Source organism: Pleurodeles waltl, chromosome 6 (assembly GCF_031143425.1).
Source record: "Pleurodeles waltl isolate 20211129_DDA chromosome 6, aPleWal1.hap1.20221129, whole genome shotgun sequence".
Taxonomy (NCBI): domain Eukaryota; kingdom Metazoa; phylum Chordata; class Amphibia; order Caudata; family Salamandridae; genus Pleurodeles; species Pleurodeles waltl.
In genome coordinates, this window is record NC_090445.1 from 686,309,170 (window position 1) to 686,448,660 (window position 139,491).

Here is a 139,491-nt window from a genome sequence, read left to right on the forward strand (position 1 = left end):
CAGTAATGTTGCTTGCATTTGCTTCTATCTTCTTACTTTCATCTGGAACATAACTGCAGCAATTTTCAATTCTTAACATTTTATCGACTTCGCCTTTCTCATCTAATAGGAAGTCAAAAGCATATCGATTTTGTAAAACAATTGATCTAACAGCAATAAGCTCAGTGTTTTCCAATAATATAGCTCCAGATGTACTCAAAGCGAATCTATCCACAACTGTGGAAAGTTTTCTTATTTTCTCATCATTCAGTACCATTCCCACAGCTGGAATAACAGCTCCAAATATATCTCCCACCATTTGTGTCTCTACGCTCACAGGTCTTGTGTATCTTTTAATAGCTGGTGTCATTGTTAGTGCATTTAAAGAATCCACATGATACATTTTGGGAAAGATTAGTCCTAAATAACATATTGCAGACAATTGGAAGTAAGCATTGTTTCCACAAATAAAATGTACTTCTAATATGGTTGGATCATCCTCTCGCAAGATCTGCCATTCACCTCCTGATAACTCAAAAGTGTGTTCATACCTTCTGTTTCCCACTAATGTTTTCTTTCTTTGTATTAGTCATTTATACACACATATCTTTCCAATCAACCTCTCATCTTAATTTAGATACAGACATATTTTTCTTGTATTCATCTTCTTCTCCCTCCCACATATTCTTTTGAACATCATTTTGTTGTTTTCAGCCTTTGTGAGCCTTTCGCTCCTCTCCTCTAACATCTGTATAAAAACTTTCTCTTGTCCATTTATTTTACATGTTAAATTTCTCTTGTGCACTTTAATAGTCTTTGTAGAACAAAAGGGTCTAAAATAATGCCAAGCTGCCTCCATTTCTCTGGCCTTTTTTGGGTGTAAATTCATATGGTTCATTAAAGGTACTTTTGAAAGCACCATTTCCAAATTTGAAAATTAATGCTCAAAATGGCGCAATCTATATACTAAGCTTACCAATATATTGAATAAAGTGGCAAAAGTGAGTGGTATGTGATGATATGATACTTGTTTATCTGCTGGAGAAGGCACGTTTGCACAGACATAACAATTCTTAACATCTAAACCTCTAGTGTATTCTTGCACTAAACATGCATTGCATACTCATCTTTCATGTAGTCTGCAAATGGTGTTTTCAGTCTGTCTTTGTCTATTGTGGGATGACGTGTTGCATTCCGTAATTAAGATATTGTCCCCTCAGTTTCTGGTGGGTAATGGATCACTAAGAAAATTGCTATAGCTGCAGTATAAGGAGTGTCCCTATGAACATCTTAACTCTGGTTCTAGTTACAGTACATGTTTTCTCTACAATCAAATGTACTACCAAAACAATCTGTTAGTAACAGCAGTGAGAAGAAAAAACAACCTTTTTTTAGCTACATTTCGTTAGACTATCCCTAACCCTACTCAGTGTTCTTCTCAATTGTTATCCCTAAATGTATTCTTCTAAATCTCAGCTCTAGGTAAGTTTCTTTTTGAATGTCTCTTTTTCTTTGTGCAGTTTCTCTTCCTTTCACAAGGGGGTTCAAGCTGCTCTGTGTTCCATTCAATTATTTCAGAGATTGGTATATTCAATATTTGTCCCAGATAGTGTGTCCATTCAGGTGATGAATATCTTCAACACGGTACACGTCTTCTTTTTGACCTTCCGAGTGTGTCTGATGATCCTTTTGTGTCACTAACACTACTTGATTCTTCTTCTTTAATTGTTTCAAATGGTGGTATAATACTGTCCACACTCAATCTTTGTTTCGTTTTGGCACTTCTCTGTCAGATTTCAGTCACTGTCCTTTCATTATTGTGACTGCTACTGGAACTTGTACCTTTACCTGGGTTCTCAAGTTCCCTTGGCGCTTCAGCGTTTCTTTCTGAACCTTGACTTCTGCCAATTACAGTCTGTATTTCATAGTTGTCTCCACTCTGTGAGATGCCCGGCAATTGGACCACTTCACCTGTTAGAGTTTCTTCACCCCAATTTTCTCCTTGCTGATTCTGACCACTATTTTCTTCTTGTGCAACGTTCGGAGGCACTTGCACCAAATCACTAGGCTCTATTTCTTCTTCCGGACTCCTTGCCTTCTGAGTGTGAGAAGCATGGATCCAATTTGGAATCACAGCACACTTTACTGCAGTGTTGGTGCTCAGATTTACCTGAAAGGGCCCTTTCCAACGAGGTTCTAAACAGTACTTTCTCACAAGCTTCTTAAGGTAAGTCCAGTCTCCAGCCTTTAGACTGTGGCACTGTCTTGACTTGGGTTATTGGCTGCAGCTTCAACCTGTCGAGAGAGAACGTACCATATCAGCCAGACCTTTGCAGTAATCGAGTACCATGTAATTTGTTATGTTAACAAGCACATTTGCTAGAACTGCAGGCAATCGTATGGCTTACCCTATCAACACCTCATGAGGAGACAACCCAGTTTTTCGATCTGGTGTGTTTCTTAAACTCATCAGGACTAGGAGCAAGGCATCTGGGCACTTTAATGATGTTGAAGCACAGACTTGGGCCAATCTTGGTTTAGCAGTTCAGTTGATTTGCTCAATGACTCCGGAGGCTTCTGGACAGTAACTGCAATGCAGTTTCTGATCAGTCCTCCATGTTGCACACACCATTTTTATAAAGTGAGTACCTCCATCTGATTCCAGAGAAACAGGCATACTGTACCTTGGACTCATCTCTCTCAAACATAACTTGGCGACTGTTAAACTGCCATTCCTTCTTATTGGATATGCTTCCACCCACCAAGAAAAGATGCCGCCAATCACCAAAGTGTACCTCAACCCATTGACAGGTGGCATTTCAATGAAATCCATCTACATCCTGTTGAAGGGTCCTCCTGATTTGCCTACATGACTTAGTTTAATGTGTGTTCTTTTGCCTACATTCATTTGCTGACATTCAACGCATCTGTTTCAGACTTCTGCTTGAGTTCTGAATCGTGGGTTGTACCAATACTGCCTAAATGTTCTAATCATGGCATTCATACCCAAATGTGCCTGACTATGTAGATGTTGTGCCACTGGAATCAGTAAACTGCCTGGTAATATAGGTAGTCCTTCTAATGAAACCAACACAGTAGTGTCATCAATTTCACATCCTGCTTTGATCCAAACTTGTTTTCCTCAATCGGTGCATTTATCTCAATTTATCCCAATTGTCTGCTGTTCTTAGAATCATTGCAAGAAGCATCCCTTCCTGATTTCCAGCCATGTATGATCCGTTGTAAGTGCATGAGATAGTCGCACAGTAACGTGCCATTTCATCAGCATACCTGGTACCAATGGTCACATACCGACAGTCACTCCTATACGCTGCACATTTTACAACAGCTATTTCAATAGGTTCCTGTAAATCCTCCAATAGATCTTTCACTTGTTGCCCATTTTTAATAGGCGTTCCAGCAGAGGTCATGAAATCTCCCTGAGACCACAATAGCATATAATCACGAACAACACCAAACCCATTCTGACTGTCTGTGAAAATTGTCACCCTCACTCCATTGGTTCATTTGCAGGCTCTAGTAATAGCAATAAATTCTGCAACTTGAGCAGATGTAATCCCCTGTATGCATGATTCCTCAACTACTTCTTGCATAGTGCAGACTGCATATGCTGCTCTTCAGCATCACTCATTGGTTCTTAAGCATGAGCCATCCACAAAGAGCACATAGGGGGTCATTACAGCCCTGGCGGTCGGTGTTAAAGTGGCGGTAAAACCGCCAACAGGCCGGTGGTAAAAAAAATGGAATCACGACCGTGGTGGAAACCGCCAACATAGCCACTTTAACACTCAGACCGCCACGGCGGTACAAACAAACACCACAGCGGTAACCGCCAACAGACAGGCGGAAGACAAGGTTCCGCCCACTGTATTACAACAGGCCAATCCGCCACCTTTTCCGGGGCGGATTCACCATGAACAAAAACACGGCGGAAACAGGACTTGGAAGGGAAAACGCTCACCTCTACACACCCCACGAGGAACCAGGATGCCATGGAGCCCGAGCTCCAGATACTCCCAGCCTTTATCTTCCTGCTCCTCTACCAGGAACAACAAAGACGGCGGTGAAGACCACGTGAGTACTGCACCTACGACACAGGGGAGGGGGGAGGGAAAAAAAGAGTGACACACACACGCAACACGCAACACTCCCACCCCAACCTCCACCCACTACAACACACACACACAAGTACATGTAGATACTTTACATTTACAACCCCCAAACCACCTGGAAGAATGCAAGGACAAAAGGAAATGAGTCGAACTTTGTAATCTATTCAAATACAGTAATCAAAAATATATATATATAAATATTTACAGTATAAACAAATATATACACCAAGAATTCAAGTCCAAGGTATTCTACCAGCATAGTCCGTGGACCACTGGGCCCAAAATGCTTGGGCGAGGCCCACCCTCAATACCCGATCAAAACAGAGAGAACACTGCTGGGGCATCAGATAGATATACAACAGGCACCTCAGGGGGAAACGAAGGGGGGGGCACCTCAGCCGGATGAGTTCATGACGCCAGATCCACGAGGGGGCTCCATGCCCACTGCTGTATCCTGGGGAGTGCAAAGCCACAGTCTCTCACATCTTTCCAGTGGGTGGGTTGCCCACTGCTTTATCCTGGGTAGTGCAAAGCCACAGTCTCACAAGTCTTTCCAGTGGGTGGGTTGCCCACTGCTTTATCCTGGGGAGTGCAAAGCCACAGTCTCTCAAGTCTTTCCAGTGGGTGGGTTTCCCACTGTTTTATCCTGGGGAGTGCCAAGCCACAGTCTCTCAAGTGGATGCCGTACTCCACTGGTTCTGAGGGGAGGGGGGGGTGGGGCATGTGCCCAGAGTGCTTCATCCTGCCAAGGACAGAGGTAGTGGGTGTAAATCTCCTCTGGTTCTGGAGTGGGCTTTGTGCCCAGAGTGCTTCATCCTGCCAAGGACAGAGGTAGTGGATGTAAATCTCCACTGGTTCTGGAGGGGGCCTTGTGCCCAGAGTGCTTCATCCTGCCAAGGACAGAGGTAGTGGATGTAAACCTTCACTGGTTCTGGAGGGGGCTTTGTGCCCAGAGCGCTTCATCCTGCCAAGGACAGAGGTAGTGGATGTATATTGCCACTGTTTCTGAAGGGGGCCTTGTGCCCAGAGTGATTCATCCTGCCAAGGACAGAGGTAGTGGATGTAAATCTCCATTGGTTCTGGAGGGGGCTTTGTGCCCAGAGTGCTTCATCCTGCCAAGGACAGAGGTAGTGGATGTAAATCTCCACTGGTTCTGGAGGGGGCCTGGAGGGGGCCTTGTGCCCAGAGTGATTCATCCTGCTTGTGGCGGCCTCAGTAGCGTCGGAAGCTTTGGCGCTCATTGACCTGAGTTGTTGGTGGCGGCGGTGTCCTGTTCAGCACTGCTGGTGGTGGCGGTGTCCTTGGCAGCGGTGCTGGTGGCGGTGGTGTCCTGTTCATCGGTGCTGGTGGCGGCGGTGTCCTGTTCAGCGGTGCTTCTGGCGGCGGTGTTCTTGGCAGCGGTGCTGGTGGCAGCGGTGTCCTTGGCAGCGGTGCTGGTGGCGGCGGTGTCCTTGGCAGCGGTGCTTGTGGCGGCGGTGTCCTTGGCAGCGGTGCTGGTGGCTGCGGTGTACTTGGCAGCGGTGCTGGTGGGGGCGGTGTCCTGTTCTGTTCAGCGGTGCTGGTGGCGGTCTTGTCCGCCGTGCAGGTTTTCGCCGACTTGCGTGTTTTTCTGTGTCCCTTCCCCACCTTGGATGGTGGTGCAGCTGTCTTCCCACTCCCAACTGTACCCCTGGGAGAGGCTTTGGTGGTAGATGTTTTGCCTCTCTCCCGCCAGGCACTGGCCAACTTTTTGTGCTTTTGAGGTGGGGGACTGTCCGTGGCCTGGCTCCTTGGCACACGGGCTGCCCTGCTGTTTGGTGCACTTCAGAAGCCGGTTACTACTGGCACCACTGTTCCCACAGATGTTGTGGCTGAGGTGCTGGGTTGGGACCTGGAAAGGCGGGCCCTAGGAGACTGAAGGGGTGGGGGAGGTGAGGGGAAGAGGTCAAGATTGGACAGGAAAAGTTTTTGGGACACACTGGGACAGGTAGATGGAGGGGTTTTGGGAGTGGAGGAAGAGGTAGTGGTTGTAGGAGGTGTACTTTTGCTGACTTTGGGTGAAGGTGCATGGGCTGGGGGCTGTCGTGAGGTGGATGGCTGCTGGGTGGGTGTGTGGCTGAGTTTGTGTGCCTTGGGAGGTGGGCTCACAGACACATTGGGAGAGGACACAGGGGATGTGTAAATGGTAGTGGGGGTGGTGACTGCACGTGAGCGGGGTGTGGTGGTGGGTGTGCTGGTGATGGAGGTAGTGGCTGAAGATGTAGTGCATGCAGGTGTGAGTGGAGACGAGACTGGGAGGGCGGAGGGAGACGAGGAGGAGGGGGACACAGTGGAGGCAGTGGATGTTGGTATGTCTGCATGTGTATGATGCTTGCGTGAGTGCCTGTGGGATGTGTGGTGCTTATGTTTGCCTGAGCTTTCCTCGTGTGTTGACGTGTGTGCATGCTGGTCTCATGGTGTTCTTGGGATAGGCTAAGGTACAGGGGTTTGGGTGGAGGAAGTTTGAGGGGGGAGGCTAGAGACAGGGACAATGGCTGCCATCAGTGCTGAGGCCAGAGTCTGAAAAGCTCACCGTTGGGCTGCCTGACCAGAATGAATGCCCTCCAGGTATGCATTGGTCTGTTGCAACTGTCTCTCTACACATTGGATGGCATTCAAAATGGTAGACTGCCCAACAATGAGGGACCTGAGGAGGTCAATGGCCTCCTCACTGAGGGCAGCAGGGCTGGGTCGAAGGAGATGCCCACCCTCCTGGGTGAGCGGCCACAGGGCACACACTGAGGGGCTGCTGGGAGGGCGGTGCTGGTAGGGGGGGTGGCAGCTGTACCTGTAGATGCGGTGGGCACAGAGGGGCCCGCCACCACAAGGAAGCTCCCATCAGAGGATTAGTCTGTGTCACTGGTCTCAGCTCCTGTAACCGCCGTGGAGCTCCCTTCACCCCCGTCCCACTGGTGGCTTCTGACTCCGTTGTGTTGCCATCCAGGGCCATGTTGGATGCAGCTCCCTCCTGCTACGGTGGCAGTGCTCCTCCACCTAATGCACACAAGAACAGGGAGACTACAAAAAGAGGGGGGAAGACAGAAGAAAGATATGTTGAGTGCATCCAATACCGCTACTGTTGGCGGACACTACAGACACAGATGCCCCCTGCACTACGCTGTGAACTTTGAGTTCCCTAATTAATCACAGGGACATGGGTTTCAAGGCATATGCCCGATTGCTGCACACATGGAAGTCACAGTAGCCTGACTAGGTGAAGTTGGCTCCGAACACAGGTGTGATGGGGTGCCACAGGGCCTGCCTTAAGAAGGGACCTTGCCTACTAAACTCGCCCTGGCCAAGGGGAACCCACAGCCCACCTCCCCGACCCAGACACCTACAATGCGCGCTGAATCAGCAGAATGAGAGTGTACTCACCCCCTTGTGGCTGCTGTGATGCCCTCAAGTGCCCATCCAACTCCGGATACGCCACCTCCAGGATCCGGAACATCGGGGGGGTCATGGTGCAATGGGCACCCCTCCCACGTTGGGAGGCCATCCCCAGCTGGGCCTCCACCGTCTTCTTGCTCCAGCGGCAAATGTCCTCCCATCTTTTACAGCAGTGGGTGCTCCGTCTGTGGTGGACCCCCAGGGTCTTGAGTTCCTTGGCGATGGCACAACAAATATCCTTCTTCTGGTGGGCGCTGACCTACATGAATAGTATAGGGGAAAAGGAGAAGATATAACCGTCCGCACCGTCACAGTCATTGGCCCACATCCCTACCCTTGCCATGATCCACATGCACTCACTGTCGTATCATGCACGCCTCATTCTCCCCCCCCTATCTTTCATCAACAGCACTCCACACAGGCATTGCCCATTTGGCATGCTCACAGTGTACTTACCTGTTTGTCTGGAGGACCGTAGAGTAGCGTGTACTGGGGGAGGACCCCATTCACTAGTTTCTCCAACTCCTCCATGCTGAAGGCAGGGGCCCCTTCCTCAGACACATGAGCCATTGTCTCTTCCGGACTGAGGTCACAGCAGCACTTGCAGTGTAGGTTCTCTCCTGTCGAAGATCAGGTATCAAGTGATTGAACAGAGAGAAAATGGCGGTGACGTCCGCGGTGGTGCGTACCTTCACCGCCGCCGTACATCGTCATTGGCTCCTGGGACCCATAGGGTCCAATGTTAACCAATGCAGGATTGCGTTGCGGTCTTCGACCGCCTACCGTGACAGTGTACAACGCCAGCACAGTTACCTCATATCCCCTAGTCCCACATTACAGGTCAGGCAGCTGCCATTTCAGGGGGCCACATGGCATTAATTTTGACTGCGTCACACATATCTAGGCCTTGCTTAAGCACTAATACAGCCATATATCGATTTTCAAACATTTTGCTGTAAAGTTGTGTTTACGTACCTCAGTGTTGGTTGACTCTCTGCTCGCTGTTCTCCTCCATAGAGCATGTCCACTGGGGCAGATGAGGAGATGGCGGCATCCTCCTGTGTACAGACCGCTGGTGGACCTGTCAACAATGGAGGAGCGACATGTAATTGTCACATACAGTCTTGATCGTACCACAATCCAGGAACTGTGTGCCCAGTTGGAGCCAGACCTGATTTCAGCTATCCGCCATCCCACAGGAATCCCCCCTCTAGTGCAGGTCCTGTAAGTACTCCATTTCCTAGCAAGTGGGTCTTTTCAAACAATAGTGGCCATTGCATCAGGGATGTCCCAGCCTATGTTCTCCAATGTGTTGTCCAGAGTGTTGTTTGCCCTGCTGAAACACATGCGCAGCTACATCGTTTTCCCTCAGGTGGAGGATTTGCCTACAGTGAAAGGTGACTTCTATGCCCGGGGACATATCCCCAACATCATAGGTGCCATTGATGGGATACATGTGGCCTTGGTCCCCCCCGCAGGAGTGAACAGGTGTACAGAAACGGGAAGAGTTACCATTCTATGAATGTGCAGATGGTGTGTTTGGCCGACCAGTACATCTCCCATGTAAATGCCAAGTTTCCTGGCTCAGTGCATGACACTTACATTCTGCAGATGTGATGGGGCAACTCCAGAGGCACCGTGTGAGGCTATTAGGTGAGGACATGGACCCAATACAGTGTGCCTAGGTGTCTGGGTCTGGGGATGTCCCTAAGAGTTAGTGTGTGTCTAACAGTTGTCCCTCGCTATTTGCAGGTGACTCTGGTTACCCCGACCTGTCATGGCTACTGACCCCAGTGAGGAATCGCAGGATAAGGGCAGAGGAACACTACAATGACGCCCATGGGCGAATTATGGGGATTATGGAGAGGACCTTCGGCCAGGTTCAGGTGCCTCCATATGACAGGTGGTTCCCTATTCTACTCACCAAAGAAGGTGTGCCAGATCATCGTGGCCTGCTGTATGCTTCACAACTTGGCTTTGCGACGACAGGTGCCTTTTCTGCAGGAGGATGGTCCAGATGGAGGTGTTGGGGCAGCTGTGGAGCCTGTGGACAGTGAAGACAAGGAAGCAGAAGAAGAGGACATAGACAACAGGAACACGATGATCCAGCAATACTTCCAGTGAGACACAGGTAAGAAGACAACACTGTCTGCTATATCTGATTTAATTCTTCTACCTCTCATCTGTCTGTCATTTTCACCCAGTGTATGGACACTGAGTTGTCACTTTCTATTTCACAGATGTGGGTCCCACTGTGTGACCTCTGCTTTGTTTCCGCATGGACTAGAGCTGTGTGACATAGGTATGTTGACATTAAATTGGATATAGCATTTTTCCACAGTTATTGCAAATACACATTTTTGAAAGGACAGACTGACTCCAGATTGTTTTGTGATTTAAGGGTGTTTATTTAAGTGCTAAATAGTGGAGGGGGTTGTAAAATGGTCAAGGGTGACGGTGGAGGAATGTCCATGGCAGAGTCCAGTCTATGAGTCTCACAGGTGCATTGTCCAAAGGGGCATAGGAAGTGGAGCGAGGGCAGTTTAAGTATGGACAGGGTGACAAAGTGGGACAGAAGGATGACAACCAGGGTGGTCTCATTTCTTGGTGGGGGTCTTGGCATTGTTCTCTGTCTTTGTCCTGGATCTCAGGGACCGCTTGTGGGGTGGTTCTCCATCTGCAGGGGGTGGGGTGCTGGTGTCGTGATCCTGTGGCGGTGCCTCCTGTCCACTAGTGCCGGCGGAGGTGGTGGGCAGTTCATCATCCAGGCTAGCCTCAGGGGCCCCTTGTTGTGCCACAGTGTCCCTCCTGGTGTTGACGAGTTCCTTCAGCAACCCTACAATGGGGCCGAGGGTTGAATTGATGGATTTGAGTTCCTCCCTGAACCCCAAATACTGTTCCTCCTGCAGCCGCTGGGTCTCCTGAAACTTGGCTAGTACCGTTGCCATTGTCTCCTGGGAATGGTGGTAGGCTCCCATGATGATGGAGAGGGCCTTGTGGAGAGTGGGTTCCCTGGAGCTGTCTTCCCCCTGTCGCACAGCAGCCCTCCCAGTTCCCCTGTGTTCCTGTGCCTCTGTCCCCTGAACCGTGTGCCCACTACCACTGCCCCCAGATCCCTGGTGTTGTTGGGGTGGTCGGTTAGCCTGGGTTCCCTGTAGTGGTGGACACACTGCTGCTTGATGTGTCCTGGGGACAGAGGGATGGGCCCGCTGGGTGGGTGCTGTGCTGGTGTTTCCTGAGGGGGAGGCTCTGTGGTGGCCTGTGACTGTGTGAGGGGAACCGACTGTCCCGAGGTCCCAGATGGGCTTGGCTGGTCATCTAGATCCAGTTCGACAGAGCTGCTGTCATCACTGTGGGCCTCTTCTGTGGGTGGAGTAGATATGTCTGGACCCTCCTGTCCAGTGACGTTGGGTAGGGGTCCTGCAGGGGTGCAAAGGCATGATTATTGCATCTGTGTGTGCCATGGTGTGCAAAGGGTGGGTCACCCTGTACCCCAGTGCTTCCATTCTTGTGTGGGACCTTCTGTGATAATGGTTTAGGGGGGGTTTATGGGTATGTGCAGTGGACATGCTTTGGTGATTGTGTCCATGCTTTGGTGTTGCATGCAGGGCTTGGGTTTGGGATGTGTGGTTTGTGATAGTGGGACATGTGTGAGGAGTTGGAATGATGGGGGTGAGGGCGTGGGTAGGGGTATGTGATAGCATGCAGGTAGGGTGGGGGATATGGTAGTTGAAGGTTTGACTTACCAGAATCCATTCCTCCAGCTACTCCTGCAAGGCCCTCAGGATGCAGTATAGCCAAGACCTGCTCCTCCCATGTTGTTAGTTGTGGGGGAGGAGGTGGGGGTCCGCCGCCAGTCCTCTGAACCGCTATCTGGTGTCTTGAGACCACGGAACGCACCTTCCCCCACAGGTCGTTCCACCTCTTCCTGATGTCATCCCTAGTTCTTGGGTGCTGTCCCACTGCGTTGACCCTGTCCATGATTCTGCGCCATAGCTCCATCTTCCTAGCTATGGTGGTGTGCTGCACTTGTGATCCGAATAGCTGTGGCTCTACCCGGATGATTTCCTCCACCATGACCCTGAGCTCCTCCTCAGAAAACCTGGGGTGTCTTTGCGGTGCCATGGGGTGGTGTGGGTGATGTGTGGGGTGGTGTGTTTTGTGATGTGTGGGGTGATATTTAGAGGTGTGTTGTGTGAGATGCGTGGATGTTGTGTGAGTGATGGTGTTGAGTGCCTGTGGATGCTAGTGTTGTTTCTGGTGGTGTCTATCTCTGGCCTTCTGTTGCAATTGTTGTCGTAGGGGTTTGTGAGTGATGTGGGTGTGTGTTTTATATTGTATTGGGTGTGTGGGAGTGGTGTGTGTATGTGTATCAGGTGTGTGTATTTCGATTTGTCCAATGTGGTAGTGTTTAGTAACAGTGTGTGTATTTTGAGTGCGGCGGTGTGTACCGCCAATGGAATACTGCAGTTGAAAGACCGCTGCGTGGATTCGTGGGTCATGATAGTGTGGGCGTATTCCTGTTGGCGTGACGGTGGAGGTTTTGTTATCACCAGTTTATCACTGACCTTTGGTGTGGCGGACTTGTGTGGGTGTCTAGATTTTGGCAGATTCCGAGCTGTGGGTCATAATAGTTGTGGCGGAATTCCGCGGCTGTGGCGGTGTGTTGGCGGTCTTCTGCACGGCGGTAAGCGGCTTTTACCGTCAATGTTGTAATGACCCCCATAATCTAGATTAATCAAAGGCTCATCTTTTATGTCTGGTCTGGGTTTGGTGCACAAATCATTGACATCAAGGCAATCATGCTCATAATGATCAGATTAATTAATTAATTTTCTTTGGGTATTGACAACAGAGTACTGGGATTCAAGACATGACATCTTTTTAGTACCACATTGCTTCTGGACAATATTTGTTGCTTATATTTAGTATGTCACAAATTTGTGAGGTGCTGCATTTTAGTCAACCGAATGCGGAACAATAACAGTCAAGGGAAATCCCATCACAATGTTTTCAAATTTTTTGAGACATGCACTCACTGCGCCTACCGCTTTTGGACATCCAGACAAAGCAGCCGCTACAGGATTGAGAGTCAGAGAAATATGCAATTGGTCTTTTGTAATTTCTGTGAATTTGGGCTAACCTCGAGAGAGAGCACCCTTCCCTCCCACTGCAGAACAGAATTAACTCTTTAGTATAAGCTAGCATTCCCAATACAGGTACGCGACAGAACCTTTCTCTCAATTCTAGCAATACTGTTAAGCATTTATTGTCCCATGGAATCGGACCAGTAATATCCTTGTGAATCATTTTCAACACAGGTTTTGCCACCAGTGAAAAGTTGGGTATCCACTGTTTACAGCAGCCAACCATTCTAAGAAACATCCTGACCTCTTTTTGTGTTCTCAGGGTATTCATTTTCAGTATCATTTCAATCCTGTCTTTGGACACCTTCCTTGTTCCTTTCTCAATTATGTGTCCCAAATACTGCAGTTCTTTTTGACAATATTGTAATTTCTTTGGTGACACCTTGTGCCAGTTTTCAGTAGGATGGTTCAGCAATGCTATGGAGTCTTTTTGACATTTTTCTTCAGTACTAGATGCAATCAGTAGACCATCAATGTACTGAACCAAGGTTGAGTTATAAGGCAATTTCAAAGGTTCCACATTCTTCTGTAAAATCTGATTAAAAAGCAACAGACTATCAGTATACCCCTGTGGGATATGACACTACATGATTACCTTCTCTTGGAACATGAAGGAAAATAGGAATTGGCTGTCCTCGTGTAAAGTTATAGAAAAGAACGCATTACAGAGTTCAATCACTGTGAACTCGTTCCGCTGTACATGGCATCTGATAAAATATGGTGGCCGGATTCGGTACCAAGGGGACAACATGGGGTTATGATGTCATTGATTTTTCTCAAATCCTGCACTATTCTGTATTTGCTATTTGGTTTATGTAATCTCATGACTGGTGAGTTGCATGGACTCCTAATCAGATCTTTTAATATTCCCTTCTCCAAAATCTTGTTTATCAGGGGTGTAGTTCCTACTATAGTTTTTGGCGTCATTGGGTAAGAAGGTATTCTGGGAAAAATCACACCTGGTTCAACCTTTACTTGTACTGGCTCAACTCCTTTCATTAATCCAATGTCTGAACCAGTAAAGTCCCAGACATCTGCCTTCCTTTTTTCAATCATCTCCTCAGACAAATAATTTAATACCAGCATGGAAAAGAATTCTGCAGTCTCTCTCAAACCTGGTCTGATTCCCATGTTTTCATTATCATCATGAATCTAAAAAACGGCTCCGTCTGGAGTGCAACTGATGGTGCCATTTAACTTGCAGAATAGATCCCTTCCTAACAGGTTAATAGGACTTGAACCACATACTAGAAACTGATCTTTGCCTCTCCTCCTATTCTTACTGAAACTTCTTCTGAAATTGGATTTGTGATCATTTTATTTGCAACACCTATCACTTGTATTATTGTTCCTGAGACGAGTAGGTCTAACATTTCCGCTGTTCTCACAGTGGAACGGGTAGCCCCGGTCTCTATTAAAAACACCACTGAGTGACCATTCACATTTCCATCTAAATATGGTCCACTCCGGTCAACCGCTAAGATTGCACCAAGCATGCAATCTGAGTCCCCTCTCAGGCACCGTCATTTGTTTATTTATTTATTTAATGCGTTTTTATATAGCGCGGACTTTACCCGAAGGTGTCAGAGCGCTTCACAATAGGCAAAGTAAAGATACAAGAGGAGAAGAATTACAAGTGAGCCTGTTACAAAAACAAGCGTTACATTACAAGAGGCAATCGTGATAATTGTGCACGTATCAAGAGCAAAAAATAAACGAGGTAGCAAACGATACGTTATGAGAGGAAAAAGTGACGTGTGCAGGTTACAAGAGCAAATAAAGTACGAATAGAGGTAAAAAAGTTGCAATCAATGGTAGACACTCAAAACACTAAAACAATAGTTACGTTACATGAGGCAGTGGTGGCCGTTGTGCATGTATCAAAAGCAAACAAGATATAAGAGGTAGCAAATGATACGTTGAAAAGGAAAGGTGCCGTGTGCATGTTACAAACGAGTACAAGATACAGGTAGAGGTAAAATACTGCACTACATGGCAGACACTCAAAACACAAAAACACCCTGGGAAGGCACTTCTATAGGCATGGAGAACAGAATATCCTATAATGGAAGGACTTCCTTCTGAAAACAGAGGGCTTGAATTAACTTTGGAAGTGTCTTTGAAGGAGGAGAGCTTTGAGGTCAGCTTTGAAGGCCTGGGAAGAGGTGGTGGTCCGAAGCTGAGGCGGAAGTGAGTTCCAGATTCTCACTGCGTTGCCTGAAAAGGATTGGGCCATCAATCTTTCCTTCTTGAAAATGGGAGGTTCAAGCAATAACTTTTCTGCATTACGTGATGGTCTGGAGCCCCCAGAGAGTTTCAGTTTATTCACCAGGTAGCGAGGGGAGGAGGAGTGCAAGGCTTTGTGGGTGATACATGCAGTTTTGTAGATAGATCTTGCCTCTATGGGAAGCCAACGGAGGGTGGATAAAATGGGTGTGATGTGGTCGCTTCTTTTGGCCCCATATATGAAACGAGCTGCTGAATGGAGAATAGACTTCAGGGGGGAAAGGTGGGATTTGGGAAGGCCAGTAAGAAGAGAGTTGCAGTAGTCCAATCTGGAGAGAACCAGCGCTTGGACCAGGGTTTTAAGGTCGTGCTCCGGGAAGAAGCGACGAATCCCCCAAAGAAGGCGCAGTTGGTGTCGAGCAGACTTTGCAATGGAGTTAATGTGGGAGAGTAGATTAAGTTTTTTGTCGAGAATGACACCAAGGGATTTTGCGCTCTCGACAATGATGGGCTTATTGTTCATTAGATTGATCTGATCCATCCATGTTTGCACTGGGGGATGAGAAAGGGAGGAGGAAAGGAGGAGGAATTCTGTTTTGGAGGGATTCAGGATCAGTTGATGAGTTACCATCCAGTTTTGAATGGAGTCGAGAGTAGAGCTAAGGAAGGAGAGATCGTGATTGGAGGCCACCTTAAGGTAAATCTGAGTGTCATCCGCATATAGATGATAGTGGATCCCGGATTTACTCAGCAGATTTCCCAATGGTTCTAAATAGAGATTGAACAGTGTGGGTGCAAGTATGGAGCCTTGAGGAACACCTTGACTGACTGCTACAGGAGCTGAAAGACTGTTCGCTATTTTGATCATTTGGGATCTATCAGAGAGGAAGGAGGCAAACCATTTGAGCACAGTGCCCTCCATGCCCATTCTCTGTTGAAGAGTGTTAAGGAGAGTGTTGTGATTGACAGTGTCAAAGGCTGCAGAAAGGTCAAGAAGAATTAGAAGACAAGACTCCCCTGAATCGAGTATCCGCAGCGCGTCATCAATCACTAGCAGCAGGGCTGTTTCAGTGCTGCAGTTTTGAATGAAGCCAGACTGGAAATTGTCAAGAAGATCATTTTCCTTGATATGGCGAGAGAGTTGTTTCGCTACACATTTTTCTGTGATTTTCGCAAGAAAGGGTAGGTTAGTGATGGGACGGTAGTTGTTGAGGTCGTTCGCATTAGCAGTGGGTTTTTTTAGCAGAGGGGTGACCTGCCCAGTTTTGAAGGACACAGGAAGGGAACCTTGACTGAGGGAGAGGTTGACCAGAGTGGTCCAGTAGGAAAGAGAATTAGTATAGAAGTCAATGGCAATGGCACTAGGGATGGGGTCAAGAGAATGGTTAGAGGGCTTTGTATCGAGGATGCATTTAAGGAGAGCATCGTCAGAGATGGGGTCAAAGTTTTGCCAAATGGTTAAGGATTTGCACTCCTCTGTGGGGTAGGATGAATGACCTGATCTACAAGCGATTTTACCTTTTTGTCAAAGAATATAGCGAATTCCGCTGCTTTCTTTGTGGAATCTTCCAATTTGGAGGTTGGGGGAGAGCTGTTAGGGTTCTTGATGAGGTCGAATAGTTTTTTGGGTCTATTTTTGGCTGAGTCAAGGAGGGATTTGTAGTGCGACGCTTTTCCAAGGAAGATGAGATTGTGGTACTTGGATCTTGCTGAACGAAGCGTGGCCAAATTTTCAGTGGAGGGTGCTTGTCTCCATTGTTTCTCAAGGGCTCTTATGAACTTCCTTTCTTCATAGAGGGATTTGTTGAACCAAGGTGCTGAGGGAGTGGGCCTTTTCTTTTTGCTTTGGAGAGGAGCGACATTATTGATTTCGACTGCAAGGACTGTGAGGCATTGGGAGGTGAGTTCGTTGACATCTAGGTCCGGGTCTAGCCTTGGAAGTGATAGCAAGGCAGAATTACAGAGGGTACTGAGGTCAATATTTTTAGTGTCACGGAACCAGGAAGTAGCCCTCTTAGGCTGGCCCAGAGTTATAGAGTGTGATAGGTGAAGAGAGAATGGGATGAGGAGGTGGTCCGACCAGTCTACATGAATAGGGGTAGCGATAGTCAGCAAGCCTGCTTTAGAAATGACAAGGTCTAGGATTGAGCCTTTAGAGTGTGTTGTTTCTGTGCAGTGTTGGATAAGATCGTTTGCAGAGAGGAAGGTGGCCAGCAAATTCGCATTTGTGTCTTGAGGCGAGCCCCAGTGGACATTGAAGTCACCCACGAAGATCTGATTGTCACTTTGCGTGAAATGGTCGCTGATGCAGTCCGTGAGTTCCTCCATAAACGAAGGGCTGCTACCAGGCGGGTGGTAAATAGCATGGAATCTGAGAGGTGAGCGGTGGTGCAATTGAAGCTCAAGTGATAGGCATTCAAAAGTGTGGCAGGAGCTGTTAGGAAGAGCCTTAAGTTGAAGGGAGTTTCTAAAGATGACCGCAACACCTCCCCCCACTTTGTCAATTCTGTCATTTCTAAGTATAGAATAGCCTGTGGGTACAAGGAGATCAAACATAGAGTGAGAGGTATCGTTGAACCAGGTCTCTGTGAGGAAGAGCATGTCAATATTGTGCAGGTTGATGGTATCGGAGATTTCAAGTTTGTGTTTTATTGCAGATCTGCAGTTGTGGAGCAGACAGCGCAGCTCTGACGCAACTGTTTTGGTGACGGGGGCACTTGGGCTATGAGGGGTGATAGGGATATTGTGCTTATATGAGGGCGCTCGGGAGGATTTAGGTGGGCGAGTGGTTCTGACAGAGGAGATGGTCGGAATAGTGTAGATTACAGGGTTACTGGGAAGTGGAAGTGAAGGAAGGGTGGCGTTCGAGCGCTTGTGTGGATTTGCAGACGACTGGCTATGTTTAGCTATAGTGGGGTGTGGTGGTGAGGTGCATCTCGTGGAAGGGTGAGTGTTAGCCAAAGGAATTGAGGTGTGTGGAAAAGTCGAGATCTTGGAGCTTAAAACTAAAATGGTAGCTTCAAGTTGGGAGATGGCGGTGATTAGAGAGCCTAGCTTTTTTTCCAGAGAGAGTAAGGAAGAGCACGGCGTAATGGGTGGCTCGATGGAAACAGGAGGGGGTGCACTAGGCAGTGTACGGCAGGAAGAGGTGGGGGAACCGGAGGGGAGTAGGGGTATAGGGTTCAGAGGTGGGGAAAGGTTTAGGGTGAGAGCAGGAGTTGGTGCACCAGGGGTGAGAGGAGAGTTGTCGTTGTTGGCGTTGCAAGAAGGATAGGAATTAAGGGCAGAACTAGGGGGCGATAGTAGAGGAGTGGGGCGATAGGAGAGGGGAGGAGTGTGAGGAGTCATAGGGATTAGGGAGGTATGAAAGGAAGGGGGGGGAGGGGGTTGGATAGGTCCTGGCAGCTAAGTGAGGTGGCTGTGATGGAGCGGGTATCGGGCAGAATGGGGGGGATTGGGAGAAAGGGAAGTTGAAGAAAGGAAATGATTCTGCTCGGTCCGAGGGAGGGAAGGGGTTACCAGGGGAGGAAAGGGGGTAGCACAGCAGTGCTGGAGGAGAGTGGGGAGGGAGAGAGATGGAATGTATTTGCGGGGAAATCGGGGTACATAGTGAGGGGAGGAGTGGGCGGAAAAGCAGAGCGGAGGAGGGAACAAGGGGAGCGTAGGGAACATAGACAGGGGGAGAGGGCTGGAGGAGAGGTGGTCTAAGGAGGGGGGTGGCCGGAAGGGATAGGGGGGAGGAGATGAGAATGGAGTGCCGGGACGGTGCGGAATGGACGAGGAGCGTGTTAGCTAGAGGTAAGGCTGAAGTGAAGAGGGGAGGGGCAAACTGTGAGGGGGGAAGAATGCGAGGGGAGGTCCGAGGGGAGAGAAGAGGGTCGACCTGTGCCTCCCCAGGGTGCAGCCTGTTGGAGAGTGGGGGGGTCAGGGGAGGAGAAAGGGAGTAATTGGTGGAGCTAGATGGAGAGTCAAGGGATAGCCCGGTAGCAGAGGAGGGGAGTAGGGAAGGGAAGAGGCGGTCAAAGAGAGAGAGACAGGTGTCTTTGGCTTGGATCATAACAGTACCGTTGTTATAGAGTGAGATAGTGAGGGAGCCGTTAAAACACGCAGAGGGGGAAATTTTTAGCTGTTTCCCATGAGGGATAGAGGAGGAGGAGGTGACGTTAAAGGAATTGTAAAAGCTGGTAGACCAAGAGGGTATGTCGTGCGTGAAAAAAATTAGATCGTTTTTGAGCCCCCCATATCGACCATTGTAAAACTGATCGACAAAAAGGGAATCGGGGAAATATTCAATGGTGTTATGCTTGAAACGTTTTGTTGCAGCTTTAGACAGGTTAGAAGGGTAGATGATTTTGTAGCAATTAATTCCAGACTTAATTCGAGCGGTGGCCATGTTGGGAAATTGTGGAGGAGGAGGGTGGTGGGGAAAAGGGAAGGGTGTTACTAGGACGGTGGTGGTGAGGAGAAGTATGAGGGCAAGAAGGGGGCACGTAATCCAGACATCAGGTGAAGGAACCTGAGTTATTGTGGAGACAGGAAAGTGAGGCGATTAGGGATAGGTTGTTACTTCAGAACAGGGCTGATTCAACAAGGTAGGACTGAAGATGGAGTGGTGTAAGAGGAAAATCACTGTACTTATCATCCTGAGATATAAACCACATAAAGCACAGCATCACAATAGGTATCAAAGACATTGTACGCCCAAAATCTCAACAGTCTAATATTAGATACTTATCTCCTAAGTATCGGCAGCATTATGGGCAAAAAGCACAGGGTGGAACATAATTTCACTAGCATAACCCAAAGTATGCCAGAACCTCAAAATCATAAAACACAATTTAGAGGTAGCCAGAACAGGGTCTGAAAATCAAACTACCAGAAATACATTTCCTAGCACCACAAATACACAATGGGGCCTGGCGCCCTACAAACCACCAGGAACCCCTAGTCAGCTGGCCAACCCAAAGGGGCTCAAATGCCCTGTGTCCAGAATGTTGGGGCTGCTGCCAATACAGCGAAAGACCAGCGTGCGTACTTGCGTCATTGTGATGTGCCAAGATCCAATACCTCATTTTCATCAGACATCGGGAATTGTGATAATATTTCCAAAATCTGGGTTACATTTCGGGGCTTTGGGGTAGTTGATTTTGATTAAATAGGGGTCCGTTCACATCAGACTGAATTACAGGGCGTTGTAGCATGGGCATCAATTGGTTCTGATTCTGCATAGAAGCTTGAACTTGTCATATAGGGATATTTGATTGTTGGTTCTGATTTACCTCTTGCATCTGATTACCATGATTCTTATCAGGATTAAATCTACATTCCTGCTTCCAATGTCTTACCTCATTTCATATATGACAGGTGGTCGTTTTCTTTAAGGTTGCAATATCAACACCTGTTCCGGAATCTATAGGAACTCCACTTCCTTTTCCTGGTAATGACTGAACTTCTGTCTGCATCCCCCCTCCCATTCCCTGAATAGCTGTTGCATTGTCAACGCCTACAGATTTCTGAAAAACCCACCGTGCTAACTTACTCTGAGCTACCATGAATTTCTCCTTAATCGTAGGCTGCTTCGTTTCCTGTTCATCACTATAGCATTTTAAAAACAATAAGACGATTGGTAAGAGGAGATGTGGTGATTCTGGTAAGAGAGGGAGAAGTAAATCCCCCAGAAGGAGCACCAGGTCATCATATGCTGGTTAAGAGAGGATAACATACATGTCTTTAGCTTCAAGAATGGAATAGAATTGCACAAAAGGAGGGTGAATTGAGATTCCCGAGATGGGGAACTTTTAATTTGGCAATAATAAGATGTTTGAGAGAAATGTTGTGTGATTTAAACCCACTTGCTTGACCTACTCAGTTTGAAGCGTTATGCGAAAGGGAGAGAATGGCTAAAGGAAGAAAAGGAAAGAGGCATCAGATGAACAAGAAGCGTAGTAAAAAATTATGAGGCTGCAGTTTGCGACTGGAAAGTACAAATTTGAAGAAAGACTATAGCTGAAGAGACAAGATTTTACCCTATGCATGTAAAGGAAGAAGAAAGAAAACCGAGGAAAGAGGAAAGACCTCCTAGAAAGAAGTTGAAGAGGAAAAGTAAGAAGCAGGTAGAACAAAAGGCATATACTGACACTGATTCAGGGGATAATATATATTGGAGTAAATGTTTTCAACTGGTTCTTCTCCGCATGATGAATCCTCTGTAGGAAGCAATGGAAACATTCTGACAAATGCAACTGCTCCTGTAGGTTCTGCAGTTTCACAGCTTACTGGCCATGTGCAAACACTAAAAGAGGTGGCTTTACAAGTGATACTGATCTCTCGAGTGGTAGCTCCATGTCCTCCCTTGAGAGTAGCACGTCTAAAACAAGCGGTTCCTCCAAGCCAAATCTTCACAGTGCCTCCAATAGTTTTTTAGTCGAAATGGAGTGATTACGCCTCGGTACAAAAACAAACCGGAGAGAAATAAGACCAGAAGGGGTGGTAGACAGTGGAGAAAAAGGTTCCGAAAAACAGGGGGTCCGCACTCGCTCCAAAAAGGACCAAGATCCATCACCCCCCATATAAGTGAATCTGGAGGTGACCTGACCATAGTCAATCTATCTGACCGTTTTTTGAGTAAAACAGAATGTAATCTATTGAGTAAGGGTTTGGGATTCTGTCCCACACAGATTAATGATCAGGTTGAGACCTTTGTTGACCTTTTTTAATTTACCTGTCAACTTAAATTGAAGAATTACTTTTTTTCCCGGCTTGGAGGGTTCTCTAGTGGTGGCATCCCTACTCTACAGTCTGCTGATCATACACATGGGAGTATTCACACACAAGTTGAATCAGTATAAGACCTGTATGGGATTCAACTTTTGATGTCCCTACAGGATGATGGTGGAACCAGTATTGAGGACATCAGAACCGATCTAGAAATCAAGGAGAATGCCAACACCACCAGTGGCCTCAAATTAAGGTCCAAATTCATACCTTCTAACACACATAGTAATATTGACTTATTTTCGACAAAAGTCTCATCTGAGCTATCTAAATATTTCAGTACTCTTAAGATCAACTGGCAACATAAAGACAATCTTTCCGCACTAGAACGTAAGGCTCTCACCTGCCTTAAAAGCGATCAATCCATCGTAATTCGTGAGGCAGATAAAGGTGGGAATGTAGTCATTATGAACAAGGGCGACTACATGTAAGAAATAGATAGACAATTGGCGGACCCTGCTTGTTACAAACGTCTCACTGGTAACCCAATCAAGGCACTGACAGAGTATATCAACAAAAAATTGTGGGGATGGCATGAACTGGGTCTTCTTTCTGACCACAAATACAAATATCTATTAGTAAAACATCCTAGATATCCTTGTATATATATCCTCCCGAAAATACATAAAGAAGGCATGTTTCCCCCTGGGAGACCCTTTATATCGGGGATCGATTCTCCCACAGAGAGACTATCAGAATTTGGAGACTTTTTCTTACAAAAATTTGTTTCCAACTTACCGTCATTTATCCAGGACAGTAAAGACATCCTCAATAAGTTTGAGGACTTTCCGTGGTCTGAAGATCTCATGTTCGTGACTATGGATGTGAATAGCCATTACACTTGCATTCAGAAATCGTTTGGTATATTGGCAGTTACTTCCTATCTCAATACTCGTACTGCTGATCATTTTGCTCACAATCAGATGCTTTTAGAAATGATTGATATAATTCTATCTAGGAACTATTTCTTACATAATACCAAGTGGTTCCAACAAATACAGGGGACGGCGATGGGTTCTAAATTCGCACCGTCCTACGCCTGTCTCTTCATGGGATGGTTCGAGAAAATACATGCCTGGGGCAAACAAGCCTCCCCCTGGACTGAATTTATTGTATTTTGGGGGAGGTATATTGATTAAATTATTTTGATATGGAATGGGTCTATTGAACAGCTTACCCAGTACCATGCCTTCCACAACGATAATCCCTACAATGTCAAACTCAGTCTTCAACATAGTAAGGTTTCCATTGACTTTCTGGATATACGATTCTTCATACAACATAATTCCGTACAAAGTGTTTTGTACAGGAAATTCACTTCTTGTAATAGCCTCCTTCATGCGACTAGTGCACATCCTTCTTCTGTTATTAACAATATTCCTTTTGGTGAAATGACACGCGTACGACGCAACTGCAGTATGGATGACAAGTTTCTGGAACATATTGGAATGGTCAAGCAGAGATTTTCTAATAGAGGTTATGACCATATGATTCTTTCCAAAGCAGAACAACGCATCAGGAATACACCAAGAGAGGACACTTTGACCCTAACACCTCGTGGCAAAAATAAAAAATGTTCCGAGCACTTGTCTTTTGTCACTAGATTCTCAATTCTTAGTCAGGATATCTACAAAATACTCAAACAACATTGGCACTTGTTAATTGATATAACCGGACTTAAAGGGCTCCTCCCTAAAACTTCCAAGATTACTTACCGGAGGGGTAAGACGCTTAGGGACTACCTTTGTCCCAGTTATGTACCTGTATCTAATGTCACCACTTGGCTGCCTACGAAACCCTCTGGTTTTTACACCTGTCGTGAATGTAATATGTGTAGTTTTGATTTAGATAAAACCAAGACTTTTTGTTATAATGATACTGGGATGCACACCATCACCAGTTTTATCAATTGTAACACCAAATTTGTGATTTACATTTTACAATGTGCATGTAACAAGATATATGTGGGTAGCACTATAAGATCCCTTAAACAGAGAATACAGGAACATGTGCGGGCCATTAGGAACAATGACAGCAGATACCCATTGACATCACATATTGCGTTGGCCCACCCTCATGACGGTTCAATCTGGTTTCAAGGAATTGATCATATCCTGCAACATCCCAGGGGAGGCAATAGGGAATTACAATTACGCAAAAGGGAGGCTGTGTGGATATGCCGATTACGAGCAGTAGAATTTGGACTTAATACTGATCATGAATTTCATTTCTTTTTATGACATATTGTACCTAGTACTCTGCTCAGACAATTCTCCATATAATATCGCCTGCTTATTGTAAACCTTTTTCGTTAGGGATTTCCCATCTTTTGCTAATGTGTATACTCTCAAATTGTATCTTGTATTCTTGGCATAACACAGTGTATTTTTTTATCAAATTTGATATATGATGAGTATATATGGCCTCAACATCGGTCTTTATTGTAGATTACTTTTATGGTACTGTCTTAAGTATTCTTCAAATTCTTCTAATGTATATTTGTTTCATGGTTATATTAACCAGCTGCACTTTTTTTCTGCACAAGTAAGTGCTCTTTGTTTAAATTTCATTTATGAAATGCTTATGAAGTCTCAGCACGGGCCGTCATCACAACAAAATGAAAAGGAAAAAGATGTTTGTATTCTTATTGATTAATTACATGTGTTACCATCGGACTGTGGAATGGAATCGATTTGCAAGCCCTTTAAATCACCCTCTGTTTGATATACTTTTTTCCTGGTCTTACGTTTTCAATTGCAACATGCACAACCCTCTTCTTTGTCTAGTGTATAATTTACTGGTAATGTCCTTCTGTCCGATCTTTTTACTTTATTCCATGGTTTGTTATGACATATTCTCCTTACAATTTGCTTTCTACTTGGGAATACTAACCACTTTCTTGCATATTATATTTTCTTTTATTTACCTTCCTTTTTTCTTTGACCTTCCTTGGTTTCTCTCTTTTTTCTCTTTTTCCTCTTTTCTTCTTTTCTTCTCTTCTTGTTGATTTTTTACATTGCTACCTTATTAAAAAACTTTCTGAGCACAAGGGTAAGCCTCAGAGTTTTAAACACATTTTTTGCTTCTGTTTTACCTTTTAAAGATGGCCGCCTAAGTGTAGCTCTCTGCTTTTCCTGACCAGACAGCTCATATATTTCTACATGTCGACCGCTATTTGCAGTCCGTTTTTCATTTTGATTTTCACATTTTTACCCTTTGCTTATTTCGACGCGACGGAAGCTCTTTAATATGTGCTTCCGCATTTTCCCTCCCCCTCGTGTGATAAAATGCACCGTGCACGGGAAGCACGCTTATCCAAACAACGGTAACCGGCCCTTTATGGGATTTGCAGTCCACTTTCTATTCTCATGTTTTTTTGGCCTGACGGAAGCTCTTGGCAAGTGGCTTCCCTTCCTCTCTTTTTCCTTTAAATGTTGTATTGCGCACGGGACGCGCGCACACACGACAAAGGGTACGGGCGGCACACGGCCGAGCCCCTAAAAAGTCCAGACCTACCGGCCTTTGATACTTTTTGGAGATCGAGCAAGATAGAAGATAATAAGTTCTTTCTATGTATTATACAGGTAAACACGGCAAACTGCCGGGTGTTTTTTCTTGGGAGATATCCAATTTCCTATTATTTATATTCTTTCATGCGTACCAGGTCAATCACTATTTCTAATAATTTCTCCCTACTAGGCTTACTATATGCCTTCGTGTGGCCATATTTTACCATTTTACTCTCACACCATCAGGAATATCTCATTGGTATGTGCTTTTTTGACTTACCCCCTTCTTTTAAACTTGTTTCACTCTTTACACTTTTGCGAACGGTGTCCCTAGGTAGGGAAACCTTCTCTGTTTAAACTTTCAATATTTCCTGCATACTCATTTTCTATGAGGAACTTGGTCTTTTCACGTTTTTTGCACTGCAACTTTCTTTAATTTTAATCTTTAATTAGTTCACGTTGCACCTTCTGGACTACTTTGGTGGGTGTCTCATCTTCTTGCCGGTTCTTTGGATCATGCGCTATCTCTCTCTTGTTCTCGACTAATACTACATTCAAATATTTAAAAAAAATATTTGCAAGTATTTAGAATTTTCTTGTTGTATTGTATTTTGGACCCATCACCACACAACGTGTTCACTTGAGTACTAGTATTTAAAACACAAATATTACATTTATTGTTAATATGGGGCTCTTTGGTGGTATACGGGCTATATCACATTTTATCATTTCTTGATTGTCTCATGGTTATATGTTACCTTGCAGCCCTGAGGAAGCCCCTTCTGTATGGGGCGAAACGCGTTGGCTGCTTCCGTGTTTATGAACCTTTTGTCACAACAAGCTCCATCTGTCAACAATAAAATACCTTGGGAAAGCAACTGAAAGGAGCTTTGCATTATTTCTACGACACTGGACTTTTCTTGCTTATTGTGACCTTTGGATGTTCCTAAAGTGGTGCACCCCCTAAATGTTCTTGTATTGTTGGGGCTCCTTCTGCCCCATTGGTTCTTCTTTGCAGCAGGGGCCAGGGTGGAGTTGCACACCATATCTACTAAATTACTGTTGTCTTACAATGGGTACTTTTAGGGATTGATGCGTGTTCTCTCTAGGCCTGCTGCATTCTGTTCTTGTAATTTAAATGTGAGACTCATTGCATTGCAAATGCTTGTTATTTGTTGTAAGTCAGTTCAGAATTATTATTTTTTATTTAAGAAAAAACAAATTTGTACATGAAGGGATGCGGAAGCACCACAAATCCTCCCAATCTTGTGCTTAGAACTGATTGGCTGCCAACACTTCAGCAAGGAAGTGTTGGCAGCCATCTTGGGACTCGGCTGAAGCCGAGTCCCAGATAAAAAGATTTTATAAAAAGAAAAGGGGGCCAGGGTAGGTACGCCCTGACCCCTTAGTTCTGGTGCTGGGGTCCAAGAGGGAACCCTCACAAAGTAAAAAAAAGCTCCAGCGCTTGTTTTGTAAACAGCCCCCCGGGTGGGCCAGGTCCCAGGGGCATGTCAAAAACAAAAAGGAAGGTTCACAGGGCCCTCCTCCTAGGGCTTACTGAAGCCCTGGGAACTGCCACCTCCCTGGGGCTAAATACCTTGTGGATGAGGGATGGCCATAACCCCCCCCCCCCGCAGGACTGCCACCTCCCCGGGGCCAAACATAGAATGAAATGCGGGTAGGGTCCCCACAATCCCAGGGACCACCATCTCCCCAGGGCTGAATTTAAAGAAGATAGGGAGTCCGTTGTGGACACACGGCCCCAGGGACACCATCTCCCCAGGGCAAATTCTAATGCTGCGGGGGGCCCTTATAGAGCCAATAATGGCCCTGGGGACCACAACCAGCCCCGCCCACCAGGGCTGGCTCCTGCTGGGCCCCCCACCGCCAGGACATAGGTGTTTGCTTTGACTTGGCGTAAAATTTTACAGCCAAGTCAGGTCAAACACTCTGCTCACAGCAAGTGAGAGCTGTTAAACATGCAGTCAGGAAAGCAGAGGAAACTATTGCTCTCACAGAAAGGGAGTTGCATCTTTAGCAGCTCCCTCTCTGTGACAGCAATGCCAGAGGAGGCAGGGAGCCAGCTGGGACCACGGGGACCTTCAGGCTCCTCCTGCGTTCCCCAACCATTTAGACTGGGTGCCCTGGGTGGCACCCAGGTGACATGGCCAGGCCCAGGGGGATGGGGTCCCCCGGGGTGAGATCGGCCTCGGGAGGGGGGCCGCGCGAACCCCTCCCCATCCAAGAAGAATAAAATATTCAGACCGTGCCCCGTGGGATGGGGTCCCAGGGGCTGAAATTGGCTGATGGAGTGGGGTCACACAGATCCGCGGCCAACTCCTACTGAGCATGGCCAAAGGCCATGTGCAGAGTGGGTTTGGGTGGTTAGTGGTTTTGGCTGCAGGCCCTGTGGCTAACCGACGGTGGTTGGATTAATGTATAGTAATGAAAATTACTTTGCGTTAACAAAAACATAGAAATTCACTGAAAAAACAAAGGTTACAGGTATGTTATAGTTAGGAAATAGAATTTTAAAAAACATAGAAATTCAGTTAAAAAAACAAAGGTTACACGGACGTTATAGTTAAGCTCATATTTTAAATGTACAAAACCAGAGAAATTCACCTGCTACAGTTAGAGTTATCTCAGCTTACTATAACTCGTGCCCTAAGGTAAATATTACTCGCGTGCTCGCCATGCACTGCTAATTACCCCACAAACTATGGCAATCATGACATCTTTGATAACATCATTGATAATATCAATGTAATACTTGCAGTAAAAATGCTGTCGAAAAAAACTCTGCATGGCGGGCGCGAGTTAGTTATAGTTATCTTAGGGCATGAGTTATAGTTACTTGAGATAACTCTAACAACTGTATTTCTTTGGTTTTGTACCTTCAAAATGTGAGCCTAACTATAACGTCCCTGTAACCTTTTTTTAAGTGAATGTATATTTATATATATATATATATATATATATATATATATATATATATATATATATATGGTTTAGCGTTCTGTCTGTCAGATTAAGGGTTTAACGGTCACTGGTCTATATGCATGGCCTCTGGATTTATGGAGCAAGAGAGGACCAAATTATGTGCCAGAATTGACAATATCATGCAGCAAGAAAATGCAAATTATATTGCACAATGCAGCAAATTTTGTGACAGTATTACCTCATTCCATTGTCATTTTCAACCAGGTTAACACTGTATTAGCAAAGGCTTCACCTAATTAGTACCAATTTAACAATCAAATAAGCGATAAGCTACAGAAAGGTGATATGTCAAGGGCCTTTGGGAAGGGCTTTCCAATGTAGGGAAGTATTTGCTGCTACATCTTTTGTAACTTATGATCTGTCTGTGCTAGAAAAATTTTGTTTGCTAAAATATGCAAAATATGCAGCAGATGAAGGCATATGCGGCAAATCCATAGTGATGTGAAAAACGCACGGAATTGCACAATTCCAGTAGCACTGTTCAGTGCTGCGACATTTCAAATTGTGCAGTAGGCTCTTTCTGAACTACACAGGGTTCATCTGGAGCACCAACTCTGTGAGCTACTTGCAAAGAAATTCTCCGGTACATAAACCCCATAACCTGGAGTGAAGGTCCCATGTGCATTGTTGAGATGTAATGAAGCGCCCATGTGCATTAACCATCTGATCACTTAAGAGCTTAACTGCACGAACCGTCCACGCGGCAGTGAACTTCTGAGGTGCATATTGCACTCTGAGAGGCAGGGTATCTCCCAGGAGCATTAACCCTCTGAGCTGCTTCCAAGGCTCCAGCTGTTCAGTAGTGATTTGGAGGGCACGTGTTCCAAATGCCGCACAAAGCGTTGCTTTTTGCTCTCACTTATCTCGGGACCTCCCCTTCCCGCCAACTCCCAGCAAAAGAAAGCCTCCTCGCTTTTTTGTGTTCCTCTTTCTTCTCGAGTCCTGTGTCTCAATACAACTCTCTCTGCACGTGCCCCCTGCCTCCTCCATCTCCATGTCTTTCATCCTCCGCCAGACCTTTTCTCATGCACAAGTCTCACAGATGCTGCCCCCTCCCCTAGTTAGGTAGTAATAAAGTAATCAGAGCCCACCTCTGACACCGACCCCCATGAGTCCCGTCAACCCCCTTCTCCTCCATTAATAATAGCACCCCCACCAGTCACCTCAAACATCAAAGCCCCGTACTCAAACCCCGCCCCCTCCCGAGAACATCCGAGGGCAGCAGCAGGTGCCGAGGCCACAGCAGGAGCCAGGCAGAGGGGAGAGAGACGACGCGGGTCAGCGGCATCCCCTGGCCCAGAGCTGACGCGGGACATCTTTTACCCGCGGACCTGCGATGACCCGAGATACCACCTCTCACTCCCTAATGAGCCAGGGCTAGACCCAAGAGTCCTGCCTCCTCGGACCAGAGCTGACGCGGGACATCTCCATCCGCTGGACCAGCGCTGCCCCGAGATAGCGCTCTCTGCTCTAAATGTCTCCATACAATAAACCGGGGCTACATCTGGCAGCTCCCTCCCGTGGACCAGAGCCGGTGCTATAGCTCTACCCCAACAGAGAACTAATCCGAGATACCTGCCTCCCCTGCGCCGGAGTCAACGCGGGATTTCTCTCATCCCTGACCAGAGGTAACCGGAGACATCTCCCTCCTCTGGACAGTTCGAACCCGGGATCTATGTCTCCAGCGAACGAAATATAACCCAAGAATTCTCCCTTCCCTAAACCAGATTTAGCGGATATCTCTCTACTCTGGAGCTGAGCTAACCCGCATATTTCCCTCTCTGACACCAGAGCCAGCGGGAAGTATTTCTCAAGACCACAGAAAAACAGACATCTCCCTACATTGGACAAGAGTTAGGGGGACCTCTCTAACCCGGACCAGAGCTAACTCGAGAAATCTCCATTGACTGGTCCAGAGTCAGCGGGGCATCACTCTATCCTGGATCGGAGTTAGCGCGGCATCTCCCTATCCTGGACCAGAGTCAGCGGGACATCTCTCTTCCCTGGACCAGCAACAGGCTATCTCCCTATCCTGGACCAGAGTCAGCGGGGCATCACTCTACCCTGGATCGGAGTTAGCGCGGCATCTCTCTATCCTGGACCAGCGTCAACAGGCTATCTCCCTATTCTGGTCCAGAGTCAGCGGGGCATCTCTCTGCCCTGGACTAGAGTCAACAGGCTATCTCCCTATCCTGGTCCACAGTCAGCGGGGCATCACTCTACCCTGGATCGGAGTTAGCGCGGCATCTCTCTATCCTGGACCAGCGTCAACAGGCTATCTCCCTATCCTGGACCAGAGTCAGCGGGACATCTCTCTTCCCTGGACCAGAGCGGTAACATCCCGGGGCAGCTGCGAGTCTGAGGTACGGGGCCGGCCCGTCGAGAGGCAGACACCGGATCCCTATTCAGCAGACTTTGGGGACCCTGTGATCCTGAGGAAGATGTTAGACCGCGGGGGAAGCAAGAGCCCTAGACAGCCCCAGATCCCCTTCTCCATCCTGGATATACTGGATCCCAAGAAATACCCTCCGAGGCAGAACGGACCCGGGGCCGGAGCCCTGCGAAGCCCGGGTGCACCCCCAGAGACCCTGGGGGAGGACGAGAGGGGGCAGCAGGGAGCGGAGAGCGGGATACAAAGAAGCGAGGAGAGGCTGCGGGGTACACTGGAGCCCCAAGGCGGAGGACAGAGGCTGCACGGTGCGGAGGAGCGCCTCCAAGAAGGCGGGGAGGGGCTGCAAGTTGGAGTCGAGAGACTACAATGTGGACAAGAAAGGCCGCAAGAAAGGGGAGAAAGATTACAAGGAGTCGGGGAGAGGCTGCGGGGTGCACGGCAGCGCCTACATGGACCCGAGGAGGGAGGAGATGGAGTCGAAGGGAGGGTACAGGGAGCTGCGGAGAGGCTACAAGCAGGTGAGTCTGTTTTGACCCCGACGAGTCCCTGCACTCATGTCTCCGCACAGATCATTTAAAGATCCGGCCACCGCGCCTCACCCTTCAACTCTGTTTTTTAAATTCTCTTCGTGGTCCTTTAAATACGATCCATCCTTGCAATGTTCATCACAGGTCCTTTTATCGAAACCCGCTTTTAACACCCTAATTCTGATACCCTCCTCACACTTCACCCCTTTCCTAAACAAGTACCCCAGGTAATTCTAGCGTTACCAACAGGTGTTTATTATTTCTATCCCGTAGTGCTCGTTTTTTCCGACCTCGGAAAGATGACAGGCAGAGTGGTACCTCCAGGTTTCGGACACACTGCTTAACACAATCTCCTGTAGTGGATATAGGGTCGAATGAGCCATCAAACCTGTTCCTCTCCATTGTTCCTAAGGCTCATCACTGTTAAGCTCTAGTCCTTAAAACTTACCCCTTATTCACCTCTGTTCCTAAATAGCCCCGATTTTACAGCATGAAGAGCTGAGCAGGCGTTAAACACAGGAGGCCCCTGCAGCGGGCGCTTCCGTCCACTCAGCCAGCAGACAGTCTGCACCACCAAGGGCGCAAGCTGGGCCTGGTGGTCAAACCCCTTCTGTGCATGGCTGAAAGAAGTATGCAGCAGAGGTTGTCCACCCAAAAAGGGTTGGGTGCAAAGCAAAGACTGTGTGTAGTCGCCCATCTGCGGAGTGTTGGATGCAGGGCCTGGCCTCTGGAGGGTGGGCATAGGGCCTGAAGGTCAAGCCCTGCAGCCAACCCCACTGTGCAGGGTCTTCATCATAATGATAAAAACATGTATGCAATAAAAATACTTTAGGACTATAGTGGTAAGAACCAAAATGTTGCAAAAAAAGTAACATATATGATAGGTGGGGTGTCACAGGCATTAATGAAAGATTGTGCTAGGCTCCTGAGTTGCATCATTTCCGATGGCCAGAGTGGCGAGAGGCAAAGTGTTGTGAGTGGGCCAGTAGCAGGATTACATTATTGTCGGTACTCAGTAATCTGTTGTTACATTTCTCCTTTGACCATGGGCAGTGTGGGATTGGCTTTACATGCCAGGCACTGCGCCCAGCTCTCCACAGACAGCCAACACCTCTCGCCCATGACTTTTGTGTCAAATCTGGTGTAGTTCCATTCCGCCGTTTTTTTGTATCAAAGTGCAAATAATCCTATAGGAATTGAAATAAATTGGAAATGGCACTTTCCCATGAATGTCCTTAGGGTTGGGGTCCGTGTGTTCCACAGCCTGGATGATGGGGATTTGTTGACGTTATTGTCTGTAGCCTGATCCTTTGCTAGAGTTGACCTCACATGTGCCATGGACAAACACTACCAGGCACTTACTCCTAAAACCACTGCCCATGCTTGTCGTGCAAGGGCCATTCGCACTGTTGCCAATCAGAGCGCCCTGAACATTAAAATCCCTTTTGGAGGTAGACTAGAAAAATTGCGGATGCCGCAGTACCTGCTTTATGTTGAAACATATGACCAATGCCCACCAGGTATCCACACCCCTAGTTATTACATGATTTTTGTTCTGGATGTATTTTTAAAGCCACTGGTAAATTTTACTGCCAATCAATAAATGTTTCCCAATAGTGTTTCATTTGTTTCTTAACACATAAATATATATACCTCCAGGTAATATTACACAGTGCTGGGCAATACTTCTCCTTTGCAGTATTTACCCTGATAGGTTATTTTACAGTGTGGAAGATACTGCATAGTTGCAACCTCACTAGACATACATCCTGTTGAACCTAGGTGGGGCTGCAATTTACCACTGGTGGTAACTCATATTTAATAAGGACCATAATGTCAAAGAGCACAGTGGTGGTAGAAGTAAAGGGGCATCTGGGAAGTCTGAAGCTGTGTGATTCATCCATAGTATACGCGTCCCAGGCTTTCATGGCTTTAGGAGAGGGTTTACCACCTGCAGATGTGTGCGAACGACAGGCTGGTGGGCAATGTGTAAAGAGATGCGTAAAGTGCCAGAGAGCTATCAGTGGGTAATACCCCAACGATTCGGTGTTCCGGTTCCTTGTTTTGGACATAAAATGGGACAAAACAGAATAACCGGTCCCACAAATCATGCCAAAAAAAAGTTGGGTTTTGGTAAAACTGGGATAAATGGATTATAGACAGTACCATTATCCTCTTTGGAACCAATGTGGATGACATTGCAAAACGCATGCATGTGGAGTTTAACACGTGTGTTTATGCACCTTACGGTATTTTGCTGGGGTATGTGTAGCATGTTTGCATACCACTGAAGCACATTGTTTTCACGTTGAATTGACCAAGTCTGTACATGCGGCTAATGCCCACATCATTCTTATTTTACAGGAATTGAAACGGGTGGAAATCTTAAGCTATGAATATAAGCATCCAAGGGATGCATGCTTTAGCATGCATGAGATTCTTTCGGGCGTACTAAACCATAATAACACCTGGTCCTGAAGAAAGCCAAAGTGGCTTTTTAGCACAACATTTGCTGAAACCTGTCGACCATTCACTTGTTTGATCGCTGGATGTGAGAGATTAATAACAGTCTCTCTTGACATCCACTATTGGTTTTAGCCCTGCCCAGGACAGGACTCCATTAATAAACTTGCCTGATAGCCTGAATATCCGGTGGATAACCTGAAGGTAGTTTTAACAACTTTTTTCACTAGACCTTTTCACCTCACTCAGAAAAACAATACCACCTCCATTGTAATCAGGTGTTGTAGCACACCTGAGGTGTATTCGGCACCTTAGGTGGGAACCTGATGAGAAAGGATGCCACAAACTAGGTTGGTGGGTGAGGGTTCTTCTTAAAAACCCATTGAGGTTCCCATTGGATGATGGTTAGGTGGCATAGAATATTGAAAAACAGTCTTGACAAGAGGCTCATTCTTTGTGTTTGGATATACGGTGGTAGACGACCAGTTTGAGCAGTCCAACACTCAGAAGCAGGCCTGTAGATGACAACCAAGGGAGACCAACTTCAGTCCCAGATGTAATGCTGCAGCCCATATTGGGGGGGAGTATGGTTGGCCCTGAAGGGTAACCGGCGAAAGTGAGCAACACAAACCATGCCAGGTGTGTCTAAAATCTTATTATGAGACAATGGTAAGCACAGGGCGGTGGGGTGGAGATAAGTTTAGTAAAGTGGTTGTGAAAGTATGACAGTACTAAAATTGCGATAAGAGGTTTATCGTGATGGTGAGTTGACATGTGCATGGTTATGTGGGGTGGATGATGAATTGAGCTACCTGATGACGGATCATGATGTGATGCAGAGCAGATTGTGATGTTGATGGGGTGGTGATAGTAATAGTGCGATGATGTAGATGAAGAAGGTGATGTGGCCAATGATGAGGATGGTAAGGCCATGTAGGTATTATGCAATGAGGATGGTGGTGCTGTGGATGATGAAATGGATGGTCATGTGATGACCATAGTGATGTGTTGTGTAAAGCAAAGTGAATGGTACAGTGATGTCGATGGATTGATGCAGATGGAATTGTGACGAGGACAGTGGGATGATAAAAATGGGGGGGTGATAAAGATGGCCATTTGGTGGGGATAGGGATGTAGAAGGTAATGTGATGAGGAAGGTATGGTGGGTGGTGAGGTGATTTGATAGGATTAGGAGGTAAGGTGATGAAGATGGTGAGGTGATGGAGATAATGATGTGGGCTGTAAGTTGTTGAAGACGGTGAGATGATGTAGATGGTGATGTTATGAGAATGGAAATGCGGTAAGAACATGAAGAGATGAGGTAGAGATATGGACAGAAATGTGAGGAAGATTTTGAGACCATGTGGATCATCGTGTGGATTTTAAACTGATAAGGATGGTGAGGTGAGGTACACGCCAATGTGATTAGGATGGAAGTATAACTAGGACAGTACTGCAATAGGGTGGTGAGGAATTGTGAATGGTGAGGTGATAGGATAATGATGAGGGAGTTATTTTTATACAGATGGCGAGGTGAAGCAGATGATGTTTGGCTTTCCTTTCTATACAGTTATGTATTGCTTTAAATAAAATTATTTCATAAAGAGCACTTTCATCATGAGAGGCCTTTGTCGCTGGTCATAAGTCAGATAACTATAAACTGATGCTTGCAGGTGGACTTATTGGGGAAACGTGCAGGCCTTTTGGTGCTCTCCAGGTAGCCTGCTATCTTACATTGTATGAATGAGAGTATGGAGTGTGTTCCACAAATGGGGATTCATGCCCATCACTTTCCAGGGAGCACCTGAGTTCTGAGGACTGGAAGCCCCACCCAACCCCCATGCGCCCCCACAAGTTTATAATGGAAGCACCCAATGGCGCAGTTGTGGGAATAAGAGGGGAACCAGCACTAAATGGTTAAGAGGACGGACCTGTGGACATTGTATGATGGGGGTTAGGTCAGTAGTGCATAGGAGCAATAGCACTTCATCTGTCTTGATACAAACAGCTATTCCTCAAAACTGTGACAAAGTACCAAAAGGGAAAATACTAGTAATCTGAGTAGCTTTGGTAACCGTGTACGCCCACCCCTAGAAAATACATGCCCAGAGTAGTTCAAAGGCAGTCACCATTCTCAATGCAATGCAGTGGTGTAAATGGACTCATAGTACATCTGAGCCGCAAAGCAGGGTGTGAGCAGTCAGGACTCTCATCGAGTCAGGAAGAATTCATTGCATTTCTTGTATAGTTCGCACTGCAACAGAATCCGCCTCAAAGCACTCACAACACTTTAGTAAAGAAGGAAACTGAGCCACAGACACTAAAGTGTTCTGGATGACATAGTTGAATAAACTGCTGCAATGGGTATTAAAACCAAGGACTCTTGATTGCAAAGAACATAACTTTGCAGCTAAACGACATCTGCTGCTACGTTACCACAAGTAAACATACATGAGTCACTAATGTCAACCCCGGGCACTTCACATTCAAAGTTATGCAACAGTTGGAATCATTGATAAAATCGACAAAATGTTAGCTAGATTGGGAGGATCTGCTAGTTTTTCGTTTGCAATACTTCTCCAAAATATTTCTGTATCCAAACAATGAATATTAACCCAATGTGAGATTTTTGTATTTTGTACCAAGGTAATAGGGGCTACTCGATAGGTAAACAATATTTGTTAGTCGAACTATAGGCATGTGAAAGAGAGTGGCTTATGTTTATAGATGTGGGTGTTGCTTTACTTGACTTTAAAGCAAATACAGGATTCATCATCGAGTGGAAATTATATTCCATCTACAATTTCCTTTTGTCAGCATTCTCAGCAGATACTTTCTGAAAAATAAAAAAAGCAGTGTAACTATCTCCAAGACCTATTGATTTAGGTCAGGCCCATTCAACCACTGGATTATTTGTACCCCCCGGTGTGAGACACTGTCAATCACTCTTGGATCAGCCCAGTGGAGTATGCCTCCAACACTGTTATGTTATTGCTCGTTCACTATCATTTTGCCTTCCAAGATGTAGTTCCAGTGGAACGCATGATGTTCTGTTTTACATCTGAAAAAGTGCACTCGATCATTACATATTCATTCTTTATCTCAAACATGCATTCTATACAGGAGACAATCTTTTTTATTTCATCACAGTAGGCTTCCTTTTCAAACGTTTGTTAGGACTCAAGCCCCAGCCTGTACTTAAGAAGGCTGCTTAATAGCTTTTTTGTGTTTACACATCAACCCCCTGACACCCAGAAAGACTGTCCCAATATATTGAGGCAGCTCTGCCTCTGCTCTGCCATCTTGTTGCTGCTTCTTTGCGTCTTAGAGGTCTCTCCTGTCTTGTTACTGTGGCTCATTGCGGTCCAGGCTTTTGCAATTCAGTACCATCCCTTGTCACCAAATCACTGTAGTTCAGAAATCCCACCTTCTGCTTAACTCCATACTCATTGTTACTGTGTGCTCATAATGGCCCTGGTATCTGCTATGCCTACCCGCCTTGTGAGCAATTTATTGTGGCTGGCAGCCTTTTTGCTTCTGCTCTGCCCCACCCACGACCAGGTCCACTACCACTAGTGCGTGCTGGGTCACTGTGGGAAGGTAGCCTCTTTCTAGCCTTGTTACCCCCACTTTTGGCCAGTTTGTGAGTATATGTCAGGGTGTTTTTACTGTCTCACTGGGATCCTGCTAGCCAGGGCACAGTGCTCAAAGTGAAAACCCTATGTTGTCAGTGTGTTTGATATGTGTCACTGGGATCCTGCTAGCCAGGACCCGAGTGCTCATAGTGAAAACCCTATGTTATCAGTGTGTTTGATATGTCTCACTGGGATCCTGCTAGCCAGGACCCCAGTGCTCATAAGTTTGTGGCCTATACGTGTTCCCTGTGTGGTGCCTAACTGTATCACTGAGGCTCTGCTAACCAGAACCTCAGTGTTTATGCTCTCTCTGCTTTTAAAATTGTCACTGCAGGCTAGTGACTCATTTTACCAATTCTCATTGGCACACTGGAACAATCTTATAATTCCCTTGTATAAGGTACCCAGGGTATTGGGATTCCAGGAGATCCCTATGGGCTGCAGCATTTCTTTTGCCAACCATAGGGAGCTCAGACAATTCTTACACAGGACTGCCACAGCAGCCTGAGTGAAATAACGTCCACGTTATTTCACAGCCATTTTCACTGCACATAAGTAACTTATAAGCCACCTATATGTCTAACCCTCACTTGCTGAAGGTTAGGTGCCAAGTTACTTAGGCCCTCATTCTAACTCCGCCGGGGCCAGGGTCGGCGGGAGCACCGCCGACAGACCGGCGGTGCCCCGCAGGGCATTCTGACCGCGGCGGTTTGGCTGCGGTCAGAAAGGGTAAACCGGCGGTCTCCCGCCGGTTTACCGCTGCCCTTAGAATCCCCCATGGCGGCGCAGCTTGCTGCGCCGCCATGGGGGATTCTGACACCCCCTACCGCCATCCTGTTCCTGGCGGTTCGCCCGCCAGGAACAGGATGGCGGTAGGGGGTGCCGCGGGGCCCCTGGGGGCCCCACAAAGTATTTCAGTGTCTGCCTAGCAGACACTGAAATACGCGACGGGTGCAACTGCACCCGTCGCACCTTCCCACTCCGCCGGCTCAATTCTGAGCCGGCATCTTAGTGGGAAGGTTGATTTGCCCTGGGCTGGCGGGCGGCCTTTTGGCGGCCGCCCGCCAGCCCAGGGCAAATCCCAAAATACCCTCAGCGGTCTTTCGACCGCGGAGCGGTATTTTGGTGGGGGAACTTCGCCGCCCGCCGAAGTTAGAATCACCCCCTTAGTGTGTGGGCACCCTGGCAATAGCCAAGGTGCCCCCACATTGTTCATGGCAAATTCCCCAGACTTTTGTGAGTGCGGGGACACCATTACACGCGTGCACTACATATAGGTCACTACCTATATGTAGCGTCACAATGGTAACTCCGAACATGGCCATGTAACATGTCTAGGATCATGGAATTGTCACCCCAATACCATTCTGGTGTTGGGGGGACAATTCCATGCATCCCTGGGTCTCTAGCTCGGAACCCGGGTACTGCCAAACTGCCTTTCCGGGGTTTCCACTGCAGCTGCTGCCAACCCCTCAGACCAGTTTCTGCCTCCCTGGGGTCTGGGCAGCCCAGTCCCAGGAAGGCAGAACAAAGGCTTTCCTCTGAGAGAGGGTGTTACACCCTCTCCCTTTAGAAATAGGTGTGAAGGGCTGGGGAGGAGTAGCCTCCCCCAGCCTCTGGAAATGCTTTGATGGGCACAGATCGTGCCCATCTCTGCATAAGCCAGTTTACACCGGTTCAGGGATCCCCCAGCCCTGCTCTGGCGCGAAACTGGAGAAAGGAAAGGGGAGTGACCACTCCCCTGACCAGTACCTCCCAGGGGAGGTACCCAGAGCTCCTCCAGTGTGTTTCAGACCTCTACCATCTTGGATTCAGAGGTGTTAAGGCACAATAGACTGCTCTGAGAGGCCAGTGCCAGCAAGTGACGTTAGAGACCCCTCCTGATAGGTGCTTACCTCTTTCAGTAGCCAAGCCTCCTTTCTCAGTAGCCAAACCTCCTTTTCTGGCTATTTAAGGTCTCTCCTCTGGGCTATTCCTCAGATAACGAATGCAAGAACTCACCAGAGTTCCTCTGCACTTCCCTCTTTGACTTCTGCCAAGGATCAACCGCTGACTGCTCCAGGACACCTGCAAAACCGCAACAAAGTAGCAAGACGACTACCAGCAATATTGTAGTGCCTCATCCTGCTAGCTTTCTTGACTGTTTCCTGGTGGTGCATGCTCTGAGGGCTATCTGCCTTCACCCTGCACTGGAAGCCAAGAAGAAATCTCCTGTGGGTCAACTGAATCTTCCCCCTGCTAATGCAGGCACCAAAATACTGCATCACCGGTCCTCTGGGTCCCCTCTCATCCTGACGAGTGTGGTCCCTGGAACACAGGAGCTGGGTCCAAGTGTCTCCTACAGTCCAGTGGCCCTTCTGTTCAAATTTGGTGGAGGTAAGTCCTTGCCTCCCACGCCAGACAGTAATCCTGTGAACTGCGTGATCTGCAGCTGCTCCGGCTTATGGGCACTTTTCCAAGGATTCCTTTGTGCACAGCCTAGTCTGGGTCCCCAGCACTTCGTCCTGCATTGCCCAACTCGCTGAGTTGGACTCCGACGTCGTGGGATCCTCCTTTGTGACTCTGAGTAGACCGCTGTCCTCAGACCTTCTAAGTGCCTGCTCTGGTACTTCTGCGGGTGCTGGCTGCTTCTGTGGGGGTCTCTGAGTTGCTGAGCGCCCCCTCTCTGTCCTCCTCCAAGTGGCGACATCCTGGTCCTTCCTGGGCCCCAGCAGCACCCAAAATCCTCAACTGCAAATCTTGCAGATAGCAAGGCTTGTTTACGATCTTTCTGCGTGGAAACACTTCTGCAACCTCCAGCACACCGTGGGACATCTTCTCTCCAAAGGGGAAGTTCCTGGCACCTTCTGTTATTGCAGAATCTTCGGCTTCTTTCACCCGGAGGCAGCCCTTTTGCACCTTCATCCAGGGTTTAGTGGGCTCCTGCCCCCCCTGGACACTTTCGCAACTCTTGGACTTGGTCCCCTTCCTTTACAGGTCGTCAGGTCCAGGAATCCGTCTTCAGTGTTTTGCTGGTGCTTGTGGTTCTTGCAGAATCCCCTATCACGACTATTCTGTCTTTCTGGGGTAGTAGGGTAACTTTACTCCTACTTTTCAGGGTCTTGGGGTGGGGTATCTTAGGCACCCATACTGTTTTCTTACAGTACCAGCGACCCTCTACAACCTACACTAGGCCTGGGGTCCATTTGTGGTTCGCATTCCACTTTTGGAGTATATGGTTTGTGTTGCCCCTAGGCATATTCCTACCTATTGCATCCTATTGTGATTCTACATTGTTTGCACTACTTTTCTTACTGTTACTTACCTGTTTTGGGCTTGTGTACATATAATTTGTGTATATTACTTACCTCCTAAGTGAGGGTATCCTCTGAGATACTTTTGGCATGTTGTCACTAAAATAAAGTACCTTTATTTTTAGTAACTCTGAGTATTGTGTTTTCTTATGATATTGTGCTATATGATATAAGTGGTATCGTAGGAGCTTTGCATGTCTCCTAGTTCAGCCTAAACTGCTTTGCCATAGCTACCTCTATCAGCCTAAGCTGCTAGAAACACCTCTATTCTACTAATAAGGGATAACGGGACCTGGCACAAGGTGTAAGTACCACAAGGTACCCATTATAAGCCAGGCCAGCCTCCTACAGTCACTCATCTCTTTTCAATGCTGTTTGTCAGCTCCTCTTATGAGCTTGTTGGGCTGCTCATTTGGTATTTAGAATGCCCTGCAGACAGAATGCATAATAATGTGTATGAAAAAGGTATACAGTGTTATTGTATTACCTTTTGCGACCTTGACAATGAAATTCCTCACCATCAGTACCATCACCACTATTGCCACCATCTCCTCCATTACCACTACCACCGCTATTTGCGTTACCACAATCACTATTCTCTCTACTTCTACATTCTTGTGCATTTTCTGTGTGTGTAAGATAATCGAGTACCGGCATGCATCCCTGAGCCATTGTGCTATCAGTAACAAAATAAGCACTGGTAAAGTAAACAGGTCTGGCTTTAATGTGTTAACGCGTGCAAACCGTATTTGATTATGCCCCTATTTGCATGTTTCCATGTGTTACCATAATACAGCCATATTGATTGGCTGTGCTGATGCTAGCTTAGATCTGGCTAGCTATGGTAAAACTGTTCCTTATTCATATACTTTAACGTTACATCTACAGTATGGCTGTCTCCAACCTATGTTTTATTTGTGTATTTCGTGCACACATACAATCGATTTGGAATGCTGATGTTCAGATTTGCTCTAATTGTCCAATTTAAAGGCAAAATGTCAATCGTAGTCAATTCCAATTGGCTGGACACAACCCGAACAATATGTTGCAGCAGCCATTATAGTACTCAGAAACATGACTGATCCATGAAAATAAATGTACACAAAATATAAAGGGGCAGGGTGACCACATCCTGAACCCAAGGGGCTTGTAGCAGAGGTAGAGAGCCCACAGGCCCCAAAAGGATCCCCTTTAATTGGCTAGCCATATCATTGGCATGTTGTGGTAGCTATTACTGGACAGGACCCTATTGAAATGCATTGTAGGAAATGGCAGGTTTTGAGAGTCACAAAAAGGAGCAAATATAAAGAGTGATAACAGATTTTAGTCACAATGTAAATCATTTATTGGTTATACAACACTCATTTTAGGAACTGTGATGTGTTCTAAGGTGATATTACTCAGTGAAAAATGATGATCATCTTCTGGTATTTGATCATCCATGTTGGAGAGAGAACTGTTTTTGCCCATTATTTTCCAATAGCGCTTATGGAAGATGCTCCAGAACCTAAAATGGAGCACGTTTTCTATAAATTCACAACATCTTCATCCATATGAGAATAAAGCCTGATAATCAGAGTAAAACATGAATTTCCAGTAGCAGCAGCAGTCTGCCAGTTGATTCCCCAGTTTTGTACTGCAGAATCCTAAAGTGTTCCTATGGCGACCCTTGACCTTGCTCTCAGGCAGGTCACTCCCCTCGCCGCAACAGCACCACCTGCTGCGTTCACCTCCCCAGCTCGCTGCTGCTGCCCGACGCGGGTTCGAGGCCCTCCTCCACCCGCAGGCCACCACCTGCGACTCATCCCTGGTGGCCAGTTGTAGGCCCTAGGTTGCATCGGCATGGTATCTTTTTCGTTGGTTTAGTTTAGTTTTCATTGTTTTTTTCTTTTGCCACGTTTTGCCTTCTGCCTCACTCTCCCGCTTCCCGCCGCTGCATCAATGCGGCCCCGCCCCCCTGCTCGCACATTTGCCCCCCCGCTCCTGCCTCCCAGCTGCCCCTCCCTCCCACCTCCCCTTATATGGCGGCCGCTGTGTGGTGAAAGGAGCTCCCTTGGCCCTGCTCTCAGGCAGGTCGCTCCCCTCGCCGCAACAACACCACCTGCTGCGTTCGCCTCCCCAGCCTGCTGCTGCTGCCTGACGGGGGTTCGAGGCCCTCCTCCACCCGCAGGCCACCACCTGCGCCTCATCCCTGGTGGCCAGTTGTAGGCCCTAGGTTGCATCGGTATGGTATCTTTTTCATTGGTTTCGTTTAGTTTTCATTGTTTTTTTCTTATGCCTTGTTTTGCCTTTTGCCTCACTCTCCCGCTTCCCGCCGCTGCGTCCCCACCCCCCTGCTCGCACATTCGCCCCCGTCTCCTGCCTCCCAGCTGCCCCTCCCTCCCACCTCCCCTTATATGGCGGCCGCTGCATGGTGAAAGGAGCGACCCTTGGCCCTGCTCTCAGGCAGGTCGCTCCCCTCGCCGCAACAGCACCACCTGCTGCGCCCGCCTCCCCAGCTCGCTGCTGCTGTCCAACACGGGTTTGAGGCCCTCCTCCACCCGCAGGCCACCACCTGCGCCTCATCCCTGGTGGCCAGTGGTAGGCCCTAGGTTGCATCAGTACGGTATCTTTTTCGTTGGTTTCATTTCGTTTTCATTGTTTTTTTCTTGTGCCTTGTTTTGCCTTCTGGCTCACTCTCCCGCTTCCCGCCACTGCGTCCCTGCGGCCTCGTCCCCCTGCTCGCCCATTCGCCGCCCTGCTCCCACCTCCCAGCTGACCCTCCCTCCCACCTCCCCTTACATGGAAACCGCTGCGCGGTGAAAGGAGCAACCCTTGAACCTGCTCTCAGGCAGGTTGCTCCCCTCGCCGCAAAAGCACCACCTGCTGCATCCGCCTCCCCAGCTCGCCGCTGCTGCCCGATGCAGGTTCGAGGCCCTCCTCCACCCACAGGCCACCACCTGCACCTTATCCCTGGTGGCCAGTGATAGGTCCTAGATTGCATTGGTACGGTATCTTTTTCGTTGGTTTCATTTAGGCCCGTATTTATACTTTTTTAGCGCCGCATTTGCGCCGCTTTTTAACGCAAAAACGGCGCAAACTTACAAAATACAATTGGATTTTGCAAGTTTGCGCCGCTTTTGCGTCAAAAAGTGACGCAAATGCGGCGCTAAAAAAGTATAAATACGGGCCTTAGTTTTCATTGTTTTTTTCTTGTGCCTTGTTTTGCCTTCTGCCTCACTCTCCCGCTTCCCATCGCTGCGTCCCTGCGGCCTCGTCCCCCTGCTGTTCGCCGCCCTGCTCCCACCTCCCAGCTGCCCCTCCCTCCCACCTCCCCTTACATGGAAACCGCTGCGCGGTGAAAGGAGCAACCCTTGAACCTGCTCTCAGGCAGGTCGCTCCCCTCGCCGCAAAAGCACCACCTGCTGCATCCGCCTCTCCAGCTCGCTGCTGCTGCCCGACGCGGGTTCGAGGCCCTCCTCCACCCGCAGGCCACCACCTGCACCTCAACCCATGGTGGCCAGTGGTAGGCCCTAGGTTGCATCGGTACGGTATCTTTTTCGTTGGTTTCATTTTCGTTTTAATTATTTTTTTCTTGTGCCTTGTTTTGCCCTCTGCCTCACTCTCCCTCTTCCTGCCGTTATGCCCCTGCGGCCCCGCCCCCCTGCTCGCCAATTCGCCGCCCCACTCCCGCCTCCCAGCTGCCCCTCCCTTCCACCTCCCCTTATATGGCGCCCGCTGCGCGGTGAAAGGAGCAACCCTTGACCCTGCTCTCAGGCAGGTCGCTCCCCTCACCGCAACAGCACCACCTGTTGCGTCCGCCTCCCCAGCTCACTGCTGCTGGCCGACGCAGGTCTGAGACCCTCCTCCACCCGCAGACTACCACATGTGCCTCATCCCTGGTGGCTAGTGGTAGGCCCTAGGCTGCATCGGTACGGTATATTTTTCGTTGGTTTTGTTTCGTTTTCATTGTTTTTTTCTTGTGCCTTGTTTTGCCTTCTGCCTCACTCTCCCGCTTTCCGCCACTGCGTCCCTGCGGCCCCGCCCCCTGCTCGCCCATTCACCGCCCGCCTCCCAACTGCCCCTCCCTCCTACCTCCCTTTATATGGCAGCTGCTGCGCGGTGAAAGGAGCGACCCTTGACCCTGCTCTCAGGCAGGTCGCTCCCCTCGCCGCAACAGCACCAACTGCTGCGTCTGCCTCCCCAGCTCGCTGCTGCTGCCCGACGTGGGTTCGAGGCCCTCCTCCACCCGCAGGCCACCACCTGCGCCTCATCCCTGGTGGCCAGTGGTAGGCCCTAGGTTGCATCGGTATGGTATCTTTTTCGTTGGTTTCGTTTCATTTTCATTGTTTTTTGCTTGTGCCTTGTTTTGCCTTTTGCCTCACTCTCCCGCTTCCCGCCGTAGTGTCCCTGCGGCCCTGCTCCCCTGCTCGTCCAGCTGCCCCTCCCTTCCACCTCCCCTTATAAGGCAGCCGCTGCGCGGCCGCACTGCTGGCGCACCTAAGGCAAGCCTGTCCGCGCCTGGACCGCACCCAGCGACAAGACCCCTCGTCCCCACAACCGCCACAATGACCAATGCCATTACACCAACCAGCACCCTCCTCGCACTCAACACCGGGTGATCACACACCTGCTTCCTGGCTGCCCCGAAGCACATGCAAGGACCATTCACCTGCCGGAACTGCAGCTTCACCAGCCTCCAAACCGCCAATCCACCCACCGAGACAGATCGCAACCACCTCCGATGCATCCTACTGAACACCCGATCCGCACGCAAACACGCCATTGAACTCTGGGACCTGCTCGATACCTCCGCCCAGGGCGTCGTCTTCCTAACGGAGACCTGGATGAACGCCTCCTCGGCCCCGGACATCACCATAGCCATCCCGAACGGCTACAAGATTACCCGCAGGGACCACACCAATGGAATTGGAAGCGGAATCGCCATAGTCCACAAGAACACCATCAGGGTCACGACCTGCACCGCCGACACCCTCAGCACTGCCGAACACCTGCACTTCCAGGTCCACGCCAACCCCAACACCACCCTCAGAGGAACTCTCATCTACAGACCCCCTGCACCACGGCCTCGGTTCTGTGACTCCATCACTGACTTTGTCAGCAGTCACGCCCTGGCTTCCTCAGACTACATCCTCCTCGAGACCTGAACTTTTACCTTGAGAACAACAACGACACCAACTCCACCACCCTGAACGAGAACCTCGCCACTCTCGGACTCAGACAGCTCGTCACAACACCAAAGCCACTCTGCGGCCACACGCTGGACCCCGTCTTCTCCACAAGCCCCCACATCACCTTCAGCCACACCACCGAACTCCCCTGGACCGACCACCGCTGCATCCACTTCACCTTCCGGAAACCCACCTCGCACCACCGCACCCAACAGATCCCCCGCCGCAGCTGGAGCAAAGTCAGCCAAGACCACCTGAACACCGGCCTCGCTCGAAACCCGCCCGCCGAACCCACCGACCCCAACCTCGCATCCTGCAACCTCAGGCGCTGGATCGACGACTGCGCCAACACCTTCGCCACGCTCTAGAAACCCTCCAAAAGAGGCACCGGCAAGAGAGCCAGCTGGTTCACCCCGGACCTCCAAACCTCCAAGCAAACCTGCTGGAAGCTGGAGAAGAAATGGCTCAGCGAACAGACACTGGACAGCCATGCAGTCTTCAAGAACGCCATCCACAAACACCATCACCTCATCAGCTCTGCCAAAAGGACCTCTTTCAAAGACCGCCTTGACAACAACGCACACAACAGAAAGGATCTCTGCAACAACCCCAGCTCCAACACCAACGACATCCCAACGTCGCAAGACCTGTGTGACTCCCTAGCAACCTTCTTCCACCACAAGATCACTGACATCAATAACAGCTTCAACAACCAGACCACCCTGACAATCACTGACACCTCAGATTCTCCACCCGCCATCGACTACAACCCCCTGCTCGCCTGGACCAACGTAAACGTAGAAAACACCATCAAAACCATGAGCCCTGTCCACTCTGGCTCTCTTTCAGACCCATGCCCACACCACATCTTCAACAAAGCCAGCGCAACCATCGCACCCCACCTCCGCAAAACCATCAACATCTCCTTCGAAACCGCGACCTTCCCTGAGAGCTAGAAGCATGCCGAGCTCAACGCCCTACTCAAGAAACCCAAGGCGGATCAGAAAGACCTCAAGAATTTCCCATCTTCCTGCTCCCTTTCCCGGCTGCACGACCTCAACATCATCTCCTATGCAGACGACACCCAACTGATCCTCTCTCTCACCAAGGACCCCCTCACTGCAAATCCAACCTCCATGAAGGAATGAAGGCTGTCGCTGAATGGATGAAGAACAGCAAAGTGAAGCTGAACTCAGATAAGACGGAGGTCCTCATCCTCAGTGCCAAACTCCTCAGCCTGGGACGACTCCTGGTGGCCGACCACATTGGGAGCAGCCCTGACACCCACGGACCACGCACGCAACCTGGGCGTCATCCTCGATTAAACACTCTCCATGACCAAGCAAGTCAACGCTGTCTCCTCCTCTTGCTTCAACATCCTCCGCATGCTGCGCAAGATCTACAGGTGGATCCCCACAGAAACAAGAAGAACAGTCACCCAGGCCCTCGTCAGCAGCAGCCTTAACTACGGAAACGCCCTCTGCACAGGAACCCCGGCCAAACTCCTTAAATGACTGCAAAGTATACAAAACGCCTCTGCACGCCTGATCCTCGACGCACCCCGCCACAGCCACATCACGCCCCACCTGAGAGACCTACACTGTCTCCCCATCAACTAAAGGATAACCTTCAAGCTCCTCACCCACGCACACAAGGCACTCTACAACACAGGTCCAGCCTACCTCAACAGACGACTCACCTTCTACACCCCACACCGCCAGCTCTGCTCAGCCGACCTCGCCCTCCCCACCGTCCCTCGCATCCGAAGAATGACCACTGGAAGCAGATCCTTCTCCCACCTCACCGCCAAGACCTGGAACACCCTCCCACTGCTCCTACGACAGACCAAAGACCAGCTGACATTCAGGAGAATTCTCAAAGCCTGGCTGTTCAAGCAGTATCAGCACCCCCCCCTCCCGTCAGCGCCTTGAGACGCTCACTGGTGTGTAGCGCGCTCTACAAGTGTACTGATTGATTGATTGATGACCAATTAGAGCACTGTGTTTATGGCAGAAGTGTAGCATATGCCATCTATCTATCTATCTACACACACACACACACACACACACATAAATATCAAAAAACGAACATTTAAAAAACAAAAAAGAATTGAAATTTGCCAGTTCTAGTTTTGTGAACTATAACTTGTGACCCCACTATTCAATGCTTATGACAGCACATATCATGTCACTTCAGACATGTTAAATTAAATCATTGATGACATCCCAAATGATATCTTGCAGTTGTATGGCAGGGGTAGCAAGCTGAACAAGGAAGGCAGGCAGGAGGGGGTAGGTAAGGCATGTTGACAATGGAGGGCAGGTGGGACCTAGTCCAATGGTACTGAAAAGCCCATGGGAGAAAAGAATTACCTGGGCCAATTAGAGGGCCCCAGTTTTTAAATGTACGGTCCCCTGGGGCCAACCATGTAGAAATACCTATTTATTGAAAACAAATTTACACTAATTCACAAAAAGCACCCTTTATGAAAAAAGTTCTAACTTTTTGGTAAATTTGGTGTAATTCAGACTTTGCTTCGGCCGTAGTTTTGTATGGGATTTAACACAGCAAAAAACGCTCTTCCTGACCTAGCTATAACTACACAGTTGTTACTGCCACAGTGTAATGCATTTATGAATTCACTGGAGAAACTTTGTTGCAACAAAGTTATCATTTCTTCAACTTAGAATATCTAAATTCCAGTAAAAAAAAGTCCAGTTTTGGTTATGAAATAAAACCTTAAAATCCCTAAGATTGGCCAGCTATGGTTAGTTACTCAAACTATAACTTTCGACCTGTCATGAAAACCATAACCAACCCACCAAATGCACTGCTTATGATCTCACACATGATATCACAGATAACATCACAAATGATTTTCATGGCATTACTAGTTACATTACATATCGCTTTAACATTATGGATGATGCCTCTATGGATAAACTCGGACAAGTGTTATTTAATGTTGTTAGGTTGTGCGCTTCTCTTATTTGTTGTTACAAATATTGTGAGGTCATAAGCAGTGCCTATGGTAGGCTCTATTCCCAACAATTTGGGGATGACCAACCCCTGATGCCAGGGCTTGGCATATGGCCAGGCCAGTCCCAATCCTCTGCTGCCAGCCAATCCAACATATAGCAGAGGCGCTGACCCAGTCTTCAGGCCCAAAATGTGCTCAGTGCATTCCCACAGTGTTTGGTCTTTACCACGCATATTTGCAGTGTCTATTTGTCATCAAAACATTTTCTCAGGGTGTGAAAGAGAAACTAAGAATATCCATTTTTTTTAAACAAAAATGTGTATCTATTCGTGAATTCACAGAAATTCACTGAAATTGTATCAATGAATCCGATAAGCTTTTTTTTTACTTTTATGTGCAGTATCTGCCCCTCTGGGACCCCCGCCCCACACCCTGACTGGGCTCTGTGGATTCATCCTGAAAACTCTTATACCATCTCAGTTACTGTTTTCAGGACACAGGCTTTGCTGTCTGGCTTCATGTAATGGCTACTGTAAAAAAGATTTTCAATTGCCCGCAGCCAGTCATATACTCTGATCCTACAATTGTTTGAGGATCCACAAATCCTGCTTTGAAAGAAGGGAAAATTTTTATCTCCTGCAATAGGATTTGTTTATTTTTCTAATGTATTACCCATGAAGGAATCCATGGATCTGGGTTCCCGGAGCATCTGGGAATTAAAAGTTTAGATATCTCAATAATTAACTATTTAAAACCCCTGGAACACCTTTTTGCACTGCACTGCTAATTTCTAAAAAAACTACTAAACAGATTTACATCAAACAAAGTAAAGGCACTCCTCTGAGTAAAGGTCTGGTTTCAGGCAACTTTGGTGTAATCCAATTCGGGTATTTTTTCTGCAGTGGAGAGCAAAGTTTCCTTTGTGAGTTAAAATAAAAAAACACTCACTATTTTAACCCCTGCTATGTTATATCCACCTCCCCCGGGATGGGTCTGCACAAAACTTGACATGGTGAACATTTGCCACCAATGTTATTTGACTGGAAGACTTTGCAGAGATTTGATGGAAGGCCGCAAAGTTAGAAGCAAAGCAAAAATTGCATTTTTAATAGAAGGAGATCAGGCCTAAACGATAGCATGCAGCGCTGCCATGGCAGATTATGATCTCCGTCACCGCCAGGCTGCCGGGATCATGGATTCTGGCGGCGCTGACAGTTCTCTGGTGGTCTGACCACCAGGGTTTTAATGTGGCGGTTGGACCGCCACCACAAGTGTGGCGGTCTGAAGACCATCACACTTCTAATGAGGCCCTGTGTGTCTTTATGAGCTAAAACACTTATACTGCTCATGTACAACCAGTTCGGTACACTGCCCATCCATGTCCTTAGCTCCATATCAGTTGGTTTTGGAACAATTTTAAACGTTAGTTTTCTAGTCATCAACGTCATGTTACTAGTTAATAGGTGCTGCTCAAAATTCAACATTGAGTGTACCAAGAGTTGACTTACTTCAGCTGGATGGTGAGTGAGTTCTAATTTCCCATGGTTGGCACCTGCAGTTATCAATGTGAATATGTCGGATGGTTCAGAATAGTGTGTGTGGGGGGTGATCTAAACTAAATCTGCCAATTACCAACACACTAATCCTTCCCATCTTCCACATAACTGCATAATATTTAGTTTCAGTAACTTTGTATTTGGTAGTTTTAAAAAAGAAGTTGTGCTATTTACTATTAATTTAAAAAGAGTGATTTTTTTGTCGCCTAAATGAACTGTGTCGTTTATTAAAGTACCGAGCTAACAAAAAACTGTTATTCCATTTGCCATAACCAAATATCAGAATTGGGGTTACTACTTTGTTTTATTTTTTGTAGCACCTAACAATGCATAAGAGTTGGTGAACACTGCTTCTGACGCCCTTCTTGTAATTCATAACTAAGGCCAAGTATAAAGAGGAAGCGAGGACAATCAGCAGACACCGAAATTGAGCATCAGAAGAATAGTGCAGTAGTTCAGTGGGCTAATGCACCCGCTACACAGCCTCCACAACAAGAGACACCTAAATAGGTGGCCACTAAGACCATAATGTTAGAAGCCAAACCATGGAGCTCATTTAGAAAGGAGCGTGAAATCAAAAGGTAAATCTCTATTGCGGCCATAACTTTTCTGCCGTGCTTAACTACGCTACGAACCATTCTTTTTTAGTTAAAATGATACATGTTGCAACGTAGCGCGCTTGCAGCAAACTTGTGTACATCATCACCTCTGCATTTACCACCACCATGCTCCTGGTGGGAAAGTGGCAATTTGTTGCACACCATGGTGTGATTTTACCTTGTCACTGATGCGGTAAACCCAGGTCGTATAAGTGGCTATTACCACAAAACCTATAACGCACGTAGACGATAAGGTGTAGAACTCTAGTTGCTATACATTCTTACCATTTACACTGCACGCTAAAGAAGTGGTAGTATGTTAGGTCGGAGGTAAATGGCGTCACGTGTCATAAAGACGTTGGACCTAAGACTTATGTCACCGTGTTTTTGGTTTGCAATTGTGTCAATTTTAATGTGCGGAAAGGACATACTTAAAATAGAAAAATAAAATGTAAGTTTTAACTTTGTGCATATTGTGCTAAGTAAAATGAACGAGTCTTAGTTTGTTTTGAACCCAGTAAATTCTTTGTTTCCCCACACTTCGGGATTAAGAGGCAGCCTTTGTAGTTATTTGTCAGAAAGTCTTCGTCATATTGTTTGCCTTCCATTTCAAATATTTCTGTATCCCAGTATGGATGTCACATGATTTAATAATTAGTGTACTTTTCATTAGGAAACATAAATTTAGTTTGGCAGAAGCTGCATAACATTAGTCTTTCAACAAACATCAAATCCTGCCAGAGGAAAACACTTCAAAGGCCTCTGTGTAGCTCCTATTGAATTCCTACAAGTTTATCCGCGGGTGCTGAAGCACGTTACACGCCCCTCTTTCCAGTAGCACTGCTCCTTATACTGTATATCAAAAGGCCTATGTTTCTCACATTTTATTTCAATGAGCACAAGGCTCCGTACACGCCAGTCCATTGCCAACGCCTATTGCACTACTTAGCAAAACCCAAATCTCCTCGCGCCGCCTGTTCGCGTGCTCTCGCCTCTTCTCGCTGTGTCCCACTGACCCTAGCTCTGTCAGGGCCCCGCCTACATGTCCCTGCTCCTCTCGTTGGGTTCTGCCTATGTACGCTGGGCTAGTGCCACCGTGTGAGCAGTGGGAACTTAATATATTGGCACATAAACCCGTGGGGGGGGAGGGGGGGGGGGTGTAATTCAGTTCACGGAGTGTCAGCCCTGCTGCCACGGTTGTTGTGGAAGAAGGGATGTTGTGTGCGGGGCTCTGCAGGCACCGCTGCTCTTCCACTCGTCTGGCTAGTGGGATCTAGGCGCGCGGAGCAGTGCAGAGTGAGTGCATGCCGCTCCAACATGCACAGAGGCCGGCTCGAAACCAGCGAGTTTAACCCCTGCGCACACGCCACACCTTCCCATAATCTGCAGGCCTAAACTGTGGATTTTGAATTTCTATACCCATACACTTCGACACTTCGCCTGAATACCCAAGCCCTGCCTGTGTTGACACGCCTCTTCACTACCTGTTTCACTTTCCCAGAAAACATGCCCATGCTAGAACTTTTGCCCGGCTGACCTCAGCTCCCAAAAGGCCTCGTAAAATCAGCTGTCAGTCACAGGTTGTTTTTAGCAAATGGTGTACTCCCAGCAGAACTAGCAAGTGCCAAAGAAACAAAGTGCTGCCGCTTCTGCACGGGCTCGCAGCAGGCGCCTCCTGCTGTGGGTCTTAGATGCACTTTCATGAGAAGGTGGGTGCAGCTAGAGTGATGCAAAGGCACTTTTACTTCCAGTTGTATTCTCTGTACAGTTGTGCAACTTGGCTGCAGCACTGTTTGGAAAAGGCTGACTAAAGTAGTATGAATGAAGAGGTCTGCTGCTCCCGCCGTGGATTTCTTGAAACTTCTTCGCTTTACAGTAAGAGTAGGCTTGAGGTTACACCGCCCACTAGCGTCGTAAAGCAGCAGCGCAACCAGAATGTCACAGCCATTCTCACAGTTTAGTTGGGAAGTAAGACATCGTATGCAGGGGCTTAGCTGCCAGGAGTGGGGTGTTCCCCACCCCCACCCGCCTAATAAAAGTATTGTCTGATAAATATTTGGGTACCTGTGTTTGCAGTCGGTTAAGATGGGGAGTCGGTGGAATTTCACCTGGACTTTTTACATACACACTGACAAAAATGGTAATAACCAATAGCCACCAGGTTAACCACGAACCCTGGGTTCCAAAGCAGCATAGAGCATTTCAAGGCATCGTCAGGGGTAGCAAGCGCTATGTAAATGCAAGTACAATACAATCTCAAAGTGCTACATGCTAGAGGAGAGCGGAACGGAAGGGCAGGAGACAGGCAATGGTGACGGATATTTTGTGTATAGAATGATGTTTCCCAAAACAAAGCAGGAGTCTCCAGCCATACACAGGGGACCGGTTAGCAAGGAGGAAGCAGGACAGGCAAATAGGAGTTCAGAGAGGGAAAGAGGAAGAAGGAGATGACAGGAAGTGCGAAGGAATGAGGGTCAAACAGTGTCAAAAATCATGGCCTAACTACAGTACACTGTAAGAGAGACCCAGAGTGAGCCAGGTAGCCATGCCCACAAAACCATACACAGAGCCTGACACAGAGACAACAAACACAGGTCCAATGCAACACAAAATACACCCCCCCTTAGGACACCGATACAGAGTATGAGGCGACAAACAGACAGATAGGAAGGTGGCTGGGTGGAGGTATGTATTCAGGTGCCTATCCTCCTTACTGCAGAGTCACGCTTCTTAAAACACCAAGGGCCAGATGTAGGAGGAGATTTTGTAATCGCAAAAGGTGAAAATCGCCATTTGCAACTCACAAAATAGGGATTGTGACTTGTAATTAGGAAGGGGAATCCTGAGGGCATTTCTTCCTAATTGTGACTCGCAGGGGGATGCATGATTGTTTTGTGACTGTGAATGAGGTCGCAAACAATCGCAGTTAACACCAATTTCATACTGGTGCTAACCCATTCACAAATGGGAAGGGGTCCCTAGGGTACCACTTCCCATTTGTGAATGGTAGCAAAAATGATTTTTTTTCAGAGCAGACAGTAGTCCCATGGACCACTGCCTTCTCTGAAACAATGAAAAGAAAATTTTTCATTTTTTAAATGCATTCCATTTTCTTTAAGGAAAACTGAATGCATTTCAAGATACAAAAACTGCTTTATTGAAAAAGCAGTCACATACATGGTGGTCTGCTGACCCCAGCAGGCCACCATCCCTGTAAGTGTGGCCATTCCCAAATATGTTGCAAAGTGCGACCTGCTTCATGAATATTAGAGAGGCAGGGCCCTTACGAGCCATTTGGGAATTTCAAACAGTGTGGTTAAAACTGTTGTACATATTGTTTTACGACTCGTAATTTGCAGTTCACAAACTGATCGCAAATTGTGAGTTGCAAAACAAAAGGTCATATATGTGGCCCCAAGTACGGGGTTCCCTTTGTCTGGCTTCCCACACACTCATGCACTCAGTACTACACAGGCAAACACACTGAGAATTAATGCGACACAGGCTGGTACCATTTTGTATTCCTAATAGGGTGACCAGGATTTGCAGGGACAGTACTGTTTTTTCACAAGCTGTCCAGGCAGATGTCTGGAAATTTTGCTCATTGTCTAGTTTTTAGAGAGGGTTGACTGAAAATGGTGGAATGTGGCTTTTATGTTTTCCAAAGCAGGGATATTTTAATTAAGCAATTTAATTAACAGGCATGTTGCTGACTTAAAAACATGCATTTTATTTATGTTCTTAGTGCCTCTTCTTTAATTATATGTTGATAAATCCTGTCATTCTGTGTGATCGGTTAAAGCAAAATTGTAGTCCTACTTCTATTTTTGTGAACTGTCCTGGTTTTTGGCTTTTAAATGTTGGCCACCCTCAAGCCTTGCCATAGTTTTCAGTGAGGTCTGTACGAACCTGGAGCAGGCCCTGAATGATCTGCATAGATCGGTACCCAAAAATATCCACATACTCCTGCTCATCACCCACTATGATACTTCTAGTTGCTTAAAGAGACTGAACCAGCACATCACCAGAGTTCACCATTCATTTTTAACAAGGTGTACTGTATTTCAGCCAAAGTGTCATAAAAAGAAAAAGCGAAATACTCAGAAGTGGGGAGTTCCTTCTTAGGAAGTGTGCCAGCAGTGGTGCCCAGAGCCATCTTCTACCATGACTTTCGTCTCCCTCCCCGTAATAGTGTCTTGAAAGGGAGCTGTTGTGCCTTGAATTAATTAACACATTTTCTTGTAGGATGCACACGTCAGAGCCAGCCACCTCTGGTTGCTTCTAATTCGTGACACTTAAGTGACCTAGAGATATGGAATGGAAGTGGTTTGCACAAAATGGCACAATTTGGTTGGTCATGTTGGGATGCTGGGATCGGAAGTCTGTGACTTAGTCACTGGAACAACAGAGCTCTTTCAGTGGACCTCGTACACCTTACACCTGTGTGTCTGTCCTGGGCCTGTGGCTCTGTCCAATGAACAATGCCGCCGATTACCACAATCCGCTTCATTCACCTGGAATGTTAAGGCCATTGCTTAATATTTCCTCCTGAGCCCAGGCTTCCTCCTCCGATCCGTAGTGACGTGGTAAGAGCCCAGTAAATGTGTTTGGGGGATCGAGGACAACAGTGGGCCCTGCTGGAGAAGAGTGGCAGGGAATTTAGTTATTTCACTGCCCCCCTCATAGCCTGCTGCCTGGGGTCTGTGTAGGTGCCAGGATCTAGGAATGCCCTGTAATCCAATCTCTACTCGTTCCCCATTCAATCAATGCATGATCCGTCATTGATCAATATCCCATTACTGGCCTGGGCCTATCTCCCCTGAGCAGGCCCTCGACGTAGAGCTCGGCTCTGACTGCTCCGCGTGTCCTTCGACTTAAGTCCCCACCAAGATGACATCTATCGACCCGCCACGCGCCTGGGACTCTACCAGCAGAACAAGGCGCCGGCGCGCTACTATCTGTCCCTGGGTGACGGCGATAACTGCTATTTAATTAACAGGAGAACTCCCCGTCACTCCGACTCTAATCTGTCCCTCATCATCGCTAATACCGCGAAGGTCCGTGCTTTGGCAGATGTCAGCGTCAAAGAAAGACCTGAGCACTTAATAAGCGGACACTGGAGGTCCAGGGCTGCAGTCAGACCTGTCAGTCAAGAAGGGGCGGGGCTAAGGGGTACAGTATCCCACTCCCTCCTTTCCTACAGCAAGAAGAAGTGAGATTAGGTGCTACGACAACACCTCCAAAAGAAGTAGAGATGCGAGCTCAGGGCCAGGGTACCCCAACCACACCAGGAAAAAGAAGGGAAAGATCAAGGGGCCATCACCCTTCCCTCGAGAAGCGGTGTGTGTTTATGGTTGTACCAATGATCCACGCAGGGCAGGTGAGTCGGATGGAGTGAGCTCTGAACACTTTAAAGAATAGGTGGGCCGTGAGCAAGGATCGGTCACAGGAACGGAACTGTGCGCTGGGCGAGGACAAAGGCCACAGAAGGATAGAAAAGCGGTGTCACGCAACCCACAAGGCGGATGAAATGACTTCACAGGGGAATATGACACAAGAACTGTTCCATTAGGCCCTTCTGCTCTGCAAATCAAGTCTTACTCGCTCACTGCACAGTGGGGGCCTGACACCTCTGCACAGTGATGGTAATTCCTTCTACGCCCTGGCACCGCTAATGCTCGCCTCTGGAGGGAGTGATTACAGCTCCTAAGATCTCTCTTTTTTTGTGGTCTGACATAGTCCTTTATGGTGGTGCTGAGACTAGTTCTAAGCAAAAGAGGGCAGACAAGTTCAGACCCCATTGAATCTGGAAGAGGACAGCCAAGACCAGACCCCATTGAACCTGGTACTGACTAGAGGGACCACCTGGCAAGAAAGCAAATTCTGGACAGTGAAGGTAAAAATTCAGGAAAAAGGGTCAAAATTCAGGAGAAAAATTCAGTATAAAAGGTCATTTTTATGGACACGTCTGAGGAAGTTGCACAATTATAAAATAGATGACAGAAGTCCAAGCCAAGATTGGTTTATGTTCTTTAGTTTGTTTTACACATTGGAGTGTTGAGCAAACATTCGCAAATAGCTTGAACAGATATAAAGATGAAAAATCTAGTAAACATATACACTCCAAGCAGAATCTGACAGCTAACATAAGAGGCAGGTCTCACAATTGTACCCCAGTACTGTGAATGATCGTTCCAGAAGCAGGGCTCTGTTGCTGTACATAGAGTTCACAGAAAGGAGCACTACTATAGAGTGTGAAACAGAGGGAAATGATGGTGAGAACGGAAAGAGGGCAATATACAGAGAAGGAGAGACACAAGGTAGGAACATTGAGAATGAACAGTGAGAGAAGAGGAAAGCTGATACAGGGAGATGCGGAGGGTGACAGAGAGAAGGTTGGAAAGAGAGGAAAAAAGGTAAAGGGGGCATATAAAAGGCGAGGTAGAGGGAACCAAGAGAAAGCATGTGGGGCAAGAGGCAGAGACTAATGGCTATGTAGGGAGAGGGACGGGATAGACAAAAGTGAACTGGGAGAGGAAGAGGTTGAATAGAGACTGAAGTGATATGAGGGTTCACTTTGTAACTTGCAAGTCAGACCTTACAATTCCAATTCCAATGCACCATATTTTTGAAAATCTGGTGCTGTTCTGTTTCCTTTTCAAGCAGTGCAGCGACCTCACTTAGGGCTGGAATTCCAAGGCCCTAGCGCCTCTGTGTGCCACATTGGCACAATTTTTTTAACATTAATATGGCTCAATGAGGCAAAAATCTCTGCGCCATATTTACAAAGAGGCGCTATGCATGCATTGCGCCACTTTGTGACCCCTCGCGCCACATTATGCCTGCGCCAGGCATAATGTATGCAAGGGGGGCATTCCGGCGTTAGGAGGCCCGCAAAAATGGCACAATGAAATCTACAAGATTCTGGTGATATTTTTAATGCCTGCTCAAAGCAATCAATAGGCCTCCTTGCACTTTGCTGCACTAGCATCAACATTTTTGACACTAGTGCAGCAAAGCGCCACAATAGCGTAAAAAATGTTGATGCTATTGGCCTAACGTGCACCATGGTGTCGTTAGGTGGCGGTAGGTCGCAAGAAATCTGGTGCATCAGTAATGATGCGCCAGATTCTTGTAAATCTAGGCCTTACTGTGCCGTGTTGCGTGAAATGTTAGCAAATATACCCCTCAATAATTTATCTCAGGTTTACAGACTTAAATTTTGTCTTAGAACTTTTACAGTGCTCTGCTGCCCTTTGGATAGCGTTGCACTAGTGTAAGGACATATATACATACATACAGGCAGAAAATCACAGCTTGTTTAAAAAAGGCATTTTTCAAAGGGAGAAATCCATCCAAGGTTCCAGCCTGAAGCATTTGTCCAGCAGGTTACATTGTGGCACTAGAAGATTCTGGGATTAGAGCACTTCGGTCATGTTATGTAGGCAGTTCTACTTGTGTTTTTTGTTCTCCGTTAAATGGAAATTTTGAAATAAAAATGTAAAAGAAACAATGATTACAAAACATAATAAGTCCCTTGATTCATAGACTATGACTTCCTGCCAGTCGCCCACAATCAGCTGCTGAAGTGCTTTGGCCTCAGGACCTAGGGCACCTCACAGGCTGTAGGAATGATAGCTGCGCTCCTGACAGGGCCTGATTTAGTGCTGTTGCTGGATGGTGTGACAATATTTGTTGTGCCCTGATCCCAAAAAACCTCCCTCTTCAAGGATTCAATAAGTACCTACCTCCAGTGGTGTTCCTCATCTCTACATAGACCTGGTGTTAGATCTGACATGCCTTAGGGTGGTCACCCCTAACTTTTTGCCTGCCTCCCTCCACTTTTTGGACCCTGTTTTGCTGGCTTTTAGACTCTGCACACTTTACCACTGCTAACCAGTGCTAACGTGCATATACTCTCTCCCTTTTTAAACATGGCAACTTTGGATCATACCTGATTGGACTATTTAATTTACTTATAAGTCCCTAGTAATGTGCACTATATGTGCCTAGGGCCTGTAGATTAAAGGCTACTAGTGGACCTGCAGCACTGGTTGTGCCACCCACTTAAGTAGCCCCCTTAACCTTGTCTCAGGCTTGCCATTGCAAGGCCTGTGTGTGCAGTTTCACTGCCACTTCGACTTGGCATTTAAAAGTACTTGCCAAGCCTAGAACTCCCCTTTTTCTACATATAAGTCACCCCTAATGCGTGCCCTAGGTAACCCCTAGAGCAGGGTGATGTGTAGGTAAAAGGCAGGACATGTACCTGTGTAGTTATATGTCCTGGTAGTGTAAAACTCCTAAATTAGTTTTTACACTACTGTGAGGCCTGCTCCCTTCATAGGATAATATTGGGGCTGCCCTCATACATTGTTGAAGTGGCAGCTGCTGATCTGAAAGGAGCAGGAAGGTCATATTTAGTATGGCCAGAATGGTAATACAAAATCCTGCTGACTGGTGAAGTCGGATTTAATATTACTATTCTAGAAATGCCACTTTTAGAAAGTGAGCATTTCTTTGCACTTAAATCTTTCTGTGCCTTACAATCCACGTCTGGCTGGGCTTGGTTGACAGCTCCTTGTGCATTCACTCAGACACACCCCAAACACAGGGTACTCAGCCTCACTTGCATACATCTGCATTTTGAATGGGTCTTCCTGGGCTGGGAGGGTGGAGGGCCTGCTCTCACACAAAGGACTGCCACACCCCCTACTGGGACCCTGGCAGACAGGATTGAACTGAAAGGGGACCTGGTGCACTTCTTAGCCACTCTTTGAAGTCTCCCCCGCTTCAAAGGCACATTTGGGTATAAAACAGGGCCTCTGCCCTACCTCAAGAAACACTTGCTGGAGAAGAAACCTGAACCAGAAACTACATCCTGACAAGAAGAACTGCCTGGCTGCTCAAAGGACTCACCTGTCTGCTTTCTACAAAGGACTGCTGACTTGCTGTTGGCCTGCTGCCTTGCTGAACTCTTGTCTGGCTGTGAAAGTGCTCTCCAAGGGCTTGGATAGAGCTGGCCTCCTGTTCCCTGAAGTCTCAGGACCAAAAAGACTTCTCTTTTTCACTTGGACGCTTCGTGTGCCGAAATTTTCGACGCACAGCTTGTTCCGTTGTGAGAAAAACACCGCACACCGACGCTGATCGACGCGACGCCTTCGGGACGACCGGAACTTCAACGCACGGCCTCGCAAGGACAACGTCGCCTGACCTCCAGAGGAGAAATCGACGCGATGCCTGCCGTGAGAGCGAAACTTCGACGCGCAGCCCCGCAGAATGACGCGCAGCCGGAAAACAAGCAGGAGAATCCACGCACAGACCCGGGACATCTGGTAAACCCCGCGATCCACAGAAAGAGACTGTCCGCGCGCCGGAAAACGACACACGACTTCCCCGCGTGAAAAATAACGACGCAAGTCCGTGTGTGCTGGGGAGAAATCGACGCACACACCATTTTCCCACATAGCTCTTCTTCTGTAGCCCTCTGAGGAGATTTTCCACTCCAAACCAGGTACTTTGTGCTTGAAAGAGACTTTGTTTGCTTTTTAAAGACTTAAGACACTTTATATCACTTTTCAGTGATATCTCTACAAATTCACATTGCAACTTTATTCGTTTTGACCTACAAATATCCTGAAAAATATTATATATTTTTCTAAACACTGTGTGGTGTATTTTTGTGGTGCTATATGGTGGTATTGTATGATTTATTGCACAAATACTTTACACATTGCCTTCTAAGTTAAGCCTGACTGCTCGTGCCAAGCAACCAGAGGGTGGGCACAGGCTAATTTTGGATTGTGTGTGACTTACCCTGACTAGAGTGAGGGTTCTTGCTTGGACAGAGGGTAACCTGACTGCCAACCAAAAACCCCATTTCTAACACCTGCTCTCATGTATAGTTATTTACTTTAACTGAGCTACTCAGTCCAAGGATGTAGGGTAGAGTATGGTGTATATTATGCAGACAAAATGACTTGTATAATTTTGTAAGCCAATGCATAGAGAATGTTACTTGAGACCAGGGTCGCTGGAATTATGCATTTGTGAGACTGCAGTGATTTTCATATTGTTATAGATTTGCTGCATTTGCCACATAATCCATCATCTGCTGCATATTCTGCAGATTTAACTCAAATGATTCAGAACACAGCAACACGTTTCTGTGCAGTAGAAGACACTTTACAAAGGGTGACTGGTCACCTTTGTGTTGCCTATTGCTACATTTGGATGTTAAATTGGTACTAATGGTGTGCAACCTATGCCCAGACAGTGTTAACAAGTTTAAAAATGACAAAATAATTATGTAAAAATATCACAAAATGTGCCACATTACGCAAGATAATTTGGCTTTTCTTGACTCATAATTTACTCAAGCCTGCATTATAATTTGGCTCTCCCCTAACGCATAATTCTAGTATCACTGCTTAAGTAAACAGGACCGCAAAGTGGAGGTGTCACATGTCATCCATGCTGGTAGGCATTATATGTTAAGAATGCTTAGTCTGGAGGATTACAAACAAGGGATTTGAAACATAACATAGAGATTGGAATTTTATTTTTAGCAATAAGCAAGCATTATTATCCAGAGGAATTCTCTTTAGCAACCTTAGAGTAATGATGAAAGGTTCAAACAATAATGGCTGTAAACCCATGCCATGCATTTTCCATGCTGCTATTTGATTTCGGTTCTTAGCTCATTGTGCTATATTATAATTGTATCTTATGAACTGCAATTAACAAAAGGGTCCCTGTGACATAAACAGTAAGCCACTGAGCTATGTACATAAAAACAAACAATTCATTGATCTACATGTTACACATTGTGCTTCGCTGGAGGCACACTATCCCTGTGTACTACTTTATGATGAGCCAAAACGCAGACAAGACAAAACTCAAATCTCTCAAACAGATACAGCAATCCCCAAAGTTAAAACTGCTGTTTTTATTATGGCCTATGAAATGCTGGCACTTAATCCCACGTCTGCGCTTTAATCCTGTAAGAAGTGTCAAAATGAAACTACCCCTCTCCACCTCCCCAGAGTTTGTCCCTGGTGACGTGACACCAGCCCCTGAACGAAAGCAGAATGTCATGCCCTAGGTTAGGGCAGGAGGAGGCCCAGCAAGTGCTGTAACTGCACAGCGAGGCCCATTATCACTCTGTATGTGATAATGGGCCAAACAGAATGATAATGGGCCAATAGAAGCCTGTACCAGGCGAGGGGAGGGCTGCTGCAGGCCCTTGATTTCACAGCAGGAGTGCAAGCTGTCCCCTCTAGTAAATGTTAAAGAACTCTGAGGCTTTTTTCACAGGGACAGCACAGCTCCCTGCAATGTCCACAATTACAGACAAAAGGCATCTGTGAGGGGAGCCATCATGGACAATAGACACAAATCCCAAATTATGGACGGTCCGTGAAATTTAAGGCCAGGTGATCACCCTATATCAGACTTAGCCATGCTATCGCCTCTCTATTTGGAATGGTCACAGCTAAGCTTTTATCCACTGAAAGTCTGATATTGGCTGAGCACTCTCTGATGTAATTTTGAGGATTCTATCCTATCTGTAGGGGGAGCGGGAAGCATAATCCACACAGAATTGGTTCTAGCGAGTCATGTGCGTTGCCAGACATTCTTGTAGGCGGACTATACTCTCGGACATAGCCTTTCTGCTGTGTTAATTCATTTGTAAAGTGCTCTTCATTGAAGCAGTCATTATTGCAGCCACAGTGGGGGCTATGATGGAAATAATCAATTAAGTGGCCTTTTGGCAGTATGTCCTGACGCAAGTGTAGAATGTAAAGGACACATAGGAAGATTAAACACAAAATGTGAGGGAAGACATGCTTACACATAGTCTAAATCACTGACAGTTGCTCTGGATAACGTTCTAACCCATTGTTTTTGCCCACTGTGCCCTTCTAAAAAGAGGCTTATTTTATGCAAATCAGGGCTGACCCTGATCCTCATGGGACCAATCCATACCGAACTGCCAAGCGAGGACCCCTTCAGAAGAGAAGGCAAGACAATCCAGCACAGTTTAAGCTTTGTTAAATCTCATCAATAACAGCACAAGTTCTTGGACAGAAGATCCTCCTCCTTCATCCTCACATCCTCGGCCTTTGGTAAATTATTTTTATACTTCACCCCAAAGATTGTATATAGGACTGCTGGAATATAGGGGTCCAAGCCACATCACAAAACAAGCAGTTATTATTGAGATCTGTCCAAGATCTGAGCTGGGCCTAGGGATTACGACCAGCTTTATTTCAAAATAGTTTCCAATTTCCTTTTTAGAGAGAGTAATGTGATCAACAGCCTGACTGGTTCTTTGGATCTTGGCAATCACCATGGACACGGCAATGACTACTGTTTGGTCATACCTTCACAGGGAAGCATTCTTTCCGGTGTGAATGAGGAATAAATGACGTTACCTGTAGAGTGCTAACAGCTACTCGAAAGAGTGTGCTGTCGCTACAACATGCAAACATGGAGGAGTAGATGAAAGATTTATTGGCTAAAGAGATACGTCTTGAAGGATTTGCGAAAGGCAGATTCACTTTCTAAGCACCTGAGCTGCACTTGAAGGAGATTCCATATTTTGGCTGAGCATACCATAAAAGAGGCACCACTGCATCTTATGTTTTGAAACAAGGGGTTAATATTAAATGAGCTTTAGTATACCGTATTCTTCTATTTGGATAGTGCTCCTTAATACTTTTATTCAGATAATGGAGGCCGGTAATGTGCAATGCCCGATGTTTCAGTGTGAGTGCTTTAAAGGTAATCCTTTTGCAAACGGGAAGCCAGTGCAGTATGGCAAGGAAAGGTGAAGTAGTGGTAGATTTTTGGAGGTTAAAAAGCAGATGGACTGCAGTGTTTTGGACTACCTCTAACCGACGAATCAGGTAAGCAGGCAGACCTAAGTACAACGCATTCATGTAGTCCAGTCTGGATAGAATTGTGGCTCGGACTACTGTTTTATGTGCTTCTCAAAGGAAGAGGGCGCAGGGATTTTCTCAGTGCCCCTAGGATCCATAAACAATTTCTAGCAACAGAATGATCTGGGCCTTGAACAATAGTTAGGAGTAGGTCAGTCAATGGGCAAAAGCTGGACCAGCCCGGATTAGGGCTGGGCCCTAACAGTAGAGTTTCAGTTTTGCCCGGGTTGCACTGTAGTTAATTTTCCCTGAGCCAGCCTAAGACTGCTCTCATACAGTCAGAGAACGTCTCCTTACTTATGTCCGAGTTACCTTCGTAAGAAAATACTAACTTGTATCTTCGGCATAAGAGATGATAGCGATGCTGAAAGATTCCACCAGGGCTGCAAGTGGGGACATGTAAACATTGAATACTGTTGGGCTCAGTGTGGAGCCCTGGAGAACTGCACATTTAAGTGGTTTAACCTCGGAGAAATGTGGCTTGTCCGAACGGATTTGTCTCTCGCCGTCAGGAAAGAGGTCAGCCATTTTTAAGGCCATTCCCCTGGCTCCGATGTTAGACAGGCAGTGCTTTAAATGGGCCGGTACTCCCCGGTACTGAGAACCGGCACTTTTTTATTTTGAGAGGGAGAGTACCGGCATATCTCAAGAAAAACGTAATACTTTTAATTGGAGAGTACCGGCACTTCTCAGAAACAAGCAGGTACTCTGGTACAGAGTACCTGCACTTCTAGTTTTCCATTTAAAGCACTGTAGACAGGCGGTGTAAAAGGATATCATGGGAGACAGTACTGAATGAGGGCAGATTATGGCCATTGCCCAGAGACACTTAGGGCCTGATTTATGAAAGGTTTGCGTCGCCTTAGCGTCATTTTTTGACGCAAAAGCGGCGTAAACTTACAAAATATAATTATATTTTGTAAGTTTACGCCGCTTTTGCATAAAAAAATGATGCATAGGCGGCACTAACTTTTCATAAATCAGGCCCTTAAAGTGTCAGAAATTTCTAGCAGGACCGTTTCGAGGCTGTGGCTGGATGCTATAAAAACTGAGTTGTTTTATTACCACTGATTATAATTTTTTTTAGCAGCTGTAGGGAGAAGGGAAAAGGGTCTAAAATTAGACAATGTCTTGCTGTCCACAGTGGGCTTCTTCAGTAAAGGGATAGCACTAGTTTTTTCCATATCAGAAGGATCAAGCCTGTGTGAAGGGAGGTGTTGAACAATTTGCATATACTGGGCCTATAACATCTGCAATTTGTCGCAAAATTAGGTGTTAAGTGTAGGAGGCTGGCCTGGCTTGTAGTGGGTACCGGAGGTACTTACACCTTGTGCCAGGTCCAGTTATCCCTTATTAGTGTAGAAGAGGTGTTTCTAGCAGCTTAGACTGATAAAAGGTAGCTATGGCAAAGCAGCTTAGGCTGAACTAGGAGACATGTAAAGCTCCTACTATACCACTGGTGTCATATGCACAATATCATAAGAAAACACAATACACAGATATACTAAAAATAAAGGTACTTTATTTTTATGACAATATGCCAAAAGTATCTCAGTGAGTACCCTCAGTATGAGGATAAGTTATATACACAAGATATATGTAGACAAACCAAACTTAGGTAAGTAATAGCAAGAAAAGTAATGCAAACAGTGTAGAATTACAATAGATTGCAATAGGAGCACATAGGTATAGGGGCAACACAAACCATATACTCCAAAAGTGGAATGCCAACCACGAATGGACCCCAAACCTATGTGAGCTTGTAGAGGGTCACTGGGACTGTAAGAAAACAGTGAGGATTAGAAAAATAGCCCACCCCAAGACCCTGAAAGGTAGGTGTAAAGTGCACCTACTACCCCCAGAGAGCACAGAAGTCGTGATAGGGGGATTCTGCAGGAAGAACAAACACCAGCAATGCAACAACAGTGGATTTCCGAACCTGAGTACCTGTAAGACAAGGGGACCAAGTCCAATAGTCACGACATTGTTGAGAGTGGGCAGGAGCCCAGGAAATGCCAGCTGAGGGTGCAAGGAAGCTACCACCTGTTGGAAGAAGCTTGGAGTTCTGCAAGAAAGAAGAGGACTAGGAACTTCTCCTTTAGAGGATGTATATCCCACACCGTGATGAAGCTTGCAGAGGTGTTCCCACACAGAAAGACCGCAAACAAGCCTTGCTAGCTGCAATGGTTGCGGTAGATGTTTTTGGGTGCTGCTGTGGCCCACGAGAGACCAGGATATCGCCACTTGGAGGAGGAGACAGAGGGGGCACCCAGCAACTCAGGGAGCCCTCACAGAAGCAGGCAGCACCTGCAGAAGTACCTGAACAGGTACTTGGAAGGAAAGTGAACCGGAGTCTACCCGAAGTCACAAAAGGGAGTCCCACGACGCCGGAGGACAACTCAGAAAGTTGTGCACTACAGGAAGGAGTGTGGGGGACACAGGCATGGCTGTGCATGAAGGAAATCCTGGAAGAGTGCACAGGAGCCAGAGCAGCTGCAAATCACGCAGTACCCAGCAATGCAGTCTAGCGTGGGGAGGCAAAGACTTACCTCCACCAAACTTGGACTGAAGAGTCACTGGGCTGTGGGAGTCACTTGGACAGAGTTGCTGAGTTCCAGGGACCACGCTCGTCGTGCTGAGAGGGGACCCGGAGGACCAGTGATGCAGTCTTTTGGTGCCTGCGGTTGCAGGGGGAAGATTCCGTCGACCCACGGGAGATTTCTTCAGAGCTCCTGGTGCAGGGAGGAGGCAGGCTACCCCCAGAGCATGCACCATCTGTAAACAGTCAAGAAAGCCGGCAGGATGAGGCGATACAAGGTTGCTAGTAGTCTTCTTGCTACTTTGTTGCAGTTTTGCAGGCGTCCTGAGCAGTCAGCGGTCGATGCTTTGGTAGAAGGTGAAGAGGGAGATGCAGAGGAACTCTGGTGAGCTCTTGCATTCGTTATCTAAAGAATTCCCCAAAGCAGAGACCCTAAATAGCCAGAAAAGGAGGTTTGGCTACCAAGGAAGGAGGATTGGCTACCAAGAGAGGTAAGAGCCTATCAGAAGGAGCCTCTGACGTCACCTGCTGGCACTGGCCACTCAGAGCAGTCCAGTGTGCCACAAACACCTCTGTTTCCAAGATGGCAGAGGTCTGGGACACACTGGAGGAGCTCTGGGCACCTCCCCTGGGAGGTGCAGGTCAGGGGAGTGGTCACTCCCCTTTCCTTTGTCCAGTTTCGTGCCAGAGCAGGGCTGGGGGATCCCAAAACCGGTGTAGACTGGCTTATGCAGAGATGGGCACCATCTGTGCCCATCAAAGCATTTCCAGAGGCTGGGGGAGGCTACTCCTTCCCAGCCCTGACACCTATTTCCAAAGGGAGAGGGTGTTACACCCTCTCTCAGAGGAAATCCTTTGTTTTGCCTTCCTGGGCCAGGACTGCCTGGACCCCAGGAGGGCAGAAACCCGTCTAAGGGGTTGGCAGCAGCTGCAGTGGAGACCCCGGAAAGGCAGTTTGGCAGTACCCAGGTACTATGCTAGAGACCCGGGGGATCATGGAATTGTCCCCCCAATGCCAGAATGGTATTGGGGTGACAATTCCACGATCTTAGACATGTTACATGGCCATGTTCGGAGTTACCATTGTAACGCTGTACATAGGTAGTGACCTATGTACAGTGCACACGTGTAATGGTGTCCCCGCACTCACAAAGTCCGGGGAATTTGCTAGGGTGCCCACACACTAAGTAACTTTGCACCCAACCTTCACCAGGTGAAGGTTAGACATATGGGTGACTTATAAGTTACTTATGTGCAGTGGTAAATGGCTGTGAAATAACGTGGACGTTGTTTCACGCAGGCTGCAGTGGCAGGCCTGTGTAAGAATTGTCAGAGTTCCTTATGGGTGGCAAAAGAAATGCTGCAGCCCATAGGGATCTCCTGGAACCCCAATACCCTGGGTACCTCAGTACCATATACTAGGGAATTATATGGGTTTACCAGTATGCCAATGTGAATTGGTAAATTTAGTCACTAGCCTGTTAGTGACAAATTTGGAAAGCAGAGAGAGCATAACCACTGAGGTTCTGGTTAGCAAAGCCTCAGTGAGACAGTTAGGCTTCACACAATGAACACATACATGGCACATACTTATGAGCACTGGGGCCCTGCCTGGCAGGGTCCCAGTGACACATAGACTAAAACAAAATATATTTAGTGTAAATATGGGGGTAACATGCCAGGCAAGATGGTACTTTCCTACATTAAGGATTAAATACATTTGAAAGTAGTGCAAAATGAGATGGGCGATGTGAAGCCTTTCTATATAACCGAGTAACAAAGAAAGTCAATATAATCAGAGACCCCTCCAGTTACTTTTGCCCCTCTCTTCCTAAGGTCCCTTCACTGAATTCGTTTTCTTTAATAGATGCTGTTTTTCTCTTGACAGGTGCAGCCTGCATTGGAGATGTCAAGGTGTCATTCCTTGGGACCTCATTGAGCTGTGAGGAGACTCACCATGTGTCGGAGGAGGGAAGGACCCCTCAGCAGGGCCTATGGGATGATGTGAGCCCTCAGGACGAAGATGTGGGAGGAGAGGAGGCTGATGAGCAGGATCAGGGCCCGCAGAAGCCCAGGCATCGCACAGCCCTAGCAAGTGTCAAGCCCCGGCGGGCGCGCACTGCTTTCAGCTATGAACAGCTGCTGGCCTTGGAGAGCAAGTTCCGCAGCGGCCGCTATCTTTCAGTCTGTGAACGCCTAAATTTGGCCTTGGCTCTCGGCCTCACAGAGACACAGGTCAAGATCTGGTTCCAGAATCGCAGGACCAAGTGGAAGAAGCAACACCCGGGCACAGAAAGCAATGTATCAAACTCCAGCCCTCAGCTTTCTTCTGAGAGCAGTGACAGTCCGAGCCCTCCAGGGACTGCCTATGGTTCTCCGCACATACACTTTCAGACATTTCCCACCTACTCGTCAGGTTGCAACAGTGTCCTTTTCCCACCTAGAGCCTCTGTCCCGCTCATACATGCGAGGGGCGCCTTGCACACCTTTTTCAGCCCTGGGTCCCTGACACCATTTTACAGCAGTCATTGGTAGCGCCCAGAAATGAGCAGCTTCGGGTGAGACTTCAACATCCGGGCCACAGCATCCGGCAAACAACATAAGAACCAATGTGCTGTCATCTGTCCTGTGTGTTTACAAATGGAGGAAACACAATAAAAAAGGTGAAGTGTTGTTGGAGAAATAATGCAGGAAGGATGTGAAGTCACAAAGTCAATGCAAGAGAGGAGGTGCTCTCACAAGAATAAAGCTAGAGGAATTTATGCCATAGACAATGCAAAATAGAATGTGCTGGCACAAACATTCAAGACGTAGGATTTCAAAGAAAGTGAAGAAAAAGACAATGTAAACAAAATCTAATATATGAAAGGAAGTGATGTCACAAACAAGGTGCAATAACAAAAACAATGGAAACCCTGTTACAAGAGAACCAGGGTAATAAATTCTAACAAAGAAACAGCGATTCTACTTAAGAATACCAAATGATAATAAGCCACTGATATGTATTATATAAGTGCAATGGCCAAATGAGACAAAAAATAGAATACCTGTCTATGGCGATCAATGAAATCAATCAAGGAAGCATTGCGTGCAAAAACCTGTATGTTCATCATGATGCATATATAATGTGTTCAGTGTCCAATGTGAACAAAGGAACAAAATAATAATGTAAACAGTACATAGAATGAATACATATGTTTCCATGAAACCAAAAACGACCACACAGAAAGAATTTATAAGTAACTACAATTGGCCCTTGTATCAGTGAAATGGACCAATAGGTTGGTTCGTTTTTATGTGTCAGCATATTTATTAATTGGAAACATATTTATGCATTTTATGTCTGTTCATATGATTACTGTTTGTTTTGTTCCTTTGTTCACATGGGAACTTGAGCACATTGTATATGCATTATGGTAAATATATTGTTTTTTTCACGCAATGCTTCCTTGATTGCTTTCATTGATCATGTTGGACAGGTATTCTATTTTTTGTATCCTTTGGCCATTGTGCTCATATAATACACATCAGCGGCTTATTATCATTTGGTATTCTTAAGGAGAACCGCTGTTTCTTTGTTAGTCACAAACAAGATGCAGCAGAAGAAACTATGTCGCAAAACTAGATGCAGGGCAGAGATACGTCACTAGAAGGGTACAGGAAAGAAGAAGATGCCTCAAATACAAACAATACAGGAGAAGAAGCGGCGTCACAGAGACAATGTAGAGGAACTAATGTCACAAGAGCAACCTAGCTTCAAAGAATATATATAATAAGAGCCTCATGCCACGAGGGTAAGGGAATGCAGTGAGGAGGGGAGGGCAAAGAACTGTTGTGAGAACAATACATGTGATGAAATGACAACACATGAGATAAATGCAAGGAAGTGGTTTCAAAGGTTGACCCTAGTGGAGTAGGGATATCACTAGGAGGGTGAAGATGAGATAGGGGCTAACTTTCCCCTGCAAAGGACCAAACTTTGTCTACACAGGGAGGAAATAGAGGGGCCATAACAATTCCCCATCAGGTGGAGACCATACACTATCTAAAGACCTTGCTACATCTTCAGATCTTGCAGCATCAGTTCAATTGGTACTCCCAAATACAGAAGAAACGAGCAGAAGGGGAGAACTGTGAGAGTTCAGGGTACCAAACTGAGGAGTGCTTTGGACCCTCTTCTGCAATACCTAGCCAACTTACCAACCTTTAAAAAATAGTGACGACAAAGCTTATCAAAGAAGCAAGAGAGTAGACTCTTCTTGATCCCCTTCTTGGTTGTCAATCTATTCCTTTACAGACCGTTCTTGTGCTGCTCCTCTTTGCATGCACTGTGAAGCGGCCTTCGTGACATATGGGAGCATTATGCACCAAGCAAATAAATACTTCTCTAGGTTGTCGCTGAGCTGTATTAATATGAAGGTGCATCTACTGACTGTCAAGCTCTAGCTACACAGCACAGCAGAGGACCAGCTTCTGTGTACCAAGGGCACCGTTATGTTGACCCGGAATCAACCACTATCAACAGGGGGCACAGACTCTATTTGCAAGGCAGACCAAGCTTTATGTATGTATCTACAGAGGACCAACTTTTTTCTACACAGCAAAGAATATACCTGAGAGGCTAGTTCTCTCTGCTGTAGGGTTCACGCTCGACCCACAGGGGGCTCATGTTGTATCGACAGGAGGTAGATTTCTACGTCTGGGGAGCGCCAAGAGAACCAGAAGAATAACACCCTATCTACAGAGGATAGTGTTATAGCTACGATGGAGAGTACTTTCTGTAGGCATGGCCAGGCTCGGTCTACAAGGGTCGAAGATGTATGTGCAATGAGCTGAGGACATTTCCACAGAACTAGGTTCTACCTACAGGGATAGAGTCACATCTACACCAGCCCTATTACACAGCACCAAGCTCTATGAAAAGGGACTAACCTCTCTGTATAGCAGTGGCCATTCTCCACAAAATACAGCGTTGTATCTAGAAAGGGTACTGCGATCTCTTTACAGTGGTACAAAGGGGGACAAATACTACTTACACAGCACTGAACGTTAGTTTGGGGGTCAGTTACAGGGTGTCTGTGTTTTACCTAGAGAACATCGAGTGTCATCTACCCAGCTTTCCATCTCTAAAGGAACCCATCACCATCTTCAAAGGACTACAAAAGCATCTGTACTTTTATTTATGTCTGTGTATATATCTTTGCTGCCACAGTAAACCTTTCAATGAAGGACGTGTCTTTTATTATCATTATTAAATATTGCAGTCTTGTTATTGTTATAATTGATATTCCTTGCTGTCCGTGTAATACAATCCATAGGATTTTAAAATAATGTGCAAAGCAGGTCAATTCAAATATTCGAATAAGAACCTCCAGGCAATAGAAAATGATTTTCTTTTCATTACACAGACCTAGTGAGGGTTTAAAAAAAATGCTAAGGAGTCTATAAGGAAGATAGTTAAACAAAGGACAGTATCACAACAGTGCACCTAATAATAATTAATACACACACAAAAGAGCTCACTAGATGGAACTACACAACACTGTGAGGCATGAGAGGCATGGAAAGAATTCGGATGTTGCTGTGCACAGGACCTCCCACAAGGAAACAGTACTCTAGATATTCATTGTGTTTGTTTATCACCAAGTTCACAATAGTGATAACCATAAGAAACAGCAACCTACAGAAGACACCAGAGAGAACGCTGCGTATACATCTAACAGAGACCAGAAGCACCACAAATTTGGACCTAACCAAGCTCACAACAGCACCTCACTCTTCATAAACAATATATACCACTCCACAGCAGCACATAACACACTAAACCAACACCCACCCAGCTCCCCACAGTTATTTTGGTCAATAAGGTGTAGTGAATCCTAACAATATACCCAGTGCCAGTGCTTTAAATGGGAAAATAGAACTGCAGGTACTCTGTGCCAGAGTACCTGCTTGTTTCTGAGAAGTGGCGGTGCTCTCCAATTATAAGTATTACGTTTTTCTTGAGATGTGCCGGTACTCTCCCTCTCAAAATAAAAAAGTGCCGGTACTCAGTACCGGAGAGTACCGGCCCATTTAAAGCACTGCCCAGTGCTTAATTAAGAGGTGCCGGTCCTCAAAGCCCTTCCCTTAAACACGAGGCTACTGTAATTAAATCTGTCAGCACTGAATACTGAGGCAGCATAATTCTGAAGCCATCTCGGGCCTCTTCAATCCATTTACGGCCACCCCCGACCCCTTCAGCTCATCCTGCAACTTTCTGCTTTTTCCCTTTATGACGCTTTTTAGTTTTTCATTTCCTCCGTCTTTCACATATGTGTCTTTTGCTCGCAGCAAATGCTTGAGGCATAAGAATAAGCCCCGGCCCTCACAAAGAAGTGCCGGTGCTCAGCACCGGAAACAACAAGCACAAATTAAGCACTGAATATACCATACTTCAGTAACCTCAGACACTTCAATCCGTGCAATAGGTGAGGCAATTTTCCGTGGTCGCATGAATCCAACTTAGTAAATAAAGATCTCCCGCCTGTGCGCAATGGACAGTACTAACCACTATAACACACACATGAAACACATGCAAGCAGAATATTGTTCAATCCACACTACAGATTATTCAACTGGACCAGAAATCGGACTCCGGTTATGACAGAATACTAAATACTAGACCCTGAATATACTCAAACTCCACCACACTGAGAGGAATGCCAATGGCAGACTATGTACCATACACATCTCTATAAAATAACACAACATATGACTTTAAGGCCATCATTACAAGTTGCCTGGGGTAGTATTGCAAGAGGGGATGCTTCTCTGGGCAACTACACATGTTCCACTGTTCCTGGACTCAGAATTATCTGGTACATAAACTCTGACACGGACACCGGGCCTGGACTCTTCAGCAGAGCTGCGAGCAACGACTGTGCCCGTCTCCCCGCAAACTAGGGCCGCAGAAACAGCTGCCCCCACCTGAAGTTACAGGACCTTTCCCCCCTTGCCGACCCTCGCCGCCGCCCGGTGAACTCCCAGTGCTTGTTCCGAGGCGCTGCCTGGGGAGGTGGCTCCGCCCTCAATTGAAGGTCCTGTTGTGTTCAGCAAGAGGATTTAGCCATATCAGATGTACTGGCTGTAAATCCGATAAAATGTTTATTATGTTCTGACCTTTACCCCTGAAATAAAAAGGTAAGAAAAACAACTCAAGAACATCTCTTATTGCCACTCCGGTGCTAAAGTCCGCGAGTAAGAGCAACAGTAAACTCTGCAATGAGACCTATCGTTAATTCATCTGTCAGACCTGCTTATGACGGTGTCCCCTGCAGGGACCTGGCCTCGAACGTCTTCTCACTGCGCTGTGCAAGGAGTATATGCTGGATGTCATTTTGCAGCATGGAAAGCTGATGAAGCTCTGCTGTCTATAAGAGAAACACATTTGCTGTTCTTCTGTGTCTTCGTAAGGAGCAATTTAAGAAGCATTTATATCTACAAGATCAAGATTCATGAAACATTTCCTGGACTTAGTGAACTGATTAACTTCGTGATTGACTAATTTGTTGCCTCTCCTCCACCCATTATGATTTAAGATTATAATCGTGTGCCTCACTTAGCACCCTATACTGCCATTCCCCATGATCAAACCAAAATGTAGACAACCCAGACACTCAGGCAGCCCACATACAACACAATTTCATACACATCCCACTAACTACAATACACTCTCATACCACAGACCACACATTCCAACGTTCTAGACATCACAAACACCATCACCTTTCACAAGCTTGACACACTCTTCACCACAGAAACATGGATCACACCCACATGTTCATACATCCTAGATATGCTTTTTCCCACAGACTACAGCATTCACGGTGTGGGTCGTGCATAACAAGGGAGACAGCCTCACGCTTATCCATAATTCCTCTAGGTCCTCAACACTTGGCAAGCAAGTAACACTCAACTCCATGGAGCTGCTGACATCCCATTTCCCTCTCTCTGCAACTCATACCACCACAATCCATCTGAACTACAGGCTTCCCTGGCAGAACATTAATTGATGAATTCTTAGATCTCCTCACCACCTCGACTATCTGACATGCCCACACCACCCTTGTGGAAAACTTTAACCTCCCAGACAATGCAAGTTAAAAGAAAAAGGAGACACCCTCTTCAACCTCACCAATACACTCACCCTGGTACATCACATCACACAACCAACACACTCCAAAGGACACATCCTCGATTTTGTCTTCTCAACATCACCAACAATCCAATGCAATGTACTCTACCCTTGGACTGGTCTGACCATTCTGCCATCCCCATCTCCCTGTGCTGTGTATTACCAACAAACCAATGTGAACACAAATGTGAAGACAAAACCTTCAGGTCCTTTAAAGACAGACAACCTAATGCTAGAACTTACCTGTCACCCCATCAATGCCACGTCTAATGCCAACACCCTCACCAAGACGTGAAGGAATCTTGCCTTGGGCCCACTACCGCAACTGGCTGAGAAAGTAGGTGTGTGGCGCCTCAGTGGACACTTCCTGCCAGTTAAGGGTGTGTAGCGTAGGGGAAAGGCCCCCCTCAATCACCACCATTCCTCCTATCTTTGGCCCAATGCTACCTACGCTGCACAGCCGCCACCATGGCTAGTCCAGGAGGGGGACTCAGCATCCAAAAACTAGAGACGCAGCAGCTACCAAGCGTTGATAACTTAGTGTAACAGAGCTAGGCAGTCCTACGCCTCGCTTGCCACCCTGCACTGGCCTCTGACGTGTTTCCCCTGGAGGGGTGCGGGACATCCCCGGGCAACCCACCTAGGGGGCAACGGACTCATAAACTCTCCGCTTCCCAAACAAGGCGCACCACCTATAATCAAACAGGGCACCTGACCCCATGCCACCCATGACACGCTGCTAATAAAACAATTCATGCGTGGCCTCAGGAGCCCAGTTGAGCTGAGACTGATGCTGGGGAAACTACCACAAACAATTCACCTGCACTCCCTGGACTGGACCATACATTCCCTGGGTCACAGCACTGGGAGGAAGACCCTGCCTTCTCCATTTCGCACTCAATGCAACACTGAGGGACCAGAGGGCCTAGTGAAGGCTTAATATAGCTACCTGAAGCAGCTAGTTGCCCTCTCTTACACTAACTGTGTTGTTTACTATTGAAGATGGACTCTTTTCATTTGTTGTTTTTTGCATGTTGTTTTCTTTATTTTATTGTTATCCAGGGTGTTATTCCTTCACGCAGCACAGAGACACAATCTCAAGCAGGGGCAGTGCCTGCATTTGGCCCTATCGCAAACAATGCCACCCGAAGACAAGACAGCCCCTCCCTACTGGGGGCTGGAGCAACTTCTGCACCTCCTTGAACAATACTCCTGGAAATTAAAATCATGTGCCTCAGTGTTAGAGGCCTCAACAACCCTACTCAGAAGAAAGAAATCCTCTCCCTCTTAGAGCGTTCTGACAGCGACATATGCTTACTCCAAGAAACTCACCTGCTCCCTTAAAGATGTACCCCGCATGAGATCATGATGGATCCCGCATCAACTACGGTCCACTAACTCTACTAAAAAGGGAGGGGTGATTATTTTGTTTTCTGCCCGGTTTTGGGGCGACATAACTTCCAAGAGGACCGAGATACTAGGCGATTCCTTGCATACCAACTCCAACTTGGTACCTTTCATTTCACCATAGCAAAGATCTATGCCCCCAAATGACTGACAAGAACCATTTATTTTCAATGCTCTACATCACCCCTCCGATCCCCCAATGTGGCTATATTGATTGGAAGCGACCTAAACCTGGTCATGGACAATGCTCTGGTCTGCTCAGCCCAACGCTTGGACCAAATATGTGCGCTTTCACTTCAAGGTCTTCACTGGCTGTCGGTTTGCGGCCTTGTAGATGTCTGGCGCATACACCATCCAGACACTAGAGACTCCACCCACTACTCTGCAGCACACAAAGCGTATCCCTGGATTGATTACTTCCTGGTAACCCCAGCCATGCAGGCCCTCATTATTGACTCCAAAATAGCCCCTAGATCACTGTTGGATCGTGCACCTTTATTCCTATCCTTGTGCACTAGTACTATGCAACTGCATAGTCCTCGATGGCACCTGAGGGAAACGCTACTCCAGTTCCCCTCGACTGTCACATAGATATACAGAAGGCCATAGTTGACTACAGACAAACAACAACAACCAGGCTGCACTATCCTCCCTTTGGGAAGTATTGAAACTGGTAATCAGGGGGGACTTTATTGCCATATCTGCCTCAGAAAACCGCCTCCAGAGAGCAAAGCAGAAGGCTGTGGGGTTGAATAACCTAGAATTCAAGGCCATCCATAAACGCACTGGGGCACAAAGGATCTGGAGAGAACTCGAGATGACACGCTCACTCCTCAAGCGCTTAGACCTAGATAGGGCTGAATATGCACTTGCCTGACTGAAACACAAATTGTATCTTGGGAGCAGCTGCCCCAGAAGAATACTAGCCTATCGCCTACAAGCCAGGGTACACTCAGTACAGGATGGTGCCAGACAGAAACGCAACTCCAGTCCCCCTCGACTGTCATATCTATACAGAAGGCCATAGTTGAATACTTACAAAGAACGGCCAGACTGCACTATCCTCCCTTTGGGAAGCTTTGAAACTTGTAAACAGGGGGGGATTTATTGCCATATCTGCCTCAGAAAACCACCTCTGGAGAGAAAGGCTCTGAAGTTGAAAGTTCTAGAACTCAAGGCCATCCATAAATGCACTAGAGCCCCAAGGATCTAGAAAGAACTCGAGACAACACACACTCCTCAAGCTCTTAGTCCTAGATAGGGCTGAATATGCACTTGTGCCACTGAAACACAAATTCTATCTTGGGAACAACTGCCCCGGAAGAATGCTAGTCCATCGCCTACAAGTCAAGGTACATTCAGGGTCGATTAACCTTATCCGCCCCACTCCTGCTACTTGATGTACACTCAGACACACAGATTGTCAATGCCTTCCATAACTTTTACAAAGCACTATACACAGCAATGCCAAGACCTTCCTTAGAACGCTCTGACTACCGTGCGTCCCACTCCCTAGCCCTGCTACTGCCACAAATAAGCCTTTTTCCTAGACAAAAATACGACCTGAAGAAGTGGTCTCGGCCATAGCACGCTTCAAGCTCATAAAATGGCTTCTCCTCCAAATTCTATAAAACCTTCTGCCATGAACTAGTCCCATTTCTGGCATGGTTATTGAATTGTTTTGCAACCAAAGGCCTCCTTACGGACTCCATACTGGAAGCTTCCATATCAGCCATTCCTAAACTGGGCAAGGATCCCGCACTATACGGGTCCTATAGGCACATATTCTTCCTTAATGTTGACGCCAAATTGTTGATTAGTATATTAGCTCACCGCCTCAACCCGCTCGTGTCGGGATTGATTTCTCCAGACTAGGTGGGATTCATATAGAAGCGCCAATGGAGGGACAACACTAGGTGGCTATACCACCTGACTGACAAAATCTCAAGGTCACACAAGCAAGCCCTTCTCCTCTCCATCAATGCGGAGAAGGCTTCCAGCAGGGTCCACTGGCCCTGGCTGTTTAAGACCCTATAGCACTTTGGCTTTGATGCCCGGGTACTGGGATGGATTAGGAACATCTACAACACCCCTGGGGCAGCGGTGCGAGTTATTGGGCTAAGCTCATTGCCTTTCTTGGTCAGTCAAGGGACTCAACAGGAATGCCCCGTCCCTTCTTCTCTTTGCCCTCTACATGGAGCTCCTGGATCAACACTTGCAGGCCCTTCCGAACATCTCCGGCATTGTTTTTGGGGGTGAACAACAGTTAATCAGCCTAAATGCCGATGATGTAATCCTGGCATTTTTAGACCCTTTGACCACTTTCCATGCTCTGATTACAGAGCTTCAGACGTTTGGTTCCCTCTCTGGTTTCAAAGTAAACATGCAAAAATCACTGATCATTAACCCTTTGGTTTCTCCCGCGACTGAAGCCTCCATTTCGGCCCAATTCCATCTGAATGGGCCTCCAACCATATCCCATACCATGGGATCCAGTTGACAAATTCAATCTCCAAGGCAATTGCCCTCATTATGACTTTGGCAGTCTTTTTGAAAGACTGCAAAACCCGTGGGCACCAGAAGACTGCCAGTGCTGGCGGTCTTCCGCCCACCATAGTACGAGTACTGCAGGATTTCCGCCACATTTTGGATGGAAATCCTGCAGTAGTCGTGCTGGCAGGCGGAGGCACATGGGCGGTTCCACCATCGGCCCCTCCCCACCAGGAGGACTCCACCAGCTGTATTACGACCTGCAATACAGCCTGGCAGTGTCCTGATGGCAGGGTGCTGACGGCAGTGGAAGCGCCTGTTCTCGTTCCCAGTCGTACGACCTCCTAGCCTGATAAGGTAAGTTGGGCGTCCGATAGGGGAGGCAGGGGGGTGGTGTTGTGCGTGCGTGTGTGAATGTAAGTGTGTGTATACATGTGGGTATGGGTGTGTGCATGCATGGTTGAAGTGAATGCATGTGAGTGAATGCATGTATGTCAGTGTTGGCGAATGAGTGCATTTGGGGTGTGTGTCTGTGTGCGTGTGCATGTATGCAGGTTGGTGGTGCTGTACCTGAAGGGGGGGGTGGTGGGTCCTGGTATGGAGGGGGGCAGGGGAGCTATTGTGCTTGCTGGTGTGGGAGTCATCTGCCAATGACAGGGAAGAAATTCCCTGTCACCGGCAGCCTTTCCGCCAGGGTTTTCGTTGTGGGGCTACCACTGCAGAAAGCTGGCTCATAAGATCATCACCGCCAGCCCATCAGCAGTGAGACCACCACTGTGGCCCTAGCGGACTGCCAGGGTCATAATGAGGGCCAATATCTCTAAATTATAGCACTCTAGCCAAGCAAATCAAAGCAGATATAAACAGCTGGAAGCGTCTTGGCCTTTCCTGGCTGGGCAGAATCGCAGCCATCAAAATGACCACGCATTATCTACCTCTTCTAAGTGAAGCCATTGACCCCACCTAAACAGGCTCTCCAATCAATGCAGGTGGATATTAATAGGTTTATTTGTGGGAGGAAGAAATCGAGCTTCCACAAATAGCTACTTTATCAGCCAACACGCAAGGGTGATCTTGCCATGCCCGCCCTCCTGAGATACTAGCAGGCATCACAATTGAGGATCTTGTTGAAATGGAGCAGGCCAATTACCGAGAAGCACTTGTGCTTCATGGACCTGGCAGTGGGTCCCACGTCTGAAAGAACTCTGGCTTCATAAAAAAAAAAATAGGGCCTGGGGTCTATTTTCCTCACCCACAACGAATGCTATCTTCCATGTATGGGATGCTGCAGCAGGTAAAGCATACCTGACAACCTTTCCTTCCACACTGACGCCAATTCTTAACAACCCAGAGTTTACTCCCGGGCTTCATCCTGACCGGTTCAAGCGGTGGTGAGACGGGGTTTGTAAAAGGATCGGGTGCCTATTTGACCCCCAAGGGTCAGACCCGATTATGGCCTAGAGGAAAAGGATCGGGTCCAGAACCTACAGATCTGCCACTGGGTGCTCCAACCAGCCGTTTGTCCACTCGCAGAGAGGATCTTGACACAATTTGAAAAATGGCTAATCTGGAAGGATAGCGATAGGCACCCGGTTTCCGAATTGTACACTATTCTTAGCAGAATGGAGACTACTCCCCGCTCCCCGGGACAGGGACGATAGGAGAAAGAGCTTGGCCGGCCTCTCTCTGACAAGGAATGGGTGGATATCTATCATAAAGCATGGCACATAGCACATACATATCAAGTCCAGAGACAGCATATAAGATTTTGTCTTACTGGTATTTAACCGCAACCAGACTGGGTGTATGGAACACAGGGTGCTCTACAGAGCGATGGAGGGGACGTGGAGGGACTTGGACTCTAATCTATCTACTATGGCATCCCAAACTCAAGCGCTTCTGGGACCAGGTGTTAGACAATAATGAGAGCATTTGAGACCACTATACCTAGGTTCTCCGCCTACATGATCCTAGGGCTCCCCAACCCCTTGACATTTCCCCTCTATTTGCGCCGAGGTAAACACATGGTGCTGGCACTTGAAGCGGTGCATCAGGTGACCCTCGCTCTTTGGAGCACTGATGAAACCCCCAATACACAACCTGGCTGCACAAGCTGTGGTATATTTTAGGCATGGAGAAACTGTTGCTTACATTAGACCAGAGATTGGATGACTATCTTTTAGACTGGGCCCCCCTTATACACATCTTATCTACGGAATTTAACAAACTGACTTCTTACTTGAAACTCCTGTGCTTGCTTCCTGCTCCAGATTCACTGACAGCTCATGTCCCCTCACTGCCTACTTGAACCACTGCCTCTTTCACCAGATAACCTTAAACAAGACTGCTCGATATTCCTATGTACTTTCAGAAGGAATGGAGGAAAGTGGGTTGGGATTTTACTGTTCATTTTGTTTATATGACTTCACGATGTAGATGACCTCCGGGTGTTCATCGTCAGCAGTATACACCTGTTTCCTGAATGACAATATATTGCTGGCCCTGCGGGTTTTAGGCCTATAGCTGTGTATCCTCCTGCCTGTTTTGTGATTTCATTAATAAACAAGCATTTGCAATGCAATAGGTCTTGCATTTCCTTGAGTTAGAGCTATTGGCAGTGTAAATTCATAACTGGGCTTTCCTTGGCCCATAAATTGGTCAACCCTGTCTCATAATTTAATCTTTTCCTGTCATGTTTTGGTGGTCACTGGCAACTACTGACATCAGAAATCACAAGCCCTTGCAGAGAGAAGAGAAGATGACTGCACTACCTTGCGTTGTGTAAACGTCTGAACAGAAATTGGAAAATAAGGCTGGAAAAGTATTTTATTTTTATTTTGACAAGTCTTGCAATCATTCTTGCCTTGCATTTCAATGAGCAGAGCAGCCTGATAAGATTTATGGCCCCAAATAAAGGAGATAAGTAACACCCTGTGTGCGTTGTCCTGAGTGCTGGCAAGGAGGGGCCCTGCAGAGAGTGGCTCGAGATGCAGTGCACGGCTAAGCAAGTTTCACATTATTGCTTCTAGGTTTAGCTACATTCTACCAGAAAGGGGATATTGTGGCAGCAACCAACCTAAAACACCCACAGTGAAAAGGCAGCAACAAGAAATAACAAAAAAAAGTCAGGTACAGCAACAGATAAATAAACCAAAGTGGGATACTACAGTAGTTAGTCACTGCTCTGAAAAAGAAAAAGGAGGAGAAAAAGGCAGAACTGACCACTAGCAAGCAAGAATTTTTAAAGGACACTGCAACCAACTAATGAAATCGCTTTAAGCCATAAGAATTATACTAAAAGTATGCACAAGGTTGAACGCTTATGCTAAACCTAAACAGAACTGATCCATAAAGATCTTGCTAACAAAAAACTATCCATTCATAGACAGGAAAGAAAATGTAGGAAAAACAGAACTCCTGATACTGAAGGCCAAATCAACAAGCATTTTCAATGCAACGGGGCTCGCATTTGCTTGAGTTGGAGCTATTGCGTTGTAAACTCCTGACCTAACATTTCTTGCCATACAAATTAAAAGAAAACAAAACACAGCGCAATCGCACTATGTAAAATGCAGCGCGATCGCGCAGAAATTGAAAACGAAAAAACGGAGCGCGATCGCGCTATGTAAACCCCAGCGCGATCGCGCTGCGTGGAAAATTAACAGATAAAGTAGTCCAGAAACCAGGCTCAAAACAACAAGCCTCATATGTTTCTAGTAGTTTACCGGTGCTGCTGCGTAGTTTACCGGTGCTGCTAAACACCGGAAAAGGCATGACATATGCATGCCTTTCACAAATGAAAGCATGCAGATTTTAAAGAGCAAGCCCAGGAACCATTGAAAGAGACTGACATGACCTGGGCGTGGTTTGAAGCCCAAAGAGAGATTACTTTATGGACGGAGCGCTTTGCGCTCGCCCATAAAAATTAAACCACAAACAGAAGCAGTACACTGTTCAAGACAATCAAGCGCTGCATCAACCTCCTGCCAGGCCCACCTATTTCTCAGGCCACAGAAATGGCCAATGCAATCAGCTTCTTCTGAAAGTGACAAAATGCAGAAGATCCAACAGCACATTTTTGATACCAAGCATGCTACAGCTTTCCCACCCACCCTATCACTTAGAATCCCAAAATGGTCAGCCTTCAAAGCCCTGTCTCTCTCAGATCTGGATGATATATTAAACTCCCAGAAGGACACTTCTTACAGGTGAATAATTATCATTGTTCTTCATCAAAGCTCTCTATGGGGATGAACTCTTACCACAATTTACCATTGTCAATGCCTCCCTCACTCAAGGCATCTTCCCAGGATCTTCTCAAGATTGGCCAGATCCTCCCACTCCTGAAGAAACCTACCCTGATGACCTTAACAACTAGTGGCCTAAAATCACTCACCTACCATTCATCGGCAAGCAGCGGCGGCCGCTGAAAATCTTAAGGGGCGGGGCGAGTAGAGGGGAGAGACAGGGATGGAGGATAAAAAAATAATTTTTAAAAAACGTAGCTCTTCTTGTGCAGCTGCCTCCTGACGCCTCACTCCTCTTCTTCTGGTATCCCAGCATTCATTAGGACACCAGCACAGGATCCCCAGCAATCTTGGCGCTGCTTTCATGCTAAACCTAGCATGAAAGCAGAGTCAGGATTGGCCTGAGCTGCTTGGACTGATGCTCAGGCACTGCCCTGGCATCTGTGCAGTTTCTCCAGCCCGGCTGTACAACACTGCAGGACTGGAGAAACCTAAGTGTGCATGTGTGTTTCGCTGGCCAAACACATGTGAACTTAGGTGCTCTCCCCGCTCCCGTGGCCCAGCCCTGCCCCTCCCTTCACATGCTGCTGGCTGAGACAGCAGCAGAAAGATAAAACAATAAAGAAATATTGTTTTATTTTTCAGCTCCTGGCTTAGCCAGGGGGGTGACGCTCCTTCGCCATTGCAAAGGAGTCACCCCTGTCGGCAAGATCATTAAAAAACAGTCTATGTTCCATGCCAAAATCCAATCAGTGCTAACAATGTCCTGCAAGACTAACAGTCTGGAATCAGATTACATTGCAGCATGGAGATCGCCATCTTACACATTGCAGATGATGCCCTCTTGGCTATGATGAAGGTGATCCCTGTCTCCTGATAGTGCTGGACCTCTCAGCTGTCTTCGACACAGTCGACCATCCCACACACATATGCACCCTCGAGTCATGAATTGGACTTAAAGGCATTGTCCTTCACTGGCTCTTCTCCTGCCTTTCCAACTTACACCAGCTTGTTCTCATGGGAACATCCAGGTCACAAAAGATTCCTATTTCATGTGAAGTCCCCCAGGGTCTCATACTGTTTCCTTTCATCTTCAACCTTCACATGGACCTGCTTGTCGCTCTAACCACATATTACATCATCAATATTCACCAATATGCTGATGATACACATCTCTACTTGCAAGGTTCCTCAGCTTCAGACATCCAACACCTCAAACACTGCTTGCACACAATCCAGACCTGGAAGTCCAGCACCTACATGCAGCTCAACCCAACCAAGATAGAATTTCCATTATTAGCCAAGAATAACAAACAACATACAGTAAAAACTTGTCTCAATTACATGAACCCTGACAGTTTCGAACCCCAAATCTCACTGATTGCCAAATCACTTGGATTCACCCTCGATATCAACTCTCCTTCAAGGAACACATTGCCAGACAATGATGACAGCCTGGTACCAGCACTCTCTTCTGAATAAAGTCAAATAATTTCTTCCAGAAAGCAACTTCACGACTGCTGTTCTAGCCTTTGCACTCTCACATCTAGCTGGAGGTAATGCCCAATGCTATGGCCTCCAAGACTACTCACTGGCACCCATTAGGGACATCCTACATGCTGCAGTACGTCACATCAAAGGCCTGAAGAAATATGATCAAGTTACCCCATTTTGATAGAACTTAATTGGCTCCCCTTGTAAGTCTGCACCATCTTCAAAACTAGATGCATCATTTGCAAAGCCATCAAAACCAGCACTGCTGCATATTTTGGCGACAAGCTCACCAAATCTGGGCATTCATGGTACACCTGCAGGCAGACCACCATTAGACTGCAGACTAAGAAGTGTAAAAAAGAAAAAAGACAACAGGCCATCTCCATCTATGCACCAAAGACCTGGACAACATCTCTGTATCTATCAGGACTGCCACAACACTGCTCCAATTTAAGAAAGAGTTGAAGACTCACCTCTTTAAAGAGCACATCACAATGCATTAACAGTCCAAAACTTAACCTCCTCTCTTATTAGTCATCAAGGGGACGCCACTTGGGCATCTCGATTGAGTCCCGTAGAGCGTCTTGCCAGAGACCTACCCCATCCTCTGCCCTCGCCCATTACTGACTTGCTCTGTTGCTTTTAATCATGAAAAGGGCTCCTACACAATAAACTGATTTTGGATCTCCCCTAGTCAATCTTAAATTACCTTTCCTGCACCACTCTACTCACTCTCATAACACCACACCTCTACTGCACCTCACCATTTACATCGGCAAGCATAAAAGATCGCCGGCAAAGAGGCCCCCCAGTTGGGCCCGTTGGGCATTGCAGCACCGGCCCAACGTGGAGCTGCCCGATGAAGCATGACACCCCTTGGGGTGTGTGAGGGCTCTTGCTCCTGAAGGGGGCTACACCTGTGTGGGGTTCTGACCTGCATTCAGTGCTTTTGTAGAACCGGCATACTTACCTTTAATCATGTAACCATACAGTCAGCTCTTAGAGAGCATAACCACATGAAAAAAGAACGGATGAAAGTAATGCAGTGTAACCATATATTTCGCTTCGAAAGGGCATAGTGCATTACACATGTTTCAGGCTAGCAGGCCTATTGCAAAGATATTATAAATAAGGCCCATAAAACATAAATTCTCCCACCTGTAAAACAAGCATTCCAGCCATGAAAGAGCTCAAAAGGATAATGAACGGTGGTAGGGCTTATTATTTTGGAGTCCCCGATAACATATTGTGGGGACTCAGAGGTGATGTAGACAAAAAGAACACATTGTGGTCAATGCTTTGAAGGTGGTCCAATTGTCCTAGGACCACCACAGGCTGAGTTATGAACAAAAATGTTTTGTAAAAGTAATGCCCTGCAAAGAATTATGGGGCACGTTTCTGTGCCACAAAAAGTTTACTATACTGATATGACTGTAATGCTTAGAACAGCCCCTAGAGGACACCACAATGAAAATAGCATATGTAAGAAACATGGTCATATAACTATATAGTTGACCCCCAGAGGGCATAACCACACAAAAAGAAAATAGCATTAAATAATGCAGTGTAATCATATATTTAGCCACTAGAAGGCATAGTGCATTACACATTTTCAGGGGTAACAGACCTATAACAATTATATTACAAACAAGGCCCTTAAAACACAAGCTATTCCCAGCTGTAAAACAAAAGTCCCACCCATGAGAGCGCTCAAAAAGACACTGAATGGTGGGAGGGGTTATTATTTTGGGGTCCCCACTAAATTAGTGTGGGGACCCAGAGATTATGTACATAGAAAGATCATGTTGTGCTGAACATTTTGTAGATGGTTCTGAGTTATGAGCAAAAATGTTTTGTAAAAGTAATGCCCTGCAAAGAAGTATGGGCTTAGTTTCCTGAGTGCAATGAATATTGTAGTATTAGTTCTCCCACTGTGCCAAAAGAGCCGCTTTCGCTTTGAGGATTTCTGTTTTACATGAAGCAATTACCAATTTCAAGTGTTTCAAGGGGAGATCCACAAGAAATGACTCTGATTAGGGAACTGTGAACAAGGTGACCAGCACTCCAATACCACTGATTGAGTTCACACTGTTGTGCTTCTTTGCACTCTGAGTGCCATGGCCATCATACAGCACAAAGGGGAGAGACAAAAAAAATATAGTTTGCCCATGCTGAAGTATATCGGCAATTGTGCAATAATCCATATAACAGGGGCAGTCTGCAAGGCATGACAAAAACAGCCTCAAGGCAGGACAAATGTAAAGCATTTACCAACGACATCAAGTGATTTTTAAAAGGCAAGCCCAGGAATGAATTAAAGTGATGGGCGTGAGATGGGCGTTGTTAAAAGCCCACAATACTTACAACAGATCAAAAAGCTTGCGTACTCGACCTAAAAACTAGAGAGCACGGTGCCCAATGGTGAGACAGACAAACTCTTCTCTGTCACTAGCACACAATTTTAATTTCTTGTCCCTTGATAAGGTGTGGAGCACCATACTTCAAACCATGTACCAGCAATTGTCTCTTCTAAGTTACTTTTAACAGTTAACTCAAGAGGGCTTTTGAATCGCAAGAGGGCTTTTGACTCTGGAATGCAATCGACTTTATACACCTGGGAAAAGCATCTAGAGCATGAATAAAGCACATCTACACTACTTCAAAATAAATAAGTGGAGGAGAATCCCAGTTAATGTAATATATATGACTGCATTTGGTGGAAAACAATTCCATAACAGTGCTGGCCATTACATGGCAGCAACACCTATTAGACCGTATCCCTGCCCCACTATATTATATGATGGCCACTTCCCCTTTTCCTAAAAATAAGTGCATCCCTTCCATATCAAGGTAGCAAATTGAATCACGGAGATACTAATATTTGCTAACAAATTTATTAAATAAGTTGGTGAGCGGATATCACAACCGGCACACAGGCCACAAAATTGTAGCACAATAGTAAGTATCTCATGTCCTGAAAACTATTGTATAAAGTCAAGTTTAGGATGATTACATATGGAGAAGCACTGTCCCTTCCTGGTACCTCCTCATGACTAGTTTGTTCCCTGCACAAGTGCAAGCACATTCTTGGCTCCAGGTCAGGATTTGAAAATGCTAACATCTGAGGTGGATAGGATCTTTGGACCCAGCGAAGAGTGTAGTAAAACCAAACACATTCAGTCAAATCTCAATCACAAAAACAACACCTTTAAGCACCATAACCAATTGGGCCATGGAAACAAAACTCCAATCAGTGAAGTTTCAAAGCTTTATTACAACCACAAAGCCAAAGTCATGTAAATAGTGCATACAATTAAATTATTATAAAAATAAATGAAAACCATAGGCTGACCAAATCTACAAAACAAGTTTAATCTACTCAACATCAATGCCATTAAATATTCCAGCAAAATTATGCAAACAAGCAATGATAATATATATGAAACAGAAACAGTTTTCAAATCAGTTGATAGTGACATCGGTCAATAATCAGATTCCAATTCAAAGAAATGTTTTGATGATGGTTATCCCACTCAATATTTCAATTTAAGAGGATGGTGTATTAACAACAATCAATACATCAAAATGTAGAGAATTTTTTAATTTTTTAGCTGATCAACATCTGGAGGATGGTTTTTAGAGATAAATTAATCCACATTAAGAGGATGGTTACTCCCTACTACTATCACAAATTAGGTCGAGCATTTGTGGGAATAGACTATCACATGCGGGCAAAAGAAAAACATAAAAGGAAGACAAAAATAATTTTGAAAAATCATCTTTGACAGGTTAAATTAGGCTAACTACTGAAAATAAAAAGAAAACAGGTGTCAGCATACTAAACTAATCAAAATAAGGCAAGGGGGGAAATAACACTGCAATTTTATACCTCTCCCTGCAAATGGCAGAAATGACAGCAAAACACATGAGATCTGACAGAAAACATCAGGAACATCATCAGAAAATGCATAACACGAGCTGAATGTCAGGAACGGGAATGGGGCAAGTTAACAATTACATTCAAAGGGCAATTTTAGAAATACATTAAAGACTTAACAATAGAAGCACCAAGTGGGGACGTAACAGCAGATGCATCCAAAGAACTTAGCAACATGGGGCTAAAATGAAGACTAACTAAAAATTAAAAAAGTCTCTCCCTAACTAAAAATGTCCATTGTAATTTGACTGGATCACTTTGTAGATCCATATGTCGTAATAAAGACAAATGGCCAATGAAATTTAGAGCGCCCATTAGGTTTGCAACATCTCCAGATCTTCTTAGAGTAGGTGTGAAGTCATCTCTCCTTCGGTACGACACCAGCAGTTGTTAGCAATTCTGTACCTTAGCTGATACAATCCAGAATCTTCCCATGGCTCATGACATCTTTCTCCTTTCACATGGAAGCGGACAGTTCAACAATAGTACTGCTCTATTTTCCAGTCCTTATGCTCTAACGTTGCAACAATTCAAGGTTATTACTGTATTAGCTTACACACAATACAATAGAACTCTTTAATAAACACATAAACCAGCCTAGAGGGAAAATTCAGGTTAAAGGAAAATAAATAATTCAGCTTTTCATTACTGGTGCAATATGAAATGTCAGGCCTACTTGTGCTAATACAAAAATTAAACCGATTAATAGAAGCATTAGTAATATCACACAAATGTATAAAACTCATTAATATATCCCATTAATAATATATCATAAAATACGTGAATAATTTCAATATTAATTGTAATCTTTGTTAACACATCGCATTAAGCATGACTGAGGAGTGCATTTATTTTTTTGCACACGTGTTACTTTAAACTAATAACTCAAATTAATCCACATAACTGAAAATGATTTTAATCATAATATTCTTTCTAATGATTAATACTTCACAAACATTGTTATAAATCAGATTAACATTCAATATATGCGAGTAGACACAACGTCTCCATTGGAAAACTCGATGCTCAACATGGATAGGCACAACGTCCACCATATTTCAAATGTGCACACTTTACATGACATGTTAATTTATTTCTGTTGGGTCTTTGAAAGCAAATATAGAGTTGCCTAATGCTGACTTCTCTGCCACTAATGTATTAGAGAAAATTTGGCTATAACACTAGGAGGGTGCAATAGTTGAGTGATGTGATGGAGGAAGAACAGACAAGTTACGTCACAACACAACTCCAAGTGTATCATGATAATTGAGATTGTTCATATAGAACAAACCCTAAAACAGGAATATAGACGGGAAATGAGGGACACATTTGCAAGCGATCTTTTGACTTGGCAACGCTCTTGGTTGGACCTGTCCAATTGTAGTTTTCCCAACAATAACAACGCAAGCTTTCAAACACTGAGGTAAGAAACTGTACCGTCAACCGTCTGTGTTCATATGGACACCAATGGAACACTGCTCACCATGGGAAATTATTCTGCTAGACATGCGTCATGGACTGCATGCAGCTTTGCCCCTGTAAACCTGCGGAACACCAAGCAGCGTCATGACAGGCATAAACCGTGCTATGTAGCAAACACGGGATTGCTTCAAAGGTAACAAAGGCTAAACATTTTAGGCCCTTGTGAAGAACTTGGAAACTCTCAGGTAAGCAGAGGCTCACACTAGTCGTCATGGTAAAGCAAGTAAAGTACTAATCATGGTGAGTGATGTAGGACAGCCCAAGACACCCATTGACTGTGACAGGGCCGGACTGGGAACCCAAAGCAGCCTGGCAAATTTGATCCGACCAGCTCCCATAGGATGCATTGTGAGGGAGCCTGACTACTACAATGGGGCTTCTCCCTCCACCCCAGAAAATTTGGGGAAAAATTTCAAAAACTGTGCAGGCTACAACACATTTCTTATTACATATTCAACTGTTTTAGTTTTTAAAGCATAGTAAATGAGGACCTTGCAGTGCACCAGGATACATCAATCTTTATTGGGGCTTTTCAATGATTCCCTCACCATCACCATCTAACAGTGCCTCTCATCTCTCCGTAGACCCTCTCTCAAATGTATTTCATGTTTTATAGCACCTCTCCTACCAGCATATGGAGTTGGAGCACTTTATATCACAGACAGATACAGAGGCAATGAATCATGCATGTGTAAATCAGTGTAAAGAAAAGGGACTACAAGGTGCCGGATTCACATGTCATTCATCCCAGCAACCCCACTGACCTGGTCAGGGACCTGGTCAGTAAACTGCTCTGCCTCCGTGTAGCTCCTCCAGTAAGTGCAGCCCATGTTTGTTGAACTCTGACCCCGGTCAGACGTTCGAGGCCCTCCTCCACCCGCAGGCTCCTGCCTGCGCCTCATCCCTGGTGTCTAGTAGGAGAGCTTTGCTCTTCTGATAGGCTGCCCACTGGCCCTCGGCCTCTTTTTCTCGGTCTTCTCCCTTTTGTGCTTTTCTGCTTGATGTGTTGTGCCCTTGCGCTTTTTTTTTTTTTCTATCTTATTCCTCTTTTTCTGTGCTTTTCACTCTCATTTTCCTATTTTTCTCGCATTCTCTCTTTCACGCTTTTTTGCAACTTTCACTCTTCCCTCTCCCTGCCGCTGCGGCCCCCGCGGCCCGCCCCCCTTTTTCACACAATTTTTCCCACTTCCGCCTCCCAGCTGTCCTCCCTTCCCCCTCTTCCTACTTAATGGAAGCCTCTGCGCGGTAGGAAGAGCAACTCCACTGACCTGGTCAGTGAGCTGTTCTGCCTCCGTGTAGCTCCTCCAGTAAGTGCAGCCCGTGTCTGTTGAACTCTGACCCTGGTCAGAAGTTCAAGGCCCTCCTACACATGCAAGCTCCTGCCTGTGCCTCATCCCTGGTGTCTAGTGGGAGGGCTTTGCTCTTCTGCTAGGCTGCCCATCGGCCCTCGGCCTCTTATTCCTCTTTTTCTGTGCTTTTTACTCTCATTTTCCTATTTTTCTCGCATTCTCCATTTCACACTTTTTCCCAACTTTCACTCTTCCCTCTCACCGCCACTACTGGCCCCTCAGCCCCACCCCACTTTTTCGTGCTGTTTTTACTGCTCCCGCCTCCCAGCTGTCCTCTCCTCCCCCTTCTCCCTACTTAATAGTGGCTGCGCGCAGCGGGCATGCTGCTGACGCGCCAAAAGCAAGCCCGTCTGTGCCTGCCCGCCACCTCTACACGTCAGCAGCACTTCACGCTCTCAAACCAGGACGCAACAACAACTGCAAGCCCTCATCACCGGCCGACACCCATTGATCCTTTAGCTGCCACCGGTGCCGCCAATCCTACACCACCACCAAGACCTTCGACCCAGCACAACCCACCCGCAACAACACACCCACAGTGAGGATCCTGAAATGCATCCTCCTCAACATCCGCTCCCTCCACAAACATGCTACCGAAATCTGGGACCTCCTTGACAGCACAACCCTGGAAGTCACTTTCCTCACCAAAACCTAGACCAACACCACCTCTGGCCCGGACATTGCCATCGCCATTCTCCAAGAATACAAGATTACCCGGAAAGACCGCCACAGCCACTAACATCCGACTGAGTACACACTCCAAAGACCGCACAAGCCTGATGGAACACCTTCACTTCAAACTTCAGACAAGTCCAACGTCCACCCTCAGGGGAACCCTCATCTACCACCCACCCGGGCCCCGCGCACCTATCTCCGTCTCCATCACAAACAGTATCACCATGAAAGCCATTGCAGCCTCCAACTACACCCTGCTGGGAGACCTAAACTTCCACCTCAACAACCTACAAGACCCCAACACCGCGTCCCTCCTAGACAACCTCCACAACATGAGGCTCTGACAGATCATGACGGAACCATCGCATTCAGCAGGACACACCCTCGACCCCATCTTCACAACAGGAACCTCCATCACCTTCAGCCACACCTCCGAACTTCCATGGACAGACCATCGGTGCATCCATTTCAGTTTCAACACAGACCCCAACACCAAACATCTAGTAGAAGCTGGGCAAGAATTACTGATGACCAGCTCACAGGCACCCTCGCCAACTACGCCCCCCCAATCGCACACAACGACAACCCAAACATTGCAGCCCGCACCTTCCACAAATGGATCGCCGACTGCGCCAACACCATAACCCCCCTCAAAAAGAACAACAGCACCCACGCCAAGAAAGCCAGCTGGTTCACCGCAGAACCCAGAGAATCCAGACGCACATGTTGATGCCTCGAGAAAATGTAGAGAAACACCAAATCTACAGAAGCCCAAATCAACTTCAGATCCGCCACCACCGCTCACCACCATCTCATCAAAAGCACCAGAAAGAAAGCAATACAAGAAAGAATCTCCTCACACACACACAACTGCAAGGAACTCTTCAGCATCATCAAGGAGTTTGCCCAACCCAACAGCGAAGCAACAGACATCCCACCCTCACAAGATCTCTGCAACAAACTCAACACATACTTCCACCACAAAATTAAGACCATCTACCACAACTTCAGCTAGGACAACCTACGTGCAGAACCCCCTCCACTGGAACCCGACACCAAAAAACCAATGATCCCCCTCACCTGCTAAGATACACTCAAGACAATGAGGACCATACACTCTGGGGTCCCCACGGACCCATGCCCCCACTACATCTTCAACAGAGCTGCTGAAACCATCGCCCCCAATCTCTGCCTCACCATCAACTCCTCCCTGGCAGACGCGTCCTTCCCCGACGACTGGAAACACGTAAGATCAACTCTCTCCTCAAGAAACCCTCTGCGGACCCCACCGACCTCAAGAACTACAGGCTCATCTCCCTGCTCCCTTTTCCAGCGAAAGTCATAGAGAAAGCCATCAACAGCCAACTCGCCACTTTCATCGAAGACCACAACATCCTTGACGCCTCCCAGTCTGGCTTCAGAAAAAACCACAGCACCGAAACAGGCCTCCTAGCTGCAATGGGTGACATCCGCTCCCTGCTGGACATGGGAGAGACTGCGGCCCTCATCCTGCTCGACCTCTCGGCGGCCTTCGACACAGTATCCCACCACACCCTGATACGCAGACTTCATGAGGCCGGCATCAGAGACAAAGCCCTCGACTGGATCTGATCTTTCCTCTTCATCAGACTTCTCCCTTCCTCTCGGACCCCACACCTACCACCTGCGGAGTTCCCCAGGGACCCTCCCTCAGCCCCACGCTGTTTAACATCTACATGGCCCCACTAGCCACCATCGTCAGAAACTACGGACTCAACATCATCTCCTTTGCTGACGACACCCAACTCATCCTCTCCCTATCCAACTAACCCAACACAGTCAGACACAACTTCTGTGAAGGCATGGGAGCAGACGCCAACTGGATTAAAAGCAGCTGCCTTCAACTCAACGCAGACAAAACTGAAGTACTCATTATGGGCCCTCAACCCAAGGCGTGGAACAATTCCTGGTGGCCCCCCACCCTTGGAAGCCCGCCCGCCCACCCCCACAAACCAAACTCACAGCCTCAGAATCATCCTGGACTCCAAATTCAACATGGACTTCCAAATCAACTTAGTCGCATCCACCTGCTTCCGCACTCTCCACCTCCTACGCAAGACATTCAAATGGATCCCGCTCGAACACAGAAAGACCGTCGCACACGCCCTTGTTACCAGCAGACTGGACTACGGCAATGCGCTCTACACCAGAATCAACAAGAAACTCACCCGCAAACTACAGAACATCCAGAATGCCACTGCCAGACTGGTCCTTGACCTACCTCAACACTGTCACATCTCCCAGCATCTGCGCACACTACACTGGCTCCCCATGGAGAAAAGAATCACCTTCAAGATCCTCACTCATGCACATAAAGCCCTCCACAATACCGGACCAGCCTACCTGAACAGATGACTCAATTTCCACGTACCCCACAGGACCATATGCTCAACCCAGCTTTCTCTCACTGAAGTACCCTGCATCAGAAAAACAAGAACAAGGGGATGCTCGTTTTCCTACCTCGCCACCACTGCCTGGAACGCCGTACCCCCCCACCTGAGACAAACTACACCCCTCCTCAACTTCACGAAAGAGCTGAAGACATGGCTATTTGAAGACTTGGCTATTTTAAGAAGCACTGCACTGATGGACGCTCCATGCCTCCCCCTCCCTCAGCGCCTTGAGACCCTCAGGGGTGAGTAGTTGCGCTTAACAAACATTGATTGATTGATTCATACTGGTAGGCATTTTTAAGAGTGCTTAGTCTGGGGAAGCATAAACTCAGGATTCAGAACGTAACACAGTGCTTAGGGTTCTACCCAAACAAACCTTCTAAACAGAATTGGGATAATTAAAAACTGGGAAAAACATAACTTTCTAACATGTATCATGCAGTTTGCATGCAGCTCCTTGATGGTAGTTCATAGCTCACAGTGCTGGATTTTGTTTGTAACTTATGAACTGCACAGTAACAAAAGGAGGACTGCTGCAAAAGAAGTATCTCACTAAGGTATGCACATAAAATACTGTTGTGTGATCTGCATAATACATGTTGTTCTTTGCAGCAGGCTTATTAACCCTCTGTGCTACCTTAGATAAGTAAAAACTGCCACTAGACAAAACCCTGATCTCTCTCCACCAGGTATTTTAATCACCAGAGATATCCTGGTTCTTGTATTGTTGCCTGAAAACTGTTGGATATACAAGAAACTCTGTAGTGCTGCACTGCTAAAAAAAACGGCCCCTAGTGACAAAAGTGACCCCCCACCCTTCCAACCTCCCCGGGGAAATGCCTGATGCCAGATACGGCGAGTCTGGCTTTGACTGCTGGACCAAACTGAACAAGATTCTCACACAAACACTTTCCCTTCTAGCACAGAAGGCAGAACCTGTTGTCTCTAGGAGGGTTCAACCAGTCGGCTGGGAACCCAAAGCAGCCCTGGCAAATTTTGTGAGACCATCCCCTATAGGGTGCATAGCGAGTGAGCTATCCCACTACAATGTTGTTTGTTGGGGGGGGGAGTTTGGGTGTTCTCCCGCCACAAAGAAAATTTGGAAAAATATGGCAGAAAAGTGCATTCTACAACACAGTTTTCATTAGATATTCAATTGTATTCATTTTTAAAGCATTGTGAATGATGACCTTACAGTGCACAAGGATACAGTAATCTTTATTGGCGGTCTTCAATGATTCCCTCACCATCACCCTTTAACAGTGCCTCTCATTTTTGCATAGCTCCTCTTTCACGTGTATTTCATTTGTTTTAATGCACCTCTCTTACCAGTGTAGGGTGTTAAAGCTCTTTACATCACATACACACACATAGAGAGAAATAAATCATATGTGTGTAAATCAGTGTATAGAAAATGTTACATGAGACAAAGGGAACCACAAGGTGTAGGATTCACATGTCGTCCGTACTGGTAGGCATTTTTAAGAGTGCTTTATTTCTGAAAGCATTAACTCAGGATTCAGAACATAACAGTGATTAGGGTTGACTTTACTAATATCAATTTATTTCTACCCAAACAATCCTTTTTTAGAAAAATTAGGGCATCAAAGATCGGAATAAACATAACTTTCTAACCTGTATCATGAAGTCTGCATGCAGCGATTTGAAGGCATTTCATAGCTCACTGATTATGACTAACCTATTAATTTCACACTAGCAAACTATTCTCTAAGACAAAAGCAGAACCCACTGAGCTATGCACACAAAATACTGTTCTGTAATCTCCATAGTACACGTTCTTTGCAGCAAGCATAGTAAACCTCTGCGCTACCTTAGATGAGTCAACACTGCTACTAGACAAACGTCCTCTCTCTCCAGCAGGTACATTAATCACCAAAGTTATCTTGACAATTTTATTGTTACCTGGAAACTATTGGATATATAAGGAACTCTGCAGTGGTTTTAAAACTGCTGAGCTGCTACAAAAGGGGCCCCCAATAACAAAAGCATCCCCCTCCCTTCTAGCCTCCCTGGGAAACGCCTGATGCCCGGTACAGCCAATCTTGCCTTGGCTGTCAAATGGATACCTTTGGATATTTTTGCTGCTCAAAGTGCCCCCAACAAACGGCGAGGTGACATTGCGCCAGCAACAGCAACTGCAAACCTTTTACTATAAGATGATAAGAAACTAAGTTTATTATAGTTTTATAGTAAAAGGAGCGGGGCCACGACCATGACGGGGATGGAGAGTGGCAATGTATGTTTGGCCAGATGTCTCAGGCCGGCCAAACACACATGCGCATGGGGCTCTCTCCAACCCGGCACTGTGTTGCTGGGTTGGAGAGAGCAGGCAGAAACTTTCATTCTGCCTTGGAGCGCCCTGGCTCGGCGCTCCAGCCAATACGAAAGCTGCTATCATGCTGCTGGGTTGGGCAGGCTGGGAGCCTGTGCCTGCAACTGCAGCAGAGGAGCGGCACGGTGGTAGTGGCGGCAAGAAAGGTGCTTTTTTAATTTTTTGTTTTTTTAAAATTAATTTGCCCTCCCCGCTCGCGACGCCACCCCAAAGCGCCAGAGGCGCACCTGAATGCATTGCCTCAAGTTAAAAGACAGTCCACATGTTCAGCGACTTGAACTGTAGTGTAGCTGTTATGCTAGTGAATGATCAAGGTAACACTGCTCAAGAGGAAATCTAGAGGATGTGGACTTGCGGCCAAAGCTGGTGCTTTTGGCTCTGGGGAACCAGGTTTGAGTTTGGGCATGGGCTCACCATCCTGTGGTTCTAGGCAAATCACTTAATCTCCCTGTGTCTGAAAAAATACAGAGAGTTTGACAGAGTGGGATGTAACTGGTGCACCTGTAAAGCGTCCCAATACCTTTGGGTTGAGCTTGCGCTATATAAAACTTCAAAAACTCTCTTGCTTTAACTGCCGCACCTCTAAAATGTTGTCCAATCTGTGCTTCCTCATAGTCTTACCGTATTTGGATTTATCATCCCACAAGGGATCTTGCATACTAGTCCCGATATAGGTGGCACAGCTAACAAACCACCAAGAACAGCGTTCCTTTTAACTGGGCACAGAGTTCTTTAGCTCTCCATTACATTTGACAAACTCAGTCATCCACAACATAAATCATAACAAAGGGACATAGTAAACCTATAAAAGGCTTTTGTCACTAGAAATATGGAATTATTGGCAGTAAATGTTCAGTTTACTAAAAAAAGTGTTATTCTGCTATCCCATTCTGCTTGGGAATTAATAGAATGCTGTAACTCACAGTGAAATGAGCCAACGACTGAAGTGGGCTGACCCGTTGCCTCATGCTGTATGCTGTAGCTGTCAGGAGAAGTATGTAAATGACACAATGACAGAGCAGTGGATAAAGAGAGCTGACCAAAAACACCTATATTTTAGTAAAATCAAAAGGTCTTTGCTAATGCCAAACCTAAAAAGTGCTGTGATGACTGCCCTGCAAGAATCACAACTTAAAACCAACCGGGGCCAGTCTAAACATTCCCAAGTACCACGCTACCAACAGAACCTATGATATTACAAGTGCACAATATCTTCTAATAACCCAATTGTTGCTGATTAGATGCTTAGTAAAATAAAACAAACTCCTTCCTATAATACCCTTCGCATGCATTGTAACATGTTTTGTGTCCATTAGAACCATAACCACATCATCATCGACAGTCAGATTTAAAATCTGATATTTTTCCCTGACCAAAGTGCTGAGTACCAGATAAGGGTAAACTATTCATCATGTTTGCAATAGAACCATCCTAAATAAACATTTAGTGGGGCTCAATGAGCCTACGTCCATTGGGCATGACATGCTGCAAAATGGAATAAAAGCAAGGCCAAGGCAGCCCTCATCCTTAAGAGGTCAGGAAGTGGGCACAATCAAACAGGGCAACATAAACCCTGTCATTCAAAGCACTCAGAAACAGGAGAAGCAGGACATCAATGGTCTGATCTAGTGTTAGCCAGGATCTTTGATTTAATTAAAATGGTATGCATAATTGTTAGAAATGGGATCTCTAGTTGGCAGTCAGTTTACCCCCTGTCCAAGTAGGGACCCTCACTCTAGTCAGGGTAAGGGAGATACACAGTCAGGTTTATCTCAGAGGCAATGTGTAAAGTATGTGCACAAACACATACAGTAACCCAGTGAAAACACCACAAAAGGACTCCACACAAGTTTAGAAAAATAGGCACTATTTATCTAAATCAAACAAGACCAAAACGACAAAAATCAAACATACACAAACGAAGATATGAATTGTTAAAGTAAAAAGAGCCTTAATCCATAGAAATCAATGGATGTGTTGTTTCAGCACAAAGTACCTGGTATGCATAAAAAAAAAAAAAACCTACACGGGAGAGCGTGCACTAGAAAACCACGCAAAGTCTTGATTCCGTACGCGCAAGTGAGGCCGTGTGTTGATTCTTTCTCTTCCAGGTAAGCAATGTGTCGGTTTCCGGACAAGCAGCCTTGGGTCTGTGTGGTGATGTTGAAGATTTTGTCACCCAGGGATGATGCATGGAAAATCTAGACGCACTGCAACAATGAATCCACGCTGAGCTGGCGATGCATTGATTTCCCTGGCGCTGCATCGATTTTTCAGCCATGGTGCAGGTGCTGCGTCGATTTTTCTGCTGCTCAGCTCCGGTGCATGGATTTTCTCTCTAATTCTTCCGCCTCTTTCCAGGAGCCCAGGGACTGGATGTGGCATCACTTAGCAAGTCAGGGGATCTCAGCAAGAGAGCCCAGGTGCTGGCAGATGAAATCTTTAATGTCCTGGAGGCTTCTTAACAGGAGGCAAGCTCAGTACAAGCCCTTGGAGAATCTTCACAAGCAGGATACACAGCAAAGTCCAGTCTTTGTCCTCTCTAAGGCAGAAGCAGCAACTGCAGGCAAACCCAGCAAAACACACACAGCAAAGGGGCAGTACTCCTTCTCACAGCTCTTCTCCTTGGCAGAGGTTCCTCTTGATCCAGAAGTGTTTTAAAGTTGTGGAGTCAGCAGTCCAATACTGATACTCATTTCTGCCTTTGAACTAGGCAAACTTCAAAGGAAAGTCTTTGTAGTGCACAAGAACCTGCCTCTTCCCTGCCCTGCCCCAGCCGCATTCTAGGGGGTTGGAGACTGTATTGTGAGAGGGCAGACACAGCCCTTTCAAGTGCAGATAACAGCTCCTCCTTCATACTCGAGCCCAGGGAGACTCATCAGGATATTCAGGACACACCTCGGCTCCCTTTGTGTTACTGTCTAAAGCGAATTCACAAACAGCCCAACTGTCAGTCTGATCCAGATGTCCAAGCAGAGGCACGGAATGTTAAAGCAAGAAAATGCCCACTTTCTAAAAGTATGGTATTTTCAAAAATCTAAACAACAACTTTACCAAAAGATGCATTTTAAATTGTGAGTTCAGAGACCCCAAATTCCATTCCTCGATCTGCTTCAAATGGGAAGCTGCACTTAAAAGGCATTTAAAGGCAATCCGCACTTTAACCTATGGGAGAGACAGGCCTTGCAATAGTGAAAAAACTAATTTGGCAGTATTTCACTATCAGGACATAAATAAAACACCAGTACATGTCCTACCTTTTATGGGGCTCAACAGGGCCTACCTTAGGAGTGACTTACATGTAGTAAATAGGAAGGTTTGGGCCTGGCAAGTTGGTGCACTTGCTAGGTTGAACTGGCAGTTTAGAACTACCCACACAGACACTGCAGCGGATGTGGATGGCACAATCAGTGCTGCAGGCCCTTCAGTAGCATTTGATTTACAGGCCCTGGGCACCTCTAGTGCACTTTACTAGGGACTTACTAGTAAATCAAATATGCTAATCAGGGATAACCAATCACAGTCACAACTTACACAGGGAGCACTTGCGCGTTGGCACTGGTTAGCAGTGGTAGAGTTCCCATAGTACCAAAAACCAGCAAAAACGAAATCCAGCACACAGTAAAAAATACAGGAAGCAGAGGCAAAAAGACAGGGGATACCACGCCAAGGATGCCAGGTCTAACAATAATACACTTACTTATAGACTTTTAGAAAGCCCTCTTTATTCACTGATCTGTTACTGTAAAATGTACTGTTTCCTCCCACTACAGCAGACAGTTTGTGGCAATTGATCAGCCCACTTCAGCCATTGGCAACCTCACAATGAATGATGGCATTCTGCCCTTTTGCAAGCGGCGCAACACTGCTCAAAAGAGGCCCCTTAAGGTCCAGGAACTACTATGAAAATCAATGCTTTTAGAGACCCCAAAATATTATTGCTTTTAGCAGTGGTTATTTTTTAGACCGATAAGGGCCGAACAGCTTCCCAAACAATAAAGGTTTGCAAAAATTGTAACAAAACAAGTATTGCTGGAGGCAGTAGGTTCTGTTTGGCCAAGGCTGGGCCCTAGCCAGGTAGAATTCACTGGAACTGTATAACCTGCGCTCACCCTTGGGTAGCTTGGCACAGAGCAGTCAGGCTTATCAGAGGGGCAATTTGTAAAGCAATGACACAGCAATCCCACACAACAATTACGCAGAGTCACAAAAGAGACTTCACTTGAGGTGTATGTAAATTCGTTTTGTATTCAATACTCACATTAATTACCACAGCATGAATAACATTTAACTCTGAGCAGGAATCACCATTTGAACAACACTAGCAGTACTAGGCCTAACTGTATTAAAACAACATTTGCAGTATGCACATGTGAGAAGAATAATACATTCTGGCCCAGCACCCACATGAGGTGCCAAACATTGTCAGCATGAGCTCCACCCTAGCAATTACCCCAATTCAATTATACTCAGTCCTATGGTGCACCGTGGTTCACAACGATAGCAGCAGTATGTCCATACAGATCAATGCAGCACTTTAAATTAGCTCCGTGGCCTGGGCTGCATAAGTAAAATCTAATGTCAACTGTGTAAATCCTCTGGCAAGAATTAACGTGTCTGGCAACACCATCGTACAGTGCAACAATCACCCGCAATCGCTCCCTCACACTCACTCCTCACCACCAAGCGGTGCCACGGATATCAGGCAGCTCGTATATTACACAAGCGCATACACTCGCTCCCAGCACCCTAATGAGGTGCACTGATATCCAGCAGGTTAGCTGTCACTGCACTCGCATGCACCCCCCCTCCTTTTGGCCCTAAACCCTTCCTCCACCCTCCAGCTGGTGCTACTACCCCGCCTCTCACTAGCTGAAGATGCAAACAGCCTTTTTCTGAGTGCTAGGCCGCACACGGCCAGAGTCACACTTGTTCAGGCACTTAGGGACAATATGGTGGGAATGAAGAGATACCAGCAGAGGAGTTAATAGTCAACAAATGGGGGTTTGGCCACCACTCTGGAAGTTCACTGAGAGGTCCCCGCACCGTGCCTTCTAGTGTGGGCCTAGGTCTGCAAAGCACGGGGGAGGGTCATTGGGGGAACACACGCTGGTCACAGTGGCACCCAGCCAGACCAGGCACTCTAATACAAAATAGTTACCAAATCCCGCACCTCCATAGGAGGAGGCACATGTCTGGGGCGTGATGACTTGAGAAGCCCTAGACGGTCTCAGTTGCACACAAAAGATACCAATTTGCACCTCCTTGAAGGGAGGCACTATGTCGGGTGCGCGATGACTTGAATATCACCAGACAATTCCAATCACAAACACAATGTGCTCAATGTCGTACCTCTATGCAATGGGCACAATGTCTGGTGCACAATGACTTGTGTTTCACCAGACAGGTTCGATTGCACACACAAAGTGCTCAATGTCATACCACCCTGGAATGAGGCACAACATCTGGTGTGTGATGACTTGAGTCGCACCAGACACTGCTGATCGCAAACACAACGTGTTCAATCTTGTACCTCCCTAGAATGAGGCAAAACGACTGGTGCGTAATGACATAAGTTGCACCAGACAATCCTGATCTCCAACATAAAGTTCTCAGTGTCGTACTTCCCTGGAATGAGGCACAACGTCTGGTGCACGATGACCTGAGTAGCCCCAGACAATCCTTGAGCATACATATGGTCTTGCATTGACCACGCTTATGTACATACTGGGGAGCGGTGGTACACACACTCAGAAGGCAACTCATGTGACACTTGAGTATAGCATGAGGCACTGTCTACTGAATATTTTTGCATGTCACCAGAAGAGACCTATGCAGTTTAGGATGACTCTACTGGGGTTGGTCCTTGTGAAGTACAGGACGGCAATAAATTGGTTATCTCTGGTGCACTCACGCTGCTGCAATGGATGAGGGATTTAGAGGAATGGGCACTTGTGGAGGAACGATGTTTACAGGAAGTGAGGATGGATGACGGGATGGAGTAAGATTGCCAGGTGTGGGCTGAGATGCTAGAGGAGATAATGCAGACTAAGAAGAGTGGGGACACACTGATCACAAGAACCACACAGGGCAGCATTGCGCCCAAACAAATGGTAAAGTGCTCATTATAATCTTGGGACGAGTGGAGGGGATAAAGTGAGGGGGGAGCAGGAGGGAGGCCTGATTAGGGTGGGGTGGGGGGCTGTTCCGGGTGATCTAGCGCATTGGATGATATGCCCATGATGTTCATGCTTGGTTGCTCATCTGTTGCAACTTTTAAAAATCACAAATAAAGATGTTAAAACTTGTACTTTCTACTCTGAACTCTAGCAGCTTCAATTTCCCGCTCCTCCTGAAGATTTCATTTCCCAGTGTGTCTCTCTGCTCACCTTTTCATTCGCAACTCTGTATGAGCCTCTTCTTTCCTCACCGTGTAGATCTACCTGTGCTAAGAGACGTTTTAAGGCATGAGCAAAGTGGACAATTGTCCAGGGCTCCACTTTCCAAGGGGCTCTCTACCCGTACTGAAGGTGCTATAACTCATGGCGTGCTGTTTCCACCCCTCTTCCACCAACAGAGGCATTTTCCACACAAAGAGGTAACACATCCAACAGTGAGCTGATCCATCTGTCGGAAACCAGCAACAAAGGACGAACATCAAGCACTGTGTAGCTATGAACCACCTAAACCTGATAAATCACATCCCAAAGCATGCTGCTTCATCCCTTGCCATCCTCTTGAGGAATTAGTGTGTGCTTCAACCCATCTCAGCCTAACAGAGGCCTCATCCACCCGCCTTCATTGCACAGTCCCATCTCTCTAATATATATGAAGAAGTCACACCCAACAGCATGACAGTTCCACCAGTCTTCTTCCAAAATAAACGCCACACCAAGCGATATATTTGACAATCTAGAGCGAAAAGAAGAATCAACGCACTGATTCAAGGCGTTCAATCCTCTACCTCCAAAGGAAGCGTCACGCCCCATATTGCACCTCTTTCACCCCAGTCTCACTAACGGAGAGAGTCAAGATTTCACCTATTCACCACTATGCAGCACATATGACTCTTCTTCTTAAAGAGGCATTAAACCCTGCAGTTCCTACCATTCTACCTCAATCGCTTGGTGTGGCATAGGTGAGTCGTTTAAGGCCTCTCCTCCTAACACACATCACACTCAGCAGTAAGAAAAATCGTCCCCTCTACCGGCAAATGAGCATCACAAAATGTTGTGTGTTTCCATTTGTTGAAGACATCACAACCCAGGGATAAATAGTGTTAAGCCTTTTTGCAAAGAGTGCACTTAGTGGAATGCTCAATATAACAGACAAATGTACCCTATTTTACACTGCATGAGTACAACTAGGTTTTCGTGTCTCTTCTGAAGACCACTCAAAATGATGGCGTGTACAGAAAAGACCAAGGAATCTATCTAAACCTTTGGAGAGATCTATGGCAGGCAGAACAGATGCATTTTGATAAGGCGTTAGAATGTGTGTCCGAAGCAGTGCTTAATTTCAGGCGGTGGTTCCCGGTGGGGGGCACCAGCACATATTTTTGGGGACCGGCACTTATTTTTCGGCAACACGCATTTACTGCGAGCAAAAGACACATATGGGAAAAGCGAAGGAAGAGAAAGACGGAAAAGCGCATAAAAGGAGAAAGCAGAAAGCTAGCACATTTAATTGCAGCAGCCGCTTGTTTCAAGGTGAGCTTTGGGCGCCGGCAAGTTTTTGTTTACAAATACAAATTAACCCCTTCCCCGCCACGGACGTAATGGTTACGTCCATGGCAGCGCCCGTGTGGCGCCATGGACGTAACCATTACGTCCAGGGACTGGCAGTCGGGGGAAGCGCTAGCGCTTCCCCCGAGGGCCGCCCCCCAACACCCCCAGGCCAGGGCTGAAAGGGGAATCCCTTCCCCTTTCACGCCCACCCCCCCCGCCTCCCCCCCCATGACGTCAGCGCGCGATCGCGCGCTGATTTCATGGAAACGGGGAATGACGCGCTGGAAGCCATTTGCTTCCAGCGCGTCAAGGGAGAAGGTGAGTATTTCACCTTCGTGCGGGGTGGGGGTGCTCTCAGAGAGGCATCGAGGGAAAGGAAAGGGTTTTCCTTTCCCTCGATGTCTCTTTGAGCATTCCTGCTGCCCGATCGCGATGCGATCGGGCAGCAGGAATGCCCACTAGACACCAGGGATTTCTGTATGTGTGTGTGTGTGAGTGAATATTAGTGTAGGGGAGCGACCCCTTGGGCAAGGGTCGCTCCCCTTTGGGGGCACATGCTTTTTACGTCGTTTCTGCCCCCCCTGGGGGCAGATTGGCCCTATTTTTAGGCCGATCTGCCCCCAAGGGGGGCAGAAAGCCACTAGACACCAGGGATTTTATTGTTGCTGTGTATTTTTTGTGTTGGGGGGCGGCCCCTTGGGCAAGGGTCGCTCCCCTTTGGGGGCACATGTATTTTACGTCGTTTCTGCCCCCCCTGGGGGCAGATTGGCCCTATTTTTAGGCCGATCTGCGCAGAAAGCCACTAGACACCAGGGATTTTATTGTTGATTTGTATTTTTTGTGTTGGGGGGCGGCCCCTTGGGCAAGGGTCGCTCCCCTTTGGGGGCAAATGTATTTTACGTCGTTTCTGCCCCCCCTGGGGGCAGATTGGCCCTATTTTTAGGCCGATCTGCCCCCAAGGGGGGCAGAAAGCCACTAGACACCAGGGATTTTATTGTTGATGTGTATTTTTTGTGTTGGGGGGCGGCCCCTTGGGCAAGGGTCGCCCCCAGGGGCCCTCATGTATTTTTGGGCAGTTCTGCCCCCCTTGGGGGCAGAGAGGCCTATTTTTTTTAGGCCTTTCTGCCCCCAAGGGGGGCAGAATCCCAATAGCGCCAGAAATAGTATGTATGTATGTGTGCTTTGTGTTGGGGGGTGGCCCCTTGGGCAAGGGTCGCTCCCCCCAGGGGCGCAATGTATTTATTGTCGCTTCTGCCCCCCTTGGGGGCAGATTGGCCCTATTTTTAGGCCGATCTGCCCCCAAGGGGGGCAGAAAGCCACTAGACACCAGGGATTTTATTGTTGATGTGTATTTTTTGTGTTGGGGGGCGGCCCCTTGGGCAAGGGTCGCCCCCAGGGGCCCTCATGTATTTTTGGGCAGTTCTGCCCCCCTTGGGGGCAGAGAGGCCTATTTTTTTTAGGCCTTTCTGCCCCCAAGGGGGGCAGAATCCCAATAGCGCCAGAAATAGTATGTATGTATGTGTGCTTTGTGTTGGGGGGTGGCCCCTTGGGCAAGGGTCGCTCCCCCCAGGGGCGCAATGTATTTATTGTCGTTTCTGCCCCCCTTGGGGGCAGATTGGCCCTATTTTTAGGCCGATCTGCCCCCAAGGGGGGCAGAAAGCCACTAGACACCAGGGATTTTATTGTTGATTTTTATTTTTTGTGTTGGGGGTGGCCCCTTGGGCAAGGGTCGCCCCCAGGGGCCCACATGTATTTTTGGGCAGTTCTGCCCCCCTAGGGGGCAGATATGCCTATTTTTTAGGCCTTTCTGTCCCCAAGGGGGGCAGAATCCCCATAGCGCCAGGGATACTATGTATGTGTGTGTGTGCTTTGTGTGGGGGTGTGGCACCTTGGGCAAGGGTCGCCCCCCCCCAAAGGGTGCAATATAATCTGGGTGATTTCTGCCCCCTCCCCTTGGGGGTAGATTGGCCTATTTTTTTTTTAGGCCCACCTTCCCCCAAGCAGAGAAGACTAGACACGGGAAAATGAAAAAATGGTTAGTGGCGGAGTGTTTGTCAACTGGCGAAGTATTTACTTTTATGATAATAACAGTTTTTCTCCTTTTTGTTTTAGTTCAAAGCTTTTGCTGACTTTGCTGTGGCTTGTTGCAGTTTTGGCAGTAGTTGTCCTGCGGTTTGCGTAGTTGCATGTTTTAGGTAAGTAAATAAATTTACTCCAAGTGAGTATTGTTGCAATGCATGAATGACATGTTTGTAGGTGGTGTACTGAATGCAGGATTGTGTGTGAAATTGTCCTTAGAGTTATGCACAATGATTATTGTGTTGTCTTATGTCTAATTTGCTTTTTTTTTTCTCTTTTTAGTGGGATATCGTTGGTGATTGCTGTGGCTGTGCAGAGTAGTTGCTGGTGAGTCAAGCTTTTTCAGGCAAGTGAGCAGTATAGTTTTTGAGTTTATAATTCTTAGTGATAAACCTATACTTTGTTACTTATCTTACACAGTGCTGGTTGTTGGTGGTGTATTTGTCCAGTTAATTTTAGTAGGAAGGATCATGGCCAGCCGTAGGATGACCGCTCAGCAGGTTGTTAGTGTGCTTTTTGAGTCATCTTCTGACCATGAATATGAGACTGACTCTGCATCTGAGGCAGAGGAGGAAGTGCAGGATTCTGGAAGTGAATTTTCTGTCAGAGATGAATCATCTGATGATGAAGCCACTCTCAGTGCTGATGAAGGGCCTGTTTTAGAGGAGGACAGTGATGTGCCAATGGTGCAGGAGCCAGCGGCTGAAAGGCTTCCCATTGGAAGACCTGACGCATGGGTTGCACCAAACATGGAGCAGCCACATTTGCCTGCGTTTACTGGTTTTCCAGGGTGTCGAGTTAATACGGAAAACTTTTTGCCCGTCAACTTTTTTGAGTTGTTTATGGACGATATATTTTTGGAAGAGATTGTTGAGCAGACTAATTTGTATGCAGAGCAGTTTTTGAGGGACAACGCTGCCAGACTTAGGCCACACTCTAGAGCTAGCCGGTGGATTCCCACAAATCTGGAAGAGTTGAAAAAGTTCTTGGGTTTAACTTTTTTGATGGGGCTGATAAGGAAGCCGTCACTGTCTTCATATTGGTCTACTAGTCCCTTGATGGCAACTGCTATATTTCCTGCCATCATGAGTCGTAACCGGTATGAGCTTCTTCTTCGGATGTTGCATTTTGTAGATAATGCTTTAGCCTTGCCACGAGATCATCCTGATTCTGACCGTCTTTTTAAGATTAGACCTGTCCTTGATCATTTGGTAGATCGGTTTTCAGAGATCTATGTTCCAGGGAAAGAAATATCTGTAGATGAGTCTTTGGTCCTGTTCAAGGGTCGTTTGGTTTTTAGGCAGTACATTCCTAGCAAGAGGGCACGGTATGGAATTAAATTGTATATGCTGTCAGAAAGTAGTACAGGATATGTTTATAATTTCCGGGTCTACACTGGTAGGGATTCCAATATTGACCCCCCTGGTTGTCCTCCCACTTTTGGAGTTAGTGAGAAAATTGTGTGGGAACTTGGTAGACGACTGTTTAACAAAGGTCACCATTTATATGTAGATAACTTCTACACTGGAGTTCGGTTGTTCAAGGAGTTGTTCAGAGTGGACACTGTTGCTTGTGGCACAATCCGCTCTAATCGGAAAGGCTATCCAAAAGAGCTTGTCTGTAAAAAACTTGAGAAGGGACAGTGCAGTGCCTTGCGGAATGATGAGCTGCTAGCTCTGAAATTTGTAGACAAGAGGGATGTATACATGCTAAGCACCATCCATGATGAGAGTACTTCACCTGTGGCTGTTTGGGGTCAGGTTGCCGAAGTGCGCAAACCTGTGTGCATCTTAGACTATAATAAGCACATGGGTGGTGTTGATAGAGTAGATCAGAGGTTAGAACCTTACACTGCTGCTCGTAAGTCTTATGTGTGGTATAAGAAATTAGCGCTTCACTTGTTCCACTTGGCAACTTTTAATGCTTTTGTTGTGTTTAAGGATAGTTCTCCAGAGTCAAGGATGACATTTGTGAAATTTCAGGAGTCTATCATAGCTAGCCTTGTTGTGCTGGAACAGGCAAGAGTTCCTAGAGAAGCAGTGGTGGAGGATGTGGCTAGATTGAAAGATCGTCACTTTGCTGAGCACATTCCTCCCACGGCCAAAAAAAACTTTCCTGCTAAGAGATGTAGAGTCTGTGCTCGAAGAGGTATCAGGAAGGAGACTAGGATGTACTGCCCTGATTGTCCTTCAAAGCCTGGGCTGTGTGTGGGTGGCTGTTTCAGGAGCTACCACACACAGAAGAATTATTGGGAAATTCCGTGAGCGTAAACTGGTGTTTTATATTTTTATATGTTCGGTTTCACGGTTGGCATTAGTCATGTATTCAGTTAGAGCTTTTGTGTTTGTAGTTTTGTACTAATTTATGATTAGTGGTTTCTTTGTTGTTTAAAAACAAAAAAAAGGGGATGGCATGTGTAGAGTGGCGCTTGGCTGGCGGCGTGGGTGTGGTGGCGCTTGGCTGGCGGTGTGTGTGGGGTGGCGCTTGGCTGGCGGTGTGTGTGGGGTGGCGCTGGGCTGGCGGTGTGTGTGGGGTGGCGCTGGGCTGGCGGTGTGTGTGGGGTGGCGCTTGGCTGGTGGTGTGGGTGGGGTGGCGCTTGGCTGGCAGTGCCGGCCAAACGCCAGTCCACACACTCATCAGCTGGTGTGATTGCTGTATCAGGCATGTGGGCGTATGAAAGTGATGGGCCCTTGACTGGCGCTGTCTGTGGATGCGAGTCTTGTAATGTGCTGGGCCTGTGGCTGGCGGCGTGAATGGTCTAGTGCATGTCATGTATGAAAGGTGTGTGAATGGACTGTAAAGCGGTTGGTGCCTTGTCGTGGCTTTACAGCTCACGAGCTGTGAGTCATTGGTTCAGTTTTTTGGCCTTTCAGTTATTACCAGTGCATTTCACTTTTGTGAAATCTCTTGTTAATAAAATTTGATCTACTGAACCATCACTCACCCTCGTGCCAAATCCAACCAGTATGTGTGGTACAAATGACAAAACCTGCTCCGCTGTAATCAGGCGTCGCAGCACACTTGAGACACGCTAGGTGCCTCAGGTGGGACCCCGATGATGAAGCATGCCACCAACTTGGTTGGTGGGTGAGGGGTCTTCTTCACATAACCTAAGTGTGTTTCTTTTCACAATTTTAGTGTTTGGCACATCACGGACGTATGTGCACACATCAAAGTGATATATTCCAAAAATACCTGTGTTTGGGGGGGAGGGCCCACCTATGTTTTTGGTCCTGGGTGCGGCCGTCATGTAGGGAAACCTACAAAACCCAGAAACTTTTTAAAACTAGGCACCCCAAGGAGTCTAGGGAGGTGTGGCTTGTGTGGCTCCCCCAACATTTTCTTACCCAGACTCCTCTGTAAACCTCACAATTTGCATAAAAAAGCATATTTTCCTGATTTTTCTTAGTAGGATCACCGCTCCAGCACAAAATTCCTACTCCCCAGTTTTCCCCTCAGTCTCCCAAGTAAAATGACACCTCACTTATGTGGGTCCCCAAAGCAGAGTCCGTCTAAAGATGTATAAAAGAATATGCCCTTATAAACTTGCTGTGCTATCCCTTCTATCCCTTCAGGTTTTGGGCCTTATTATGTTGCAGGCACCTGGGCCACCCACACAAGTGAGGTATCATTTTTATCGGGAGACTTGGGGGAACGCTGGGTGGAAGGAAATTTGTGGCTCCTATCAGATTCCAGAACTTTCTGCCACAGAAATGTGAGGAACATGTGTTTTTTTAGCCAAATTTTGAGGTTTGCAAAGGATTCTGGGTAACAGAACCTGGTCCGAGCCCCGCAAGTCACCCCTCCTTGGATTCCCCTAGGTCTCTAGTTTTCAGAAATGCACTGGTTTGGTAGGTTTCCCTAGGCGCCGGGTGAGCTACAGGCCAAAATCCGCAGGTAGGCACTGTTTTCTCCCAAAATTGTGGATGTGTCCACGTTGCGCTTTGGGGTGTTTCCTGTCGCAGGCGCTAGGCCTACCCACGCAAGTGAGGTATCATTTTTATCGGGAGACTTGGGGGAACGCTGGGTGGAAGGAAATTTGTAGCTCATCTCAGATTCCAGAACTTTCTGCCACAGAAATGTGAGGAACATGTGTTTTTTTAGCCAAATTTTGAGGTTTGCAAAGGATTCTGGGTAACAGAACCTGGTCCGAGCCCCGCAAGTCACCCCTCCTTGGATCCCCCTAGGTCTCTAGTTTTCAGAAATGCACAGGTTTGGTAGGTTTCCCTAGGTGGCGGCTGAGCTAGAGGCCAAAATCTACAGGTAGTCACTTTGCTAAAAACAGCTCTGTTTTCTGTGATATGTCCACGTTGTGTTTTGGGGCATATCCTGTCGCGGGCGCTAGGCCTACCCACACAAGTGAGGTATCATTTTTATCGGGAGACGTGGGGGAACGCTGGGTGGAAGGAAATTTGTGGCTCCTCTCAGATTCCAGAACTTTCTGCCACAGAAATGTGAGGAACATGTGTTTTTTTAGCCAAATTTTGAGGTTTGCAAAGGATTCTGGGTAACAGAACCTGGTCCGAGCCCCGCAAGTCACCCCTCCTTGGATCCCCCTAGGTCTCTAGTTTTCAGAAATGCACAGGTTTGGTAGGTTTCCCTAGGTGGCGGCTGAGCTAGAGGCCAAAATCTACAGGTAGTCACTTTGCTAAAAACAGCTCTGTTTTCTGTGATATGTCCACGTTGTGTTTTGGGGCATATCCTGTCGCGGGCGCTAGGCCTACCCACACAAGTGAGGTATCATTTTTATCGGGAGACGTGGGGGAACGCTGGGTGGAAGGAAATTTGTAGCTCCTCTCAGATTCCAGAACTTTCTGCCACAGAAATGTGAGGAACATGTGTTATTTTAGCCAAATTTTGAGGTTTGCAAAGGATTCTGGGTAACAGAACCTGGTCCGAGCCCCGCAAGTCACCCCTCCTTGGATTCCCCTAGGTCTCTAGTTTTCAGAAATGCACAGGTTTGGTAGGTTTCTCTAGGTGGCGGCTGAGCTAGAGGCCAAAATCTACAGGTAGGCACTTCGCAAAAAACACCTCTGTTTTTTTCCAAAATTTAGGATGTGTCCACGTTGCGCTTTGGGGTGTTTCCTGTCGCCGGCGCTAGGCCTACCCACGCAAGTGAGGTATCATTTTTATCGGGAGACTTGGGGGAACGCTGGGTGGAAGGAAATTTGTAGCTCCTCTCAGATTCCAGAACTTTCTGCCACAGAAATGTGAGGGACATGTGTTTTTTTAGCCAAATTTTGAGGTTTGCAAAGGATTCTGAGTAACAGAACCTGGTCCGAGCCCCGCAAGTCACCCCTCCTTGGATCCCCCTAGGTCTCTAGTTTTCAGAAAGGCACAGGTTTGGTAGGTTTCCCTAGGTGGCGGCTGAGCTAGTGGCCAAAATCTACAGGTAGTCACTTTGCTAAAAACAGCTCTGTTTTCTGTGATATGTCCACGTTGTGTTTTGGGGCATATCCTGTCGCGGGCGCTAGGCCTACCCACACAAGTGAGGTATCATTTTTATCGGGAGACGTGGGGGAACGCTGGGTGGAAGGAAATTTGTAGCTCCTCTCAGATTCCAGAACTTTCTGCCACAGAAATGTGAGGAACATGTGTTTTTTTAGCCAAATTTTGAGGTTTGCAAAGGATTCTGGGTAACAGAACCTGGTCCGAGCCCCGCAAGTCACCCCTCCTTGGATTCCCCTAGGGCTCTAGTTTTCAGAAATGCACAGGTTTGGTAGGTTTCCCTAGGTGCCGGCTGAGCTAGAGGCCAAAATCTACAGGTAGGCACTTCGCAAAAAACACCTCTGTTTTTTTCCAAAATTTAGGATGTGTCCACGTTGCGCTTTGGGGTGTTTCCTGTCGCCGGCGCTAGGCCTACCCACGCAAGTGAGGTATCATTTTTATCGGAAGACTTGGGGGAACGCTGGGTGGAAGGAAATTTGTAGCTCCTCTCAGATTCCAGAACGTTCTGCCACAGAAATGTGAGGGACATGTGTTTTTTTAGCCAAATTTTGAGGTTTGCAAAGGATTCTGGGTAACAGAACCTGGTCCGAGCCCCGCAAGTCACCCCTCCTTGGATCCCCCTAGGTCTCTAGTTTTCAGAAATGCACAGGTTTGGTAGGTTTCCCTAGGTGGCGGCTGAGCTAGAGGCCAAAATCTACAGGTAGTCACTTTGCTAAAAACAGCTCTGTTTTCTGTGATATGTCCACGTTGTGTTTTGGGGCATATCCTGTCGCGGGCGCTAGGCCTACCCACACAAGTGAGGTATCATTTTTATCGGGAGACATGGGGGAATGCTGGGTGGAAGGAAATTTGTGGCTCCTCTCAGATTCCAGAACTTTCTGCCACAGAAATGTGAGGAACATGTGTTTTTTTAGCCAAATTTTGAGGTTTGCAAAGGATTCTGGGTAACAAAACCTGGTCCGAGCCCCGCAAGTCACCCCTCCTTGGATCCCCCTAGGTCTCTAGTTTTCAGAAATGCACAGGTTTGGTAGGTTTCCCTAGGTGGCGGCTGAGCTAGAGGCCAAAATCTACAGGTAGTCACTTTGCTAAAAACAGCTCTGTTTTCTGTGATATGTCCACGTTGTGTTTTGGGGCACATCCTGTCGCGGGCGCTAGGCCTACCCACACAAGTGAGGTATCATTTTTATCGGGAGACATGGGGGAACGCTGGGTGGAAGGAAATTTGTAGCTCCTCTCAGATTCCAGAACTTTCTGCCACAGAAATGTGAGGAACATGTGTTTTTTTAGCCAAATTTTGAGGTTTGCAAAGGATTCTGGGTAACAGAACCTGGTCCGAGCCCCGCAAGTCACCCCTCCTTGGATCCCCCTAGGTCTCTAGTTTTCAGAAATGCACAGGTTTGGTAGGTTTCCCTAGGTGGCGGCTGAGCTAGAGGCCAAAATCTACAGGTAGTCACTTTGCTACAAAACAGCTCTGTTTTCTGTGATATGTCCACGTTGTGTTTTGGGGCATATCCTGTCGCGGGCGCTAGGCCTACCCACACAAGTGAGGTATCATTTTTATCGGGAGACGTGGGGGAACGCTGGGTGGAAGGAAATTTGTAGCTCCTCTCAGATTCCAGAACTTTCTGCCACAGAAATGTGAGGAACATGTGTTTTTTTAGCCAAATTTTGAGGTTTGCAAAGGATTCTGGGTAACCGAACCTGGTCCGAGCCACACAAGTCACCCCTCCTTGGATTCCCCTAGGTCTCTAGTTTTCAGAAATGCATAGGTTTGGTAGGTTTCCCTAGGTGGCGGCTGAGCTAGAGGCCAAAATCTACAGGTAGTCACTTTGCTAAAAACAGCTCTGTTTTCTGTGATATGTCCACGTTGTGTTTTGGGGCATATCCTGTCGCGGGCGCTAGGCCTACCCACACAAGTGAGGTATCATTTTTATCGGGAGACGTGGGGGAACGCTGGGTGGAAGGAAATTTGTGGCTCCTCTCAGATTCCAGAACTTTCTGCCACAGAAATGTGAGGAACATGTGTTTTTTTAGCCAAATTTTGAGGTTTGCAAAGGATTCTGGGTAACAGAACCTGGTCCGAGCCCCGCAAGTCACCCCTCCTTGGATCCCCCTAGGTCTCTAGTTTTCAGAAATGCACAGGTTTGGTAGGTTTCCCTAGGTGGCGGCTGAGCTAGAGGCCAAAATCTACAGGTAGTCACTTTGCTAAAAACAGCTCTGTTTTCTGTGATATGTCCACGTTGTGTTTTGGGGCATATCCTGTCGCGGGCGCTAGGCCTACCCACACAAGTGAGGTATCATTTTTATCGGGATACGTGGGGGAACGCTAGGTGGAAGGAAATTTGTGGCTCCTCTCAGATTCCAGAACTTTCTGCCACAGAAATGTGAGGAACATGTGTTTTTTTAGCCAAATTTTGAGGTTTGCAAAGGATTCTGGGTAACCGAACCTGGTCCGAGCCACACAAGTCACCCCTCCTTGGATTCCCCTAGGTCTCTAGTTTTCAGAAATGCACAGGTTTGGTAGGTTTCCCTAGGTGGCGGCTGAGCTAGAGGCCAAAATCTACAGGTAGTCACTATGCTAAAAACAGCTCTGTTTTCTGTGATGTGTCCAGGTTGTGTTTTGGGGCATATCCTGTCGCGGGCGCTAGGCCTACCCACACAAGTGAGGTATCATTTTTATCGGGAGACGTGGGGGAATGCTGGGTGGAAGGAAATTTGTCGCTCCTCTCAGATTCCAGAACTTTCTGCCACAGAAATGTGAGGAACATGTGTTTTTTTAGCCAAATTTTGAGGTTTGCAAAGGATTCTGGGTAACAGAACCTGGTCCGAGCCACACAAGTCACCCCTCCTTGGATTCCCCTACGTCTCTAGTTTTCAGAAATGCACAGGTTTGGTAGGTTTCCCTAGGTGCCGGCTGAGCTAGAGGCCAAAATCTACAGGTAGTCACTTTGCTAAAAACAGCTCTGTTTTCTGTGATGTGTCCACGTTGTGTTTTGGGGCATATCCTGTCGCGGGCGCTAGGCCTACCCAAACAAGTGAGGTATCATTTTTATCGGGAGACTTGGGGGAACATAGAATAGCAAAACAAGTGTTATTGCCCCTTGTCTTTCTCTACATTTATTCCTTCCAAATATAGGGGTGTGTGTAAAAAAGACATCTATTTGAGAAATTCCATGTAATTCACGTGCTACTATGGTCACCCCGGAATTCAGAGATGTGCAAATAACCACTGCTCCTCAACACCTTATCTTGTGCCCTTTTTGGAAATGCAAAGGTTTTCTTGATAGCTATTTTTTACTCCTTATATTTCAGCAAATGAATTACTGTATACCCGGTATAGAATGAAAACGCACTGCAGGGTGCAGCTCATTTATTGGCTCTGGGTTCCTCGGGTTCTTGATGAACCTACAAACCCTATATATCCCCGCAACCAGAGGAGTCCAGCAGACGTAACGGTATATTGCTTTCGATAATCTGACATTGCAGGGAAAAGTTACAGAGTAAAAAGTAGAGAAAAATTGATGTTTTTTTCACCTCAATTTCAATATTTTTCTTTTTCAGCTGTTATTTTCTGTAGGAAACCCTTGTAGGATCTACACAAATGACCCCTTGCTAAATTCAGAATTTTGTCTACTTTTCAGAAATGTTTAGGTTTCTGGGATCCAGCATTGGTTTCATGACCATTCCGGTCACTGACTGGAAGGAGGCTGAAAGCACAAAAAATTGCACAAATGGGGTATGCCCCAGTAAAATGCCAAAATTGTGTTGAAAAATTGGGTTTTCGGATTCAAGTCTGCCTGTTCCTGGAAGCTGGGAAGCTGCTGAGTTTAGCACCGCAAACCCTTTGTTGATGCCATTTTCAGGGGAAAAACCACAAGCCTTCTTCTGCAGCCCCTTTTTCCAATTTTTTTGAAAAAAACGAAATTTTCACTGTATTTTGGCCAATTTCTTGGCCTCCTTCAGGGGAACCCACAAAGTCTGGGTACCTTTAGAATCGCTCGGATGTTGGAAAAAAAGGACGCAAATTTGGCTTGGTTAGCTTATGTGGACAAAAAGTTATGAGGGCCTAAGCGCGAACTGCCCCAAATAGGCAAAAAAAGGCCTGGCACAGGAGGGGGAAAAGGCCTGGCAGGGAAGTGGTTAAGCACTGATCCGGGGTATTGTAAACGGGGACCATATCCACAGAAATATCCCCCACTTTCCAGGAGGCAGACATGCTTTACTGTCACTAGGGTCTCATTTCCTGTGCGCATTCTCCAACGAGGCGTGGACATTCTTACGTTTTCGCAGAACAAGGCGGGCTGTCGTATTTTTGACCCGATGGAGTAATTTTAATTTGGGCAAGAGGCTTGCCAACATAAATCCCCTGAGCGAACTCCACGCAAGAAAGAAAGGAAATACTGGCTAGTGGGATAAGGTCAGAAAGGTAAACTTTTAGGTAAAACAAAAATCTCTCTTGTAAAAAGAGGCAGGAATTGGTGTACTTTTGCTTCGGGCAAGGTTTCATGGAATCCATTAGAAAGACCAACCTTTGGACTGATTGACGACTTGAAGATATTTTCCCTTATCTGGGATCGAGGTGAACTTTTTCCTGCTTATCAGGTGCTTAGGGGTCATTAAGCAGTTATTGCACTTGCTGATTGCACGTGTTTAAATCTTGGTTAGATTTTATTAAGGTCTATTTTCAGCTCCCAAACCACTACTCACAAGTACTACACCTAGCAGTTTGAGACATGCACTCCTCTACCTGGAATAAAGGATTATTTATGTGTGTGACTTCCGTTCCTCTGCTCTCATGGGAACGAGGCACTGGGTAAAACAGAGGTAGCATCTGTTTCCACCTTGAGAAGTCAAGAGTACAGTGGCAACTGGGCGCAGCGCAGGAAGCGACGAGCCCTAAGCTTTTCCCTCCCTAGCCATAGCTGCTGCTGCGGTGTTTGTGCATTTTTCTCCGTCCAGCAGCCAATAATAGTAGTGCCATTGGACGTTCCCAGTGGGGTTGAGATTGTGGATACCTTCTGGTCTGCCTGGTGGATAATGGACTGGTGTCTTTCACCCCCAAAATCTTGATTCACACTTGACTGAAAGTATAGCGATTGTGGGTTAATCACTTAGAGCTTGATTTACACTTTAGCGGACCTGAATTAATATTGTTTTAGGAAGGCTAGTAGATTGACATTTGTGTTTCGTTTCTGAATCACTTCCTTATATTTAAATAAAGAGATGCTCCTGCATGGGGAGTTTTTATTGTATACAACAGCTGTGTAACTTATGAGTACTGTGATCCAGCACCCTCAGCCTGCCAACAAACTTTCCTCCTCCTCTTTATATTCTTCTTTGCACTTCACCTATGCAAACATCTCCACACAATCTCTGCTCCATAATTTATTCCTCTATCGCTGCCATCACAGGTGACCACAGAGGTTTTGTTATGCCCAAGTAGGACAACATCTGGTAAATTCCTTGAACAGTCCTGTTTTAAATTTCTGCCTTCTCTGCTTCTTCTTTCATGGCTCCTCACCAAATTCACCTCTCTGCTTAATCGCCTTACTTTGATTCTGCAATTTAATTGAACTACCCATTCCTTTTTCTTATTAGAATGAGATAACCTACATTCCAGAACAATGGGAACAAAGAATGATTCCCCACTTATGGAAGTTCATTCACCAAAATGGCAGGGGTAGCAAAATTGACATCATACATTGTTTAACCTGGATGACATAAAAAAGGTGACCTAATATGACCTTTGACCCTGAAAAGTGGTGTCATATGACCTTGATGCTGATGACATCCTAATAAATATTATTTAATGGAAGCAAGGGGAACTGAAGCATCACTAGGAACTTGACAGCATCAAGTATTTATAAACACAATGGTCCAGGAGACGACCAAAGTAATATACACGTATCTTTATTTAATTAAATATATATATATATATATATATATATATATATATATATATATATATATATATATATATGTTCTTTTTAGTTCAATAAATATACTAGAATGCTCAATACAAAGATAATTGAACCACACTAAAAAAAAATGCTGAGGGGCAACAGAATGGTGCAGGGGAATTGCCTGTGAGAGGAGATGGACTCGTGAGTCAAGATCCAAAATAGCAAGGTAAATACACAAGGGTCAATTTACCTGTACTCATGGAAAGGTACACAGGTAAAAATTGGGTGAGGCAGGCAGATAACCTGTATGGCCTAAAGGGAAGTGGGGTACGTTTTAACTCGGTGCCCAGTTATTAAGAAAGGATGGATTTTCTGCCCTAGTAATGCGTGAAACACAGCTGGCAAAAAAAATCACACAAAAACCCAGCAATGGGGATCGACCTAGACAGTGAGCACCATGGAGCCAATAATAATGTGCCCATGGGTCAGTATGGTTATAAGTAGTTCCAGGTTGTAGGCCACTGTGGGAGACTAAAAACCAGTTGACATTGGCTACCAAATCAACAGCCATCTTGAGACAGGAGGAGAAGTGTAAGAACCTGGCTGTCATCTTGAAGGGGAGTCGATTAAAAGTGAGAAGGGAACTGGTCCTATTGTAAAAAGGAACTGTGGGGCGTCCCACTGGGCAGAACAGATGCAGCAAAGTGCTGTGGATGATATCCTAATTATTAGTGTCACTGAAGTCTAGCGTATAAACCTGAGAGAATATGGATTCAAAAATCACAGGAAGATTCCCAAAAAGAGATTACAAAAAATAAATAGTGGCCATGCCTGGCGGTTTTAAGTCATGCGGGAATGTATTGAATATGAACTATGTTATTGGCTTGATTTATTCCTTATTATTTATGACCATTTGTAAGGAACTATGACACTTGTACAGATGTGACTTTTGTTCAAACACATCATTCAGTGTGGTCCAGAGAGAGCTTTAGATGTATACATCTATATTCACTGAAAAAAACAAAAGGTACAGGGACGTTATACTTAGGTTCTGAATTTAAACACAAAAAAAATCATAGAAATTCAGTTATGGTTAGTTATTACAAGTGACTATAACTCGTGCCCTAAGGAAACTATAACTCACATCCCCGCCATGCACAGTTCTCATCAATAATTTTATTGCAAAATGTTGCAGCGATACTATCAACGATGCCATAGAAGATGTCATCAAAGATGTAATATGCAGAGTAATTAGCTGAATATGGTGAGAGCAAGGTATAGTTACCCTAAAGGCATGAGTTATAGTAACCTGAAATAAATCTTACTATTGCAGCTGAATTTCTATGGTTTTGTGCGTGTAAGAACCTAGAATGTAGAACCTAAGAACCTCACCATGCACTGCTACTTACCCTACATATTACATCAGTAATAACATCCTCAATTACATAATCTAGAATATATCTCCAACACTTGTTTAAATTAAGCTCCTAGGTGGGCCAAGTCCCGGGTGCATATGAAAATGAAGGGGTGGCGCACAGGGTCCCCCCCTCCTACAGCACTCGTATGCCCTGGGGACAACCATCTCCCCAGGGCTTATAATTATGTTGGTGGGCCCACTGGGCCCGTGCCCCAGGGATTGCCACCTCCCCGGGACTTTAATCACATTGAGTGTGGGGGGGGCCACAAGCCCTGGTGGACTGATACCTCCCTGGGCCTTAAATCTTAAGGAGTGCGGGGGGACCACACGCCCCTCCCAGGTCTCCCCCAGAGCCCCAGGCACTGTCACCTCCCTAGGGCTTTCATCTTTAATCTTAATGAGTGTGGGGGGCCACGTGGCCCCCTGCAGCCCCGGGGACCACCACCTCTCCGGGGCAAAGCATCAAATGTGTGCAAGGGTGTCACAAGGCCCCCCCCGGGGACCGCCAACTCCCTGGGGCTACGTGTCTATTGTGTGTGAGGGTGTCACGAGGTTCCCCCACAGCCCCGGGGACCGCCATCTCCCCAGGGCAAATAGTCAATTGTGTGCGGGGAGGTCATGAGGCCAATTGTGGGCAGGGGGTTGCGATGCCCCCCTGCAGCCCCGGGAACCACCACCTCTTCGGGGCTGAACTAAAATAACGGGTCTGTTGTGATCCCCTGGCCCCAGGGACCACTACGTCCCCCTCAAGGAATCATTGATGGCCCTGGCAACTGCCCTCCCCACTCCCACAAGGCCAGCTCCTGCTATGTCCCAGGGTGCTCACTGCTGAGACATAGCTTTTTGCTCTCCCTTCGCAGGAGCTTTGACAGCGCCCAACAAGTCAGAGCAAACACTCCGCTTTCTTCAAGTGAGAGCTGTCAAACAGCTCTCACTTGCAGAGAGCAGACTTTTCATATGTTTTCCTGCACGCAGGGAAACAGATGAAAACGTTGCTCTCGCAAGCAGGGAGCTGCTCCTTGTGGGAGCAATGGCGGCTCCCGCAGGAGTCGGGAGCCAGCTAGGGCTGCAGGGGCCTTGAGGGTCCCCTGCGGTCCTGTCACTCTCTCTCTTCCACCACATAATGGGATGGAAGAGAGAGAGAGAAAGAGAGATTGTTATTGTAATGGTTAATCCATGCAATGACTTCAAAGCGTCACTCTAGCAGGATGTTTGGCTATAATGTTATGCTTGCGTTTTGAGGCACACCACAACAGGGTCACTGGATTTCTCTATCTGCAGACAAAATTTGTTTGACCACTGCCACTTCTGTCTTTGGCAAATGTTGGAGAACACCAAGACAGTATATGAGAAGTGTCATTAATTTACCAAAGATTTCTTTCAATACGATTTCCAGTCCTACCCCACTAATTGTGCCTAAGTCATTGCTCCTCAGAGTGCACAATCATGAGGTCTGGATGTTGCCGATCCGCAATGCTTTCAACCAAAGGCAGCAATTGATGCCACTTTAACCCTCTCTGGCCAACCCAACCCAACATCTACATTAGGTCCCTGTCAATGCCACTTTTTCTAGCACCCTCTCTGGGCCCTTTAAGAAAAAAAAGTAAGTCTGCTTGGCTGTGGAAAAATAAAAACAAATTATTTTGTCTGGGAGATGCTTGAAATTGCAAAAAGTCACCCACACCTGCTACAGTTAATGTGAAGCTGTATGCTGTTGAGAGAAAGTCTCGTGAACTTTTAATCTACTGGTAGGTGGAGACTATTGTCAACATGGTTACTGAGGATACAGAGCTAAGTATGGGGGGAGGGAACAAAAGAGACTGCAGTGTGAAATTCAAAAGCAGACTGGTGTACAAAAATTGCCCAGTGGGTAGTGTATGTCTTGTAATTGACAATATCTTACAAAGTAAAATATAAATAAAAAACACTGACAGCAGATTGTTGAATGCTTTTAAGAGCTGCCACATGGATCTCTAGATCCACCGCAGACCACAGCGATGGATCAGCACAAAACCTGGGCTTCTTTAGAGGAAACACAGAAAGGTTTAACAAATAGCCACCATTTATAAGTAGTATAACAAAAATGAAAGATGAAAGGGAGCCTGTGATTTGCGAAGTACAGCAATATGAGTGGAAAAGCAGTGGGAAAGGTAGCCGTTTTTGGTACTTTTTCTACTGAGAGAGTGGAGGAGGGCTGCCATATTTCTGGCTTGTGATCTGCAGTGAAAATAGGTATTAACAGATATTTACATAAAACTTGGAGATTTGCAAAGAGATTTTACAGATATATGTAAAAAAGGCCTATGAGCATATATCATTCTGAAAAAAATGTGTAGCTTCTAGACACCACAGGAAAAGGTAAAATAGAATGGAGAGTATATGAGAACATTAAATAGATAAAACAGTGAGCAGCAAAGGAGGAAGAGGGATTGCTACACTGCTAAATATAGTTGTATTATTAAGCCAGTATGAATCAATGTGTTTGAAACTAGATGTGGGTGCTTGCTTATAGTATGTATTTATTATTATGTAATTTACACACACTCATACAAGGCAGGCACTTACCCCTCAGTTACACTCCCACAAAAGCACTTATGTACCCACCACTCATAGACAGCGACTGACACACTCAATGACACACCTAAAACACATTTAAACATCCAATTACTCACCTATACATCCACTTACATTGTCATTCACGCATTCATGCATGCACTGTCACACCCACTCACACACCTACAAAGGCATTCATGTACCCATCATTCAGTCAGTGACACAGGCACCAATAAAACAGCAACAGAGGCACTTACACATCCACTAACACACCCACACAGCACTTATGTATCCACCACTATCAGAGCCGCTTGCACACACAGTTACACACAAAAACACTCTCTAACACAGGCAGTTACCAATCCATACAGACTTACATACCCGTTTAAACACCCATACGGTCACTAAACACCTATTCACACACCCACACAGCTACTTACACATCCAGTGACACACCTGTAGAGGCACTGCGACACTCGCTCACATATCCACTCAAACAGTCACAGACCCAGTCATCCACCCGTACTGACACTCATATACCCATTTATACACCCATACTCAGACACTTTCCCAGGCTCTTACATACTGACATACTCACTTGCATATAGTATGCAATGTGATAGTATGTAATATAAAGGTAAACGTAGTGTATATTTCCTTTTCAGATATCTACTTGTGTTTAAAGACGACTGGAAGATGGCACAGTGGGGTGAAAAAAAAAAATAATGCTTGGTGACAGCATCTATAAACTGGACAACAGATTACATTTTTAGTGCAACCGGCATATGGCATTTGCTACGAGTGATCAGGTCTTCCAGTTTTGTTGAAACAACAGAGATGGTAACCATCTTGTCAAAAGGTAAGGGTCCGACAGATGGTCCAGCTACTGATGATGATGCACCACATTCCTTCTTTCTTATCATGTTGTGATATATCCTTCTATGTTTTGTTTTCAGATATTTCCAAATAGATGATGTATAATGTGAATACTGCTTCAGCATCCCTCTTGACAGCTTTTTGCTGCATATATAGCACTGGACACATTTTAGAAAAAAAAATAGTTTTCCTGAAGGTATGAAGAAATATTTTTAAAAGCTGGAGGAATTCTTTAGAGGTGGCAAGTCTTCTGCTTCTTCTTCCTGCTCTTCCTCTACTTTTCTTTCTTCAGCGGAAGACACTGTAACTTTGAAAATGTCTTCTTTTGAAGGAAAGCCAGAAAAAGCAATGAAGCTGTCATTTTAAGTCTGTCTCCAGAGAGATGTGAAACCATAGAACTTATTTAGGGTGTGGTTTGCAATGTGGATGGGTGCCGACTTAGTGTATCCAATGAGAAGTTGATGTTTGGGTGTGTTAAAAGAATTGCAGCAGATTCAGGGTGGCATGGCAGGGGATCGATAAAATCAATCCAAAAAAGAGAAAGACATGTTGTATTGTATTTATATAAAGTTTACATAAGTTACCTTGCATTGTTTTGTTAAGTGTTACTTTTAAAATGTTTCATAAGAATAAGTGTGTTAATAAAATGTACTTTTAAAGTTGTGAAAATGTATATTACTCAATTAAATGTATGGGTGAAATGGTAGCATATTTGACATTAAAAAACAAAAGTATACAGTTACATTATAGTTAGGAAAAATAATTGTAAAAAATTTAGAAATTCATTGAAAAACAGGGGATACGGGGATGTTATACTTTGGTAATAGGTTTAAAATAATCCTTAGGAAGTCACTGAGAAAAACAAAGGCTACAGGGATGTTATAGTTGTTGGGAAATAGACTTAAAAAACCTTTGAAATTCACTGAAAAAAAGCAAAGCTTACAGGGACATTACACAAAAAACATAGAAATTTAGCAGGTATAGTTATCTGAGCTAACTATAACTTACGCCCTCGGAATGCACTGCTTATGATCTCACATATTACATCACTCATGACATGGTCAGTGACATCACTGGTGACATCAATGATGACATATGACATATGGTCTGTAGATTGTGCTTTTTGTGATTTGGTGCAAATCTGGTAAGTAGTTTTTGAGAAAGTAAGGTAAAACATAATTGTATATTATGGCAGTTTGGCTCGCAAGAGTCTCAGAGACTCTCCAGGGGGCACTAATCTAAAAATGGAGCCTAGGGAGCTTCATTTCCCTCTGGCCATTTTGCTCCCAAAGCGGGGGTGGGGAGGCAGACTCCCATGCGAGTGAGCACTCTGATTGGCTGCCAATTTTTTACAGAGAGCATTTTTCTCTGCCCAGGATGTACATATATTTCTAGTGGACAGGGGTGTGGAATTCCTATAGCCTGACACCCAGGAGATATTGTTTTGGGTCACAGACAACACGTTTTTATGTTTATCTTGTTCTTGTTTTCCTGTGATTTACATGGGGAGGAGGTGTGTATCCCCTCTCCCTGGGCTGGTCTAAGTCCTAGGTACCCCATGCCTCAGGGCTTGCTGCGATTTTTATTTGCAGGGAGTATGCAGCCTTCCTCACTGGGCTAATTCCAGACCCAGGGACCCTGTGCCCACTGCAGTTTGTTATGGGAAGAGGGCCATGCAGCCCTTCCCTCCTCCCCAGACTGATTTCGGTCCGGGGACCCCATCCCCGGAGCTTGCTGCAGTTTTTACGGGCAGGGTGATATCACTGTCCCCAGGCTGATTTTGGCCTCTGGGACACGGTCTCCCAGGCCCTGCGCACTTTACACAGAGAGAGGGGGCACAAGGCCCCCCCTACTGGGCCGATTTTAGCCTCGGACCCAGCTTTATTATTTGGAAGAGGTGGGTATGTGGCCCTGCTCACCAGGCCGATTTGGGTCCCGGGACCCCCAACTTCCAGGGGCCCGGCATGCTTGTTTCGGAAGGCACTGGCCCCCCTCTCTGGGATGTTTTCGGCCCCAGCGACCCCATCTGCTGCAGCCAGGTGTGCTTGTTTTGGAGAGAGCGGTACGTGCACCCCTGGGCCGATTGTTGCCCCGGAGACCCCATCCCTTGGGGTGCTGCTGTGATTTTGGGGGGGCATGTAGCCCCCCAGGCCCGATTTCGGGCCCAGGGTTCCAATCCCCTGGGCTTGCCGCAAATTTTATGGGCAGTGGGATATGCGCCCCTCTTTCCCTGGCTGATTTTAGCCCGGGGGACCCTGTCCCCTGGGGCCGGGTGCTTTTTACAGAGGGAGGGGAAATAAGACCACCCTCCTTGAGCTGCTTTTGCCTTGGTCCTGGCTTTATTAGTAGGGAAAGGCCCCAATTTCGGCCCCGGGGACCCCACCTCCTTAGGCCTGGCATGCCTCTTTGGGAGGGGCACGGGTTCCCCTCTCCGGTCCAGTGTTGGCCCCAGTGCCTGGCATGCTTGTTTGGGGAGGGGGTACGCAGCCCCCCTCCCTGGCCTAATTTTGGCCCTGGGAACCCATGTCCAGGGGCCTGTCACAATTTTAATGTTTTTATGTGGAGGGCCATACAGACTCTCTCCCTGGGCTGATTTTGGCCCAGGGGGAACCATCTACTGGGACTCGCTGCTTTTTTATAGGGAAGCAGCATGCACCTCCTCCCCTCCCGGGTCGATCTTGGCCACAGTGACCCCAGCGATATTTCTATGGGGAGAGAGGGCACGCAACCCCCTAAACAGTTATTTAGGCCCGAGGACTCCATCCCCCAGATACCAGCATTATTAAGGGAAGATGCCCATTCAGGGCACCCACAATACTGTAGTTGGGGGCTGTGGGGACAGCCCTGAGGCCCCTGGACCTCATCGGGGCCTTTACAGGCTCAGGGAGGGGGGCATGGGACAACCTTCCCATTCTGCAAAATTTCAGCCCAGGGTGGGCTTCCTGTGCCCCCCCCCCAGTAAAAAAATGTGTACACGTTTGAAAAGTATAACAAAACAATGCTATCTATAATGATCTCTGAGTAGATGCAAATGTTCGAAGAAGTTGTAAGCAAGATTGATGATTCTTTGCTTTCAAAATGAAATGTTCAGAAAAAAATGCAACTAGAGAAAAAAACTTTTTCTAAATTACTGTGAAATTTTAGGTACTATTTCTTCAAAGCATCATTTAGCCAACTATGTTGATGCATGCTAGTATTTCCAAAAAAAAATCATAATGGGAAATCAGTGTACCCGGTTTCAACAAGATTATGGGGAACGAAAAAAGAAACAGGCATTGGCAAAGCCAACCAATACGACACTGGCGACCAGTCTTTTAATGAGTTTCTTGTTTGACATGGTTTTTGTAAAACGTTATTGTTGTGGGAGCTGCCAAGCCCTCATCATTGTAAGAAATATTGGCAAAAAGCAAAAAAAAATGTTGTCTCTAAAAGCACACATTGCTACAGTAGTTCCTTGCACTGAACAAACCTACTTTGTGTTCCAATATGCTCCTTGTGGAAGAGAAGAATGCTTTCACTCACATTAAAGCCAGACAACAGATGGATAGAAAGAAAAAGAGAATTTTAATTAAAAAAAAAAAAGTCTTGGTTAATGCCAGACCTAATTAGGTGTCCAGTTCCTAAAGAGTCACAAAAGTGAACCCATGGTGTAAGTATTTGCATTAGTGTGGAATTATGGCTTTCAATAATTCACAAGACCTTATAGAATTAGACCAGGAAATCGTACTCCTAGAAAATATTTGTGAATTGTATTTTAGCATGAGTAAATATACATGTGTAGATTTTCTCATGCAAAAGTCTATTGAGCGTTTACATGTTTACCAACCACTTATTTCCCAACCCTGGAAGAACTTCCATTTCTGCCCTTTTCAGGAGTAAATGTCCAACCTTTTTCTGCATGGTAAAAGATTAGAGAAGAGCTGGTGAAAATCCTTAAAAGATGATCGTCAATAGGTTTGCACTGACTAAAAGACATTCCAACCCCAGAACTATTGCTTACTAATTCCTCCCGCCCCAGTGTATAGATCAACGGAAAGGTGACAAAATAAGGAAATTGGTAGGATTCTAGCCCTACTATGTATTAGCCCTGGCATAATCAAAGAGGCTATTATCAGAGCTCTTATATAATGAGACTGCTGCTGTAGTTTGTTGCCACACTACATGGTGCTAAAGGGACAAGTAGATTTTGTTTACAGGATAAGTAGATTTATGAAGCAAACTCTCCCATGGACAAGCAGGTATTTTATTAAATTCCTCACCCCTGAGTGGACCTCCCTTATACTCCATCAGGGATAGGTTAATGGGACAAAGAGTATGCCAATACAATAGTCTCTCGCATCCACCTACTAACGGAGATATCAGAAGCCTTCCGATTGTTGGTCCTTCACCCTAAACGCCACAAATAAGTCGTCTGATATCCTGAAATGACTAGATTTCTCCAGATACACAGAAATATACCTTTTTGCAGCCAAGGGATGCCATAATTCCTTCTCTTTAGAGGACAGATTAGAGAAAAGGGAAGGCAACAGAATTTCCTGCTGAATATGGCATTTGGACAGCGCTCTAGGAATGAATGCAGGGTTATGAATCAAAATCACCTCATCCTCCATCATCTTAAAAGGAGATTAGCACAACAATGCAGCCAATTCTCCCAATCTCCTAGCAAATGTAATTGCCACTAAAAATACCATCTTCGTGGTAAAATATTTTAAATTCACTGAAGTCAATGAACCAAAAGGAACCCCTTGTAATGCTTTTACCACAACAGACAGATCCCAAGAGTGTAACACAAGTTTAACCTGCGGCCTAGAAGTGGAAAAACGCCTCTAGATTCTGAATACGAGAACCTCGCTTTGGGGAATTACTCTATTTGCTGTCCTGAAAGCCCTGATGGATGCCCACTGGGCTTTAAGTAGAATGTGCCATTTTCTTGTAGAAGCCTTCTTGAATAAATTGCAAAATTGCTGAAATGTACAAAGCACTGGAAAAACAGAGTGCACTAAACTCCAGTGCTCAAAATTGCACCAACATTTTGATTATGAAGACGTCACAAAGCGACAAGAACGCTGGATTGCTTCCACTAAATGTTGAAGAATCCCTCTACTTTGCAGCCCAACTCTCTCAATTTGCAGACTGAGAAAGAGAGTCGGACTAGAGGCAGACACTTTTACCCCTGAAGAGGTAAGCAAAACAGTGGGATCCTCAAGTAAGTTTGCATGACCATCTCCTTCAACCAAGGGAACCAGTCTCTGAGAGGCCAGTACGGTACCACCACTATGACTACTGTCCTCTCCTTCCTGTTCTTCAGAAACACCTGGGGAATATTTGGAATTGGTGAAAATGCCTAAAGAAGATGAGGAGGCCAAGGTATAGAAAGGACATCCACCCCAAAGAACCCCAGAGCAGTAAAATGAGTAAATAATCTGGATACTTGGTAGTTGCAAGGAGAAGCAAGACAGTCCAGATGGGGGTCCCAGTCTGGCTGCAAATGCTGGCAAACGTCCATAGTGTTAAGGAAAGGTCCATGGGTCGTCATAAATACCCTGCACAAATGGTCTGCCTCTGAACTGTCTGTCCCTTTAATGTAGAGCGCTTGCAAGGACAAAATGTTTTTTTCCTCCCCGCCACCCCAACCTCATTCTGATGGCTAATCAGTAAGCCATGAGTCTGAAGACTTTGTTGAACAGTTGTACAGCCACTCAAAGCAGATTCCCTTGAAGCTGCCTGCAGAAGCCAGTCATCGAGGTATGGATATATGTTCTATCCCTGCATATGAGGTGAAGCCACTAACTTTTTGGTTAGTACCCTTGAGACTGAATGTATCCTGGAGAGGATGACCAAACAGACAAAATCTTAGGAACGTCTCATGTTGCAGGTACACTGGGACATGGAGAGAGGCATCTTCCAAATCTACTATGATTAAGACGTCTTCCTTCAAATAAGTGGAATAATTTGGAGGTTCTCTGTTTTGAAAAAAATTCTTCTAATTAATTTGTTGACACCTCTAGGATCGATTATCATTCTGAATTTCCAAGAAGGCTTTCGAACCAGACAGACAACAGAATCACAACTTTCGCCTTCCTAATTTTTAGAGACAGGAGCTATTGCCTGCTTAGCCAACAGTGTTTGAACAGCAGCCTACAGTCTGTCTCTCCCTATCTGGTCTGCATAACAATGCGTAATTATGGTCCCCGTCGCTCGAGGTGCTGAATAAAAGTCTACCTAGTACCCTCTTTTTACCACTTCCAGCCCCCAAACATTGAAAGTGGACCTTGCGAAAGCTGGTGAAAAATGCTATTATCAACCTACCACTAGTAAAGACCGGTCCTGGGTGTGGTCAGGAAAGCTGCTGTTTATTTGGGGACACAGTATCAAAAGCATTTTTTTGTTCCAATTCTGTTGCCTTCTAGAAAATCAAGAAATTGCTGCTGGGACATCCCAGAGGCCTGGCGAAAAGGTGACTTTCCAGGTGGCTGAAAATTCTTAGGCACAGCTGAAGTCTGTTTGAAAGGGGAGTAAGTAGACAGTCTCCTTAAGTAGACAGTGACATTTCTCCTTCAACTCCACCTCAAATAAAGGTGCCCTCTGCAAAGGGCATATGAAGATCAGCTGCCTTCTACGATGAGTCTCTGTGCTATTCACCTTAAGGGATTGGATCCTCTTGGCAGCCACATTAGCTCCTTCTGCCAACGTCAAAGCACGGACGTAAAATTAAATATCCGCTAAGAATTCGGGCTGTTTTTCAATAACCTGCAATAATGCAGAACACTCAAAAGTGTTCTAGCTTTCGCGTCAAGAATTTTCAATTCTATTAAGGACATGGAGGCGGGATTATGCTTCTCTTTGTATGCTTTATTTTCTACAGCAGCCAATAAAAAACCTTTATTATAAAAAACAACATTACCCATAAACGTATTGATCACATGACCAACCATAGAGTTTCTCACATATAAAACCCCCATGACATGACTTCTCGTCCTCTTTCTTTGCAACAAAATTGAACAAAGTCTAAACCTGGAACTTGCAGGAACAGTCCCAACATTTGAACATCCGAACACAAGTCTAAAAACAGACTATCCAAATTCACTCGAAGATCCTGAGACTAAGGCTCCAATCCGAGGATTTCGAAGGAAAAACAACTCCCAGACGATGAGGTACACATCTCCTTTGGGTGGGATAATCCTCACCTCCATGTCCTTAATAGAATTGAAAATTCTTGACGCGAAAGCTAGAATATTTTTGATTCTATGTCAGGACCAGAGGCTCCGATTATGCTTGTTCAAAGCTGTGCAATTACCACTGAGGCTATATCCACAATTGGTTTGTAATAAAAGGATTTAAACGTAGATTCAGAAGACCAATCCACTGCCTTCATTATCGCATTCAAACTAGAACCCAACGTAAAGATTTTGAAGCCATAGCGCCTCTTGCCGAATGAGCTCCAAATACCGAAACATCAAAACCTGCCTCGGAAAGTAACCATTGCATCCATCTCGCCAGAGTTGCAAAGAAAATTGGTTTAAATGTTTTTTGTAAAGCAATAAGAAGTTGCTCTTGTGGGTCCAATCCAATGTCACAGGTGGCAGATTGCACCACACCGAGTTTATAGTCCTGTGGAAAACACAGATAAGAAATTACTCTTGTATTTATCTTTGTTCTTCTCGCCACGGAAAAAGATACTCTCTCTGGAGAAAATGATCTACCCTTGAGGTCCAAGGCTCTCACATCTGATACCCGTTTACATGAAATCAGACATAATAATATGGTTAATTTGGCCGACAACTGTTTGCGTGAAAGATATTTATTATCAGGCCAAGATCTCAAAAATCGAAGTACTACATCAACATCGCAAAGGGATACATATTTTGGTTGAAGAGGCGTGGCAAAACGAATGCCTCTAAGTAACTTGCACACCAAAGGATCCTCACCTACCGGTTTACCACTGAAAGGAATATGACCTGCTGATATAGCGGATCTGTAATTATTAACCGATCTATAGGCTAAGCCAGACTCAGCTAAGGAGGAAAGAAAATTTATTATGGAACAGACATCTGCCCGAGAGTGATCCAAGTCCCTTTCACTACACCAATTAGCCCATTTCCGCCATGCCGAAGCATATCGCTTGTGTGTATTATCGGAACAAGCCTGGTCGATGAACGCAGAAGCTGCTGGCGAAATGCCTGACATTTTCCATCTACCCCTGAAACCCTCCATGCCACTAAGCGCAATTGTTCCAAGAGAATCAGAGGATGTGGAAGGCCTACAACAGGCAACAGATTCTGACAGTGAGGAACAAGGAGAGGAGAATCGAATGACATCTCCAGAATCAAAGGGAACCACAGTTAAGCCCTTCAAAGAGGTGTCACCAACACCAGGTCCACCCTCTGATGCCTGACTTGTGCTACAACACTGGGCATCATGCTGAAAGGTGGAAATGCATACCCCTTGAGGGATGACCAGTTATGCAAAAACGCATCCATCGCTAACGCTTCCGGATCTGGGCGCCAGCTGAAAAATACAGGAATCTGACGATTGAGCCGGGAGGCAAACTGATCCACTGAATGTGGGCCCCAAAGACAATTGATTTGAGCAAAGATCCGAGGATGCAACCTCCAATTGCTGAAATCCTGAAGATGACGGGAGTACCAGTCTGCCACCAAATTCATGGCCCCTGGCAGATATTCCGCGATGAGTGATATCCGATGCTGAAGGCAATATTGCCATAGATCCATGGATATCTCAGCTAGCATCCGAGACCTCGTCCCTCCCAGTCTGTTGACATAACGTACTGCAGAGACATTGCCCATCTGCAACAGAATGCAACAATCGCTCTTGAGAGGAGATAGGCTCCTGATCGCAAAGGAGCCGGCCAGCTGCTCCAGGCAGTTGATATGGAGTTGAAGTTCTGCCTACGACTAATGACCCCCCGTGGAGTGGGGCCCGCACCTGGCCCCCCAGACCCACCTGCTGGCATCCGATTCTAGAATAACATCCGGGGCTCTGCCAAAAATCGCCCTGCCATTCCAGGGTTCCATGTGATTCAACCACCAGTTCATCTCCAACCTGGCATCCTGAGAGAGCTGAATCTGGTCTGCATAGACTAATCACTTCTGCAGGTGTTGAATCTTCAGACACTGAAGAGCCCTGTAATGAAGGGGACCGTGGAAAGTTGCCTGGATAGAAGAGGCCAAAAGACCTACAGTCTGCGCCACTGGTCTCAATGATATTGTCTGGGCTTGTAAAGCAGACCTCAACTCCCTCCTGATATTCTGTATCTTTTGGAGAGGGAGAAATAACTGTGACAGAACAGAATCTATCCATTGAGATGGGACCAGACTTGACTTTGGTTGATTGATTACAAATCCCAGAGATTGCAACAGATGAACTGTCCAAGACAGGTGCTGCGAAACCGTAAGAGGGTCCTGGGCCATCAGGATGAGATCGTCGAGGTAGACGATCAACCGAACGCCTCTGGCATGAAGTGCCTCCACGACCGGCCTCATCAGTTTGGTGAAGCACCATGGGGCTGACAAGAGTCCAAAAGGGAGGACCTTGTATTTGTAACATTGCCCCTGCCAAAAGAATTGCAGAAAGTGCCTGTGGGGAGCCAAAACAGGACCCAACAGAAAAGCGTCTTTCAGGTCAAAATGGACCATCCAATCGCCTTCTAGAAGTAAGTCTCCGAGAAGATGGATACCCACCATTTTGAAGTGTCTGTAAATTATCCAGGAGTTGAACTCCTTGAAATTGGGCACTAAGCGGGAGCCCCCTCCCCACTTGCTGACCAAGAATATGGGACTCACAAAACCCTTGGGATGAGGGCTGGCTCAGCAGATAGCATGCTTGAGGAGTAGACTGGCAATCTCCTGAGTTATGAGATCCTGATCGGGTAGGGAAAAATACAGATCCTGAGGAAGAGTAATCTGAACCGGCGAACTGTAAAATTCCAGTCTGTATCCCCGAATGGATTCTAGAACCCATGGATCCTGGGTCAGCTGCATCCAGTTGTTGACAAAATGTTGATCCTTCCCCCCAAATCACCTCTGAATAAGGCAAAATGCTCACCTGTAAAACCTGACTTCTGGGAGAATTGTTGCTGTCCTCTGCCTTAGCCTCTGCGGAATCTCTGTCACCCTCCACGGGGGCGGGAGGGGTAGAAGGTTTGGTCAGTTGACTGGTCTTGCCAGTTGCACCATGGGTGATTGAAATTCTCTCTCGGGGAGCCCTGATAGAAACCTCGGCCTGACGAACGGGCCCTGAATCGTCCAGCCCTCCCAAAAAGGGTGTTGCGAAAAACCTTCTTCAAAGACAATTGGGCTTTGTCTAAGGTATTATATGTGGCTGTAAACTTTGCTAAATCCTTCCCGAATGGACCTCCAAAGAGGGGTTCTTGAGCCACAGGACCAGAATCAGAGGACGCTAGTTCGTTAAGTTTTGGGTCAATGCGCTTAAGGATAGTTCTCCATCGACATTGCCACATTGGTGTTACCCACAGGCAAACTGCACGCTGCACCCAACCTATTAAGATGTCCGGGTCGACAGCAATTCCAGATTCCTTATCCTAAAAACCAAGTTCAAGGATCTTGGTAAGAGGTCCTGACATATCGAGTAACTTGTCCTGGCATGACCGCCAAGCTCTGTCAAGACCCTTCTTCGGGTCTTTGGCCCACTTCTTCATAAAGGTAACCATAGTCGGATCCACTTCCGGAATCCGATCTGTGATCCTGGCGCCTTTTCTTACTGGGACCAGGGGTATCATCCTGGTCACTATCAGAAGAGTCTTGAGAAGAGGAACCCGAACCCAAAGCATCTGGGTATTTAGAAGTATCATCGGAAGTAGACGCTTGCGATTGGGAGTGACTATAACCATGATCCGCCAGGATGGAAGCTGAAAATTGTTCAAAGGCACCAGAGTGGCAACGCTTCCCTTGGGACTTCCCTTTTGATTTACCACCAGGAGGATTAGCATTCTGCATGGTTCATTCTGAGACCCGCAGGGGGGGCAGCCAGCCTTGCTGGCATACAAAACCCTTAAGGTGAGAGGTCAAAGGTCTTAAAGCCTTAGCCAAAAGCTTTATTGACTGAATACTGAACATTAGAATCAAGAGCCTCGACAAGGCTGTCTTCAAGTGAAGGACCCAGGCCTTGGGTCTCGCCATGTGCCTCATGAGGATCATACTGAGCCATTGTGCCTGTTTCAGGAGGCAATACCCCACAAAATGGGCAACAAGAAATATATATATATATATATTTCTCTCTCTCTCTCTCTCTCTCTCTATATATATATATATATATATATATATATATATATATATATATATATATACACAGCAAAGCTATAAATAAAGGGGGAGTGTGGCCCCTGCAGGCGAGGTTGTAATGAAGTGTGGAGGGAGAACGCCTGCCAAAACACTCTAGGCAGAGCCTATGCAGAATTTTACTCCCCTGGGCTCACACAGATGCACCAGGGTGTCAGGAGCCACTAGAAACTGCCTTGGGAGTAGAATTGCACCACTTGGGGATGGAGGCAAGTCACCAGCGATGAAGCGAACTGCCAAACGCTCTCCCCAGTCTCCAGGCCGCGGTAACTTCAAATGTGGCCCTAACGCGCATGCGCGCGGCAGTTACTAGTCCCAAAGGACTAGAATGTAAGGATCACCGGCTCCACTCCCGCTCCACCAAAGAGTCAGGTCCGCGAGAGCCTCGCGCCCTGAGGAGGCCACAGCGATCCTGAATCAGTGACCACAGCAGTAAATGAAAATATAAACGGAGCGCGCTGAAGCGCTTGACCACAGTAATCAAAATATGAATGGTGCGCGCTGAAGCGCTTGACCACAGTAAGCAAACAACGCAATTAACGCGCGCTGAAGCGCTTAAACAAAGCACAATAAACACAGTGAATAACAATCGTAATAGAGTAAAAAGACGACTTAACTGGCTGCCAAGCAGCATAGAAAGAGGACGAGAAGTCATGTCATGGGGGTTTTATATGTGAGTTACTCTATGGTTGGTCATGTGATCAATGCGTTTATGGGTAATGTAATTTTTTTATAATAAAGGTGTTTTATTGGCTGCTGTAGAAAATAAAGCATAGAAAGAGAAGCATAATCGGAGCCTCCGGTCCTGACATAGAATTAGTATGATCATGCATATCTTGAAATAACGCCTTAAATCAGTAATCAAACTGAGAGTCTAAGCGCCATAAATGCCAGCGGCCATGGGTAAATGTACTCCCTCGTTGTTCTTTTTCAAACCAAATGCAAACCATGGTAAAAATTTGAAGAAAATTATAAAAAGCATCTCTTTTTCTCCTTTGAAATATAAAATGGAAACAACAAATACAAGTTAAAAACACTTAAAAATAACTTTGATGTTAACTAGACTAATCCTAAATATTTGTCAAGGACATGGAGGAAGATCGCTGTGTTAAGAAAGAAAAAATGTTTTTTTTTTTCCATTTGCAGTTGTATAAGGGGAATATGGCACAAGAGGCGGAGCTGCAGTGCTGACCTTGGTCTCGGAAGCCAGGTTCAATCTCAGCGTGAGCTCCACATTCTGCGATTCTGGGCAAAGCACTTCATCTTTTGGTGCCTACCAAAAATGAATGCATTCTTGTGTAATGTAACTGGTGTTCCTCTAAATCACTCCAATGATTTTGGGTCGAGTTTGGGCTATTTAAAATTCTATGTCAGGACCGGAGGCTCAGATTATGCTCAGATTATGCTTCTATTTCTATGCTTTAATCTTTCCAGCAGCCAATCAGAGAAGATTTACAAAACAAAACATATCCCATAGTTCAATATATATCATGTGACAACCATAGAGATGAACATGTATATCAGCACAAAACACTAGCATCCTTCTTCTTTCTTTGCTGCTTCCGCAGCCAGTTAAGCGCCTTTCGTTTTTTCTTGCATATTTCCTCATATCCCATTGTTATTGTTGGCGCTTGCGCACCCGCTGTGCTATTTCTTACATACTGACTTTCTTAGTGGAGCGGACTGCGAGGCATTTGTCCACAGTCCTATTTTTAGTTCCTCAGGACTTTGAGCACGCGCGTGCATGCTTGCCTCTTTACTGCTCGTTCAATCGATCTGCATTACTGCGGTTCATCAGGTTGGGTGATCGCGCACTTAACCTTTCTCCATAGAAACAGTGATTTTTTCCCTATGGCCCTATTTGTTTGGCTTCCAACAGTTTCCTTCTTAACGTGCTCCCACTTTTTATTACACTTTTGGCTCCCTCATGCCCTGAAGTCCTCTTTATTGACTCAGGGTTGTAAAATTTGCATAGGCCTTGCCTAGAGTGCTGCAGGCTGCTCCCTCCACGTTTTATTGTGTTTTCTTAAGCCTGCTGGGGTTTTGCACTCCCCCTGACTGTAGCCTTTGGCTACCACAGAATTTACAGTCATTTGGACCCATGTAAAGAAATGATGGCTCATTCATATGCATATAATGAGGATGAATAGTTTAGGGGTGACGCTCCATCTTTTGAGGAGAACCTGGTTGGGGCCCTTGACAACAGCGTGCAACTCTCTGTTAATAAAGCCTTAGCGAAGGCTCTTGGTCCTCTCACTCATCATTTTGAGAGTTTTGCACATCACAAAGGTTGGCTACCCCCCCTCACGCCATCAGATGACGCACAAGCTGGGCAACCCTCTATCTCTAAAGGTAAATCAAAAGCCAAAAAATGGGCTCACTCAGAGATAATTGATTTGCTTTCTGCGTCCATTCAAAAGGAACACAGCTATAGTTCCTCCCAACAGCAAGAATGGCAAGGGACTGATCAGTCATCAGACCATACACCCTCAAATCCTACATCAGACTCCGACTCGGACGCAAATCAAACGGACCGTCCTGGTCCAAGCAAACGTAAAAAGTTTGATAGGTCCAAGAGCCCTGTCGCTAAGATTTCTCGAGTCAGGACATTTAACCCTGAGGACATTGTCCTTCCTCGTTCCTCCAGTTGGACCCCAACCCCTGAGGTGGCGGTGTACATCCAGGAACACATCAGGGCAGGTTTTGATAAAGAAGTGAGAGCCAGACTTCGGGCGGAGTGCCCTAGACCAGACCTGGAAGGAAAGGTTACAGATACCCCAGATGTCGACCCCACGATGGTCACGTTCATGAAGAAATGGGCTAAAGCCTTAAGAAGGGTCTAGATCGTGCTTGGAGATCCTGCCAAGATAAGTTACTTGATATCTCTGGTCCTCACGCTAAGATTCTAGAACTGGCCTACCTAGCTAAAGAATCTAACACTCCGATCGATCCAGATGTTTTAGTGGGTTGGGCTCAGAGAGCTATTTGCCACCTGGGTAATGCCAACGTGGCAATCTCCACTGAGAGGAGACGGTCTATCTTAATGCGCATAGACCCCAACTAAACAAACTTGCTACTTCAGAAGCAGGACCAGTGGCTCAAGGCCTTCTCTTTGGAGCTCCCTTCAAGGACCTCTCAAAAGTGGCAGCCACGTTTAATTCAATGGACAAAGCCCAGTTGTCGCTAAAGAAGTTATTTAGGGAGACTCTTTTTCGGATGGCCGGACGTATCCAGGACTGCTTGTCGAGCCGTCTCTACAGGCCCCAGACGTGAGTCCTTTGGCCGAGGATGAGGCTACAACAGAGAACAATCAGCAGACTCAACTTTCTACCCCTCTCGCTCCCATGGAGGTCTGTCTAGATACCGAAAAAACTACTACAAAGGACAACAGGGTGTCGCCCAAGACTCCTCCAATGCAGGTGAGACGTTCCTTATTCAGAGGTTACTCTTGGGGGCAGAGTTCAGCTATTTCTGACGGAATGGCAAAAATTGACCAGAGACTCCTGGGTGTTGGCGACTATTCAGGGTTTTAAACTAGAATCTTACCAATCCCCTCGCCAATGGTCCCCTCCTCTCCTTCCCCATTTTTCCGTTCGCGACCAAGAGATCATAAGCTTAGCGGTACAAACTCTTCTCCAAAAAGGGGCCCTTTGTCAGTCCTCCCCTCATCCCAGGGGTTTTATCAGCCCCATCTTTCTGGTAGACAAGAAAGGAGAGGGTTCAAGGTTTGACCTAAACCTAAAAGAATTCAATGCCTGGATAGTCTACAGACATTTCAAAATGGAAGGAATTCATCTTCTGAGAAATATCCTTCAAGAAGGTGATTGGTTGATCCGTTTGGATCCAAAATACGCATATTTGAGCATTCCGATATTTTCCCCTCATCGCCGCTTTTTTCAATTCACTTGGCTAGGCCAGTGCTTCGAGTTCCAGGTCCCTCCCTGGGCTTTCATCCGCTCCTTGATGCTTTACCAAAGTGATGAGACCTGTGGTAGAGTCTCTTCGCGCCCGAGGGGTGCGTTTGATCGTGTATCTCGACGATCTGATCCTCACGGCCGAGGACCCCTTAGTTCTCCACAATCACATGTTGTGGACGATCCATCTTCTCCAGAGCCTGGGTTTCTTGATCAACCAACCCAAATCTTGTCTCCTCCCGTCCCAACAGATAGACTTCTTGGGATTCCAGATAGACTCTGTGAAGGCCTAGTTGATTCTTCCTCAACAGAAAGTGCGCAACATAAAGAAGGAATTACGCCTTCTCCTGTCCAAACAAATTGTGTCCTTGAGGAATCTAGCTCGGATGGTGGGTCTTTTATTGTCAACGATCCTAGCTATCTCCCGGGTCCCCTGCATTACAGAGCTCTTCAGCGGCTCAAGATACCTCACCTTCAGAAGGGCCTATCATATGCGGACAAGGTTCCCCTCTCCATAGAGGCAAAGACGGAGATAGCCTGGTGGAGGGAACACATGGAGGTCTGGAATGGCCATGCGATCTTCGGTAACTCCCCAGATGTTATTCTGGAATCAGATGTCAGCAGATGGGGCTGGGGAGCCCGTTGCGGGTACCTGACCACGGGAGGTTGCTGGTCAGAGGAGGAGCTTTAGCTCCACATCAATTGCTTGGAGCTTCTAGCTGGTTCGTTTGCGATACGGAGTTTGTCGCCCCTGCGGTCGGATTGTTGCATCCTGTTGAGGATGGACAACATCTCGACAGTCAGGTATGTGAACAAGTTGGGTGGTATGAAGTCTCAGATTCTAGCATGCATTGCCAAAGAATTCTGGCAATTTTGCCTTCAACACCGTATATTGGTGATTGCAGAATACCTTCTGAGGGTGAACAATGCGGTAGCGGATTGGAACTCCAGGTTTCTTCAGGATGGCAGCGATTGGAGGCTCCACCCGAAAGTGTTTCATTATCTCAACCAGAGCTGGGGCCCCTTCTCAATGGATCGGTTCGCCTCGAGACTGAACCATCAGCTTCCACATTTCTTCAGTTGGAGACCAGATCCGGAAGCGATAGCCACAGATGCCTTCCTTCAGGACTGGTCCTTTCTTCTGGGTAATGCATTCCCCCCTTTTAGCATGATTCCTCGAGTCCTGGTGCAGGTTTGCCAACAGAAAGCAGAGATTGCTTTAGTGACTCCGCTTTGGAGGCCTCAAGCCTGGTTCCCTCTCGCTCTAGAGTTGTTATGAGACTTTCCCCTTCTAATTCCCCTTCAGTACAGTCTATTGCAGGACCCCCTGGGGAACCCTGATCCCTTAATTGTGACAGGCAAATTATGTCTGGTGGCATGGAGAATTTCCGGCAGCAGTGGCTCCTGCCGGGCATTTCTACACAAGCTTCACTCTACATCCACCAGGCTTGGGCCTCTAGCACACACAAACGATATGCTTCCGCTTGGAGGTGATGGGTTCATTGGTGTGCAGAACGGGATTCCGATCCCTTTTGTGCCGATGTCAATCTAGTAGTTAACTTTTTGGCATCTCTAGTGGCTTCTGGTTTAGCCCACAGATCTGTTAATAATTATAGATCGTCGATTTCTGCCAGGCATATTCCTGTCTCTGGCAAGCCTGTTTGCGAACATTTTGTGGTTTGTAAACTTATGAGAGGTATTCGATTGTCTAAGCCTCCTCAACCTTGTTACTCGTCTCTTTGGGACGTCAATGTAGTGTTATCCTTTCTAAACGCTTGGCCAGATAATATATATTTGGCACATAAACAGATGTCAGCCAAAAGTGCTTTGCTGTAGTGCCTCATTTCTTGCAATAGAGTGTCGGATGTTAGAGCTCTGGATTTGGCGGGAGGATTTTTTCCCCTAATGGGGTCTCTTTTTCCATCTCTAGACCCACTAA

The 139,491-nt window shown here is 46.5% G+C and overlaps 1 protein-coding gene across 1 annotated transcript; it reads left to right on the top strand.

Moving 5' to 3' along the window:
- The first annotated feature begins 20,922 nt into the window (after positions 1-20,922).
- Positions 20,923-69,269, top strand: NKX1-2 (NK1 homeobox 2). The gene is made up of 4 exons (XM_069242192.1): positions 20,923-21,006; positions 21,778-22,094; positions 30,383-31,089; positions 68,164-69,269. The coding sequence occupies exons 1-4, from the start codon at positions 20,923-20,925 to the stop codon at positions 68,808-68,810; spliced, it is 1,755 nt and encodes a 584-aa protein (XP_069098293.1). The 3' UTR covers positions 68,811-69,269.
- Positions 69,270-139,491: the final 70,222 nt, after the last annotated feature.

Bases quoted from the DNA above. Each gene is read 5' to 3' on its own strand.
- NKX1-2 (XM_069242192.1), top strand. From the start codon at position 20,923: ATGCATGTAAAGGAAGAAGAAAGAAAACCGAGGAAAGAGGAAAGACCT. The intron at 22,095-30,382 runs GTAAGAAATAGA...CCTGGTCCACAG, and splicing joins ATGAACAAGGGCGACTACAT to TCAGCGGGGCATCACTCTAC. The intron at 31,090-68,163 runs GTGAGTCTGTTT...TTCTCTTGACAG, and splicing joins TGCGGAGAGGCTACAAGCAG to GTGCAGCCTGCATTGGAGAT.